At 37.5% G+C, this 124,760-nt stretch overlaps 2 protein-coding genes across 3 annotated transcripts; one reads left to right on the plus strand and one right to left on the minus strand.

Annotated features, from left to right (window-relative positions):
* Positions 1-17,731: 17,731 nt before the first annotated feature.
* SPATA7 (spermatogenesis associated 7) lies at positions 17,732-49,210 on the plus strand. Its single transcript, XM_070931482.1, has 10 exons — positions 17,732-17,792; positions 22,641-22,688; positions 24,726-24,859; positions 34,833-35,317; positions 37,263-37,329; positions 39,212-39,285; positions 40,519-40,572; positions 42,864-42,941; positions 43,628-43,685; positions 48,532-49,210. The coding sequence occupies exons 1-10, from the start codon at positions 17,756-17,758 to the stop codon at positions 48,988-48,990; spliced, it is 1,494 nt and encodes a 497-aa protein (XP_070787583.1). The 5' UTR covers positions 17,732-17,755; the 3' UTR covers positions 48,991-49,210.
* Positions 49,211-57,322: 8,112 nt separating this feature from the next.
* Positions 57,323-108,426, minus strand: PTPN21 (protein tyrosine phosphatase non-receptor type 21). Of its 2 annotated transcripts, none has more exons than XM_070941179.1 (19): positions 108,182-108,426; positions 99,455-99,624; positions 97,070-97,167; positions 90,542-90,609; positions 89,626-89,696; positions 88,463-88,550; positions 85,800-85,888; positions 84,393-84,480; positions 83,270-83,349; positions 74,327-74,428; positions 71,829-71,889; positions 70,496-70,580; positions 67,252-68,717; positions 65,564-65,701; positions 63,574-63,795; positions 62,931-63,059; positions 62,165-62,399; positions 60,286-60,446; positions 57,323-59,443 (listed from the first exon to the last, which is right to left on the minus strand). In XM_070941179.1, the coding sequence occupies exons 1-19, from the start codon at positions 108,359-108,361 to the stop codon at positions 59,315-59,317; spliced, it is 3,660 nt and encodes a 1,219-aa protein (XP_070797280.1). In that variant the 5' UTR covers positions 108,362-108,426; the 3' UTR covers positions 57,323-59,314. The 2 variants fall into 2 exon arrangements, with proteins under 2 accessions (XP_070797280.1, XP_070797270.1); XM_070941169.1 differs by having other exon boundaries at positions 70,496-70,583.
* Between the last annotated feature and the right edge of the window lie 16,334 nt (positions 108,427-124,760).

A 124,760-nucleotide genomic window follows, 5' to 3' on the forward strand; every position in this document is an offset into this window, starting at 1 on the left:
AAATGAGACAGTCTTGAGTTCCTTTGAGACTCTGTGGTTGCTTAGCCCTGTCTGCAATTTATGCCTCAAAGGTTCATTTTCTTTCTTTGCACAGGTTGAATATGCACATGTAAACGGGGAACCACGAAAGCAAATCATGTGAGTGTTCAAAGTATACAAGTGGGAATTGTAATAAAATGTTTCTGGGTAGCACTCTTTTATATAAGTTGGCTGTTACTTTGATTACACCATTGTATTCTCCGTTCACCCATGTTTTCTGTTTCACCCTCCATCAGCGCTGTTAGGTATGGTCTTCATATCCTTTTAGGAAATAGAAAAAAGGTCCTATCTAAAGATGATTTACTGATATTTTTTAATGTTTGTCTTGCACCTTTTGCAAATATCCCCTGAACCATACTGACATTTCCTTCTTGTACATGGATGGGGTTGTTTTAGCTGTATAAAGAGAAGCACTCAATGTAATTGATGTATATAAAGAGAGTATTACTGGTTCGGTGCTATTTAGATAGCTGGTTCATGTAGAAAAAAAAGAGACAAAATAAATTGTATATATGTGCTAAGTAAGTCCAAGGAGAGGTCATAAAAATATACCTTGATATAGTCATCCTTATGCATAAACCACTGATGCCTACTTTGAATATTTTAATGACAGCTTTGTTGTTCATCCTGAATATAAATTACTGTTTGGCCAGACATTGTTCAATTTGTATTAGAAATATTTGTAATATGCAAAATTTGTAGGGAAATATTTGAACCCTAACCCTAACTAAATAACTATCTAGTGCAGTCTAATCAGGACAAAAGCTGCTGATGCAGACTGTTGATTTGAATTGTTTGGGTAATTAATTAGCTAATTCTCCTTTGCCTCATTTCTGCAAGTCTCCTTGGTATCTATGTTTTCTTTCAGGGTGTTTTAACTAGTCAGTGAACTAAGATGTTTTATATAATTTGTGAGGATATTAAAATAAAAGCTTATATTTTTTGAATCATTTTCTAAGCTGATGTCTTCTTGAGTTAACAGCTATTACACACTTAAGTGCAATAGAGTCCACAAAGTATTCTATACATATTGATCCCAAGATATCTGAATTTTTCTATCTTAGCAAATAGGCACATATGAATTTAGGTATATAGTGAGAGATACACTGAACAGAAGGATACAACTACGGAAAGTTCAAACAAAAATCCCCTTAATATTTCAGCTTATTGATGTTAATTAATTAGCCATGTTATAAGTATAAATCCCAGAGTGGATAACTGATGTCTCATTTGAATCAGTTGCTTGACAATTTAGACTTGAAACAGACATGCTGTGGAATGACCAATTCATAAATATCAACCTCTGCAGTAAACTGTTATTTAAATCGGGATGCTATCTTCAAAGACAAAGGATACAAGAAGAAACAAAAATGTTAAACTTATTTTACCCAGGACTCTTTGGAATCTTTCCAAATTTTGTATACTGATAAGATGATAATGATATGACACATTGATAGCACAATTTAAAGTGGCATGTTATTGGTTTTGTGAGGTGAAAATATACTCCTGAAATTATAGTTTTATTGTAGAAAGACTCATACGTGTTTATCAATGTCTGTTTCTCCCTTTTAATTATGGCCTCCATATCAGCCCATTTGTGGTATACAATGGAAAAAAGATTTTTTAGGTGAGACACTGAATTGTCTTGCTAACAGTAATGTAGGGAACAACGATTAATGGATGGAATGATTTATGAGTTTGTTCTATAAGATACAAAGATAACATTATGGTTTCAGGACAAAGAGTGTTTTCTTCTGAATAGAGAAAAATGCCCTTGAAATCTAAAGAGGTTGTTGGCTGTACAATCACACAGATTCGATGTAATGGAAAACACAATTATTTAGATGTTTTAGTCATAGTACAATATCTTTGACTGCAGTTGGAAGGAGAATCCAAGCTTATCCTTTCCTTAAATTAAGCTGAGGAAATGATATTCCAAAATTAGGCCCATTTAGCAATGGGTCCTCGAAAGATTTCTTGTAAATCATCTTTGATTCCACCTTATTCATGGACAGTATTATACTATTATACTATTATTTCTAGATCAACATTTCTAGCTGTAGCATCATCTCACTTGAGTAGTAAAGCAGCTATTCATGAGACAAAAGTCCCAAAATTCTTCATGCAAATTGCTATCTATATTATTGCCAGCAAAATAATTCAGGAATATAGTCGTGAAAGCAAAATAGAAACATGGGGAAGCCATTGTACAGTGAGTCATACCCAATTCAGCAAGGTTTACTCCTTAGGCATAAAATGGGACTGTGTATAGTCCTTAGAACTCTTGGGTATGACCTTCAAATAATTCTAAAACTTGTTACTCAATTGTAATTTTTCAATAGTAAAGAAGAACGGTACTAAATATATAATTAAGTCAAATTAATTTTAATTTTATTTAAATATAGAATGAATAGAATCTTATTCAAGTTCAACTTCTGTTAATATGATAGAAATTACCATAGCTTCTTCTAGACTATTTTTTTTCCAATTTCCCAGTCTAATTTGCAATTCTGGACTTTTCTTGTAGTATCCCTTTCAACCAGATCTAATCCTGTTGAATTGGTTGAGATCAACTGGGTACTGTGGTGTGCTGGAGCAAATAAAGCATGTATTTTCATTTTATATAAGGAAACCGAATTTAGATTTTATCACCACACAACTCATCTTGCCTCTAATTCGTACAAGCTGGATGTTCTTTGAGGTTTAAGACATGTATTTGAGGATGCCAAGTACAAAATTTGGCACTCTGAAAAAAACCCACATCTTTTGTTGCTGAGCTATGATGCTTTCTCCAATGAAAGATATTTTTATGGTATTTTAGACTTCTTCAGTTGTTCTGAAACTGACATGCAAGACTGTGAAGATGCATGAGAATATGTGTCCTTATTTTGCACATGATGGGGGGGGGAGAGAGAAACTTTAGGGGAAAAAGTGTTAATTTTTATTTAATATTATATATCCTGTTTATTCTCTTGGCGCTCAAGGCTACATAAATTGGGAGGCTCTTCTAATTCTAATTTTGCAACTGAAATTGGTTGGAAGATGAGAAAATAACTGACAGAAAGTCACACAGTAAGCTTCATGATCAAGTGAGGTCTTGAATCTGGATTTCTCTAATCCCAGTTCTACAATTTAATAACTATGCTACACTGTAATTTACCAGACATTAATCAAGATCTTATTTAATCCTGCCACCATTTTGTCAACAGATAAGAGGCAATTAGTTTTCACTAAATATGCAGACATGAGGTTCATTTTTCAGAATTACTTGACTGATACATTCAACAATGAACATGTACAGTTGTTACAAATTTGGTTATAGGGAATTTTACGATTCATATGACAACCAGAAATAGTTGATGCATATTATTCAAAATATCCAAAGAATAAACCTTGTAGCTGTCCAAAGTCCTGAAACAGTCCAATAGCTGGTATTTATTCATTGAGTCTTCACACTGCAAATTAGCTAGGCAAAAAGTTCCAAGTTTCTCTACAGAGTATTATCTGCATGGAATAACTTTTGCTTAACATAAACCCAGTATATAGCTAGTGAACAAATATTTAGGTAATTACGAACATATATCAAGACTATTGAAAATAAAGTTTACTTTTTGAAATGTGTCACTAAAGATACAGTTTGGTACTTGTGAAGTGCCCATGCGTGCAAAGAGCCACAAGAAGTTTTCTTAACAATCTTCTGCAGTTCAATCCCATCTCTTCATAAGGGAAATACTGAGCAAAGAGGCAAAAAGTCCAAATAAACAGATTAACATTTTCCGTGTATAGACTGACTAAAACTTGGTACAAGGACATCAGGGATGTAGTGTCCTGGAATAATTTTCATAGAACTCTACGGTATATAATTGTTATTAAATAACAATAACATAAGCTTCTAGGGCCTCTATCTACTTTTGTCAAGAAGGTTCATATTCATAAAAACTTATGTCAAAATGAATGGGCTATGTTTTAATGCTCATGGATGTTTTGATGCGTTCGTTGCAATAATTCACTGAATAATTTCCTATTCTTCATCCTATGTCCTCTAATAACATAAAAGGCAAAGGTAAAGGTTCCCTTCGCACGTATGTGCTAGTCATTCCCAACTCTAGGAGGCGGCGCTCATCTCCGTTTCAAAGCCAAAGAGCCAGCACTGTCCGAAGACTTCTCCATGGTCATGTGGTTGGCATGACTAAATGCCAAAGATGCACGGAATGCTGTTACCTGCCCACCAAAGGTGGTCCCTATTTTTCTACTTGCATGTTTTATGTGCTTTCAAACTGCTAGGTTGACAGAAGCTGGGACAAGTAACGGGAGCTCACCCCGTTATGTGGCACTAGGGATTCAAACCACTGAACTGCCGACCTTTTGATAGACAAACTCAGCATCTTAGCCATTGAGCCACCACGTCCCTAATAACATAGCTTCTCCTAAAGTCTGCTTGTATGATATTTCAGAAAAAACAATATAATGCATTTACATTCAGATTGTACCTTAAAAGATCTTTTTCTCCAAGTCCTATTTGAGTTTGTAGCAAAGGATATCCTATAAACCAGACTTTTAAGTCAAAGGGGTATAGAATCACAACAATGCACAGCATTGGTTTGGGGAAGGGCTTTCCCTCTTTTCTCTGCTCCTTTTTCTCCAGTGGACACATTCACTACAGAAAACAACAGTCTATAGGTATATCTGCATAGGTTAATCATAGCTTAGCTATTTTGTTATGAGACCTGTGTTAGTCTGGCAAAAAAATCAGAAGAATTCTGATAGCATCTTTTCAGACTAACAAATGGTCATGGCCTGCTCTCGTTCAGATGAGCCTGACACAGGGGATCTGCTCTAGGAGAGCTGGTTGGATCTCAGCCTAAGGAAACTTTGAGAACTTGAGGTTGATCCACCTGGTTGATCCACCTACAGCAGTTGCCTCTACTCTCAAAGGATAAGGAATTGAAGCTGGAAAGATTGCCCAGCCCCAGAGACTGCCATGTGCAACAGAAAGCAGAGCAGGGGTGAAATGCTCCCGGTTCGGACCGGATTGCCCGATCTGGTAGCGATGGTGGCGGGTGGTTCGGAGAACTGGTAGCAAAAATCCCTGCCCCCCCATGCCCAGCTGAGCCGCGCAATCATCAGAGGCTTTTTTAAAATTATTTTTAAAAGCATTTTTTCTACAACCTCTTTGGCCAAAAAAATACTTTTAAAAGTAAAAAAAAAAGGCTCTGATGATTGCGCGGCTCAGCTGGGATCAAGAGGCTTTTAAAAGCATTTTTTCTACAACCTCTTCGGCCGAAGAGGTTGTAGAAAAAATGCTTTTAAAAGCCTCTGACGATCCCAGCTGAGTTGCCTGATCATCAGAGCCTTTTAAAAGCATTTTTTTACAACTTCGGCTGAAGAGGTTGTAGAAAAAATGGTTTTAAAAGTAAAAAAAAAAAAAAGTTGGCCACGCCCACCCAGTCACATTACCCCACTGCCACCAAGCCACACCCACAGAACTGGTAGTAACAAATTTTACATTTCACCACTGGAGCAGAGCAATGGTGTTCAGCATGTCTTGAACCCTAAGAGTGTTCCCAGCTTTGATTCGATTCACCAGCATGGACACTATTTAGGAGCAACTTCTAACCTACTCTGTTCGTTGAGAACTGCTCTGTTACCAGAACTTCTGTTGTTGCCTAAACTCTTGCCCATGGGAATTCTGTTCTTTTGCATTCAGACTGGCTGACAACCAACTGAGCCCTTCTGAGGGAGATAGGTGGTTAAAAGATATGAAATATAAATAAATAAAAATACTACGTGCCTACGAAGGTTACATTCCATTCCAACATGGAAACACTCTGGTTCAGCAAGCCTTTGCTTTTTCTATGTCCAAAGTACCTACAATATCACAAAATGTGTTGTATGTACATATACATTTTGACCTTGGTATTTACAGGTTCCCCCCTTATCTTTGGAGAAGAATGCTTAGATCTAGATTTATCAAAACATGCTATAATTAAGACTATGTTCACTTGCAATGAGAAATCAGAGAAATGTATTTTTAAATTCAAGGGAATTCAAATGAATCACACCATAAATTTATTGATTTTGTACGACCACAAAGGCCTATATATTTTTTTTAAATCCAGGCGATTACTTTGTGATTTGAAACATTCAAAACATGCAATCATTCTTTAGGGACATACATTTTCTTAATGGTTAATTAAAAAACAAGCTTTTGCATATGGAACATAAGGCTGGAGTCATATTGCACAAGACATAAACTCAGAATTTTTGGCTTGAATAACTAAAATCAAACTCACAGCTTCTTGATTGGGTCTCATAATGCTGCTAATTAGCACTGGTGTTATTTAATGCCTGGCATTTCAAATAGAAATAAAGTATAACAGAAATTTCTCATGTCCTTAACCCCCCTCTAATATGCTTTTAGGAATTAGCAAAAGAAAATGGAAAAATGATCTACTTCAATGGGAAATCCAGAGGCAAATAGAGGTTTTTACATTCCACTCACTGAGGTCTATAATCAATTACTGCCATTTTAACTCAGCTTCCAGATTCTGGGACATCAGACAGATTCTTCCAAATAATTTATAATTATCTTCAGATATTAGAAAAGTTAAGTCAATTTTGTGGTAAATAATTGGCTTCCTTGATTTTGTGTATTATTTGTAGGAATGCAAATTAATAGAGTATACAGTTGTGATTTATTGTAAAATAAAGATATCAGTACAATAGTCAAGGTAAGATCATAATGAATTCATTAGCTTGCTTTTGAGCAAATAACATGGATAACATATTCAACTTTCCGTTTCTTCCATAAGTAAACTAAGATTAATCTAAAAATCATTCCATACATGCATTCATTGACTTTGAAAGGAGTCAAATAAGTGAAAGGAGTTAAAGAAGCTGCTATTCAAGCTGCTGTCATTCTGCTGAAAAACGTTAAGTGTGAGTGGACCAGAATTCTGGAACAAGAGAAATTCTAATGAATAGTGGCTATTGACAGAAAGGAAGAAGTAGAACTTAGTACATTCCTGAGGTAATAGAGATATGTTGCCCAGTAACGAGGGAATAGTCAGGGACTTTTAAAAAATGCACTGTGATTGAAACTAGGCCTCTGTTCATTTGTGGAATGTCAATCAACCATGTCGCTTTCTGACATTTCTGGAACTTGCTCTTAGTAAATTAAAATAACAGTAAGACAAAGCCATTATTAGAATTATAGAACCAATAAAACCACCTGAATTCTATAGAATTCTTCATTTATTTTACCTCTACATTATATGCAAAGTAGCTGTTCAGGCCAAATGTTGGCATAACTGCTACTCAGCAGAGGAATCCTAACCTGAAGATTCCCTGATTGTTAGGATGTAGCAATATCCATTTACAGGCAGATAGATCAACACAACTATGAAACTATTCCAACAAAACTCCAACTTCACTTTGCCAGTGGGAATTGATAAAAATAGGGAGGGGACATGGTGAGGGTTACATACAGTTTAAATGCATGCCATCTAGAACTTCCTCACCTATGATACATCTATGATGAAAATCAAACTTTACACCGTGTCAAGATAAGAGTATTTGCTACCTTACTGAGATCAATGGAAAGAATTCTTTCTACTACCCACCATATTTGGAATTTATTTATCTGATTACTAATTTGCCTTTCCTTCAGAAGCACCGAGTGATATACATTAAATAGCTTTCCAATTTTTCTCCCTAATAACCCTAGGAGGAATCTTGGGCTGATTCGTTATCACTGGCCTAAAGTCATCCAATTAAGTTTCTACAACAGGGTGACTTCCATTGGCACTGCCGGCGTCGCGGACGGTCTTTTCAGACCGCCAGCCCCGCGATTCCGTTGGAGCCGTTCTGACAGCGCTAATCAGCTGTCAGACAGCTCGAAAACCTTCGGGAGAAGAAGGAGAGGAGAGCCGGTGGTCGAGGGTAGAGCTCCCCAGGAGCCCCTGGAGCAATTCCAGGGGCTTAGAGGGTGAGAGCTCCCTGCTCAGCCCACTGAAGCTCCGGATCCGTGGCGACTCCGTTTTAAATGGAGCTAGACGCCGGCGACCAACTCTGCTGTCAACAAGATTAATTGATTCCAAAAGCAGGCAGAATGGAAGCAGGAGAACAAGCCTTTGCAAGTATGTTGCTTAACTCCTGGGATACATTGTTTCTACTTGATTTTGCTGAGCTGAAGGAGGAATGGCGTCTTCATTATGGCTGGACTGAAAGTGAAAGCTTTGTTAATAGATTTGTGCTTAAGACTGGACTTAAGCTGCTGGGATTTGAGAGCTGGGTGTAGAAAAGATTATCTTGCTTGATAAACTACAAATAAATTTGAGAAAGTTGCTTAAGAGATGTTTTGGCTTTGAAAAGAAATTTTTTTAAAAAATAATATGGCTTCCAAGCAAGGAGTTTCTGAAAGTGGTGGAAGCTCTTTAATGGCGTCAGAAATGACACAGAGAACTGATTCACAGAGCCAAGAGGATTTTTTCAGAGACCTTACAGAACTTATAAAGGAAGCCATAAATAATCAAATGGCAATTATTAATAACTTTACAGCAATCATAGAACGAAAATTTATAGAGCTGGTGGAGGATTTAAAAGCAAATGATGTTTTTGAAGGAAAGCACAATGACAATGGAGACATTTTGATTAAAACAGAGAAGCTGGATTTGGCTGATTCTCAAGGATCTTCAAACTCTTTTCCTGCTCTTGTGGAATTAACTGACAGAACTTTTCAAAAATATAATTTGGAGCAGAAAGAAGAAGAAACTGATCAGCCCTATGAGGTTTCGGAAGATTTGACAGAGGCTTTCACACAATTAATTGAAATGCAACAACTGGATTTTTTTTTTGTTTTGTTTTTGCAAACTCATCGAGTTAACTCTTCGTTCTATGGACTGACTGATTATATAAGCAAGAAGAGTCGATATGGGGGCTCCAAATCAGAGGAAATGATTCCAAGAAAGGGGCAAGTTTTAAAGATACATCAACCCCCAGTTGAAAATCAAAACCTCCTTAAAATAAAAGCAAGAGGGAGGAAGAAAGATTGGAAAAAATATAGAAAGAAAGGAAGAAGGAAGATTAATTTTCTTTGGTTTAATAATTGATGTATTAATGACTAATTACAATGATTAAGTAAACGAATTAAGAATTCAATTAATGATTAATTAAGGTTTAAGAAAAAAAATTTGAATCTTGAGAATAAAAGTAGGAGGGAGAGTAAAATGATTAAGAAAATGAACTAAGAATTTTTTACAGATGTATTATGAGAACTCTAGGCTTTGAATGATCTATTAGTGTTTGTTAATGTTTTTAAAACTCTTAGGCCTAAAGGATTATATGTTACTTTGAGTTTAAAGGGAGGTTGATGAATAATTTGTAGAAGGGGAGTTAAGGGGTCTAGGGAATTATAGTCTTGCATTAATTTAGCATATTTTAGCGTATGTTTGATAAAACTTATACCCTTTGTCACTGTATGAATACAGTAGAGGCACCTTATGATCTTTCAGGAATGAAAACAATTGCACCTACAAATAAAATGTTCATTTAAGGAGACTTCATTGAAGCTAAAATTCATTGAAGCTGGAATTCCTAATTTAATTTGGGACAAGCTTCTCTTACATTCCATTTTCACATTACGTGCACTGTAGCAATGCCTGTTCATGTACAAACAGGCATTGATATACTGTCTCCCGTATTACCAAAATATGTTAAGCAATAATAGCTGGAAACACAAAATCAAAACTAACTCTCCTCCCACCCAACCACGAATGTACTGAATGAATGGAATATGAGAGGGAGTAGACTTCTTAGCAAATTAAAAAAGTTTCTACTGACATCTTATTATCCTACCTCTTTCCGTCCTTTCATAATAGTGCTCCAAGTAAATTGGGATGTCTAAGATCCAAAACTGCACTGTATACACTTTCATTTTTTATCGTGCAGAAAAGGATTTTGGATTTGATTTACCTGTGATGTGAATTCAAATGTGATCTGCCTCAGCATCAGGCAACACTGCTTTCTTGTACAATTTGAAGCAAGTTTTCTTAAAAGCAATGTCAACTATAGCCAATGACTCTTGCACCAGACAAGTGCACATAGACACGTGTCCTTTTTGTCCTCATGCCTTCCATCCAGCAGGCATAGCCCTTACAAATACTGTCCAGCTTTTTTTTTTTAAAAAAAACTATAAACTGCCTCTTCCTGAGCAAGCATTAGTCATAAATTAACAAGCTCGGCTTTGTGACTTTGGTTGATTAGCACCATTAGCTGGCTTGCCCTGTGCACTGTTGCGAGATTAACTTGCTTATGCTCAGTGGGGTTTTATACACATGATGCTCAACATTTAAGACAACCATTTTAGAAATGTCCCATTAGGATAGGATAGGATAGGATAGGATAGGATAGGATAGGATAGGATAGGATAGGATAGGATAGGATAGGATAGGATAGGATAGAATTCTTTATTGGCCAAGTGTGAGGACACACAAGGAATATGCTCTCAGTGTACATAAAAAGACAAGATACATTTGTCAAGAATCAAAAGGTACAACACTTAATGATAGTCATAGGGTACAAATAAGCAATCAAATCATACTAGGAAACAATATCAATATAAATCATAAAGATACAAGCAACAAAGTTAGTCATGTAGTCATTAGTGGGAGGAGATGGGTAATAGGAACGACATAAGGCTTTATTCCGAGTATAGGATAAGACATTAAGTCGAAGCAGCAGCTTTTCATCCTTTTACTCAGTTCCCCTTCTTTAACCTTCCTCCTTTTTCGACAGCTTCTTCCAACCCGGTGTCCTCCAGACACCGCAAATCCGACCTCTGTCCCTGCTGCTGACAATTAAGGGACGGAAATTCGGCTGCTCTCTATCGGGCCAGGTCGTCACGCCACGCCGGGCGAGAAAGATTTGAGGGCTTCTCCCAGAGACCATGTGCCCCGGGAGTAGGTCGGTTTTTCCACCCATCTTCCCCGCCCTTTCTCCGCCTTTCCTGATCCTGAAGACCGCCTGGCTGCGAAGCGAGCGACGGTGGCTATAGCAACCCCGCCGCCGGCTAAGGCCCGCCTCTTGCTTTGCTTTGCTTTTGCCTGCGCAGAGAGGGAGGAGGGAGACGGAAACAGCCGAGAGGCTCCAGGTCTCCCGGGGCCGGCCCTAGGGGCGAGGAGCCGGCTCTAGGCCGGGAACATGGGAGTCAAGATGGACGAAAGCGGCGAGCGCAGGAGCTGGCGGAGCAGCCCAGGTAGCGCGCAGGGACCGAGCGGGGTTGGGATCTGCTCCCGAAGCGCCGGGGAGGAGGGCGCCCGAAGGTTCACTTTTTAGGTCCCGATTGGCATCGCTGCCGGGCGGCTTCTTGTTTTAGAGCTCCCCGCTCGTTGCAGTCGGGGTAGGTAGGGCTCTTGGTCTGTGGGCGGGTGGCGACTAACATCCAGATTCCGGCATCCCGTGGGAGCAAACGCTTCTCTGGGAGCGCCTCTTCTCCTTCTCGAGTCGGCTGGGGAGGTTCGGTGACCCAGCATGCACTGCAGCCGTTCCAGAATGGGCCGGTCCAGGTTCCTGGGAGGGCGGGAGGGGAAAGCGGGGTTGCAAAAGCTTTCCCGAACGTGCTTGGCCTGCTCCGGATAACCCCAGCAGGGAAGGGACGAGGAGCATAGAGATTTCCCGGCCTGGTCATCTCCACAGCAGCAGCAACTGACTTAAGACTTAGAAATAACTTTATTGTCACTTTAAAGTCCACTAAATGGCATACATTAAAATGAAATTTCGTGGCATACAGCTCTCAAAGGGTCACCACTGGAATGGAATGGAATTAAGAATTATTAGAATAATAGAATGTAATAAAAGCTTTATTGTCACTTTGAATATACACTAATCGCCATACATTAACATGAATTTTTTTGACATACAGCTCTCAAAGGGTCTCCACCTCCAATATACACTACATGACAAAACTATGAAAGAAAGAAAGAAAGAATATATCCACACATATTATATGGCACAGAGAAACAGCAGTATAGTTCGGATGTGTACATGTGCATCGTGAGAAAAATGAATCTTGCGAGTTTACCATACAGATGGCATAGAGAACAAAACTCTTATAGAATTGGGTAATCCTGCTATAAATACTTCAAAACATCCCAGAGGGGAGCAACAGAAAAATTGCTAGAGTATTGGGGGGGGGGGAAATTCCCTCTCCTAAATCAGACATTTTTTCTTTCTTGCTAATCCACTACTAATGGCAAGAACTTGGCACCAGCAAGCAGGGATTTTAAAGACCCGCGCGCTATTGTCACTGGACAACAGTCCCTCCATCTTTTGCATTGCTTGCTGCAGATCAACTGAGGAAAAATGAGATACAGATAGTCTTTGACACAGTTGAGCTCAAAGTTTCTGTGGCTAAGCGAGACACTTGTTAAGTGAGTTTTGCCCCATTTTACAGCCTTTCTTGCCATAGTCATTAAGTGACTGACTGCAATTTTTAAATTAATAACATGATTGTTAAGTGAATCTGGCTTCCCGGTTGACCTTGCTTGTCAGAAGGTTGCAAAAGGTGATCATATGACCCTGGGACACTACAACTGTCAAAAATGTCAGTCAATTTACAACCACAATTGAGCTCAAAAATTTCAATTGCTAAGCCACAAGGTAGTTAAGTGAGTTGTGTAATGTGTGTGTGTATACACATTGTAGGTAGGTAGGTAGGTAGGTAGGTAGGTAGGTAGGTAGGTAGATAGATGATAGATAGATAGATAGATAGATAGATAGATAGATAGATAGATAGATAGATAGATAAAGATATACAGAACTACCAAAAGGGATCTTGCACTCAATTGGCTCTTAATTCCCAGGACCTGGTTCAAGGACATTCTTAAGGGCAAGATGACTTGGGGCTTGTTATATTTTGGTAAGGAAGAGATTGTTGCAGAAATCAGGTAACCACAGAAAAAGCACACTTCCTAGGCATCATAAGATGACAAGATTTAGAAGAAGGAATCCGGAACATGTAGACTGGGCAGATATTCTTGAGAGAAGATGGCCCCTCAAGTAGCCTGTTCCTATGCCATGTAGGACTTTAAAGGAGATTAAATTGAATCACATAGAGAAGTTTTATTGAAAGCCAGTGCAGCTTGTGGTGCAACATGGGCATAACAAGATGCATCCATATCTACCTGTGCTACTACATTCTGGACCAATTGCAACTTCCTGATCATTTTTTTTTTTTAATTTGATTTATATGCCGCCCTTCTCCAGAGACTCAGGGCGGCTTACAATGTGTTAAGCAATAGCCTTCATACTTTTGTATGTTTATACAAAGTCAGCTTATTGCCCCCATAAACTGGGTCCTCAATTTACCCACCTTAGAAAGGATGGAAGGCTGAGTCGACCTTGAGCCTGGTGAGAATTGAACTCGCAGTAATTGCAGGCAGCTGGATGTTAAATGCTGCCTTAGGAGGCATTAGCCTCCTACGCCACTCAGGCTCCGATTTTTGGAGGCAGCTTTATGTAACACACATTACTCCAGTCCAGAGGAAAATAAGACATGAGTGAGATAATAAAAGGATGATGGTGGACCATAATTTTTATATTTCTGAATTTTATACTATTGCATTAAAACCTTGATTTAATGATCATTCAAGAGTGATGTCCATGAAATCTGAGTGGTGGTGTTACGTCTAAATGTATTTCATTTACATCACTTTGTGTCATTTGTATAATTATGCAGTTGATGTAAAAAGGTTTTTGCAGTAACATTTTAATTTAGTAGATACATTTTAATGGTCAGCTCCTGACATTAATCCATGAAACAGGAGATGAAATTCATATTAAAAAATTGTCCATTGTGTCTGAAGTCTGTTGAACTAAGAACATACTATCCTATCCCTGCATTTGTAGTCTTGTTCATCTTTAGGTCGAAATAATTTCTTGATACCAGAGTATCTGTAAAACATATCCTGAAAGATAAATGACTACTGCCTAATGGATGTTTTAATTTCCTAAAGACATATTAAAAGTCTTTGTAGAATGAAAGAATCTTTCTGTACTATTTTAGCTTTCTCATGCAAAATAGGATGTACTTACATTCCATTTTATTGGAAGCTGCCCAGAATTGTCTGAAAGATGGGCGATCATATAAATGTTTTAAATAAATAAATAAATAAAATAAAAGGTGGAAGATCTCCATAATGGTCTGTCTTTCCTACTAAGCAAGTGTAACACAGATTGAGGAAATACTACTTTAAAAATATTAATGAAAAAGCCATTCTTTCGGAGAAAAGTTTTTACTAGTGATATTATCCAGGTGCAAATCTATAGCAGTAGAACTTTCTGCCCAGAGAATAAAAAAACAGGTAGTTCTTGGTTAGCAACCACAATTGGGACCCTTTGCCACGCACAGAAAATCATGTGACTGAGATGGAATTATACCATCACACTCCATTCTGTTGTTGTGAGTTATCACATGACCTTGATTTGTGATTTTACTTCTATCTTTATTAATTCTGCTTCTGGGAAGCCAGTTGTGAATCCCGCAAATGGCATGACCACAAGACTTTGCAACAGTAATAAATGTGTGCCAGTTGCCATCAAATGGCTGCAAGGTGTTACAATGATCATAAACAGGAAGTTTGGTCGCAAAGCTTTGGGTTTGTTTTTACACTATCATAACTTTGAATAGTCATAAAATGAGGTATTTGGTAAGGACTACTTACAGTCTTCATAGCTTTTTGCATCACTCTATTAGCAAAGTAAGCTAATGAGTGACATCTAAAGTAAAACTCAATTAGAGTTACTGAGAAACAGGAACTTCAATTGTGCAAACATCCCAAGAAGTTCTTTTATAGCATTTAAACAAAGGGAGCTCTTCCCAAGCAAGCCAGGAGTATATGAGAAGTAAGAAAAGATACAATGGTATTCTTTTATTGTAAGTCCCATTTTGTCCTTCTTCCTAATAAAATTTTCAAGAGCTGAATAGATTCATTTTTATATAGCTTTTGTTCTGCTCTTTTGTCAGTATATTCTAGTTATCACACAGGGCTGGTTTAACTATTGACAAACTAACAAACATTATTCTGATCTTAGGCCACTCTCAAAATAATGTTTCTTTAATTGCTGAGCTATTACATTTTCTGTGAATTTTAGTGTTAAACTTTAAAGATTTGTTGCTGAAAAAAAACTTTTGCAAAGACTGCATTGGTTGCTTCTATGTTGTTTTCCACCATAATAAAGTTGTTAAAGTTATAGTAAATACAGTAAGCAGTCTAAAAAAAAAGAAAAAATTATGCCATTTGCTTTCATCACAATCTAAACTTAAGTACCATCTGCTACTTAAGCCTATGGAAGCACAGCATTCTCCATTAATGAATCTACTTTCTTGATAGCAAAATATTGAAGAAGGGTTTTTTTTTAAAAAAAAAATAAATAAATTCTACAACTCCAGATTTTTAACAGTAGGCAATCACAACAATCTACAGTTGGTTTTTTCTCTTTTTTATTTCAGTAATTGACTATCTGACCATTCCTAGGTATGGACTAGCAAGCCCATTCAAAGGACATTTAAGTACAAAAAGTAATGGTAAGTAATTTATGTGATGTGAATTTATTTGGAAACCACACTAGATGTAGACTGCTACAAGTCTTTTATTTAAGCATTCATTTGACAGAATGTAATAATATAATCAGTTATGCTTTAACCAAGAAATTAAATTTAAACCTAATAGTGTTATTTAAGGAAGATATTTAGCCATCTTGATCTTGTTTTTAGCAATAAATAATACAACTTTCAATCTCGAGAAAACTATTAAAGAAGCATAACTAAATATTTTTGAAAATCATGTAATGTAATAATTCAAAAAATGTGCATTAAGCATTATCATAGTTCTTTATTTAGCTTCTGTTTTCAAAACATGGTGAATTAAAATTGCCATATTTATTGTATGAAAAATTAAGTAAATTCTCTCACCACTTGCCCCATCAAGTGCTTTCTGTCTTCATTGGCATGAAATTGTCAGAACCTTCAAGCTGAAGTCCTTAAGCCTCTTTACCTCAGAGTGATCACATTGACTTCATAATGGGTCTATTCTTGAAGTAGCTGTTTTGAGGGTCTCATGCTAATTTCATATGCATGGATACGTGCTGCTCCACTGACTATTAAGACATAAACTTTTCCTGGCAGAAGCATTGCTGAAATGGCTCTGTGATTAGCGCTCATCTTGTTCATGGCTCAGTAACAGAAGAATTCTCAGTCCTGTGTGAGGGTTGATTTTAGTCTGCTTATTTATTTCATAAATGATTTATTTAGTTGTTGGAATTGCTATCTTAGCACAGGCTATGAACTCTGATGGTATTAAGAAAAGAAGCAAGCAAGACCATTGAATAAGCCTGCTGATAGCAGTCCCCTGACCTCTTGGAATCTATGATCCCAGCAAATACAGCTGAAGCTCACTCATATCTAAAGAATTAAAGGATCTGGAAGAAACGGCACCCTGTTTAATCTAAATTAATTCATAGCAAGAAATAGATGTGCCTAATGAAAGATCATTACGTTTAGAGCATAAAACTATCTAATTTTTTTTTTAATGTTAAGTTGAAAAAAAATAGGAGTAATAACTTAAACTTTTTAAAATGTAGTGCTTTCACAGAGGGTTTTCCAGGATCTTTCAGTTTGAAAACCTACACCTGTAAGCAATACTGTGGCATCAAGTATTCCAACCATTTCTCAGGCCATTTTAAATAAGACTTAACAAAATAAATATTCCTTTTATAAAATAAGCACCTTTTATATAGAACAAACACCTCAGAGATTGCTATATAAATCTTGGGAAAGATTCTCTGCCAAGGATTTCATTTATCTACTTATTCTCTTATATGTGAGAGAAAGAAGAACCTCATATACAAACTGCCACCTCCTGGACCTGGGTGAGGTTTTTCCTCTGGTTCAATGTAAACAATCCTTGTTTTATGATTCCACCTAACTTTTTACTTAATAACATTTTAGACCAAATGATGGTATCTAGAATAATTTGGTTTAGTTTAAGTATGTTTAGTTTCCTTTAGTACACCTTAATCTCAGTTCTATGTTTTAAATACTTTAAATGTTTTAACTACCATTGCTTTGGACAATTTCAATTTGTGGCAGAAAGGTTTAACTATATTTTTAATTATTGAAATAATTATGTAGGTTCTGTAGCTAGATCATCACTGCTTTCTCATGAATGGGCTTTGGACAAGATCACCATCATTTTCCTTTTTTTCATAGTTTATTCATTCCAAGAAAAAAACGTATACAATAATATCCAGGTATACTGTGCTATTTAGAATAGAATAAAATAGAATTCTTTATTGGCCAAATGTGATTGGACACACAAGGAATTTGTCTTGGTGCATATGCTCTCAGTGTACGTTAAAGAAAAGATACATTCATCAAGAATCATAAGGTACAACACTTAATGATAGTCATAGGGTACAAATAAGCAATCAAATCACAGTCAAGATAAATCGTAAGGATACCAGCAACAAGGTTACAGTTATATTTATTTCATTTTAGTGCCACTTTTATTAACATTTTCAATTTTTTCCTTGTATCTGCAATTGTGGATCAAAATTATTGCCATTTTATCCTAATGCTCAAATATGTTTTATTTTGGTAGCTTTCTGCATTGACTCCTCCTCCCGCAGACTCAGTAATCAGTACCTCATCAGGGATCACATGGCTGTTCATTACAATAAAATACTTTCAGCCAAAGGTAAAAACACTCATACTTGAATTATTTTCAAACGTTTTTTATAATACTCATACGGTACGGTAGTAAGAATGTCTGATTAGGATCCTAGAGATCAGATTCAAATGTCCACCTGGTCCTAAAGATCACAGATGGGCTTGAGCCACACAACAGTGTATATTACTTCATACTTTATAAAGGCAACAAAAAGATAAAGTATTATAAGTATTCTGTTATCAGAAAATAAGAATTTGCAACAGACATACTCTTTAAGAAAACTTGGTTAGAGATGCAGATCATGTGTGCCCTTGCAATATGTTTTTTTTTTTTAAACTAAAGTGAGATTTGTTGTCCAAAACTTTATAGCTCTGTGTTTTCTCCTGAATTGTTGAGAGGTTGGTAGCATACAAGTTTAATTTATTGTTGTAGTTATAATTATAATTTCCACACCTTTTTGTGGAGGCAGTATTTCTTTTATCTATATTTTTAAAAAAAACATTGGGATTAATGGATATCATTTAGAAGTTGGAAAAATGCCAAATTCTTTATTTATCAGCACTCTAATGATTGCATTTCTAATTTAATCAGAAATATTTATGAATCTTGAGTACAAGCTATTTTCTCACTAAAAATTCAACAGACATAAAAGCTAAAGATAGGGAGTATACCACCCAATACTAATGAAAGTTTGAAGGTTTCAGATAATAATTATATAAAATGATTATTTCATAATATGCCACTTCCTGGGTCATTGATCAGATATTTATTCTCCGAAGTGGTGGTGTATCCTTATTAATATTTCGCAGAGAGGTCTTTTCATCTCTTTTAATAAAGAGATTACAGAATAGGACAAAAATAATATTTTGTCTTAGAGGTCTATTCAGAACTAAATTTCCTTGAGTTCAGTGAGGCTTTTCCCCCTGGTCAGTAGATATGTGTTCTAACCTTGTAAGAGTTAACTGAATAAATTGGTGGCTGTCACAAGAGGATGCATCAAGGTACTGGACCGAAGAATACATAAAATGTTTCATACATAAAATTATTTTCTATGGTCCATGGCCACACTGAAATATGTATGTTTAAGGTGTTTGGGGCTATGCTAAGAACAAAATGGCACAGAAGAGTCAAAGAACCTGTAACAAGTACATTTTATTGTAGAAAACCTAATAAACTATGTATCAGATTTAAGTAGTCTTTATAGCAAACCATTGTCTTGCATCTGTTTCCTTTGCCTATTCTATGTAAAGGATTAGAAGTATTTCTCTTTTAGGCAAAACATAAAGAGTTTTCATTTTTTCTTTGTTTGGATAGTACTCAGATCTGATATCATATTTTTTACTTTTTTACTTTTGTCCGAATGAGAGTAAACTTTCTCACAGGAACTATTGGAGTAGGGGTAGTTTGGTAGGTTATGTCCCTCTTGGCATCAGCAATGGCTTATTGAGAGAAGAGAAGGGACCAGGCGGTTATGCCAAGTTGACAACTGCTGAGGAGAGAGGGAGAGATTACACAGAGCATCCTTACCTACTTGTTTTAATATAGTATATTTTGCAAGCCACTCAGAGTCTTCTGGAGTGAACTGCTATATTAAAATATCATTATCATCTCATCTGTTTTATTTGAATTAGAACAACCCAAACGTTCTGGATTATATTTTGATTGAACCATGAGTGACCCAACATGGTTCGATAGACGTTTTGCAATGTAATGGATTGTTTTGGGTTCAAAACAAAATACTGTATTTTCTATTTTATGATCATCCTTTGACCCACTATTCTTCTTAAAGTAGCTTTTTAAGACAAGTATTTGCTAATGAGGTTGTTTTATGGCTGGAAAAGCAGTTTAAATTACAAATATGTAAATGGGATCCCATTTTTTCTGTGCAATAGGACATTTATTTTTCTAATGGATGAAGTATCTAAGATACTTTGAGATTATTTATGTTTACAAGGTAATACTCCACATTGAATTAGATATGTCAGATGGGAAAATGAGCTATATTGAATTGTAGCATTTACTTACTACTTTTAAATAAGCCATTTCTGTCAGCACCCAAGTTTATTTAGTTGAATATATTAGCAAGCAAAAGATCAGTGGAGTTAAGAGGAAAATACATTCAGGGCACTATTGATCCACAGGAAGACAGTTGGGGGCTACAGATGATAAAGGCAGAGTTAGAAACCCCAGTGGCATAGCTGTTTTTGTCTAAGCTTCCACTTCAGTTCATTATTTCCTCTTACACCATCGTTACAGTTCACAAGCAGAACTAAAGCATTCAGAGAGCTAAATTATGCTGAAGTCTGCATGAAATCGGGACATTTCCAACTCCTGATACCTAATGATGCTATAATAGAACTGCAAGTGATGGTTCTGGGAAAAGACAGATAGGAGTTAGGCCAAACTAGACTTGTGGAGAAGGCCTCTACCTCATCTCTTCTTCTGATGGCTGCTGCTTGAGGTGGTTAAGGAAAGGAATGTGTTCAGTAAATAAGATAGGATTTATATTCTCTGTCTCTTTGCTTGCATGGATGCTGATGTCTTGGCAGGAAAGTACCGGTAACCAGATGGCAGTTAATCTCTTCCTCTCTAACATTAGAGGCCTGACTGTTTTAATTTGAAATTGGGCCAGGTGATCAGGAAGCCTTATTACCAATACTAAAAGATCTAGGGGCCTTACAGTAACTAATGAAAGCTTGGCAGAGATGGTCTTTGGACATAATTATATTTTAAAAACTATTAAATATTTTCTAAGACTGAGTTCCTAAGACTAGTTCAGATGAAACCCAGAGTTGATAGGTCTAACTAACATGTTACTGATCCAGATGACAGCTCAGTATGCTATTTTTACTTTCTCCAGTATACATGTTTTCTCCAGTTTAAGCTTTCCTAAGGTGAGAAAAGTCATAAAATTATATGTTATTATGGAATATACAGAGTGTTAGATGAAAATCAGAAGTTTTACCTGAAGGCAGATAATAGCCTATATTCAAGATACCATGGCAGTCTTGCATTGTTAGCCTCTATAAAAATACAGAATAAAATAGATTTTGTCCTTTATATGTCAGAAAATTGAAAAAAAATATTTTTCAAATTTCAGCATATTAACATTTCTGGATGTTTTCCTTCCTATTTTCATGGCTGACCATAGTGTAGCATTATGTCTCTGGGGTCCTTGGGTGCTCTCTGAGCTTGGTTGTTTTCTTACAGATGTTTCATTAACTCACTAGGTAACATACCGTAATCATTGCTTAGCAAGGACCCCATAGTTCAACCCTGAGTTACAAATATTTTCTTCTATCACTATTATATCTGCAGGATACTATTGATTGATTGAGTCTCAGACTTTATATAGCCATTCATCTCACCCATCTCACAGGAATTTACTCTGGTTCCCAGACTTGATGGCATAACCAGGTCTTGAAGAATTTCTGGAACATTAAAAGGAAGTTTTTTAATGCATTAAAAGCATTATGTCTGGGTGGGAAGAAGGTGCCATAAGACAGGTGCCATAGCAGAGAAGACCCACTAGGATCTGCCAAATGTAAATCCCTGGCAGATGGCATCTGCAGCATGCCTTCTCTGCCAGATCTAATGAGCTGGGCTGATATAATTAGACACAGGCAGTCCCCCAGATCAGTGGTCCCCAACCCCCGGTCCGCGGACCGGTGCCGGGCCGTGGAGTACCTGGCAACGGGCCGCGCAGCGGCCGGGGGACATAAACGCTGCAGCGCAAAGGCTCCTGGGCCGTGCGCAATGGGCCGTGCGCAAAAGCTCCTGGGCCGTGCCCCCATCCCTGCACACGCTCAGCGGGCCGCGGCGATAAAAAGGTTGGGGACCACTGCCCCAGATAACCCAGTCCCATGTCATGAAGGCCTTTAAAGGTTGAAACCAGCACTTTGCATTGGCCCCGAAAACAAACTGGCAATCAATGCAGATCGCAGAGCAGTGGTTTAATATGACAGGTCTTAGGAGCACATATAACTGCCTGCACGGCTGCATTATGCACTAGCTGAAACTTCTAAATAATTCTTGAAGGGCAGCCGCGTGCAAAGTGGATTACAGTAGTACAGAATGGAGGTGACTAGGGCATGAATGAATGTGAGCCAAGCCTCCCCGTCCAGGATTGGGCACAACTGATGCACAGTCTAGAGTTGTGCAAAGACCCTCTTAACCATGACTATTACTTCTCCTCAAGCAAGAGTCGTGAATTGAGGAGCACCACAAATTACACTTTGGGTCTGTTTGTGCAGTGTGATTCCATCAAGCACTAAAGATGGTATAGTCTTAGAAACAGTAGGCCCAAAAATTCATCTCTAAGGTCCTACATGGCTCATTATTTGAAATACTTCCTTCTCTGGAATTCATTTATTATCTGATCATATTTTATATTGATTATCTATTTATAGGTCCTCTCCTTGTAGGATTGACATCTGACAGGGCCTTGGAAGTGGGTTTTACCAATGCTGTCCCTGTTCTCTTTCCCAGTGGAGCTTTTGTTTATTTCATTCTTTCTGAGTTTCAGGAAACTTGTAACAACTTTTGTCTTCGAGTTGGCACAGGAAAAGGAGTTTTATAATATGCAAATGTATTGTGTGTGGATTATTTATATGGGTTTGGAGGTTTTTTTAAAAAAAAAAACAATTTATTAGCGTTCTGTAACCTCAGGAATGAGTAGCATACAAGTACAGTAGGAAAGTAGATAGCTATATAAGTAGGTAGTTAATAAAATAAGAATATATTAAAAGCATGGACAAGCTGTTAATAGCTTCAATTATAAAAAGTTTCATTTCGTAGATACATATTGATAGCTCATATCAAGCAGTCTATTGTGACAAATTACTTTTTTATTCAGTTTGTGTTGTTTATTTTCAGCTGCTATAGACTGTTCATTACCAAAAAGCAGATTAAACAGCATAAAATGTAAGTATTTTCTTTGTTTTGTTAATAATTTTAAAAAGCATATCATGAAAATTATATTTCATACCATTATTCATTATTTCCTCTCACTTCTTCTCATCCTCAAATTTTTATGAAATGTGCAGCAGTCTATTATTTCTGGTGAATGCTGTTTATCAGTGGATAAACACAATAAGCCATGACAGATGCCTTAAATATCACAGTTCAATATCCTGAACTGTGATACTTCAATTCAGCATGGTTCAAACTCTGTCTAGTAAGAGTATGCTATGCTATGCTATGCTATGCTATGCTATGCTATGCTATGCTATGCTATGCTATGCTATGCTATGCTATGCTATGCTATGCTATGCTATGCTATGCTATGGCAGGCCTTGGCTGGCATTTTTCCGGACAAAATGGAGCTCCATTTAGGCCTGCACAGGCTTCACCTGACACTGCAGAGGCCTAAACAGAGTGTCAGAGGGACAGGCCCACCCCTCTGGACCTCCATTTTGGCCTGCAATGTGCCAGGCGAGGCATGTGCAGGACTAAATGGAGCGTCGGAGGGGCATATGCAGCTGAGAGGCTGGAGAAGAGAGTTTATTAGATCTTTGCATGGTAAGTGACCAAGCACAGCAGGTTGGGTGGAGGGGGGGGAAGCAATTGTGGGGAACATGAGGTATTTCAGTGAGTTGGGGAGGCCTTGGGTGGTCTTAAGCAGGTGGCCTGTTCCATCACTAGGACCCCCCACCATGGCCTTCCCTACCCTGAAATACCTCATGTGCACTTAACAAGCCACACATTTGATTAGCGAATGAATGGGCAAAAGGAGGGAATGATTATGTTCAAGTCTGAGATTTACTCTCACAAATCCTCGAATTACGAATGGAATGGACAGGCTCCATTACATTCGTAATTCAAGGACTACCTATATTGTAAAGATAGGAAAGCTAGGATGGAAAGGCAAAATTAAAGATTGAGATTGAGGAAACATGTTGAGGAAATACCTCTTTAAATTAAATCTTCACAAGCAGATGAATTGCATCCTAGTGTACTAAAGAAATTCATTATAGTCTGGCTGAACCTTTGTATTATTGAGATCCTGATTAAAATGCCAGCTGACTGGAGGAAAGAAAATGTACTTTTCTTCAAGAAAAGAACAATGAGGCTTGATGTTATGGAAAGATCAATATTATTTTCTCAGCATTTAATTTGCTGTCTAAGAACTTAGCTTTTTATTTTATGTATATCTATTTTAATATGTATTTTTCTTTTCTTATTTATTTTACTTTGTAGTCCCCACCCCCCCGGTGGTTAATAAAGGGCAATAAAAATTATTTTAAGATGTGATACTGGAAGATCCAGGAAATAACAGATTGATCAGTCTAACATTGCTAACTGGGAAAATTCTGGAGCAGATCATGTTTATTAAATTCGTAGATGTTACAACACTGAGTGGATATTGCCTAGGAAATAGAAAGAAAATTCAAAACAATCTGGATAGGTTGGAGAAATGTTGGACAAATGTGCTGCAAATAACTGTAAATTAACAAAAACAGAAAATGAAGCAGAACAAATTCTGCCTTCTCCGAAATATGTACCACATTCTGATGCCAAGTCATACAAAGTTGGTTGACTTCTCTTACCTTATCTTATCATCTTATCTTATTTGTATTGTTATAGAAAAGCAGTAGAAAAACTGATATGGAAAAGCAGTCAGGCATTCTCGTTGTGACTAATCTCTAATTTACTAATTTTAATTCAAATTTAAAGTGATGGTCTTACTTTGTATTTGGGCCATTAAATAGAATAAAATTATGTTGATTTATCATAATATAGACCTTTTTATATATGCATTTAAGAATAAGATAGTATATCAAATTACAGGACATTGTCAAGTTTCTCATCATCTCATATCTATTGTTACTAAAAAAAATGACATTAGTTGAAAACCATTTCTATCTTTGTCTACACAAACATAGCAATCCTTTTTTTTTTTAATAAAAAAAATCCCTTTAATCCTAGTATTTTAACCTTGGCTAATATTTTTCTCTTAAGTTTCAGATCAGCAACGAAGAGAGAAATTGAAGATAGAGGTAGAAAAATGTGAGAAGGAGATGATTTCATCTCAGCAGGTATCCCGATCAAGTTCCAGGGAGAGTAGAAGACTGCTGTCTGCTACCTATAGAAAAGTAGGTATATTTATTCTCTTGTTCCTTTTTCACTATTAATACTGGAAGATTCCTTTCAGATTTTAGTATTGTTTTATAGCAGTATTCTACTAAATAAATTACAGTCACCAAAAAATATTTTACTAAATACTAGTACTTCCTTTTAAGGATAAGCCATATAGTTTTTATTTTATTCCTATGATTTTAATTTGTGCTGAATAGAACAAAATTCTCCAGTGCTGTTTCTCTCATTTTCCAGTTTTTAGATTTGTTCTGGATTTCCCCTATATCAACTTGTAAATTGGGGGGAAAAAGTGTAAATGTTCTATACAATTTTATACAAGATTCACGCCTGTTTACAAGATATTTCACCTTTATTTAATTCTACTTCTGCTATCTTTTTCATCTGCTGGAGGGGAGAATAATAATTAAAAGGTTTTACAGACTGCAACTAGAGTTTGTTCTATATGATTTTCTCCTTACCATTCATCTGCTTCAGAATGAGAAAGCTGAAATTTAATCCATCCTTCCATTTTTGTCTAGCATCAATAAGGAATATCCTACACACACACACACACACACACACACACACACACACATTCAAAATTTTAAATCACGTGTGATAACTCTCTAGCAAAATAAGCCTATAATGCCTGTTTTCAATTTACCTGCATTTAGAGATAGGTTTGCTATAAATACCTATAATCCTTGAATTAGAAGCTGGCCCTGCCGCTTCTACTGCTGTCATCTGACCTTTGCCTTCTCCCTCCTCCTGTTGACAAGGCATGCCAAACTGCCTTGCATAGGGCCACTCTCGCAATGCTTCAGAATGTTTGAGAAATTTCACTGCAGTATCATGAGAATGGCTTGTGCAGTTTGGCGAACAGGATGAGCAGTCTCAGGAAGGTGTCCTGACATAGCCAGTATCTGCTTTACAGGGCAGCAAGTGCAGAAGGGTGAGTGAAGCATAGGGCAGCAAGGATGGCAGGGCAAGCAGAGTTCAGCAAAGGCTTTGAGCTATGGTGTGGGGCTTGAGACTGAACTCTATGGTAGCAATGCTGGGGCTGAAGCAGAGGTCTGGGAGTGTTAGCATCTGGCTGAGGCTGCTGAACTTCCCTGGTCTCTATTTCAGCCTCAGTGCCATTACCGTTGCTGATGAGTGTCACTATGCAGGGTGGCCAAAAGAGAGAGATGGAGGGGAGATAGGCAAGTGGGAGGGAGTTGACACCTCTTCTGGTTGTAAGTGCAGGTGGGCTGCCAAGCATATCACTGTGGAGGTGCTGCAGTGGCCATAATTTCTGGGATCAGGTATAAGTACCATTCGTTCAGCACCCCCTTAACTTGGAATGGTGACTGAACAAACCGTTGAAATTTGAGAACTACTTGCACATGATTGCTACTTATTGTAATCTGAAACAAAAAAAGAAATAGCTTTCTTTTATTTGTGTCCTAATTTTTGTAAATATTATGTACTTCATCCTTTCTCCAATCTGTTTCCTCTAAAATGTGCTGAAATTCCATCTTCCAAATTTCTCAGTCAGTATTATTAAATCTTAAAATTATGGTCCTAAGTATAACTTGGTTGGAGAAGACAGGTTTAGATTATAAATGAAAGTTAGTTGTTTATATTCATGTATTTTCCCAGCTATATAGAAAAAGAAAAAAATTGAATGGAGAAATAAATTGCTCAAATAGACCAGTTGTTGACTAGCACTGCATAGAATAGCACTAGTTAGGAGAATGATCTCTAATAGACAGCTAGAATATTATTTGCGTAGCAGAAACAGGGAGAGTACTGTAAATGGGGGGATTCATTTTCATTTTAAAATATGCATAACAGCATATTTGGCTTCAAGCTGCTATATAATGTTGATCATTAGTTGGCCAATTCTTGCATGACTGCTTGGTAGCTGACAGTGAATGATAAGTTTCCCAGATAATCACCCTATTTAGAAAAGTTATTCATGACTGGTGGTGATGGGTAATACAATATGCTGTTGTTTTTGCTTTGTTTTGTTATATTTTGAAATAAAAGGAAGAAATGTCAAGTTAAATATCTGAGACTCATTTGGTTACCATTATTGTCATTCATCAAAGTTTTTGTCATTTCGGATTGTTGAATAAAGAACCTTTGTATTCACTACTGATTTTATCATGCTAATGCAGGATTTGCAATATGTATCTATTGGTGAAACTTTTTTTCAAAATTTTAAAAGGAATATGCCAGGTAAGACCAAACCAAACAGAAAATGGCTTTCAAATCATAGCTGTCAAACATTATCCTGGTTCTGGTTGTCTCTAAATGCTAATCAGTTATCTCCTATAATATGGATAATTGGCCCATAGTATCATCCAACAGGATGTATTCATCCTGTTGGATAAAAAAGCTAACAAGTTGTGCTCCTTCTCTTCGGTGGTAAACTTATTGGTAATGGAGAATATGATTATTAGACTCAGTCTCAGCTCTTCTTTTTAAGATATGTGATTGATGTTCTTATGAATAGCCCAATTGCTCTAGAGCTGCAACTGGCCCAAGTTACACTATGCAATGGCAATGTTGAGGATCCCTAATCTGGAAATACTCTATTGTCAAATCAATAAGGGAGAATATTTGTACTCAGAGTTGAAGGGCCCTTCTATTGTCAAACTTGGTGCATGATGCCATGATATGTACCCTGTTTCCCCGAACATTAGATATCCCCTGATAATAAGCCCAATTGGGCTTTTGAGCATATGCGGTAAATAAGCCTCCACCCGAAAATAAGCCCTCCCTGAAAATATTTAAACACAGAGCTGGAAATAAGACAGCAAAAGGAGCCCCATCTTGCTCCACACATCCCAAATTAATAAGGCCTCCTCGAAAATAAGGCCAAGTGCTTATTTCAGGGTTCAAAAAAATATAAGACAGGGTCTTATTTTCAGGGAAACACAGTATGGAGAAATAAATAAATTCAAATAACTTTATTGTGGTCATTAACAAGTGGAAAGAAAGAAGACAATGGTTTTCAAGAACATCCAGAACATCCAAAAATAAGAGGAGCAATACATAGAAAATGGAAAAAGCTTCTATGCTAAAAACCTTTGTTCTTGTTAGTTAAAACTAACGTAAGAGTAGTAAATAGTTTTATTTTGGTCATTAACCAGTGCAGGAGAATTGGTGTTCAAACATCCAAAACTAAACTGTATTAAAGTAATAGAAAAGGTACATACAAACAAAGAATTTAAGCTAAAAGACAATATTAAATCAAAAAGTGCTAAGAAGATAGCTCAGGCTTCATACAAGTCACAAAAGAGATAAGAAATTAAAATTAGCAAACCTGTCTATAGAAATTTTAAAATAGCAACATCAGGGATGAAATCTAAAATTTGTTACTACCGGTTCTGTGGGCGTGGCTTGGTGGGGGGGGATAATGTGACTGGGTGGGCGTGGCCAACTTTTTTTTTTTTTTTCTTTTAAAAACATTTTTTCTACAACCTCTTCGGCCAAAGAGGTTGCAGAAAAAATGCTTTTAGAAGCCTCTGACGATCCCAGCTGAGCCGCATGATCATCAGAGGCTTTTTTTTTTTTTTTTTACTTTTAAAAGCATTTTTTCGGCTGAAGAGGTTATAGAAAAAATGCTTTTAAAAGTAAAAAAAAACAGCCTCTGATGATCTCGCGGCTCAGCTGGACATGGGGGGGCGCAAGGATTTTTGCTACCGGTTCTCTGTACTACCCGCCACCATCGCTACCGGATCGGGCGATCTGGTCTGAACCGGGAGCATTTCACCCCTGAGCAACATAAAATACAAATTTTAAAAATGGTAGATAAATCAATAACATTACAAATCCCTTTCGAACCTGAGAAGACAATAAAATATCTGACATGACATGTATGAACCAAAGCATAAAAAAAAGAAGTTAAAAAGCAACTAGCAGTTAATGCAGAGCTTGAACTATTTTGGGCTATCTCAGACAGGTTCAGTTGCTCTTAATTATGCCTTGCCTGGTTTTGTTTGTTGCTATACAAAACCTGACAATCTTAAACGTTATTTCAGGGTTGATGTCCATTACCGGAAAGTAGAGATTGCTAATATTGTTGATTGGGGAAAGTCAGGAGTGGGGAAATGAAAGCATTTTCAGGTTCTATATAAAACAGGCAATGCAGAAGAACATGTTGGATAGTTTTGACTTGTCCTGAGACCCAGGAACATGATAGATATATCTTTCACCCAGAAGTGCTGAAGGGAAAACATGACATTGAATTGAGATCCAGGTCCTTCCTGATTCAGGATGTTAAACTATGTGAGATACAAGCTGGTGCCAGAGTGTGCATCTGGCTATTTGCCATAGAAAGCTGATCAATATATCTAAGCCACCTTTAGGTCTACCTCTATCTTTCCCAGCTACAGGAAAGTAGGAAGTAAGCTGTATATCCACTAAGTGCCCAATCAGTTGGAAGCCAGGTTTTTTACAACAAGCTGATGATGAATATAGTTATGAAACATATGAAGTTTATTATCTCTGCAACTGAACAACCAAATGTCCATATTTCAATTAATAGGGGTAGCTTAGATCTCTTTTTAAATTGAAAATAAAATCTGAAGTAAAATCTAAATAGGTGGCATGGTATTTCATTTTTTTTTTCTTGACAAGCTTGTTTGGATAATAGAATCCAAATTAGAGTCAATATCAGAGGTGAAAGAAATTCTTGCCTTTGAGGAATATAGTTCTTTGAGGAATACCGTACTTCAATTCTAATGATTTCAGCCCACAGGGGTAATTTCCTCTTCTTGGAACTGCATTAAACAAGTAAGTGGAGCAGTTACATTCTCCTCTCCATTGTAGTCAGTTAGAGCCAGCTGAGGGATAAAAGATGTTGGTGAGGAGGCTTGTTGTTTTAAAATCCAGAATCTGTTCTGAAGATCTATTAATGGAGCATAAAATGAGCCATTGGGGGAAAGAAAAAGATGGTTGCATTCTCCTTAAATTGAAGCACTAGTTTCTGTATTATCCTGTTTCGGCAGAAGGCTGTAGCCTTCAGCAAGTGAGAAGAGTGTGACTGAATCACGGGCTGGACTGGAATGTCTTTAAATATTCTAGAAGGGAAACTGCTGTATTTCTGCCACCTTAAAAAAAATCTGTACATTATATATCTTAAGAAAAAGAAGGCAGATTCTTTTAAACCCTTTGCCTATGAAACTAGGCAAAAAGTGAGATGTATCCAGCTCTCTGTGCTTGGGGTGATAGCATAGGCTTGCTTAACAGATTTGTTACAGCTTTCTGATGTGTAAGATTCCTAGCAGACAGACTATTTAAAGAGATTGATTGCAGAGCTTGAAATGATCTCTGAAAAATGATTTTTGTTTGGTCTTTCCTTTCTATTCCTTCCAGTATTTCATGGCTGATGGCAACTAGAATTTTAAAAACTCTTTGTTGGGTGATACAGAGGTGGGCAACCTCCTTTTGAGAAGTAGAATCTTCCTTTCTCATGGTAATAAACTTGTTCTTCATTAAAAGGTACTTACAACTTTGTGAGTATCATAGTGTGGTAGGAAAGAGACTTTTTTTTGTTGGTTTCCTTTTCCTTTTTTTTTTTTTTATTTCCACTGTTGAATACTTACTGGGCTATTTCTCAGTTTGGTGGCATAGGTAGTCGTCAACGTATGACTACAATTGAGCCCAAAATTAATGTTCCTAAGTGAGACATTTGTTAAGTTTTGCTCCATTAGGTCCCAGTTGTTAAGTGAATCATTGCAGTTATTAAGTTAGTAACACGGTTGTTAAGTGAATCTGGCTTCCCCATTGACTTTGCTTATTAGAAGGTCGCAAAAGGTGAGCCTTGGACACTGCAATCATCATAATTGTGAACCAGTTGCCGTGCATCCAAATTTTGATCATGTAGCCAAGGGAATACTGCAGTTGTCATAAGTATGAAAAATGGTCAAAAGTCACTTTTTTCAGCACCACTATAACTTTTAACAGTCACTAAACGAACTGTTGTAAATTGAGGACTACCTGTATTTCTGTGTAATGTAATTTGTGTTAATTCTTCCTTGATTTGGCTTTTTCTTCCTTTGTAGCGATATCTAATTTTCACCTGTAATGCCCTTTACCATAAACTTTCTTTTTTTGCTAGTTCCTTTTTCTACAAACCCAAGAACTTTTTCACCAGAAAAAGGCAGTCAGTATTTTCATATGGGATAGACAAAAGAAATTAAATTGCAAGATGGGTGGCCAAGTTTCCTTATTGTGTCAAAATTCATGAATGCCAAGTCAGGAGCTATGGAGTGTGTTTCTGCCATGATCGATGGTAGAGCTTGTCTCTTCAGAAGCAGGTCTGGCCAATGCTTTCTCCAGTTCTTGTTCTTATAAAAGTCTTCCAATATATATTACTACCAACAATTCAGAGCTAGTCAGCTTTTTTATTAGATATGTTGTTATTACAGTACACGCCTTTGTCGTTCTCCTCCAGCTCAGACCTAGAAATTGAAGAAAGACGTTTGTAGTGATCTTTTGTTCATATTCAGTGACAGAACCAAAAATAGTCCATATACCTATGGAAGGTATAGATTTTATTACTTAGTAAAGCCTGCTTGTACCATACAAATACTGTAGTTGTTTATATTTTCCCTTATTATAAACTTTAATTTTAAGTTATTCTGTTATTTGATTTTCTATTAAATATTCCATTTTTAGCATCATTGAATTTGTCATTGAATTTCAATTTATTTCTTTTCCTTCCAGTATGCTCTCCTTTTAATAATTTGCTCACAATCATAAAACATATATACATTAATGCTGCAGAGTCCTATAGAAAATGAAATGTGGACTGCAGGAGTATTTTTCAAAAATGTTCATTGTGTTGTACATTATCTTTGAAAAACAAAAGCATTTTATTTTAAGTAGACAGCTGTTAAAATAGATAAGACAGAAAGAGATTACATTCGTCTTTATAAGGGCTGTTAATGATATTTTGGGTACTGGGACTATGAAATGGATCATAAAGAATAAAATATTGTAAAATAATTGCTACAATATACGGATGTGCTTTATATCAGAGGTCTCCAAGCTTGGCCACTTTAAGACTTGTGGACTTCAACTCCCAGAATTCCCCAGCCAACATGTTGGTGGGGAATTCTGGGAGTTGAAGTCCACAAGTCTTAAAGTGGCCAAGCTTGGAGACCCCTGCTTTATAGAGTATTATGAACATGCAGCGGATGGAAATGTGTGATCTTAGGTTATGTCAATATTACTTCATTTCTTAATCATACATAGAGAAATATAGTTTTCTGGATCAACACTTCTGTAGTTTGATGCTGGCTTTTTCACCAAATATGTTTAACATTAACTACCATTTAGTTGAGCTGATGTAATATGATAAACTGGGATTAATCTAAAATAGAAACAAAAGCTATCATCTTTTCTTGTGGCTACACAAGAGAAAAGAGATGAGCAACTTAACCTTCTTATGACAACGTTTAGCATTATGTAACAACACTAACATTTGAATCAAAACACACAGATGTGCTACAGATTTAATTGAATTTTCCTGATGTTCGTATTTTGATTCCTGTCTTGAATTCTTAGGCATGCTACAGGCAAACAATTTGCAATAATAAAAAAAAAAACTGTGTGTCCTTGGCATATTCTGATTCACCAAAATTAAATAGGTGTTACAAGATTCTTCAGTAACAGAGTTGGAGGTCATCTAGTCCAACCCCCTGCTCATGCAGGAGACCTGTACTAGGGATTCGAACTGCCGAACTGCTGATCTTTCTGATCGACAAGCTCAGTGTCTTCAGTAAGACATACTGCATATATCTGTTATTATAATACTTATCTTTTAAAGTGATTTTTTTATATATTTTATATTGTTGTTTTCCTGTGTGATTTTATCTGTTTGTGGCATCACCCAGAGTTGCCTTTGGTGAGATGGGTGGCTATATCAATTTGATTAATAAATAAATAAATTTTGTGCAGACAGCAGTATTTTTCATGATTTTATTTCAGTGTTTCAGCAGAAAGTCAAAACTAGAAAGCTTTGCCATTTGTTTTGAGCTGTCAGGGTTATTTAATAGCACCTCCGCTGCTTTGGGAATTTGTGTGAAATACACATATACATGTGTATTGTTGAAGGTTAATTGTTCCATGTATATCTTTCTCCTGGTTCATACTCTGATATACATTATAAGCACTACAAAGAATCCCTGGGAATAGCAAAAGTGCCTTGTTCAGGTTTATTGCTTTGGAGAATTTATATGACTTTGTTTCCATTTCATAGTCTGTCAAAAGCTTCAAGTCTGCTGAGTTGCTAGTTTTATCTGCAGCCACCTTTTGTAATGCCTTTCCTCAGTGGCATGCTAGGTTGTAAATGAATACATAAAAATCAATGATGTCAAGGAAAAGAACTGCTAAAGAGTGGTTCTTGTATCTTTAACTTTATACGGCTTCTTACAGTGTTTTATTAACTGGCAATTGAATGTAATTTTTGGTTTTGCTTTAGAATAGCAATACAGCAGCTTAAAAAACAAATGCATAGAAAACTGGTTTTCAAGGATAGAAAATATGGAAATCTATAATGAATAGCATTGGCATATATTAGATTTAGTTACATTTTCTTTCGTTTCCGAGCTTTAATTTCTTTTGCTCATGACATCTCAGTCTTAATGCTTTGCATAACACTACATGGTTCAAAGAATAACTTAATAGCTATATTTCTGTGCAGAATTACTTTTTGCTTTATATGCTGCCTGGGTTAGTTATTCAGCAAGACAATGCTGACTTTATAATGCCCAGAGTACACATAGTTTATAATCTTAAACTTTTTCCCCTTCTGATGAAGAAAATGGACTCTGAAGATGTTTTTAAAAACACAAAGAAAATATTGAAAATATTGAAGAGAAATCAAAATTCAAAACACCCTTCTACTGGCTGTTTTGAATTTTGATTTCTCTTCAATATTTTCAATAGTTTCTTTGTGTTTTTAAAAATATCTTCCGAATCCATTTTCAAGGCTGTGTTAGACCAGAGGAAAATGTAATTGTACAGGTAGTCCTTGCTCAACATCCATTCATTCAGCAGTCATTTGAAGTTACAGCAGCAGAGAAAAATGAACCACTCCTCAAATTTATAACCATACAGTGCCCTCATGGTCACATAATAAAAATGTGAGGGGGGGCACCAGTGCATTTACAATTGGTCCCTGCTGCCGCCACCACTACAACTGCCCCTCGCTGACCTTTCTCTTGTGCCTGTCCTCAGTTCCATTGTCATGTTCTTGCTGTGGTGTACAGCTTTTTGATGCCATCCCCAGTGGACCTTTCTCCTCTGCAGGATAGATAGAGAAGCCATTTTATGAGTTTCTGTCTTTTTATTCATGTGCTGTAAGAGATTATTGGCCCTTGGTTGCAAATAAAAGAATACTTCCGCGCAATTCTGTCTGGCTGTGCCTTTATCAAATCTGGAAGGAAATTCCACAACAGTTACAGTAGACCCCAGGCTGGTTGACAAATAAGGGCATAACCAACCAATGGAGAAACTTTATGGAAATTATGAAATAAAACAAACAGAAGATCAAGTGCTGTTTGCAAAAGCAGATATTTGAATAATTGAAACAATTATGGGGATAGCACAGAAATCAACTTGTCATTTTAATATTAATTCCATTGGTTTATACTGCTGTGTGGCGGGTGCTTGGATGGGTTTTTTTTCTTTTCACTGACGTTTTATTTCAGCAAAAAGGAAACGAAATACCGAGCTATATCCCAGGGCAAAAGAACAATCAACCTGGCAAGTCCAAAGCCCCCGAGGTAGAAAGTCTTTTGTCAGTTTGTGGGGCCAAAGGGAATGTCTCAGCCTAAACAGAGTCCAATCAATATCTCTGTATTTTTTTATAAGCACTTCATTATGAGGCAAACAAATGGCAGAGAATAGTATTCATTTGGTATTTATTCTTTGTCTGCTTTTCATGAAAAGAGACCAATCAAATGGCCTGTGGTTTTTATGTCTTTCCAGCCCACCCCAACACAGGATTCATCAGAACCAGCAGACAAGGAACTCGTAAGGGCACCATGTGAACAGAAGTATGGGTCAGACCCCCTATTGACTCCAGAAAAGCAAAGCACAAACTTTCAAAGGAAAGAAAAAAATAACAAAAAAGTTGGTCCAAAAATCTCCAGCTTATCAATTGAAAGCTCAGATTCCAGCATTTCAAGCCTACAAAAATTACATTCTAGAGTTTCCTGCAGTTCTTCTGACACTACAGCAAGCAAGCATTCTTCAAAAGCTCAAACTCCCGACTCCAGAGCATGCAGTGGGGATCTCCTGGATAAGCATTCCCAACATTTTACCAATGGTCAGCAGCCGTTCACTCCAAGGACTTTAAAGTCGGACGCAAAATCCTTTCTTTCACAGTACAGATATTACACCCCAGCGAGACGGAAAGTAAGGGAGAATCTAAGGCAACAGATAGAAGCAGAAACACAAACTGAAATAAGCAGGTGAAGAACTTTCTTAAGGAAGTCGTATTATAGGCATTGCACGAACCTCCTCTGTGGTGCATTGAATTGCTGCTTCATGTTCATATTTAACAATGGAAAGCTTAACTTAATGGGTGGGCAGTAACTTGTGTGTGTGTGTGTGTGTGTGTGTGTGTGTGTGTGTGTGTGTGTGTGTGTAACATCGCTAAGTAGTAGATGGATGAAAAATGTCCTATAGTAGTACATCAAGACACTTCATCCTGTGACTATTACCACAGTATAAACATGTGGTAAAATTAAAAATGAGGCAATGAACAATTAACAAAGATCTCATATTTGCTTCATTTCATTCTTCTCTTTTTAAAAAAACACCCCTTTCGAATGACATAAGTCCACCTTCATGGAAAATTATATTTCCAAAGAGCTGTTGTAGGTATTAGGAGCCCATATGTCTGCTCATCACCTGTATTTTAGTTATTGTGCACAGCTTGTTGGTGTATTTACATTTGCAGAGATGTCCCATTGTCATATTGTAGATTCATATCTATATGAATAATTTGATCCTGCTTAATTTTATTTTTCATAGAATATGCAGGGGTGATTGGGCTGGATGCTAAAATCTACAAATGGAAAAGCTTCCTCCATTTGCAAATGGAATCATATTTCCATTGGGAATTTTCTGTAGGATGATGGCATCACCTCCAGGATTTATCCAGAGGATTCCCCAAAACTCTGGAATAGCAAGGGAAATGACATAGGAAAAGAGGAATTAGTAATTAGGAGAAAATAGTTGTTCCATGCGCTCCAGCAAGTCTGTATCCAAGCATATTTATGAACTTTTTTATATTGCTTAATAATGTTCTACCAGATTTATCTATTTTCTGACGTGGAAATACAGCTACGATAGTAAGTTTTACTCCAGAGTAGTAAGCAGAAATTACTTGACTCTGGCAAAAGGGGTTGGAGTGTTCATAATAAAAGAAACAGGATAATAAACTGAGACACAGACAATGTAATCTAATCTAATCAAAATCACTTTTGAATTTATGTTTAAAAGACATTTGAACCAAGCTCCTGAAAAATCAAGGCCAATATTGTTAGGACTGCCCTGATTCTTGTCTTGAAAGTCAGATTTATAATTTTAATTGCAAGTAGTGTATTTCAATTTGAATTTATTAGTATATGTACAGCTAAAGTTCAACAAAAAATTGGATTTGATACTAGAAGCTCCAACAGGAAGGTATCTATATTTTGTGTTGTATACAGTATAGTGCCACAAATATTAACATAATTATATTCATTAATACATGTAATTTAGGTGCCAAACACAGATCTCCCATATATTTTACTTCATTTCCATTTATATTAATAGAGGATATTAAAAGGCAGCACAGTTGCAAGACAGTAAGCATCTTATTCAAAGATATAAATAATACAGAATAGATGTCTTCTGCCTTAATTAAATCTCCTCCGAATATAATACTTATTTTTCTCATGCTAAAGGTTTATTAAGTGCTATCAATTCACTGTCTTCTTTAGAACTGGGATTCGATAGCAAATTAAGAGTCCCTTCATCACTGTATTTAATGCCAAGCAAGGAAATGATTGTGGCATGATTAGAAGACTTAGGCCTTTTGGGAATACTCTTAATTCAGAGGTGCCATAGTTATTCTATAGATACTATTAATATTCCACATCTTTTATATCTTTATCGCGGTTTCTTTATTAAAAAAGATTTATACAAGCAGATGGATTAACAGTTCCTTGTATAGTTTTCCTTCCTGTGGGCCATTTGTCTGCCACCTCATGAATAGCCACAAACGATGAGTATAGCATCTATAAGCATTAACACTCTGATCATCATTTTTTGAACCCAGATAGTAATATGCTCTGCCCCATAGATACTCAAAATAGTATATGAAGTATTGTTTCTGCAAAAATGACATAAGATCATTGTATTTTGTAGTTTTCAAGCCGAGCCTGAAGCAACTGAAAAAAAGAATTTGCCTAGTTTTCAGACAATCACGAAGGAGGTAATTCAAATGATCTGTTTGTGTTTGTTTCTGCTCTAGTCACCAGGCCATTCATAAAAAGAAGTCTGTTGCTCTGGGTAATTGGTTACATTCAGTGGTGAAATCCAATTTTTTTTACTACCGGTTCTGTGGGCGTGGCTTGGTGGGTGTGGCGTGGTGTGGCTTGGTGGGCGTGGGTTGGTGGGTGTGGCAGGGGAAGGATACTGCAAAATCTCCATTGCCACCCCACTCCAGGGGAAGGATACTGCAAAATCCCCATTCCCTCCCTACTCCCGGGGGAAGGATATTGCAAAATCTCCATTCCCACCCCACTCTGGGGCCATCCAGAGGTGGTATTTGCTGGTTCTCCGAACTACTCAAAATTTCTGCTACCGGTTCTCCCGAACCTGTCAGAACCTGTTGATTTTCACCCCTGGTTACATTTCATATTGAAAGTCGTTGCCCTGACCTACTAAAAGGTCTCATTTGTGGCTTGGATGTTTTTTGGATTTGATGTTTTCTCTAGAAACACAATGGATGCTCTAGCAGAAGTGCCTTTTATTTCACTTTGGTTTGGTACATTAGTTTCAACCTTATTAAGATAAATTAATGTCATGCCTTTTCCTTTGCTAATTATTACAATGGAATTATATAACTAGAACCATAACTAGAACACTTCAATTGATGAAGAATGAGGCCACTTCAATTGTGGCAAAAGGATAAATCATTATACCCTCATAGTTTAACTTGTTGTCCTTGGGTTTCCAGCTTAGTTCAGAGTGTTGTTTCTAATATTTTAAATATTTAATAATCTGCCTATATGTTTATGTTTATCATTAGGATGCTGCTTGCTGGCTTTCTGTTAGGATTTATAGAATTTGCTGACTGTGTAACTAGGTCTTCTCAGCAGTGTTCCAGCAAGATTACATTTATCCAATTCTATTTTAATGAAAACATTTTAATGCACGTTTAGTTTAATAATATAGTAGTAATAGCCATGTTTACATTACTATTTTATATTCTTTTTTTTAATTTCCTGCATTTTTGTCTAAAAAAAGGTTTGCATAACAAGCTGGTCACCATGTTAAAAACAAATAGATGTGCTAAATTGAATTCCATTCATTAGTGACTTAACCTTCATGAAAGCGTGGCCAAAAGGTAGTGGATTGCATAGCAATAGATCAGAATTGTTTGGTGGTTTGGATGGCTGGAACAGCCAGTAATAGTTTCAACACCACCCATCCACCCACCCCACCCAACTAGAGGTTCTCCCATTACTCACAGGCACTCAAATTTCGTCTCACATTCTGGTCTGAAAGGTGCTTTTCAAAAGGCAACTGGACTTCCTTTGTTTTCTTGAAGGTGTTTTGCTTCTCATCCAAAATGTTTCTTCAGTACTGATTGAATGGTGGGGAATGGAATATATACTCCTTGGAGTTATCTGGTTGTTAGCACTCTGTAGGTCAGTCTTTAGCTCTCTGAGAGTTGTTGAGGCAACTTGGGGGTTTATCTGTACTCTTGGGTCACCTGAATTAGAGTGCAAATGAGTATGGAATGGGTTCTTGGAACTGCTGATATGTTCTCCTATCCATCAGGACAAGATTCAGCAGTCCATTGCATTTGAAAGACAAAGGTCACACTTTTGAAGACAGCAAAGTTCACATTCTGAACAGAGAGGACCATTGGTTTGAAAGAGGGGTTAAAGAGGCCATCTATGTTAAAACTGAGCAGAGGGGGAAGGATATGATATCTCCTGTCTACATTATAGTCTTTTCAGCAGTTCCTAAAAGGTTAACAAATGGCTTGAGAAATGTCTTGCTTAACAACAGAAAAATTGGGCTCAAGTCGAGGACTACCTGTACAAATGAATTTTGTATCAATAACAGAGATGTATTCTTTACAGGTAGAAGATCCCAGGTTTTCTAATGAACAGAAGTCTGATGAAATGAAAACTATTTCTCGGTTATCCTCTCCAAGGTAAGCAGTATTTGGATCTTTTTCCTCTTTTTTTGACACACCCTGTGACTTTCCAGAAGTCCAGAATGATGAATTTTGTGAGGTTTAGAACTGTATGAACTTCTAAACCTATTTTTCCCTTCAAACAAAATTTCAGAAGGAGAGCAAATAAGGTAAAGATCTAATGTGAAAGATGAAATATTTGTTTGAACCACAATATTTATTTTGATTAATAAATAATGAATTAGTAAATCATGAGAATGTGATAAAATCTTTCTTGGATGTAACTGGATGATTAACCCACCATCAATGAACAGGTGTTTACTTCAGGTGAAAGATGGGTAAATATATTTGTGTAAAGCCAAAATTCAGAATAATGCCACCTCAGGCTGAGACAAAGACGGCAGATTGCAGCACTGATTGCTAGGAAGACACTGGACCCAATTCAGAATGCTGGTTATCATCTTTAAAACCTATATACCATATGTAAAGCACGGAGATTCAGTAAGCACCAACTTGCCCATCCCCAACAAAATTCTACAAGGGGGATGCTGAGAAATGCAGAGGGCAATGGAGAAAACAGCAAACCTTCTTAATAGCAATCCACACAGTTTCGAAAACTTTTCCACCAGAGATACATTGACCCTACTATCTGTTTGCATGCAGTAAGAATACGTTGGAATGTTCTGTTATTTGCAGGGTTACTTTTTGTTGACTGTTTTATTTCTTACGTTTTGTGTTTTTATTGTTGTTTACTTGTTCATTGCCCAGAATCTATCCTATTGGGATAGAAGACAAAGATAAAATTGCAAGGGCAAAATGTTCCTCTCTCCTTTTTTAACAACTCATGAGAAAAAAATAAACATCTTCCTGCTCCTGATTGGTTGCCCAGGGTTTGAGTTTCCTGCAATTTACTTGTCTTTGCCCACTATGTAGATTGACAGGTTTAAGTTTGATTAACAGTTTATTTTATATTAAAATAAAATATATTATTTTCTCTCCCTCTTTCACACCACAGTGAGAGTTACTGGGTAATATCCATTTAATAATTCTAAAAGTGGTTACATGATTTTATTTACTCCCTTGCCTTCATTGGGGAATAAAATTCAAAAATAAGAATGATCACACTGTGCATTTTCCTCCTTTAGACATAGCGATCAATTTGAGCATAGCCTTATATGAAACAATGTACATTTTCATAGTATTCTGCCTTCTGGGTCTGATTTGCACTGTTCCTTCCTCCTTATGGCTTAGAGCAATTTCTCCATGTTCTGTTGAGTCCCCAACCATGAGGAAAATCCAAGCTGAGTAAGTAACTCATTAATTTCTATGTTACATAAATGCAAAACATTAATGAAGTTGACATTTTAAGTGAGGTAATTACAATTGGACCCATGTACATCAGTTGCTAAATTGTTGCACAATGAAAAATTACCGGATTATTTTTATATCACTGATCCTGTTTCTTTCCTTCCCCTACCCCACCCCTTAATATCATTTTGACACATATAACCATATCGAACAATCTGATATAACCACAACATTCACATGTTTAAGGACACAAGACACCACAACCTGGTTTGGTTAATGGATTTAAATCAAAATTACTTCCATTTCTTCTGCATTTCTTTTATTTACTTTCTAGCATTGGGGCCCAAAGCTACATTATGGAAAATCCATGAAATGCTATATGAAACAGTTCCCTTCCTATTTATATGAAAATGTCATGAGAATGCAAGGGAGGAAAGAAAGGGATATGTTGCTTATTTATGGGCTAAATAAGTAGGAAAACCTACAAGCAAGATACGAGAAATTGAGTCCTTGGTGTTCTCTGACCTTCATTGTTGTTTGCAGATGTTTCATTACCAGACTAGATAACATCTTCAGTACTAGAAGGGAATGGGGTTTGCTCCCTGATTATATATAAAATGGCTTTCTTTGTCAGTGTTAATGATGTTGTTTTGATAGCTCCTTGATTAAACTTGTTTACTGTTTGATTGTTGGGCTGGTATTAATACTGCTTATCCGGGCATTGATTGCTAGCAAGGAGATATTCTGGTCATATTTTTTCTGACTTGTCTGAATACCAAGCATTTAGCATTCTTTAATATTTTTTTGGATTTAGCTTGATCTAGGATGCTGTCCATTTCCCAATTGAAATTATGACTGAATCTATCCATGTGCTCTAAAATTAAGGAACTTATTTTGGCAAATATGCTCTGCTAGTCTTCTGCCTGTCTGTCATACTTAGTTACAGATCTTACACTTAATGTTGTTGAGAACAATATTACACTGAAACAAAAGGGATGCAACATAAACTTCATTGCATCTCATAGGTCGCTATGGGATCAATTATGACCTATGAGATAGATTGCTCATACACTTTTCCCCCAAACATTTTGTGTCCCAACTAAAAGATCAGTCTCCTCATCAATTCATGTAAAATCATTATCTGTTTTCCCAAACCTTTTCTATTCCCAGCAAATCTGAAGTTCAAAGTAAGCATTCTGGGCGGGGAGGAGGGGTGTTTCAAAAACATTAAAGCCAATTTAAGGAGAGAAGCAACTTAGAACTAAGGAGAAATTTCCTGACAGTTAGAACAATTAATCAGTGGAACAACTTGCCCCCAGAAGTTGTGAATGCTCCAACATTGGAAGTTTTTAAGAAGATGTTGGATAACCATTTGTCTGAAGTGGTGTAGGGTTTCCTGCCTAAGCAGGGGGTTGGACTAGAAGATTTTCAAGGTCCCTTCCAACTCTGTTATCCTATCCTATCCTATCCTATCCTATCCTATCCTATCCTATCCTATCCTATCCTATCCATTCCATTCCATTCTATTCTACTCTACTCTAGCAATCCATTAACTGAACAGATTGTCAGTTGTGCAGATTGTCAGATTTCCAGCTCTTACTGATGCAATGGAATATATGGCAGAGTTGTGTGTTGCTTAACACTCTTCATTCAAGCAAATTCTTTAACAACACTATTGTTTATATAAGAGGAAATTTAGTGACATATTAGCAGATTTGCTGATTGCTTATTTCTGTTAAATTTTTGTATATGTATTGCATTAGTTTGCTTTTTTTAGATAACTCTTAAAATGAGTCGTGGTGGCACAGTGTTTAGAATGCAGTATTGCAGACTAGCTCACTACCAGGAGTTCGATCCCGACAGGGCTCAAGGCTGACTCAGCCATCCATTTTTAATAAAAAAAAAAAGTAAATGCTGCTTAGCTTGACAACTAAATATAATAAAACTAATTCAAGACTTAGATCCTGCAATCCAGGTACAGGTAGTTCATTATGTATGTATACATAATGCGGCAGGAAGATCCCCTGTATAAAAAGGTACAAATTTGTACTAGCAGACACTGCTCATATATAGAGGACAAATCAGCAATGGTAGGAAGTAGAATAAATTCACTCCTAAGAGAAGACTTTGAGGTGAAATAATCCACCAAACTAATTAGTTTGTCTTCATTTATTGATGTTAGTATTTATGATCCGAGATCATAAATGGGAATTGGTTGGTAGCCGCTAAAGTGCTTGTTCAGTGTTTTCATTTCGAGACTAAAAGTGGTTTTTATCTTTTCTGTTTAGAGAAGAAGAACTGAGGTATTTAAATTTTATTCAGGACATAACAGATGAAATTCTGAAGCTTGGGTTATTTTCCAACAGGTTGGATATATTTAAAGTTCCTACATTTTATTTTATTTTTTTTGCAGTGAAGCATTGATCAGTGGTAAATAAAGGAAGAACCAGAGATGGGTTTGTGGTGAGAAGTGTGTAAAATTCTGAATAAATACAGTCCAGAGGGGGAAAAATATTTTACTGGTGACAAGAATGGGTAGATGGGAATAAGACGAGACAGTGAACAAAAAGTGACCAGGCCATTCAGAGATCCAAGAATAAATGAGGGGTAACTAGCAACTGTCTAGTTGGGGAAAGTCTGTTGGTTTTGAAGGTGTGATTTAAGCACCAGTCTATTCATGTACATGTCCAGCAAAGAAATAAATGTAAGTCTAGAAGCATGGCTGGTTTGATGTTTTTGATGAAAGATTGGAAGACTCAATGAAAGATACAAGGTGATAAAAGGATCTGAAATCTGGGCAGGCCATTTGGTAGTTTCAAGAGTAGATTTGAGAAAATATGAACAGGAAAGATATGAAAGAAACTACACAGTGAAAGCAGGACAGCTGCAGCTGATGAATAGAAGACCAAAGATAAAAAAATTAAGTGGCAGAATTATTTTGTTTCTATTTTAAAGAAATAAGTTAACATCTTGGAGTTGATTATTCTTAATAATTTTCTTTTGAAAAATTTTTTCCTGTGTAACACTTTTCCAATATTTTTGCTTTTTAAAGGGCTTTGGAAAGGTTGTTTGAACGTCACATAGAACTAAACAAGAACCATTTAAATAAGGTATGCTGCATAGATGAGAGATCTAAAAATTATTTCTGAAAATGATCAATGTGTTTGCTGAAGAATATTTGTTTCTGATTTTCTAAATATATATTTTTGTATTTACAACCATTAGGCAGGATTCCTCATTTGTTAAAGTACCCTCTGAAAAAGCATTTAGTTAATTCATTTATTACTATCAATTGCCTCTTTGGTCCTTCCTCCCCATAAGTAAATACATGAAGCAGCCAGGGATAGTGGCTTGTGGCATCCGAACCATGTTTGCAAACCGAGACAACTGACCTTGAAAGATGGTTAGATCTGATCAGTGCTGATAGAAACAAACACTCAAGCACTTTACAGCTGTAGATTAGATTGGGAAGTCAAAACAAAAAACAAAAACAAAAACACCACCACTGTGGAAGGCGGCAAAATATGTGCACATTGTTGCAATGATAATTATACACCTCCGAGACTCATTTTTTGTCAGATGGATGGCTATATATATTTGACAAATAAATTAAATAAATAAATATTAACAGCATGGGTAAGTTCAAGTAGTCATCAGGTTCCAAGACTATATCTTGCCCAAGCAAACCAGAGTTAATAAACTGATAACTGTAATCCTGAATGGTTAGTGGAATAAGCCATCGTATCATGATTATATATGATAAGTATACTCTACTTTCATTTGTCACTTATACAAAGTGATAAATGTATGAATACGTTGCTCATTTAATAATAATATTTCTTGGATCAATGTCATGTGTATATGAAGCTTCCTGGACTTTCAGTTGCTGCTTGAAGAGCATGTGGCAGCTGTGGTCATGAGGACCTTTGCACAACCATCTGGTGTACCAGTTGTGCCCTTTCCTAGAATGGGGAGCGCTTCACACAGTCACTTATTACTACTCAGCTCATAGTCTGATTACTGCAACATGCTCTGCCTAGACTAGTCTCTACTAAGACAACACGGAAACCTCAACTGGTAGGAATGCAGTGGCATGAGCAATGATATTCATACTTAGGCATGCCCATGGAGGACTGGTTGATAGTTTGCTTCCAGATGCAGTTCAAGGTGCTGGTCATTATAAAGCCCTACATGGCATTCTGCCTTGAGGAAGTGCCTGTCTCCTATAGTACCTACCCAGTTGATTTGATTTTAGAGAGTTCTTTATTTGACACACACCAGCTTCTTCCAATTAAACAATGCCACTTATCAGAACTCTGGAAGTGCCCCTTCTTTGTAGCAGCATCTGATTTCTGGAATAAGGTTCCCCCCCAAAGATCTAAATGGCCTCCACTCTTTTCTGGTTTAAAAAGCCTTAACTAGGACTCGACCAGAAGCGTCGCAGCGAGACATTTGGGGATTAGCGGGCTCTCATGAGTCCCACGAAATCCCAGGCTGACCAACCGCTGCAGAGGGGTCTTTGGACCAGATCTGTCCTGCAGGGACAGAGAAGAAAGAGAGGCACCTTGGAAGACCAAGAGGAACAGGCAAGTTCCTCGGAGGTCAGAGGAAATTCTCTCTGACTTTGCAGTGGGGGGCGGCAGCCATTACGACCGCCAGCAAGCTGGGGCAACCGGATTAAGCGATGTGCAGGAGTGGAGAATTGAGTGGAATATTGCTGCCGGGTGAGTGATATCTAACTCATAGGCAGAAAAGAAAAAAAAGGATTTTTACACAATTGTAAATGTTCTGGCGTCAGAACAGCAGCTAATAGGCGTGGGAAAGGACAGAAGAAGAAAATTAAGGCGGAAGTTATAAAGTAACAGAACCCGACTAGAAATTTGTTTGTTTTGGATTTAAAATACTTGGAGAACTTTAAGAAAAAAAGAATTAGAAAAACCAAGAGCCCGAAAAAATTCTTTTTCAATTTTGAAAATTTAAAGGGAGTTAAAAAAAACAAAAACGAAGAAAAGCCTGTAATAGAAAGGACTGGTTAATGACTCTAAATTGAACTGTTAAAACGGACTGCAACCAAAATGGATGCCTTTTAAGCTCATAAATTGTAATTGTGGATTGTAGAGAGCCATCTTCAGGAGAAAAAAAATCATTATAACATCAAACTTTTGTTTTGGAAAAAGAAAAAGTAAAAAAAAACTTTGGACTTTGAAAGAGATAACAGCATGTGAGAAATTTTAAGGAGATTTTGTTTGTTCACAAGCGTTGTGGCTTGGAGAAAAAAAGAGGACTGTAACGTAACTTCAATTGGAACAATATCAATTTAGAAAGAACAAAATGGCGCAGGAACTGAAGGAAATGATAACGATGTACCTATCATTGAAAATGGAAATAAGGGAAATAATTACAATGTTGTATGGAAAATTGAAACTTGATGACCAAAAAATTGACTTAGGATACATTCAAACTGACAAAGAAACAACTAATGAGAAGCAAGGAAAAGAGACTGATAATAAAGAAGAAGACAAAGACAAGGAGATTGATTATGGAAAATTAAATTATTATATGGGTAGTAATAATAAAAAGGAGCTTTAAAAATTACATTGGGTTAAACAATGGAAAAAACAGAAAAAGAAAAAGGGGGGAAAACAAAAAAAGAAAAGGATGGAATAGAAAGAATATAAGACACTTAAATGATTACACTGGGATTATCAGTGAGAAAATAAGAAAAAGGGAAAAGGGATGGAAAATAATGGGAAAGATACAGCAAAATAGAAGAGTTTATGATCTTAAAAAACAAAATGATTACACTGGGATTAACAGTGGGAAGATAAGAAAAAGGGAAAAGAGAGATCAGGATTCTAAAATACAAAAAAGAAGAAGGGGAAAGAAAAAGAAAGTAAAATATAAAGAGAGAAAGAAATTGAAGGAGAATATGGGGTAAAGGAAATAAATACTAGGGAAAAATGAAATTGTATTTTTAATGAAGTGATTTTAAAATGATATGGATACATGAATTATTGGAATATTCTTAATTAATGAAGGGGATTTTAATAAATGAAATATCCTTAATTATATATTTGGTATTTAACTAAAGAAAAACAGAAAGCTGAAATAATATTGGATTATGAATTAATTAGATATGTTTAACTGTTTTCTATAAAAATAATATAAAAATGTTATAAAAATATTGAAGTGTACTATTTAGAATAGTTGACAAAGAAAAAATTATTTTAGATTGGAACAAAAGAATTTAAGAAAATAATTGAGAACTGTATTATGTTATAAATTTAGGGATATTGGAGTAAGACTGATACTTAAATGATCTTTTATGGAATATGGTTAATTAATTAGTGAAATTATGATAACTGGATTAATGCTAAATAATGAATTACTTAAGTCAATACATAGAAATGAACTGTATTTTTAATGAAGTGAGTTTAAAATATATGGATGTATGATGAATGTAAAAATTGGAATATTTTTAACCAATGAAAGGTACTGTGACAAATGGAATATTCTTAATTATATAGTTGGAATTCAATTAAATAAGAAAAGAAAGTTGAAATGATATTGGATTATAAATTACCTAGATATATTTAATGGGTTTTTGATAAAAATGTTGAAGTGTACTACTTGGGACAGTTGATAAAGAAAAAACTATTTGAGATTGGAACAAGAGAATTTAAGAAAATAATTGGGAACTGTATTATATTATATGAATCTAAAAGTAGAGATATTGAAGTAAGATTGATACTTAATTGATTTCTTATTGAATATGTTTAATTGTTGAAATGTATTATTTGGAATAGTTGATAAAAGAATTATTGGAGATTGGAATAAGAGAATTTAAGGTAATAATTGGGGATTGTATTATGTTATGTGAATTTAAATTTAGGGGTTCAAATTTTAAGGAGGGAAGAGGAAAAAGGGACTATATTAGGATGAGAAGTTAACATGAAGGGTAATATCGGTTTCTTAGAATTAGAGAGAATAAATGGTATGAGAAAAATTATATATAAAATTGTGTTAAAGATGAACAAAAATCTGTATAAATTTAAAACCGGGCAATATTCTGTTCAGAAAAGATGCATTGTATGTTTGTGTGTGTGTTTAAAAAAAAAAAAAATATTACCAAAAAAAGAAAGAAAGAAAGCCTTAACTAAGGCTTTCAGTGAGGGAGAGTAAGAGTCCTTGCTTCATTATGATCCAGTCTGTTGTCCTTGCTATCTTTTATGCTTCTTTCTTTGATAAGTTTTAGTGTTTTTACTTTGATAGTTGGAGCCACTGAGAGTTGCTGGATGTCGGATTGCATACTAGTTTAATAAATTAAATTAAGCTATTACTTGCCTTTTATGGGCGGTGCAGTGGGTCAGTCATTAAGACGCTGGGCTTGTCGGCTGTAAAACCGACATGATCATTGCATGATGGGGTGAGTGTCCGTCTTCACCTAGCTTCTGCCCGCCTGGCAATTTGAAAGTATGCAAATGCGAGTAGATAAATAGGAACTACTTTGATGGGGAGGAAACAGTGCTCCATAAGGTCATGCTGGCCATATGATCCCCAAAACATCTTTGGACAGTGCTGGCTTATGGCCTCGAAACGGGGATGAGCACTGCCCCCTATAGTAGGCAACAACTAGCGGAGTAAAATCTGCAGGAACTCCCTTTCCTTTCTTTGTCTTTTATGCAGCCTCTCCCCTCCCCAATCTTTCTGAATTTATTTTCATATAAATGAATAAACAAACAAGCAAACCATACTATTCTTAAGAATGTTCAACAAGTTTGCTATACCCTTCAAGAAATTAAGCATTTCTTTCATATTAACTCTTACTTCCTGACTAACCTAATTGATTTCTGGAAAATGTTTAATTAATTTCTTGATGGATTTTTAAATTTTCTAAATTTTTGTTATAAGGCATATTTTTAATTACTGTTGTTTAATCTTTTTATCCTATCTTAGAACAAAATGCGCCACCTGCTGGAGATTCTAAAAGTAGACTTAGGTTGCAACAGGGAGGAAAATTCTGCAGGAGTGTCCGATGCATATAGGCATTTACAGAATGAATCAGCAGAGCACCTTCAACTTACCAGTATATCCCAGAGCAAAGTGTCAGAAAGTGAAGAGCTGTTAAATGCAGTGGATTTAATAACAAGTGACCTCACTGTACATGATGATGAATTCCAGAGAGTGGAAGACCAGGATGCAATTTCTCAGGATATCAAGGAATTACTGAACATTGAGCTGAATCCCCTGTCCATGAAAACTGATGAAACTCCAGATAACACATGTCCATTGCCACCAACATGCAATTCAACCACATGTAATGCTGACTTTGAAACAAGCGAATATTTGAGAGAAGTTGATGAACTGAAAGAAAACATGATGGAACCCATCTCTTTGGTCAGGGCCCAGGAGTAAACAACTAGCAGCAAAGCACCAAACGGGGCGGTTCATCTAGTCAACAGTGCAGAGATCTGAACTTTGAAAATTAAATAAAATGCTAGCAAATCAGACTTTTAATATTTTTTTTTGGATGCTACCGCAAATGGGCTTGAAATTTTAGAAGTCAGACTTTTTTGAACTGGGCACTGGAACATTGTAAGAAACAATAGACAAAATTGTCATGTGTAATGTTATTAATTGCAGAAAAGACTAGGCATGTAGTTTGAGGCATAATGTTTATTTTCAAGACTATATTTATCAAAATACATTTATAATAAATGAATATAAAATTTGCAGGAGTAAAAACTGTAAAAAATTATGCCTACCCTTCTGAATTCTTTTCCAAATAGTTACACACCCAGATTGAATCATTATTTATATCTGTGCAGACATCTGGTGCAGCTTGCTGTTTAGTGAACCAGGATTGTTTTGTCTGATTTTAATGGAGAAGCATCCTCTGCAATGCAGTATTCAGATGAAGGATTCATCCATTTATCTTTTAAAGCATGGATCAGTTAACAGGGCCTCTGATTTACTAACAATGGATGATCACACAGTCATAGTGTTAACTAGTTGTCTGATGTCTTTTTCTTGCAGTTGGAAGGATAAAATGAATTAACTGCTGTTTGCATGATCATATTCTATATCAGGGATGGTTAATATACTGATCACTCAAGCCTTTTAGACAATAGTCCAAATGCAAGCAGTGTGTTTCATTGCGTAATTGGTAACCCTCTCCAAGTAGACTCCATAATAAAGTTCCCATTACACAAAATGGGGCGTGAAGACCTTGAGAACGCCAGTTGTTAGATTTTAATTTCCAGTCACTCTTAAGTATCAGGAAGGGAGAGAGCACAACCAGACAAAAGCAGAATCACACAAGTGTACCTATGTACATGCATGCAACACTATGATATATGAATAAAAGGAACGGGGCTTCTATCACAATAGTGCAATGCTTTCAATAGGCTAATCAATTTGATACTTCCTTATGGATGCTGCTGTATGACATCATGGGTGGTAATGGGTCTATTTGAAGGTGGGCTGCAAAGAGTTTGTTCCTGCTTCTCTTGGGTCTTGTGGCAAAGAACCGTCAGCAACTATTTTTTGTCTAGAAAGCATCCAGTAATGACACACAGTACTGCTCTAGTACCCTTTGTTGAACGAATTATGAAAATAGTATCCACCTGGGAGTCCAGGACTCCCAGTTTGGGAACTATACCACAAAGCGGCCAACTTAGTATGGCTACGAGAGTGGGCCTTATTAAGAGATAAGAGAATTTTACAACTGGAAGGGCACGACCTATTGAGAGGCTGGCATGCCTACCTCTGGGACAAAGGAAAAGGGACAGGGATATGTTTCCACAAACATAAAATTAGAGATACATTAATGAAGACATGGAAAGAAATCAGGCATAAACATTATTTAAAATACCCAAAATGGATATCCACAATGGAGGCACTGACCCATCCAAATACGTTAGATAGGGAGAAAATGGTCACCTATCAAGATATCTTGGATAACAGTGGTAACCTTATACCCAATGAGATATTAAAAGAGCAAGGGATCCATATAGATTGGTGGCCGTATTTACAAATTAAATCCCGATATAGTAGAGATAAACAAGAAAAGGGAATAGAGATGGGGACAAATAGTTTGGATAAGGTATGGCTAGGTAGTGAGAACAAACTATTAGCCAAATTATACTCCTACCTGCTCGAATACAACAGAGAAGGAGAAATATTAAAAGATCAAATGATCGCTTGGGGGAAAAACATCGAATCAAAGATAAATCTTGATGAGTGGGAAGAAATATGGAATAGCAATCTTAAACTGACGAGAGCAACAAGCTATAAGGAGAATCAATATAAGATGCTATATAGATGGTACTTAGCACATCTAGAATTGCTAAGATCTACCCAAATGCAAGCCCCAAGTGTTGGAAATGCAGTCACCACCAAGGTACCTTCTATCACATGTGGTGGACGTGTCCGGAAGCGAGGAAGTTTTGGAAAAAAATACAAAAATGGATCCAAGAAATATTAAAGGAGGATATTAACTTCCTCCCGGAAATCTATCTCCTGGGAGTGCTAAAACGAACATTTGGAAAGGACAAGAAATATTTGATTATTCATATTGTCACAGCTGCTAGACTCTCTTATGCCAGATATTGGAAAGAGAAAAAAGGACCAACCGAGGAACAGATAGTCAATAAGATACTTGACTGCGCAGAAATGTGCAGATTAACATATGTATTAAACGGAAAGGAGGATTCAGAATTCTATACGATGTGGGATCTGTGGTATAGGTGGTTAGAAATTAAATGCAAAAGTTAATACTCATATGGAATAACGCACAACGATTAGTTAAGCCTATATATTATTGTACCCTAATTAAACAGTAATCAATTTTATACATAAGAATTTTTGTACAAACTGTATAATTAGATAATTGATTAGATACCGCACTTGTAAATATACAATATGACTACACGTTGCCGAACCGTATAGTTTGAATTGTAATATATTCTTAATTCAATAAAAATTCATTTAAAAAAAAGAAAGAAAGAAAATAGTGTCCACCTACTGATAGCACAAGAAAATAGTTCCTTACCCTCTTTTCAGTCAAAAGCTTTATAGATTTTTTAAAATGTAGTTGTCCAGAGACTGATAAGCAAATGGAAATGATTGAAAAGCAAATGGAAATGATAAAACAGAAAATGGCAATATGATTTTCTAAAGTTGGTAGATTTCTTACCCAAACTAGCTTAAATGGAAACTTTAGAAAAGAAATACACTGAAACTTGTCTCTTGGCAAAGGAGCTTAAATGGCCTGTGTCTTTTCTCTTACATCTTCTGCAGCTGGATGGAATGGGCATAGCTAGCTGATTTTGGGTGAAAAGAGGTTGAGTGAAGGGTAAGAAAATAATGCAACCATATTGAACCCAGCTGGCATTTATGTCAGACTCAGACATATGAATGTGCTGAGCTGACAAAATTTAATTCTGTAAATCTTATATTTAGAAATCTGCTTTCTGTTTGGATAGCAGCTGTTTTCTCAAATGAACTTTGAAGTGCTAAATTTACTGTAGGAACATATACTCACTTTAGAACTACTAATTCTTTCTTGAATTAGATTTTCTTGAATTAGATTCTTGACGAATGTATCTTCTTTTATGTATACTGAGAGCGTATGCACCAAGACAAATTCCTTGTGTGTCCAATCACACTTGGCCAATAAAGAATTCTATTCTATACTAATAATTGCCTCAACAGAAGGACTCCAAAAATAGTCATTAACAAATAATCATCTCAATTGAAAAAATCCCAAAATAATAGTCATTAACAAGCTGTTTGGCATCCCCCCCCTTTTAAAAGAAAAACTTTCCCGGTTGCTTAGTTCATTAAATGCAGATACTTTGAAAATATATAGCACTCTAAATAATACCAGGATGCTATGTTAAAGATGAAAGGTGTTGGTTTAAATTTGGTGTTTGCCACTCAAAGGGGCAAGTAATTTGGGATCTGCAATTTATTAAAAAATGGAAGTGTTGGGGTGCTTTAAGTTATAAATTGGTTTGCTGAGAAGAAACCTCTTCCCTGAATAATTCAGAAATGTTTTGCAGCTGTGCCTTTCATCCTACAAGGCTTACATTCTTATGACTCTTCCTATCTCAAATGAGGGGAAAACTGCATCATCTCAGACCCAGGGAGGGAGGGAAGAGTAAAATTTTAATAAGGAATTAAATGAGACAAACAAAACGTGCTTAGAAATCATTATCCTGTCCAGTCAAGAATATTTTGAAAATCCCTCTATTTGGAAAAGCTTTCTATTAGAAAGCTTTAAAACGAACAATTGGGAGCAGTAGGTGCTCTCATCACAAACATGCTCCAAACTCTATCCACTTATTTAAATGGTTCTGCTTATTTGCCATTGCTAAAAATAAAAAATAAATGAGTGTGCTTGTGGATCAGAATTTGCCCTGTAAGGTAAGCAAATTCTCTGGTGACAATCTATCAGCCGCCCTCCAATCCTCAAGATGTTATTGCAGGGCAAAGAACTTAGATTAGCCCAACATTTCTCACTTGGTTGGCTATGTGTAGATGGATTTTGAATAATTAAACTCTCGGTGTCTACCAATCCTGACTAAAGCAGGGCCATCAACTGAGAGATTTCAAACAGGTTTGGCGGTATTTTCATATTCTGCCTAGATGCGTCATGCGCTGGTCACACCCACACCCAGTTTAGCAAAGGGGGAAAAAGTTGCAATATGTCACATGACGCCGCCGTGACAATGCGAGTTTGACACCCGTGGCCTAGATTGTCTTCAGGACATGATGCTTTATCGAGTCTCCTGATGACTTGTAATTTGTTTTTTAGCATGAGATTGTAAGGGTTGGTGGATACCTTGAAGATCTAGTCCAGGTGTGTCACATTTGGCCCTGGACAGCTAGTATGCAGCCCCATAAGACCCTCCACCCCAAATAATGGATGTTTGTTATGCATTATCTATATTATATATTTTATATGCCATCCAAGGCAATTCCTCTTCATTCAATGCAGCTCAGGCAAGCCAAAAGGTTGGACATGCCTGATGTAGTCTAATCTGCTCGGTACAGAAATCTATTACCAGCAGGTTATCTATTACAACATCCAGCAGGAGTACCTTCTGAGGTACTCTATTCCATTGCTAAATCATTACCATTTGGAAATTTTTCCTGATGTCCAGCATTCTCCCTTTCCTTTCTTTTTCAGTCTAAACATACCCAGTGCCTTTAATAGTTTGCCACATGTTTTCTTCCGGGACATATTCCAGTTTGTCAGTTTCTTCCCAATGTAGTGTCAAGCACTGTATACAATTTTCTAATACTTTTTTAACTGCTTGTATCACATGTTTTTCTCTTGGAAGCTCAAAGCAATTTATGTGAGTTCTCTTCTTTCAAAATAATTCTTGCACGACAACCTTGTGACAAAGAAGCAACAAAAAAAGTAGGCACCCTATTGAGCTTCACAGTTCAGTGGGGCCTTGAACCAAATCTCTTTTTATTAATCCCAACAATTTGGCTCCTGCAACACTCATGGATCAAATGGTCAAAATCTTGCAAGGCTTCAACTTCTTGCATAGGATTTGTAATACTAGGTAATAACCTTAACCTTGTAAGATATTAACACTAATTTTTTTTAAAAAAAGTTTTAGTCTCCAAAACAAAGAGTTAAAATTTATGTTTTAAGCTTTACAGCATTGTTAAATCTCCACTGAAGGAAGCTATTTGCAATATTATTTGCCTAAATTCTTTATTCTTTGTGTTCAAACATAACACAGTAGAAACAGAACTGATCCTGAGCTTCATACCAGCACAGAGTTCCTAGGAAATAACATAGTTTTCTTCAGTCTTTGCCAGTATTAAAGGATATTGCTGAGCACATTGTAAGCCGCCCTGAGTCTTCGGAGAAGGGCGGCATATAAATCAAATTAAAAAAAAAAAAAAAAATATTACTTCTGTAGTATGAACGTCTGCAACTAAATACTTGATCTAAAATGTCATGCAATACACCATTGGGAATCTTTATAATAAACAATTCTATGCAACATATTTGAAGGTATCCTGTTTTGGATTATGAAATAGATTGAGTTTTATATTGTATTCAGTATTATTTCTATTTATGTACAAAAGATCAATATTCAATAAATATTATGGAACAGCTCATGTTTGAAGCGCTTCGAATATTTATTTTCATGGCAAAAATAGACTATAATATAATTCATTTCACATATATTACATATCAAAGAAAAACAACCCTTTCTATCAAATATAATCTGCACATTGTTTTAAAAACCCATCTCAATTGTACATGATTTAAAGCTGCAGCAATTATACATTTTTACACTTGATAGAGACAAAGCAGATCTTATGTGTAAAAAACACTAGCTTGACATTAAAAAATAATACTTCAATTTTGAGACACGCTATTATTCAAGGAAGGTACTGCAAAACTCCTTGTATACTGACGTAAAAAAGAAGAGGAGAAATTGTGTAAAAACCATTCTTTCCCTTGCATAGATTTAATTGCTTAAGGCTAGTGGGATGTTGAGGCATCTGTTTCAAGATACAACACCATGCAATATCAATTCTTTTGCCCCAAACTAACTTCAAGCTCTACATCTTCATACATTAGAAGAGCAGCATGGGAGCTGTTTTCTTGGACTTCAACCCAGGTCTCTCTAGTATGGTAGGACATGAATGAATGATGTTCATGATGTATTGCAGTTTTTTTTTCCCAACAAGTGCTGTTCAGTCCCTTGGAAGGACTCTACTGGCATGGGAATGTGCAGCACTCTTCACTTAGATTTAGATTTTTTTAAACCTGCCTTTATTATTTTTATAAATAAAACAGAACATATTTCCTCCTTCTCCTCTTTTCCCCACAACAACACTGGGCTGAGAGAGAATGACTGGGCCAAAATCACCAGGCCAACTTTCATGCCTAAGGCGGAGCTAGAACTCACAGACTCCTGGTTTCTAACCTGATATCTTAACTACTAGACTGGCTTTCATTTATCTTTCCCAAGTAGTTTCTTGGCAGAAACAGCACAGAACTGAATAATTCAAAATAAATTCCATACCACTGTAGAAGCCTATAAATGCAAATTGTCTCACAGTAATTCAACAAATGAGGTCGGACATGTTTTTGGGTCCATGATGAATACAAGAAAACAGCATCACAAAGAAAGTTTTACATTGTTGATTTTATGTATTTTGTCTGTAAAAAAAGTATGACCAGGTTTGGTTATTTTTGTAGCTTTTATGAAGATTTAATAGGAACATATTTTACTGAACCTATCTGCTCATTTTTATTCTGGAACCTGGAAGTTCATTTTAGATTGTTTCAAACTCCCTTCATATATTTAAAGGAGGTTCCAATAAAATAAAATGGCATATAACTTCTCTCGATATATATTTAGGCATAATTTTTTTTCTCAATCTGTGCTCAAAAAATGAGGACAAAATATAGTGGAATTTTAAAAAGACATGCATTATAATACAGTAACCACAACTATGTGGTTTGTTTCATCTATATTAAAGCAAATGTTATTTTATTTAGCACCTTGGAACTTCTTTGAAGAAAAAAAAATCACAATGGCACTTCATTGCATAACACAGCATCATGTCAACAGTGATTTTGGCCAAACAACATATTAGTTCATTTAGTAGTTTGTTCAAAACATAAAATGCAGTTTAAAGAAAATTATGCCCAAAGGATACATTCAGAATAGAGCAACAATTGAGTTGAAAAGAAGTTGATACCCCAAAAGGCTAGAGAAAGGCAAAGAAACTGGTCCCTACAGTATTGTAGCAACAAGAGCCTCAACTCAGAGAGCATTCTTCTCTTTCCAGTCTTTTTCATTCTTCAAAATATTTTCCCTCCTGCTCATAGTAATGTTAGAGTTTATCTGCAGTAATTTGACCCACAAATTACATTTTGCAGATTAGGAAGGAAAAGAGTATGCTTCACAAATAAAGGAGTAATCCCCTATAGTTCTCTGGATTGTACCTAGGTTGGACAGTGCAATATTGTGCCACTGAGATTTTTTTCACTCTCTCCTTCACTGCACTGGAATAGGTCATCTAAGATGTTTGCTTGTAAGTGTCATAGCTTATAAATCTGATCTTGAGCTTAGCTTTACGAACTACAAACCACATACAATCACAGACAGCAAGGCAACCATATAAATCACATTGCTTGCAACAGTCTATCACTGTTCACATGGAAGTTAGCAAAATGCATATAATTTAGTTATTTAGAGGATGACTTCAGTTTGCAGTTCATTTTGCTCTATAGTGCATGATAATTAACGCCATTTAAGCGCAGAACAGAGAAATCATTTTATTCTTTCTTGCACCCCACCCCTACCAAGTATAACTTAGTTAGAAGACATCCCACCAGAGAAACAGACAAGAGCTGAATCCTTGAGCTCTCAGACCCGCTGTTGTTTCAACTCACCTCATAAATAGGTTCATCCATAATATTAAAATTCTACTTCTCCCTTTCTACCTTGTGCTGCACAAGCCAGGCCCAAATAAACAGCAGTTTCATTAGGCAGAAAACTTACACTGAATATTTTTTCACAGAACATTGGACAGCCAAAAGAGAGTATTTAACCAAGCCTTAAAAATTAAATTTTGAATTTTCAAAAATGATTTGGAATACACCTTTATAGACTTGGACTACCCTACTGCATTTCAAAAGTTAAAGTGAATGCTTTAGGAACATCATTCTGCAAATTATTGTATGGTATTATAGCCACCAATGCTTCCAAATGTATCTTCGGCCCTCCCTAATGCATGGCCCCATCCCGCCATCAAAAGTTCATGCCAGATATCCTAACTTTTTGAAAAGCTCTTTTAAAGAAGATAGTGTTTCCAAAATGAGATGCTGGTTCAAGGAAGAGAGGCAAAAGCCAACATCTTAAATGGATCATTTCCAAAAACTGCTACTATCACCGATAAAAGCTGCATGGAAAACTGGTTCATATACACAGCTCCCAAGTGGTGAAAAAACAAGGAACATTGAGACTGCACACTGGAAATTAGCATCCATTGGTACCAACCCATCTGATTTTTCTGTTTGTTCTTTTTGCCATGAAGATCAATCAAATAATCTAGACATCACAGAAACACCTTTTGACATCTCAGCCGGAGAATGTATAATGCAAGAACAGACATGACTTATGTGTAAAAGAAATATTTCTTAGAGTCTGCACCACAAACACAGATCAATTTGACTTCTGTCTTAACAAAATACAATAATCTCAAAAGGACAAATAGTACTGCTTTGAAGAAATAGCTCCCATGTTATTCAAAGTATCATACTGTGCTTACTGTGTTATACAACTGCCTGAAGCATTCATGCATCCATCCTTCCCTCCCTTTCATTCTCTTTGGCACACTATACAGCCTACTGGAAAATACATAACTTTTTTTGCTTTTCATATGTACACTTTCCATCAGTCATTTCTGCTTTAAGAATATGCAGACTTTCTAATGTTAGCATAATGTTATTGGAGAGTCTGCTTTGGAGATGTTATCCAGAGGAAAAGAAAAATAAATTTGGTGACTCTAAAAACATTTATCCCTTTTGTTTTCTTTTTTACTTTTTTGATAGGGAATTATTAACAAAGGCAATTTTACCACCACTTTGCTAAATTATGCAGACCAATAGCCACATTCCACTTTAAATCAAATTCTGTTGTAGTCACTCCACATTCAATACCTTTTCCTAAAATGAAATTTGCAGCCTAAGCAGATAAACATATTGTTTCTCTAGATAAATTAAATATTTAAAGAAATGTTTAAATATTCATCTGTATTCAACTTGATTTCAACCAGAAGTAACAAACTGTTCCTTAAAGAAGTCATTCTGATGCTACACTTCATTAATAATTACTTTCTGAAATTTTGAGGTGCTACATAGGATTTCCTAGGATAACCTTTTTCTTTTACTGTACTTTTTGACCTAGAATGTGACTCAACAATCATTTCCTACTGGGGGGTAACACAGCAGCAGCTGTAAATTTTGTCCTCGCTTTTACCATCTCATTTTCTTTCTTTTCCCTCCAAAGATTTGCCAACTACTTGTTTAATGTACCACAAACTTCACCAGCCGTTACCATCTTCCATTTAACTCTTTTCTTGTCACAAATCTTAAGCCAAACACTCAATTTCTTTTATTGCGTGCTGTCTGTAGCCTGCAGTTTCTAGACGAGTGCCCCACTTCTGGCAAAAAACAAAACAAAACAGCACAACACTCTCTGTCTTAAGTGCTTCCTTTAATGGCTTGTTGGTGATGCTGGTTGCAATATAAAAATCAACACACACACACAAACATTCACACACAGAGATTGAAATAAAAAAACTCAAGCACAATGATGCCATTTATGACTATTGTATAGGCAGGGCACACTTCTTTCACCACAGTCTATCTACAAGTATACATCAGTATAGCTTTTCATTCATAAAAATGTAACCACTGTGATTTTCAGAACGGCACAGTAATGTCTTCCTAGGATCAGCAGTTGTATGCCTACTATGAATACTGTTTCATTGGAAGAACACAATGAATCATTCCCATTTCAAACCACTCCCCACACACATTCCTTTCCGCTTCAACGTGAACTCTGCCAAAGCAATGTCCAGTTGCATACAGAATTTTCAAACTTCATGTAGTCCTGGAAGGCAAACTTCTGCTTTTGTAAACTCTTGCAAAGAAGTAGACTTTTGAAGCTTGAGTGGAGAAAACCTATATAAGCCTCGAACTCTTAAGAAACTGGATGAGAACTCCATAGACAAATGTGTATTGGCTTAGGGTTTGCACCATCATCATCCTTTGCTGCCTCAGCATTTCTAGCATTCTTGGGATATCCAGTGCCTAAAAAGACATACACACAAGTTGGAAAATTATTTAAGTGGTGATAATAAGCCACAATTGATGTAATGAACTGTGAGAATAATCTGGGAAGAACAGGAGGAGGAGCCGCAGCCTAGGTGATGATCAGACAAAAGACATCTCAGCCTACAGAAGGAATGAGGATGGAGAAGGGCCCCTCTCTAATTCTCGGAAAAGTAAAGGGAAAGGAGGGAGGAAGTGATTTCAGACTTGCAGGATTCTGCTTCTGTGACAATATAACAAAGGCAATGTTAGCATTTGTGGTTTTGGTTTTTTTGTCTGGACTATCCTGAACAGCTGACAACTACATAGACACTTGTGTGACAAGTCATTAAATATCAGAGAATGAAAAGAAACAGAAGAGGAAGGAAATGACATGATATTCTTTTTAGGCGCTGCTTTGACAAGGGTATTTAGGAATATCTTCCTGGAAAAAACATGCTAGTTCAGGGGTGTCAAATCCGATCGCATCACGGACCAGATTGTGACATATCGGGATGATTTTTGCCTTTGCGGAGCCCGGTGGCCATGGTCTGCACAAGCCATATCCGGCCCACAGGCCGCCAGTTTGACAGGTCTGTGTTAGTTTTTGTGGATTTTGATTTGAATAGGTTTTTGATCCCTCACTTTGTAATTTCCAATCTAACATGGAGACAAGCACATTACTGTTTGTCCAGTAGTTACTTCCATCATGAAAGAAGGTCGGCGCATTGTAAGGATCATTACTCCATGAAATAATCTTTAGTGGGCTTTCTCAATGGGTATCCCCTCAAGGGAATTCCCATTGACTCCCATAATTCCTAGTTTAAAAATTAAGGAATTACCTCATTGTGCTCCAGACAGGCAATCATGATCTCTGATAGGATGACCACTCCAGTTCTTCCTACACCAGCACTGCAGTGCACCAGTAGAGGGGGATTGGGAATTGCAGGGTCTGCGGTACTGTTGGTATGACGCCGTACTGATTGTATCTCTTCCAAGTATGCTATTGGATCCAGAGGAAAAGAAGAAAGGGAAAATATTTAAATTAGATAACACTGATATATTTTTTGGTCTTTGTAGAAAGAAAAATGTACATCCAAATTCCAACTATGTATTGAACTATTCAACTTTTGAGTTCAAAAATTAAAACTGAGCTTAGTAGTTGGATAAGAGATCTTAAGAAAATATCAGGGCTGTAGATCTGGATAAGATGTAAAACATCCTGAAAAAAAGGTACTTCAAATCACTTCTGTATTGCAATCAATAAAACTGCAAAAATGTATCCATCGAATCATTTAGATTGACTTTGATTCAAGAGAGAATTTAGCAGTGCTGCACAGTAACACTCACCTGGAATATATATCTACAGGTAATCCCTCAAGTTATGACTGACTGAGCCCTTTGAATGACCTGTTGTAGGTCATACTGGTCATTCAACAGGTCATCATGTGACAGATCCTATTTGATGAAATTCTTTGCGGTGGTCATAGCGAACACCGCAATCATTAAGAGATCCAATTTTCCCCAATGGGTTGGGGGGTTTTGCCAGAAACCAGAAGTAAATGCAGGTTTCTAACAAAATAGTATTAATAACAGTCACCTGATTGCAAATGCTGCAAATAGAAGTAAATGTAGACTGACTGCTGAACACACAAAATGTGATCATGTGATCCAGGTTAAAAGTACCACCCAGATGTGTCTGCTGCAACTTTCAATGGTTGCTACATGATCAGTCATAAGACAAAGACTACCTGTATTCAGCATAATGTAACATATAAATAAACATACATTCTGTTTAAATATTTTGCCTTCTAGCTAGGAGTTAATTCTAAAAGTTAGAATTAACTTTTTTCAATGAAATGTTGGTATATTTCAGTACATTTCAGCTTTGCTTGCTGTCTACAACCGTCCCTTCTGAAATGAGATGAATTTACTTGTGTCTCCTTAACAACAATTTCTCATGTTCTCTTTCTCAATGGGTATCCCCTCAAGGGTATTCCCATATTAAACTGTGATTAAAACCTAATGACCCGATTTTTTAAATGAATAAATTACTAAAGTTCCAAACAGAACAAAACAGCAGAAATGAAAACAAAAGTGTGCTCAGTTATCATTATGGCAATGTGGGAGGAAGAGAGATTAAGAATAACGTATAAAATGCATAATAATTCTTTCATATTACAGTAAACTCCATTTTAGCTCAGAGCCTAAACAACTATTGGTATTCACATATCACATAAATTGTATTTTCTCTCCCCTCCACACACACACTCTCACACTCACTCACACACACACAAAGAGGTTGAAATCTTGTAAGAACGTTAAACTTTACAAGATTTCAGTATTTTTACAATGTATTTCAGGGCTGATGTTGGGATAGGCTAACCTTACAATTGCACACAGCAGCACTCAGATCACTATACACATAGTGGAAGGTGTGCATTTAGACTTCATACATGACCTGGTGAGCCATAGCTGTAAGGCAAAACTTAGCTATTCAAGGCTTTCTTTAGATACCTCCCATATCTCCAGCCTTACAGGCAGGCCTTTTAAAAATTTAAACTGAGGGTAATCTACAGATTTTGTTTTTCATGCAGGCAATTATCAGCCCCAGACCTATTTTGTTTCAGCAGGTTTCGATTATCATATACTTTCACAAAATAGAAGAAATAATAGAAAATGAACAGTAAGTATATATTTTAAAAAAAGGCAAGCACATACACAGAAACCCTTTTGTGTCTTCTGGGCAGCCATGCTCTGGCCAGTCAGTATACTGAAGATGCCAAACTGTTCTCTCTTGTCCTGTGAGGAGGTGTTTGATCTTCAAACCTGTAGTGGCATAGCAACCAGAATCTGTCCGGAAGCGAGTGGTGATCTTGAATCTCCCATAGGTCACTGTGTTGTGCCTTGAACCAAGTCGTGGCCAGTATCGGAAACTTTTCTCTCGGCCGCCTTCCTGCAAATACAATGTCTAATCAGCAAAAGAATAAAGAGGTCGCTGCAGAATGTTCCACAAGACTTATTTTTAATATATTATCAATGATTACTTTTGGCCAAGGAGCTTACTAATTCTTCACCCCTTAATCTTAGAGGTATCTTTTCAAATACCTTGTAATCCAAATTGGGCTGAGAGTTGCACTGGCCAATAAGATACAATGATCAAGAGACATCCAAATGTCTACAGTTGATTCCTAAATCAGCTGCATTCCAATTTGATATCCTACAGAGATATTGCAATGCAACTTCCCATATTTTCAGATAGAAAAAGGCAGGCTGACAATTCTAGCAGTTACAGTCCTTAAACATTTAAAAGGCACCAAACTGGGTGTGTTGTGTTGGTTTTGAATGATTTTCCATATTAGTTCTCTACATCATTTTCTGGAATCCAGTCAAGACAAAAATCAGCTTAAACCAAAGGCTGACCTATACATTCATTTCAAAATTATATTTTTGAGGGCTGAGATATGGTTCAGGAAGATAGATTTACCTCTTCTGCTGTCACCATGGTTATAATAGCAACCCCTTGCTCCCATACCATCTGCCAGAAATCTTGGCATGTATTCTGCAAAGGACCTTGGGTTGCAATATAATCCCACTCCATGCCCCCGACACAGACCTGTAGAATAAAAAATAGGATATAGATGCCAAGATTATGAAAAGATACCGGTCCAGAATGCAAAGAAAAGGGAAAAAACCCAGCCATCTTCTTTAATTTATGCATTTAATCCCAGAAACAAAAAAGCCTAAATGCTAAGAATGGAACTAAATAAATGTTTACTCTTTCCTTTAAACATGCCAGTCAGAATGATAAAAAGATGCTTTCTAGGGCTATTTCTTCAGGGGGAGGGGGACAGGAAATGCCTTTTTTCAGTGGATTTCAGAGTGAAGCTAAGGCTAAGAAATCATTTTACGTTTACATTCTTAATCTTATACAGTGCCAATAACAACTCCCCAATTTGTGCTTTCTTGCTATGTTGGACTGAAAATCTTTTATCATTATCAAGCAATTATATTAACGTATATATATTTTGAGTATGATCTCAAATATTGGGAAGACCGATATTTTAAGAAGTTTCTGAAATTTAAGTGGAAGAACTGTTTATGAATACACATCTTATTTCTAACCCTACCTTAATGTGTGATGCGTTGATATAGCCCGTATTATTTTCCTTAGTAGGGACCAGCTCAACTCTGGTGTCATCATAAGGAAGCACATCCTGGAATCGGTTCCTTTCTGCATTTTCTGGGAGACAGGCTATTGAACAGTCGCCTTCTACAAGCCTTTTCTTCTGAATCCGTTCATATTCCGTAAACACCATCCCTTGGTCTAACCGTTGTTCCAAACCTTTAAACTAAAAATACAGAAAAACAGATGGAATTATACTAGAGATTTTTCCCTCCATAAATATATGGTAGTGTAAAAACATGGGTTATTTTAAAAAACAATTAATATATAACTTCCCATTTTACATTATCTGAGTTTGTCTAAAACATTCTTGCTTTTCCCCTTAAGCCAAGTTTCTTAATGGTTTGTAACATATTTAAAATAGTTGTATGTTCTTTCTCATTGTTACAAACACTGGCAAACATACCAAAACAAATTAAATAATTAAGATGCATGTACAGATAAAACCTTTGGCTCCAAGTTCACAGCGGATGAGGACTGCAGCCAAGAAATGAAATGAAGCCAAGGATAATTTGGAAAGCTCAATGTCATCATGGAACAGATCCTGAAGTTTATTTAGGGACTCTACTCTTTAGAACATAGAACAAGGAACCAATCTCAAAAGATTATAATAATATAATGGTTGCTATCTACCATTTCTTTTAACAACTGTTTGCTGTATGGAGGCTGTCTAGGACAGACTTCCCCAATCTTTTTTGCTTTGCAGACTGGCGGGGGGAGGAGAGGATGGTCCCATGTGTGCAGCAGGCAAATGTGCATGCTTGCAGCTCCATTTGCATAAGCAGCAGACACACGCGCCCACTGCTCAAACAAATGGAATGTGCGCACACACGTTCACCTGTTGCTCGCACAAGTGATGTGCATGCACACGGTTTCCCACCACTTTCATTGCCCAGTTCCAAATGGCTCAAGCCCTCAGTAGTGGGCTGTGGCCTGGGAGTTGAGGACCCCTGTTCTAGGAAACAAATATCATGGTAAGTAAATATTTTTAAACCATTTCTAATGAAGAAACTATACCAGTGATGGCTAATCTTTTCCAGACCAAGTGTCCAAAGTGTCCCCCGCATGAGCCCCCATGTATGCGCCTGTGGCCACCCTGCATGCACCCTCCCCACGCATGCGCGGCAGAGACCCAAAGACCAGCTGGCTGGCGGGAGGCACGTGCACATGCGCGGTGGAGCTGAGCTGGGCAACTGCTCGTGTGCCCACAGAGAAGGCGCTGCATGCCACCTCTGGCATACATGCCATAGGTTCACCATCACGGAACTATTCAAACTGTGCCTTGGTCATCTTTTCAGAGATATTTCTTTATCTAAACAGAGAAATAGAATGACAAAGGGCGGGCAAAAAAGCAGTAGGAGTAGGAGAAATGTCCAATTTCCTGGCAGTTTCCCCACTGAGTTTCCCTGTAGGAATCTGGCAGAGACTATTGCAAATTTCCCCTGCCCTGCCTTGCCAGCAGATATGTGGTTGCTGCTGGGTGGGTGAGGGAGTGAAACTGGCTGAAACTCACAGAACATTCAAAATGAAAGATCACGTGACCGCAATGGCAGTATAGCAGCAGCAACAATAAACCAGCCACAACTTTTCTAAATTTTATTCTTTTGAGAGTCATGGTCTGTATTTTGGACACATTTTATACGTTAGCCCATTTGAGGCATGTTAGTTCAAAAATTGTTTCCCTATGACACACTGTTTTGCAAGAGAGTTTTAGTAGTACATAGATAACTAACTAAACTTAAATAAATAAATCCAACTTCAAAATATATATGTACCCTAAGCAATTAAAAAAAAATGATGATTGATAGGCTGATGACTAATCCTAATACTGTTCTTGTATCCAAAATGGATTTGGATAGCTAAGTCTGAATAGCTAAACACTGGAGATGAATTTTCAATACACAGTCACAATCCTAAGCAAACATTAGACCAACCCGTTCATCATTTGTTGCTCTGGGAGACTCTTCCTTCCCCTCACTTGGCAGAGGAAGACGAGATAATGTTAGTCCATTCAGAGCCGCTAACTTCAAAGGTCCTATTTTTTTAGCTTCAGCTCTGTTCTTTTTCATGACCTGTTGGAAGAAGATAATCTTTCAAAATATATTGTGATAGAAACCAGAGACAAACTGGATCGCTGGAGGAGCAACACAATTGGTACACAACTTGAGAAATACTTCACCTTTTTTCCCCACACACACTAAGAAAGGGCCTCTGGCCAATACAATTCTACAGATAATGATAGCCAGGAACATTCTTTCCATGTTTTCTGTCTTTATTTCATCCTTAAGTTTTTGAAATTTCACAGAATTAATAAACAGACTTGCCCAAGAAAGTGGATTTTCATGAACAGTAAGAGTAACAATTGAGAATTAGGGCAGGGCAGTTACAACTTTAGAATGGTTAAAATCTTGCTTTTTTCCCCCCATGGAACTCAAGGAGAAGCAGATATAAACCCTTTCCTATATAAATAAGGAAATAACCCTGTATGTTAGATGAGGCTTTTTTTAAAAAAATTTGATTTATATGCCGCCCTTCTCTGGAGACTCAGGGCGGCTTACAATGCGTTAAGCAATAGCCTTCAGACTTTTGTATATTTATACAAAGTCAGCTTATTGGATGGAAGGCTGAGTCAACCTTGAGCCTGGGAGATTCGAACTTACAGTAATTGCAGACAGCTGGTGTTAATCACAATGCTTTTAGTCTGCTGAGCCACCAGGCCCATTGCTTAAAGTGCAGTGGTCCAAACTTTGAAGCTGAACAAGAATATGAACACTTCTCCATTCAAGCCTGGTACTCTAGGGCTCTGTGTTTGTGTAGACATATAATTCCTCTTCACGAATTCATGAATATTTGACTGTAGGGGGCGGTGCTCATCTCCATTTCTTGGCTGAGAGAGCGAGTTGTTGCCTGAAGACATTATCTGTGATCATGTGGCCAAGGCACATGGAATATTGTTATACCTTCCCACCAAAGTGGTAGCTATTAATCTACTCACATTTGCATGTTTTTGAATTGGTAGGTGAACAGGAGCTGGAGCAGGAATGGGAGTTCACCCCATTGTAGGGCACTTGGGTCTCGAACCCAGGTTGTCAGCTTTCCAGGTAACAAGCTAACAGCATTTTTTACTGTTGAGCCACCATGTCTCGTATATGTATATATGTATATATGTATATATGTGTATGTGTATGTATGTGTCTGTCTGTCCATCTATCTATGGAATGTATGATACATTTCAATAGGACATGATATGACATGCCATAACATGACATAAACTTACATAACAAGCTTTTCATGAAGTACTGAGAGAATCATAACAGCTATATCTGAGATGTAGGACCATTAAAAAATTCATGTGGATCTACTTCTATGTGAGTATTAACACAAAATCTCCATAAAGTTAATATGTGTATACTAGTTTTCTCCAGGCCATGAAAGGGACCATAGCTTGAAAATAAATCTATTCTTTTCATACTTTCAGTCCCATGTTCATTGCTGCGCTGTCAATAGACAAACCCAATAGAGACATATACTTATGATGCCACTGGTTTCCTGTGTGATCATATTTGAGCTTTTCAAATATGACATAAAAAGAAGAAAAGAAGACGGTCTTGAGAAAACTCACCCCTAAAGGAGGCAGCCCTTCTACAATATTCTTCTTCCCTGACAGTAATTCAGACACTGGTCTCTTCTTTACGGAATCCTTCCGCACTCTATACCGGGCAGAAATGGTTAAGTCAGACTCTGACACAGATGAAGTTAACAGTCCATCTCCTCTCCTTAGCACCTGAGAGTCACCCATGATGTGTGAGGGACTCACATCTTTTACCCTCTTGTCAGTCTCAGTAATGTGCAATTTTGGCTCATGTATATGCAAAGGACCAGGAGATGAAGCAACGGCACTATAAGGGTAGTTCAATAAAGATTCTGTTGGATAACATGCCATTAAGGAAGGAAGCTGAGGTTTTCCATTGATGAATGGCAGAGCTGGATTAGCTTTGCTTTCATCTTCACATTCTTCCTCTTCCTCGCTGCTATGAATGAGCATAGTTGCATCTGAAAGAGATTTCTTATGCCCATAATTCACATGGTCTTCTTGCTCCTCAATTTCTTCTTGCTTTGCCCTTTCTAGGAATACTGAAGTCTGTGACCCAGAAGGGATCGCCTTTGGCTGAGCCACATCTGCAGTTGAGGCTGACATGGTTCTCTCTTTAATCCTCATGGCCTCAAAACTGTGTGCCAGGCCAGCAATTTCAATGCTGTTTCTCTTCTGCAACTGAGCATGCCGGGCTGATGTCAAAGGCTCACTCACTTCCTGAAGGGAATGGGCAACTGGTAGGCTGTCCTCCTGGAACGTCTGGACAGAGTGATGGACCCGTCGGGTGATGAGATCAGGATTGCTATTGCTGCTGTAGAAGTGTCTGGATAGGTCTGGTGTGCTGTTAGCAGGTCGTGGATAAGGATAAGGAGGAGGAGGGCGGTATACTTGCGTCTTCATGATGTTGGGTGCCGGATATTCTTGGGCTTGCAATTGAACGTTTGTTAGCTCAGGAACGCTCACGGCTCCAACCACCAAGCGCCTTTCAGCGGGATATGGATATGAGGACTGGCTGTGGAAGCTGTAATTCAGATTAAATGGGTAATGACCAGAATGGGGGGAAGCAAAGTTAGCATGTTCTCGGATTTCAGGCTGGCTGTACACCAGGGCATCAGGCCTACTGTAAGCGTATGAATTGCCTATGTTAAGGTTTCTCATGGAATGACTCTGTTTGTCTGAATTCATCATTCCTCGGTTTAGTTGCTTCATCACAGTCTCATAATCTGGGGTAGGCCGATAAGAAGGTGGTATTAGGGCACTATGTCGATGCGATGGGACATAATCTGAATGGAGGACATCACTGCCGGTAATGCTCGGGTTGGAGGACATGGGTGATGGCTGCATGTAGTGCTGCAGGTTATTCAAGGAATTTGTGCTGTGAGCACTGTAGACACTACCATTGCGGATTCTGCCATTGTAGTCATGCGGCGCTCTGTCCAAGCTAGTCTGAGAATGGCAGTAATAGCCATTCTGGTTCGTCCCATAGAGATTATCTGGAATATAAATGTTGGCATCTATTTATACCCACACAATGGTAGAAAGAGACAAAAACAAATCCCAGTTGCTATCATAATTCCATTCGTTCACTTCATGTATTTTTAAAATTAAAAATAAAGCCATGTCTTCATGGGTAAGTAAATGACAACTTCCTTGTCAATATTAAAATACTTAAAGTGCAAGACATCTAATTCCAGCCCACTGGCAAAAGCAGCTTCTACTTAATGAAATATAGATATTGAAATAAAACCAATATTGCAGATTCACCTACAATATTTTGTCTGCTCACTCCCCCCCAGCCTTCCCCTCCTGAGAAAGAAAACCTGAAGTAGTCTTTCTCCCACCAAGCAAATGAAAAGCAGTGGTCTCCAGTTGATATTTTCTTCCCAACAGTCTCCTTATATTGTAATTAGTCACACTGTGCCTTTTTCAACAAAAGAACACAGTAAAATTGCTTAGACTTTTTATTGGCAACATTAGGACACCTTTTTCAAACCTAATTGTTGCAAATATAGTACTCATAATGGCATACAACTTTGGCACATAGCTTCCAGAAGGATGAGTGAATGCTGTTGTTCTAATGAAAAATTATCCTCCCTGCATACCAGCTGAACATGTTTTTCGTAATTAGTTCTTACTGTCCCCCTAAAACATGAATAGTATGGCTATTAATTATAAAGTTCACTGGTTCTATTTTGCTCTTATAAAAATGCTGGCGTATTTTCCAGCTGGAAACTTAAGGTAATACGCAGTAAAAAGAAACACTCAGTGGTAGAATATATATTTTGTAAAAAGACCCAGGTTCAAACTCCTGAGCCTTCAGTTTAAGGATGCAGATAGCACATGATCAGGAGGAGTCTGGTAGTAACATTTCTAACTAACACATTTTATTAAAAGGCAAAGACTTTCATGGGCTGCAGTCACAAAAGGCAGACTCCTCCAGGTTTTTTTTGTCACAATAGAAAACATGGCTCTCTTCCTATAATATCTACAACAAGCTAGCACATGATGGATTTTTTAAATTGGAGAACTTGAAAGGTGCTGCCAGTGTCAACAACCGACCTAATGAAACAAACAATTTGATATGAGACAAGGCAACATCTTCTCTTCTTACATTAGAGTCATATTATCAGTTCCTTATTCAGGTCCTAAGCAGTTTGCATGTTCTAAGCCATGTTTTGTTTAACCACAGTTTACTGAATAAGCCACAGTTGTTGAATTTACATACTGCTTTATATCTTTATGTGAATCCAATTACAGGTAGTCCTCAACTTACAACAGTTCACTTAGTGACCGTTCAAAGTTACAATGGCTCTAAAAAAAGTGACTTATGATGGCTTTTCACACTTACAATTGTAGCATCTCCTCGGTCACGTGATCAAAATTTGGATGCTTGGCAACGGATTCATATTTATGACAGTTGCAGTGTCCAAGGGTCATGTGATCAGCTTTTATGATCTTCTGACAAGCAAAGTCAATGGGGAAGCCAGATTCACTTAACAATGTTATTAATTTAACAACTGCAATGATTTACTTAACAACGGTGGCAAGAAAGGTCGTAAAATGGGACAAAATTCCCTTAACAAATGTTTCGCTTAGCAACATAAATTTTGGGCTCAGTTGTGGTCATAAGTCGAGGACTACCTATATACCAAGAACTGTTTACCATTAACTATTAAAGATTCCTCAATAACGTCTTCCAAATGTTTTTCACATTTTCCAATTTTGTTCTTTTGTGAAGTATTCCAGTTTCCTAAAAATGCTGAAATTTTACCTTGTGAGGATGCATATGGTTCTGGGTAGTGTCCATTGTAGTGTAACTGAGGTGGTGGAGGCATCATATAAGGCTGTGGTTTGGGCTGCTTGAAGTAAGCGAACATAGATAACCATTAGAAAGAAACTTTACTCCAGTTCTAACATCCACATGCACTTTAAGTCTGAGCACAAGAATATCAATTCTGGTTATTATAATTAAAAGTACAAGAAAGTTTTACAGAGATGAAGGAGCTGGTACATATCAGAGCTTCTAGCCTGTAAAAGAAAACCGAATCAGGATATCTGTACAACCAAATATAGAAATATGAATTTTATATAAAATGTACTGCAGCACCTTTCACTCCAGTTGATTCCACCCAGAGCCATTGGATACAAGCCATTGGGCAGCCAATACTTTTTATAAATAAATAACAAATATGCATTAACTAATTCAGGTTACCGTTTTATTATGGATTTGCTCTACAATGAAAAACCTGGATTAGTCAACAAAATCAGTACATTAGCAGTGTCCTTAAGCTTGCATTGCCAAGAAAGCCTAATTCAAGATTGGCTGGATAATGAATCACAGTTATGTGTGATTTTAGGAAGTGGATGTGATTTGCTTCCCAGAAAAAGCAACTTATAGGAACCCATTCATTGTTGTAAAATATATTAAGTTATACTGAAGAGGATTTTTCAAAAAGAAGAGAATAATACCCGTTTATTCTTTAGATTTTCTTCAGCATTTACAGATTTAAATTGGAAATTTGTTAATTTATGAGTTAGATACTTGCTAAATTCTTAGCTTCACTAATATAAGTGACACTTGAAAATATATTAAAGAGAATATTGTGAAATTTTGTAATTTTTATATATTTTTTCCTATCCAATTGAAGCAATATTATATTGTCAACAGAATAGATTACCTACTTAAGTCTCTTGAAGTGTTTAGTCCTATGGCTAAATCTAAATTATCCAGGTGAATATGATATCTTGAAAGAACTTAGTGTTCAGTTTGTTGTTTCTTCTTTAACTTAATATTGTATGTAGTTTTGAGCAAAATATTTTTAAGCAGTGAGAAAATAATTGAAAAGTGTTTGGGTATATTACATTTCAGTGCACAGGCAGAGGAATATGCATATACTTAAGCTAAAATGTGTAATACTAAAATATTGTGTGATATGCTTAGCTTTTATAACAGAGGATACTGTTACAACATTTAGCATTTGTCTAATTTATTGCCAGATTTTATTATAATCTCTCAATATACTTCATTGGAGTAACTGACCAACTATGGTTTTCAACAGGTTAAATTCAAGGAATAAGGAAGAGGTCAGGTATGGCGTGCTTACCAGAGACAACCTGGAGGATGATCGCCTTCTAACTGGATTCACTGTCACTGTCTGAGCTTGTCTACAAAGCATAACATAACACATATTTTGTAGTGACATCAATCACAGTGAAGTGCTATTCATGCATATTCATAGATTTCAGTATGCTTAGTGGGAATAAGTGTCTTTATGACAGTAGTTTGCAACAATTCAAATTCATAAAATGATTCTTCTCCCAAAGAGACACTTGCCATCACGTTACATACAATATGTAGATTTAATCATCCATAGCTGGAAGCGTATTGCATCAGTTCAAAATAATGTATATTAGTATAAGCATCTCCTCCAGTGGCAGTCAAAAAGACTATGAATACTCATCAGATAACACAGCAATATTTCATTCATTTGTATTAGACTACCAGGGGGGAAACCATTTAAATTTTCAGAAATGCAACAGACTATGAAAAATGATATACAAAACAATTATTGGATAGATGGGTGGTATAAAAAATAAAGAAATAATAAATATTGCTTAGCCATCAGCAGAATTCACCTACCTGAACTATAGCTAATTCAGTTACAACCTAACTGCAAGTTATGTAATTAATCATAACCAGTGAATTTCTAAGCAAACTTCAAAATAATCTTCCTCTTTTCTTTGTTTGTTGATAGACTAAATGATGGGGAAGGGAGATTTATTTTTGTCAATGCTATATGTAGTTTTATCAAACAGAGAACAGGGCAAACATGGACAGAGCAGCATGCATGGCTAGATATGATACCCACTTTTGAAGAAAGCCAGGCCTGCATTAATTGACACACCACAGCCCAGAGAAATCGAATCAACATAGACTACACATGGACCAATCTATTACTAATATATAGTAAGATATATATGAATTTCATATAATGCTCCGCATAGCCTGGTATAGCATTTGAAAAATAAAACAATGTTACTCTAAAACCTGTGATTTAAGTGAACAAAAATAGCAGGTATCATCTTTTAAGATTTTTACGCCATTAATTTCAATGTGTTTTTCTCTATTAAAAAATCCGAGGAGGAGGAGGAGATACATGCTTTTTGATTAGCAGTGCTCAAACTCATCACCTGGAAAGAAACTAGATCAATGTTCAAATGTGAAACATGGTTTTTTTTATTAAGGCAGGTGAGACAGTTGTTACATGCACTCCCAAGTTCAACTTAAAGTCACTCATCTTTACTCAGAGCCCTGGAAAATAGCCACTCTATTTGCTCTACACACACATTCATCCACACTTATATCCATCCACCTTTACCCACGTCCTTCTCAACTAGGCTGACAGGCACTAACCAGAGAGTCAGAAGCCACCAAGTCTGGATGCAAAGACAACTCAAAGAATGGGAGGGTTTCAGGATCCCTTTTATCCCCCTTGAGTTGACAAGACTGGCAGCTACTCTTGCCTTGTTAATTTACAAGTCTGGTACGTGTTGATGGGATTTGGGAAAGGTTTTTCAATGTGCTCAGGCCCAGCTTCTTTTGTCTGGTTCAGGTGACATTTGTCCTTTTTCCTTAACAGCTAAGTTCCTTCTTAACTACCTCCTTTAAGGAATCTTTCAGACAAAGATTCCTGGCTTTCGTGCACCCTGCTTACATGCCTCCATATCTTTAGGCACAGCAGCTTCAACCTAGTCTCACTGATTGGCTATCGGTTGGTTTCTCTCCCTTCCTCCAGAGATAAGCAAGTTCCTAACATTGTGTACAATATGTACTAGTAGTACAATATGTGGATGGGGTCTGTGAAAATTATATAGATTGTTTTAAGGCAGTAAATCATGGTTAAGATGTAGTTTATTTGTTGTCTAACTTATAGCAAGTATACTTTAGCAAGGATCATTTTTGAGGCTTATGGTTTCTTTTTGTGCCATTCCCAAATATCTAACCAGTCCAAAGAGATGAATGACAAGTGCCATTAAAAAGAAAAGAACATGCCAGGAATTGAAAATAGGAGCTATAGTTGTTCACCTAAAACCTACTGGTCTTGTTTATAGATCATTCATACCATGGTTAAAATTGATTACAGCTCAAGATATGTGGATGGTTGCATTCTAACAGAAATTATGGCTTTTGAACTTTCTCTCACTCAGTTCTGTTCCTACATACAAAAGGAGTAATATGTTGTTAAGGGCTCTCCCAAATGATTTCTCTTTGCTTATCTTGTATTCTGTATTAATTGGCCTTGTGACAGAAATCATTGGCTTATCAACAATGTTTACCTATTCTTGTAAACACCAACCTAACATTTTTATTCTGAAACAAAATAACAAATCTTACATACCCACACCCACATTCTTCATATGTGTAGGGCACAGACAGATAGGGAGATGGTATATTTATTGGAAATCAAGGTCCAGAGGGATGGCTTCTTTAAACCACATCGCTGTGGGTGCACAAGTAAATATGGGAGCACTATAAATACTAGGCATGCAAAGTGTGCAGGAGGCAAGAAGAAAGAAAGAAAAGTTTTGTGTTTTGGCTCACCCTTTGGGCAGAGAAGGACGAGAAAGAATTGGAAAGCGTGGAAAGGCAAGAATGAGGAAAGATTTCTGAGAGCCTTCCTCAGGCGAAGAATCTGGGGAATCTCTAAAGACAAGGTACATGCAGACAAAACAGAGGCAATGAAATAGCTCATTAAGAAAATGGATGTTGGCTATAAACAAATGTGACATCATAATAGGTTAAGTTGGTTTCTTGAGGGTAACATCTCTCCTTGTTTAAGACCCAACTCTTCTTAGGCAGCAAACATAAGCTTGTTTTTACAGAAGAAGGGTTCTGTTAGATAGCTATGGGAACCCATGTTCTCTGATTTTAACCACTAGGCCTGAGTTAAAAGGAAAAGAATGATTACTGCTATTTTAAAATATGAATTCCTAATTTACATGAAAGGTAAAAAAACTCCCTTGAGCTGAACAACTCCTGGTGACTTCATGGACATGTTTATATAGTTTTCCTGATAACAATGCAGAACTATTTTGCATCCTCATCTCTAGGGGGGAAAAGTCAGCTGTGTAGATTAAGCAAACCAGGAGACAAAAACATCTCCTATAAAATAATTCAAGTACTATACATGCTTAAATCCCAACTCCAACATTAGGCTGAAAAGAGCTTTATTTGCTTACACATTTATTCTGAGAAGCAAACCTGAGTACATGTAACATATTAAGATTTTATGAATCCTGTTCATGATCTGAAGCTCAGCATCATCTTTCTTGAACAATTTTCTTTTTTTCATAATTAACACTGCACATTTATTACATACAAAATAGAGTGACTGTATGCAACTAGAGCAAAAGCACCCCCATAGTCTCATTTTGCAACCCTCAGACTGTCAAGGATCAACAGTGAAATTCTGGCAATTTTGGCTAGTACAATTAATCTTCCTTCTCTTTCTTTTACACTTTATGGCTTAAAACGGACGTTGCTTACCTGAACGTCCCTTCTCGACGCGCAGCTGGAGAATCCAAAGCTTCGGGTTGTTCAGTAGTTGATAGCCTATACTGAGTGTGTTCCTTTAAGAGATTTCTCTTCAGACACGCCCACTTGCTCAACAGAGTCCCAGTTTTGTTCACGAAGTAAGGAGCAGTAGAGCGTCAGGAAGGAATGTCCAGCAGCCAAGCTGGGTGGGTTGGATTCTCCAGCTGCGCGTCGAGAAGGGACGTTCAGGTAAGCAACGTCCGTTCTCCAACGCGCAGCTTGGAGAATCCAAAGCTTCGGGATTTACCCAAGCAAGTTCAGACAGGGAGGGAACCCAGCTGCTGTACGTCGTCTGAAGAGTTGCATACAGCTTGGAGCACCCGGCGGCCGAAGGATGCCTCCGCCGAGGCAAAGGAATCCACCTTGTAGTGCCTGATGAAGGGATTCAAGGATGACCAGGTGGCCGCTCTGCAGATGTCAGAGATGGAGGCATTAGTGGCCCAGGCGGCCGTTGTGGCGGCGCTCCTGGTAGAATGTGGAAGAATCCTCTGCGGAATTGGTCTATTCCGAGCTGAATAAGCCTTGGAGATGCAGGACTTAATCCATCTCCCAATGGTTGTGGAGGATACCTTCCGGCCCATGGAGGAGGGCAGAAAGGAAACGAAGAGCGATTCTGATTTCCGGAAATGCTGTGTTCGTTTAATATATCTGCGCAGGGCCCGTCGGACATCTAGCAGGTGCCAGTCTGCTTCCCGAGGATGTCGAGGATCGGGGCAGAAGTCCGGAAGGATTAATTCCTGGGCTCGATGGAATGTGGAATTTACTTTAGGCAGGAATGAGGGATCTAGTCTTAGTACCACGCGATTTGCATGGAAGACACAAAGGTCGCTTCTCACCGACAGTGCAGCTAGTTCGGATACACGGCGAGCCGAAGTAATCGCGACCAGAAACGCCACCTTAAGAGACAGAAAGCGGAGGCTGATGGAGGCGAGAGGCTCAAATGGAGGGTGCATGAGGGCCTGAAGGACCAGAGTCAAATCCCAGGTCGGGTATCGATGTATAACAGGAGGGCGCAGGTTGGATGCCCCTCGCAGAAAGTCGCGAATCGTCGGGTCCTGGGAGAGAGGAAGCTTTGCAGAAGTCGAAAGGACCGTACTAAGTGCAGCAACTTGGCGACGAAGAGTGTTAGGCGCAAGGTGCTTGTCCATGCCCCGCTGAAGGAATCCCAGCACTTCGGGAGCAGAAGCAGACGTTGGATCCAGGTGGGATTTAGCACACCAGGAGCAGAAGGAGTTCCAGGTTGCGTTATAAATGCGGCATGTTGACGGCCGTCTTGATGCCTGAATCGTGGGGATCGCATTGCTAGGCACGTTGGCTCGCCTTAGCAAGATCCGTTCAAGCGCCAGGCGGTCAACTGCAACCACTGCGGGTCTGGGTGCAGAATGACCCCCTGGCTGAGAACGATCCTGTTCCCTGGAATCCTGCACGGCCGTGCCACCGACAGGTCCACCAGATCCGCAAACCAGGACCTCCGAGGCCAGTGGGGTGCGACCAGAACGACGTCTGCCCTCTCTGCTATTATCCTGCGGATCAGACGAGGAAGGAGCGGTAGAGGGGGAAAGGCATAGAGGAGACCCCTGGGCCAGGGAGAGGCGAGGGCGTCGACTCCCTCCGCCTGAGGGCACTGGTACCGGGTGAAGAACCTGGGTAGGTGAGTGTTGTCGCTCCTGGCAAATAGATCGATCAGAGGCGTGCCGAATCTGCGGACGATCTCGGCGAACAGATCTGGGTGAAGTCGCCACTCGGCGTGGTCCAAGTGTTGCCTGCTGAGCCAGTCCGCTGTGATGTTCGTGGTCCCGGCGATGTGCTCCGCCACAAGGGACAGGACGTGCGTCTCCGCCCAGATCAGCAGTAGGGTCGTTTCCTCCATCAATGGACCCGAGCGAGTCCCCCCCTGGCGGTTCACGTGTGCCTTTGCTGTTACATTGTCCGTGCGTATCAGGACATGGTGCCCTGACACAATCTGCTGGAACCGTTGGAGGGAGAGGCGGATCGCACGGAGTTCCAACCAATTGATCTCGTTTAGGCTCTCCTCTGCTGACCACGTTCCCTGGGCAACGTGGGATAAAAGATGACCTCCCCATCCCGACAGGCTGGCGTCCGTTGTCACTACCAGGCGCTGTAGATTCTGGAAGTAGCTGCCCTGATGTAGGCTCTGGGAGGACCACCAGAGGAGAGACCTTGAGACCTCTGGCGGGAGGGAGACTAGTGTGGGAGAGTTGCTCCTCCTGGCTCTCTGAAAGGGGAGGAGGAACCACTGGAGCTGGCGCGAATGGAATCTCGCCCAAGGGACGACAGACAGGCAGGAAATCATTTTGCCGAGCAGGCGGGACAGGAGCAGCAAGGTCACCTTCCGAGAGGAGAGGACCTGTGATGTTAATGACTGGAGACTGGAACGCCGGTCCGTTGACAGGAACACCTGGCCCCTTACGGAATCTATTATTGTCCCTAGGTGAAGGATGCGAGTAGTGGGCTGCAGTTGGCTCTTCGGAATGTTGAGGGAGAAGCCATGATGACGAAGGCAGCGACACACCACTTCTAGGTCTCGGGATGCCCGGGCCGGAGAAGGGGAGAGCACTAGGATATCGTCCAAGTAGCAGTGGAGGCGGACCGGATGTTGACGTAGATGGGCCGCCACTGCTGCCAGGAGCTTTGTAAAGGTCCTTGGGGCGGAGGAGAGGCCGAAGGGCATTGCTCTGTATTGGTAATGCCTGTTGTTGTAGGCAAAGCGTAGGAAACGACGATGGGACAGTCGTATGGGTACGTGGAGGTACGCTTCTTTCAAATCAATGGAGGTCATCCAGTCCGATGGTCGAATGGAAGCCAGAATTGATCGGAGGGACTCCATTTTGAACTGATGATATACTATAAATTCGTTCAGCCTCTTGAGGTCTAGGATGCCCCTGTGACCCCCGGATGATTTGGGGACCAGGAAGAAAATTGAATAGAAGCCGGTCCCGCGATGATGGTGGGGAACCGGTTCGATGGCTTGGATTTGAAGCAGGTGATGGATTTCTGCCTCCATTAGCTGGCGCTTGTCCAGGTTGGGAGAAATAGGGCATTGGACAAAGTGTGAGGGGGGTCTGGAGCGGAACTCCAGGGTAAGGCCAAGACGGATTGTTTGGAGCACCCAGGCGTCCGACGTCGAGATCTCCCACTGGGGAAGAAAATGAGTCAGACGGCCGCCAATGGGAAGATGGATGTAGTCACTTCCCTCTTCTAAAGGTACGGGAGCCCGTACCTCGAAATGGCCGTTTGGGTGCTGGGGCCTTTCGACCACGGTCTCTGAAGGCGGGTCTATCGAAGGAACGGTCGAATCCTTGAGAATAGGGCCTTGAGGAGAAGGACCCCGAAGGGCCGGAGTCGTTCCGAAAGGGCTGCCTGGTGAAGTAGGACGATGGTCTACGATCTGCCCTCTTATATGAGGATGGCATCACCTTCCGTTTATCCTTGTCCTCGACAAGGATGGGGTCTAAGGCCTCTCCAAAAAGACGGGAACCCTTATATGGAGTTGAAGCGAGGCGCCACCTAGACTTGGCATCGGCTCTCCAATTTTTAAGCCATAATAGACGGCGAGATGTGACGGACGACACCAGGGCGCGCGAAGCGAACTTCGCGGCATTGAGCGAAGCATCCGCCGTATATTCAGTAGCCGCCACCAGTTTGTTGACGTCTTGGCGGAGGCGTGAATCCGCCGGGGGGAGGCGCTCGTGAAGTTGGCGGAGCCAGATTAAGCAGGCACGGCTGAAGAAGGAAGCTGAGGTGGCTGCCCTAACCGCCCAGGCGGCCGCGTTGTGAGTACGTCGGAAGTTAAACTCAGCTTTTCGGTCCTCTGAGCGCAAACCGTCGGCGACGTCGTTGGAAATTACAGAGGAAGCTGTCAGATTGGCAACTGGTGCGTCTACAGTCGGTAACTGAAGGAGATCTTGGAGACTAGGCGCCGAACAATAAAGTTTTTTGTCTAGCCCCGAAGGAGCGGGCAAGGATGAGGGTGTGGTCCAGGATCGTTGGACCACCTCAGAAAAAAGCTGTGGACACGGAATAAAGTCCGCTTGCGCCTTAGGAGCCGTAAACAAGTCCTCATGTTGTTGAGAGGAACCCGGCTGATCAACTTGAGAGACTGGGTCAGCCATATTTGTGGCCAACTTGGCCTTGCGCAGGAGCGATTTGAATAACGAGGGTCTAAAGAGCCCAGAGAAGGCTGGCTTTTCGGGTGGCATATCTGCATCATCAGATAAATCCATATCCGACGGGTCGCACTCTCCCTCCTCCGAAGACGACTCCTCGTGGTGACCATGGTCCAGATACTGCTCGGACTCATGCGTCATAGCCTGATACTGGGTAGGGACCTGTTGAGGGTCCCGGGCCAGAGGAGGAGGAGGAGGAAAACGTGGCTGAGGCCAGGCTCCATATGGTGCAGCCCGTTGAGAAGTCGCTGCCAGTGTTCTGGAAACCGTGTCAGAGATGATCCGCTGAATATCATACTGAGAAGGTGGAGGAGCTGACTCCATGGCGCGCAAGCCTGCCGCCGTGGGAGTAAAGGTCGCCTCCGGCTGAGACCGTCGAGGAAGAATGGCAGTGCACGAGAGGTCCACGGGCTCCATGCAGTGAGTCGATAACGCCTCAGGGAAAACTTCCATGCTTGGCGATGGAAACAACGGTTGCGAAGGTTGTTGAGGAGCCTGATGGACGGGCTGGACCGTAGCTTCGACAACGGGCGAGAGTGGCGTAGGTAAGTGTGCGAAAACAGCTTGTGCTGACTGGTTGCGCGCTTTCTCGAACTGGCGCTCCAGAGCCTTGTGTCTCCTGGAGGCGTCCTTGTCTGCAGCTGATGAGTGCTTTGTCTTTTTAGAGCGTGGAGCAGCCGATGAAGATGAATGTGAAGCGCGTTTACGGGACCGTTTACGTTGCTTGGCCTGGTCGTGAATGCGCTCGGGAGAGCTGTTGTCCTCCAGATCGGATGAGAGAACATGTTCAGCCATGCTGTAACCTTTGTTTCCTTTTCCTTTTTTTTTTTTTTTTTTTTTAAAAGGGAGGAAGATGAAGATTCAGTAAGTATTTAATTTGTTGATTATTAGCCCTTTTATTTTTTAATTTGTTATTTTATTTTTATTTATTTTATTTTATTTTATTTATTTATTTTTTATTTTTTTATTTTTTAAACAGGAAACAGTTGAAGAACTGCTGAGTAAATGAAGATAGCCCAGGGCTAGCAGGTAAGTCTTTTCTTCTAATTTTAGTTTAGAAGTAGAGGCTGGGGGGAGGAATTTGGGGGGGGGGGGGGTATGGAAGCCGTGCAACTAGCCGATTGCTCCAAAGAGACAGGCTAGTAGGTCCCCCAATGCTGGCAATCAGAAGACCGGCCTCTGCAACTCACTGCGCCTGCGTGAGGCTGTCACCAGGCAGAATTTGACAGCCGTTAGAAATCCTCTCTTGTCAAGCAGAGAAAATGGCGCCAAACAGGGCTTGCAGAGCGAGGGCGACAGAAGGAATGGGGGGGGGGCTGTTCCCCTTTGAAAGAGCAGAACGGTGATCCAGCGTCAGGAAGAGTCCTTGTGGGGGGAGGAGGAAGGCCAAGGGGCGCGAGCTGCGCTGATCGCAGCTCCCAGCGCTGAGGCGAATAGGAGGAAAAGGCGCGCGCTTTGAAAGGCAGTCCAAGCGACGACGCCTAGAGCCCTGGGAAAGGTTGCAAGCCGAGAGAGAAAACAGCCGAAGGCTCAGAAGCGCTCCCCCGGCTGTCTAAATTGATGGGAGAGCGCTCTGGCGAAGAAGGGGCGCACGTGGGGCGCTCCGGCGCTCGAGGATCGCTCCGGCGACGAGGCGTCCGTGGGGGAGGAGGCTGCAGCGATCCCTGTGATGGCGACGGCGTGCGATCACTCAGAAGTGATCCAAACGCCAGGAAAGCCCTCCGGGCGATTAAGGGAGAGGGAGAGAGACGCCGCTGAGCATAGGGCGTCAATCTCCAGCCGCCAAGGTGAAGTTAAGTCCAGACGGTGAGGGCGGCAATTTAAAGAGGGCAGTCAATATGCAAGTGTCAGGAAGATGGGAAGAAACTGACAGCTTGCCTGAAGCAGCAGGCAGACTCACCACCAGCAATTATAGAAAGGAGAGGACTGGAATTGGAGAATCCAAAGTTTCTGGAACAGTTCAGATAGTAATCAGAGAAATTTTCAGACAGTGTCACAGGCTCAACTGAGTGAACTAAACTGGGACTCTGTTGAGCAAGTGGGCGTGTCTGAAGAGAAATCTCTTAAAGGAACACACTCAGTATAGGCTATCAACTACTGAACAACCCGAAGCTTTGGATTCTCCAAGCTGCGCGTTGGAGAATAGATGAGTCCCCCCTCTCTTCAAAAGTTTTAAAATGTTTCTAAAAGGAAAGTGCAAAAAATGGAAAAGGATAGTTAAAGACTATGAAGTTATGGTTTTCCGGAACTAAGAAGTTTTGCAAAGGTGCTTGATTATTTACAATATGGAGGGTTTTAGGTCATAGAAGGAAAAGAAAAGGCACTATAATAGGCATCACATCTGTTAACATGGCTCTCCTCATAGCTCCATTTCCATTTCTTGGCTATTCTTTGAAGCAAACTTCTTTCTTCTTTGTTTACATTTTTTTAAAAATGAATTTCAAAAATGTACTTAGTGCTGGTACATTTTTAACATGCCGATAATGTTTATTACAAACTGTTTCCAGGATATCTATCACTTATATGAACAATGGCATTCCATCATTCCTTGTAAAACAACTCTTCACTACTTTGGCCTGTCATACAATTGATTTTATCAGAAACTTTATAACACTATAGACCAGATGTTATTATGCATCTATCCACTGAAGTGTTACCCTGACATAGTCATTGTTTAAAAACAACAAATTTGACTGCTATAAATAAAATACTAACTGAGGTATTTTTTTTTTACTTTGCAATGTTCTTATTCTGGCCCTCAAATATGTGTGGCAAACTTACATTTGGAAGTGAATTGAATCTTTTTTTTTTTTTGCTTATATAAGATGTTTCTTTAAACACATTCTTCCAAAAAGAAGATATGTCTTAAAAACACATTCTTCAAAAAAAAGTAAAAAAAGATTAACCTGATAGAGAAATGCAGGAATCATTATCTAGGCAAAAGCATCTGAAGCATTTTTTTTAAATCCAGAAATACAAGATAACATTCAGATATGATTTAGGCAAAAGCCTTCCTAATTCACTGAACTCTTTGGAACATAAAGAGAGACAATCTTGTTTCTACTTTTTTTCCCCTCTGAAATTTCCAGACCTAATCATATCCATCCTCATCCAAAAAGTCTTCCCTCTAGATTGATTCCTAGATTTTTAATAATTAATTTTTCCTTCCTAACCAATCCCCCCTCCCTGTTCAGTCTTAGATCAAGAATGAATCAACAGAATTATCAAGGGAACAACCCTTCCCAATATAAGCAGGGAAATATTTTCCTGCTCTCTGAGCCCTCTCCACCTAATAAAATATATATGTTTTAAAATATCAATTATGATCCTTTCTCAGGTGTATATTTGTCTGAAAATAACATAGGATGTAAAGATGAAAACTCCAAGCTTGCAATTTTGAAAAAAAAAAACAATGACTATTACAATTGTGCTTCTTAATGAATGTACCAGAGATAAAATTATTCAGGAAGTCCACCAGTGTAAGAAAATAAACTGCGGAAAGTTTTTTTTTAAAGACACTACGCAAACTATCTTACAAAACAGAATTATATCCAAGTAATATTTTCTCACAGTTCAATCCATTTAGTCAGAGCCTGCAGCAAGAAAACCTTTTTCACCATACACGGCTGCCTATATGAGTGCTGAAAGCAAAATGTCTAAGATAATTAAGTCCCAGCATTAGGAATATGCTTTCAAAAAGAAAGTAAGTTAACTATTTATAAAAATCAAATGCAGTTAAGAAGCTAAAAGATATGGTACTTACAGGCTACATTTATTTAATTTGTAAAATTTGTGTCTGGCCACACACATCCTCCACACATATTTTGCTGTTTCCATATCTTCCTGTCAAACAGAAAAGATACATGTGAAACAAAGCAGGTTCTTGGATGGGCCCAGCAAAAAGGTCATGCACAGCAGACACAAGCAAAATCCCACCCAGTACACAAGCCTGCCGTCTCTAGAGATTCTTTCTTTATGATCCCCACATATGAACAATCAAATGCAACAAGCTCAAAACAATTCAAGTCATATACCACAGGTACGATACTATTATTGCAATGTAAGCTTATATGGGGCTTCCTCAGAATTCATTACAAAACAGTTATTATATCTGTGAGAGTTACTTCACACAGAGATAGGAATAATGGCTATCAAAACAGGAAACAGATGCAGACTCTTCTTCCTTTACAAAATAGGCATGTATCTTTTATCATATAAATGTAGGATTATGATAAACCATATTTAAAAATGCAATGAAACTGATAAAACTGTTTTAAAAATATAAAATATAGCAGTATTTCACTATCAATAATGCAATATTAGCCAAACACAGAGAGAAATAATAATAGCAAATCATGTTTTGCCATAATCAAACCTGTTTTGTGGCAAATACTTTATGAATAAAGAGGAAAAAATAGACCAAAAGTAGAAAAAGTATGATGCTATCTATATCTCTGAATAAAGCAGAATTATTTCATTACAAAAATCTGGCTTGGAAACATCCTCTTAAAGAACATACAGGCAGTGCCTGGAGTTCTCCTGAGAGAGATGAAAATAAATATATTTTAATTTACTGAATGCTATGATGATAAAGTGCAGAACATATGACAGATATATGTATATGTATATTGGTAGGGAGAAGAGAATTGTTCCTGTCCAAATATGTTGGCTGCTAATGGATTATTTAATTTATGGTAATATTTGCTCTAATAGCAAGAGAGTATAAAAAATTAAAAGACCGTCATCCTTCAGATACACAAACTTTCTCTCCCACATGCATACAGACTCATATATCATACACAGATATATCTATATATATATTCTCATTTATAGAGATTTCTTCCTCGTATCACAATTGTTTAAAATGTATCAAAATAAAAACTCACAGTTTGGAACTGGATTGTCTCTTCTTTATTGGCTAATTCTAATGCAAAAAAAGATTTGTTGTGGGTCATATTAGCAATGTCATGCCACCTGCGTATGAAAAGAATAATGACAGAAACTTAAGCACCCATAACTTTCACACATTGTTGTAGTTTCCTGTGTAAAAAATATATTGATTTGCTATTATTGCACATTTGCAGAAGTTGTTAGTTCCCTTCCATATTTCAACTTCAAAGCTATAATCAGGTTGCTTGCTTTTGCTTTAGTCTCCACACAAGGGATTGCAAAAGCTGAACTAACACCATCTGAGGTTGGGGACAAAGATCTTATACACCAGAGTCCTACATAATTACAAACAGGGAAGAAGGATTATCATTTGGTACCCTGCCATTTCTTCTGGTCAGCAACTAGAGCTGGCAAACTCCAACGCTGGTGGCTTGAAACCAGGAGCAATGTACCACTGCCAACTATTTCTTCTACTGAGAAACAAGTGCCTCTGATTCATTACAATCTAAGGGTGGGAAAACTGATGTACTATTTGAATCTGGAGACTGCTGCTGCAAATACCATTTGAATCCTAGAGTTTGTAGTGGCTGATTTTATTTATTACGAAAGGCTTTTGTATTAGTAAATTTATTCTATCATAGCTGTATCCTCAAATCTCTCTTTGTGAGCCTTTTAAGTTACGTATTGATGTGGGGAAAATAGGAATGTGGGAGGAAAAAGCGGACAAGAGTTAGAAGACTTTGGATCTCAATCCTCCTGTCCAGCTGTGCTTGAACCTTATGCTTTCTGTGTTCTTCCTGAGACTTTCTCAGCTAGGGATTCCCCAATTTCAGGAAGAGCTTCTCATTGAAGACAGCCGATTTAAAGTCAAACTTACCCCTTGAATTTGGAACCCTATCTACTAACTTGGAAGGGGGAAATGAGCTAGGAATAGGATAGGAAGAGTATTGGTGCTTTATAGAAAAGATCCCTGAGAATACAGTAGACAGCAAAGGAAACAAATCAACCTAGAGTTCTCACTTGACACACAAATAATCAGGTCCAGGTTATCCTACTTCAGACACATTATGTGAAGAACTAGGTCTCTGGAGAAAGGCTCTAATGCTGGGAAAGGTGGAGGGAAAGAGAAGAGGACAATCGGCAGCAAGGCGGATAGACTCCCTTATACTGGTGATGAGTGCATTGTTGAAAGACCTGAAATACCAGCTTAGGCACAGATTATTATGGAGGAAATCTATTTATGTGACTTGATGGCATGTCAATTAATCACAGTACAGGTCTCATTAGCTTTATATCCTGTAGGCTTTAGCACTGGCAATATGTTCTTACTTAGCTCTAATACCTAGAAATTGTTACGATTATGAAACATCACACTTCCCATCTTGCTTGGGGAAAAAACTCACCTAAATATTACAGGAGGCCGACCATTTTTATGCTTGACAAAAATTCCATCAAGACAAGCTCCGATGAATATATCACTTCCTTGGCTATCCTAGATAATGAAAATGAAAAAAATGAGTTGTTAATGTTAGTATGGCAACCATTCAGCCCCAGCTAGATGAAAATTTAAATTATATTGCAAAAATGATATGCCAACATGTTAACCTGATTATCTAATAAAAAAGGGATCATTTGAGGATATTATTGAGGGCACTGCTTCCTAGAATAAGGAAATAGCTTTGTTTTCTTATACATCACATCTCCTAAAATCCCCTAAATAATTAATGCTTTCGACATTCAGTTATTACAAAAATATTATTCTTATCAGTAATTTATCAAAGAGCAACATAAATAACATTAAGTAAATGATTAACCAATAATCATGCAAATAATAGAAAAATTAATTAAAAGGTAATTTTAAAAATTAATATACGCAATCCCTGTAGGATTACACAAGCATTCTATAAACTCATTATTGGACACTTTGGATTGCACGCTGTGCATGCCCAGAAATAGTAGTTGCCGTATTTGCATACCAAAACATTGGTCATCCTCCTAAGCATAATACTGGAATGATATATTCATATAGCCTCTGCAATATGAAATCCAAAAACCACAGATCCCAGACTTACTGTTGTGGATATATGTTTAATTGTCACCTAAATGAAGACAGCTTTTGGTCATCCATATTTCCCTTTCAAGACACTTCCTTAATTGAGGAACTACCACGGAAAAAATTCAGCACTCTGTAAACCAAATCAATTTGTGGGGTTACTTGGAAGTCTTCTGTAGTATGATTTTATAGCCCCAGAGAAGCTCATGATAGCCTGAGCCATGGTACTGCAGTGCTTAGAATGCAGAATTGCAGGCTAATTCTGCTGACTGCCAGCAGTTCAATTTTTACTGGCTCGAGGTTGACTCAGCTTTCCATCCTTCCAAGGTCAGTAAAATGAGGATTGTTGGAGGCAATATGCTGACTCTGTAAACCACCTAGAGAGGGCTGTAAAGCACTATGAAGCCATATATAAGTGTTATTGCTAAGTGCTATTTTAATATTGGGATTCTCATCTTTTTTGATTTTACAGACTAATGTCAGCACTTCAAATGCAACTATGGAACCTTCTGGCAATGAGTGCAATGTTTTTAGGACCAGTGTTGTACAATCTCATTCACCAATCCATTTAGCAATCAGACACTTATGCTTTGTATAACTGCAGTTTCCACGCTGTCTTCAAAGATAGCCCACAAAAGAAAATTACAGTAATCTAAATCTTAAATTATTAGAGGATAGAGGATAGATAACTGAGGCCAGACTATCCTAGTCCAGAAGGGTTGTACCCTGCAACCAGTGAAAATTAGGTTTATCTTTTCATTACCATTGAGACCAATGATGCCTCTAGTGACAATTGGGAATTGAGATTAGTCCCCAAACAATGAACCTGTTCCTCAGAGGATAAACTACCTACTCCAGAATAAGTCACCTACTTAATTCCTGGGCTTGAAAACACATTATCTAAGTTTAGCTTCAGCTTGTTTGCCCTCATCCAGTACGTCTGGACTACTGTAATGCTCTCTACATGGGGCTCCCCGTGAAGAGCACTCGGAGGCTCCAACTGGTCCAGAATGCGACCACGCGGGTGATTATGGGAGCAACACAGCGCTCCCATGTAACACCTCTCCTGCGTGAGCTGCACTGGTTCCCGGTGGTCTTCCGGGTGCAATTCAAGGTGTTGGTTACCATCTTTAGAGCGCTCCATGGGTTAGGCCCTGGGTACTTACGAGATCGCCTTCTGCTACCGATAGCCTCCCACCGGCCAGTACGCTCCCACAGAGAGGGACTCCTCAGGGTGCCGTCGGTCAAACAATGTCAACTGGCGACCCCCAGGGGGAGAGCCTTCTCTGTGGAGGCACCCGTCCTCTGGAATGAATTGCCCCCAGAGATACGGATGATCCCTGACCTACAACACCTTTTGCCATGCCCTCAAGACGTTATTGTTCCAACAAGCTGGGCTGGCCAAAACATTAATTTTAATGGGTTGTTTTTGTTTTAATGATGTCGGGGCCAAATTATTTAATATGTTTTTAAATTGCTTTTAAATTTTATATATGTGTTTGTTTTATCTTTGGCTGTGCACCGCCCTGAGTCCTTTGGGAGAAGGATGGTATAAAAATTAAATTAGATTAAATAAATAAATAAATAAATAAATAAATAAATAAATAAATAAATAAATAAATAAATAAATTACTACTTCCTGGAAGATCCTGCACAGCTTCTTCTAACTGTAAGTTGCACACTGATGACACAAAATTGTCAATGTACTGAACTCATTTTATTTATATAGAATACAATTTTTACGTATTACAAGATTATGTTTGCTATATTTATTGGTTAACATGAAATCCAGAATATTTTCAATGTAATTTTTTGCATTCTAAATAGAAACTCCAATCATATTTCTAGATTGACATCTAGGTGTTTGTGCTAAAGGTTTTAACAAAAAACATTAACTGGGTTATAACAAGATGAAAGGATACCTTTTAAAAGAAAATTAAAAATGTAAGGAAGTTAATTATCATATTTGTGCAACATTGACTGGCACAGACCTTCAGTAAAGTTAACTTTTACCTTAGCAGGATAGGTCTCTTCACCATAACCTTCCATTCTCTCAACTTCTTGCATATATAACATCTCTGCATCAGGTGGTGTGAGGCCCCTTCAAAAGAAGGAAAGAAAAAAAATTTAATTGGCCAATTGGTTTCTTGGAACACTTAGTTTCTGTCTGTATCAGCAATACTTTTTGGAAGGGTATATCGCTTAAAGTTTACATACATAAATTGCTTCAAAAATGTGATTTTCTCTAACACAATAGACCAGATCAGCAAAGACTCAGATGTATATGTACACACACACACACACACACAGTAGTTCACCATATCTTATGAACTCAAGACTACGGAGTTATTTTATGATTCAATGTATTCTGAAAATTCCAAAAAATTAAGCTGATTCAGTAATCAGCTTAAATAATTTTTTTGATTTGCTTTATATAAACTCACTAACCTACAAACAAGGAAATCACAATAATTTAAATCCAACCATAAAATAACACACAAAATACAAAATGTTACAAGGAGCAAAAGTGATATTTGTATTTTCAGGTCTCTTGCAAATCTATCATAAGCAGAATTTAATAGATCTGTTGCAGATTCCAAACATGGGGCCACTGCAAAGAAAAGGTTGGGCTTCTAAAAACTGTAGTTAATGATTCTAAGGCATCCATGCTCCATATTCAAACAGTTTGTAAGTATAATATTATTAAAGCAAAACTGTTTCCCTTTAAACCAGAATTGATTATCACTATTTATCATGACTTTCTGATCAATGGAAAGTATTAGATGTTTACAACTATTAATAAACAGGGGTTTTCAGTAGCCTAAGAGCCACATCAAGCAGGGCAACGATGCTGAAAAGATGAAATACTTTTTGCCTCCTACATTCGTCAGGATCACAGTTTAAAATACATGTTAAACCTACTGTAAGCTTACAGTGTTTTGTTTTGTCTTTTTGTAGTTATTCTTCAAAAGAATGATAAATAGATTCACCAGATTCAATCACTGGGCCCGAAGAGAACTTTGTGTTAACACAGCTGATTTCTGTTGACAAAGGAACTAAATTTCTCATCATCAATCCTAATTTAAACAATTCCCTATTTTATAGCAACAATTCAGTATGCAATCATCTGGCAGACTTTCAGACTTGAAGCAATGTCATAAATTCAGAACCAATACCTATATTTTTGGTGGAGTAATGCCACTTTCTGAGTTGCTTCTTCTAACATCTTCTCATCTTGCAACCAGCCCTTAAAAATGGAAAACAATTGTGTTTATTCCTCTATCCATTGTTGACATCCTAAACTCATTTTGTTGGCAGGCATTAATTAAAAATATGAACATATACTACTCTATCTGCCTTTCTTTCAGTTATTTATATACAGTATCTATGTCATCAAACCAAAACACTCATAGCAACTTATATAAGATCAATAATTAAAACATTCACAGTAAATAACTTAGTTGAAATATCCACAGAAAACAAATAAACTGAGCAAGTATTGATGGTACCCATATAAACAATAATATTTAATCTGACATATAAACATGCACAAAATAATAAATATATATCCATTGTTTGAAATCAGAAAAACCTAATCTTTTTTATTTCCCAATTCTGATATTTAAAGGAATTCAGATGGGATCTATATTGAATAGTTTGATCTGTGTTAATCTATCTTTCACATTTCAAATGTCCCAAGTCACAGATTTTTTTTTTGAAAGATTTTTTTTATATATATTGCAAGCTGGATGTACATTAGTCCTTGACTAATTTAACTAGTTTGTTTAGTGAATATTTGAATTTACAACAAAAAAGTGATTTATTATTGTTTTCCCCCTTATAATCATTATAGCATCCCCATGGTCATGATTCACTTAACAACTATGATATTAGCTTAACAACTGTGGCAAGAAATGTCATAAAATTCACTTAACAACTGTCTTGCTTAGTAACAGAAATTTTGGGCTCAATTGTAGTCGTAAGTCGAGGACTACCTGTAATAGCATGCAGGACTAATTTTATTTTTTTAAATCTCTCTTTTAAATGTTTCCAAACATGAGGGAAAGGCAAGAGAAACTTGATCATCCTTACCACAGGAAACAAGGCAAATCTCTGTAGAAATTCTTGTGATTCATATTGATCATAATCCCCAAAATCAGCTGAGGAATTAAAAGGAAACAGGCAGAAATGAAATACTTAACATACAATTCTGTTGGAAAGAAATTCTGTTAATAACAAAGCATTATTTGAGAGACGAGCAATAGTTATTATAATTATAGTTATTGCATGCATAGAGAAAATACCTATCCAAACTCCCAGAAGTCATATAAACAACACAAATGGATACATTACAACTTCCTATTTTCTTATCTAGAAACAGAAGTGTAGAAAGCTAAATTATTTCATGATATACATGTGCAATTAAGTAATTATTTACTGAATCACTATGATTTGAGAGGCAGCTGGGCAGAATGTTGGTCATAAATCACAATAAATTATTGTGATGCATTTCTTCTATCACATTGACAAAATTAACATTCTATATAGCACAATATTATTGCTCTGAGCATGTAAAGTATAACATAAAATAAAATGAATATTCATGGCTCCCCATTCCCATGCCAGCAATTCATCTTTTTTTGCCAATCTCTTCTATAATATGTAACATCCATGCAAAAATATTACTGATTAATAGGAACTTCATACATCCAACATTTCAAAGATCAGAATCAGGGCATACTTGCAACATTATCTCTTTTATTCATTAAACATGAAACTCAGTCAACTGAACATTTAAAAATGTGTCACAAATACGATAGACTGGTGCTAATGGTTGATACGGGTTGCTGCCAGCATCCTAGGTATCAATCAAATATCTTCTTAAAATATATGATGTTCTGAGTAGCACAGTTTTTTGCAGTTCTGCTGGTGTTATTGCAGGAAGCTGCAATTTCTTGATGTGTGTTGTAAAATTCTTCGACATGGTACCAAGTGCCCCGATGACAATGGGTATGACTGTTACATGTTTCATCCATAGCTGTGTAGTTTCAATGGCCAGGTCACAATATTTCATGATTTTTTTCCAGTTCTTTTTCTCCAATTCTGGCATCTCCTGGTACAGCGATGTCAATAAACTATACGCTTCGGCCCTCGACAACCGTGATATCTGGCATGTTACATTCCAAATGACAATTCGTCTGTATTCTAAAGTCTCACAGGATTTTCACTATCTCATTTTCAATAACTTTTTCCACTTTGTGCTCCCATGACTTTTCAGATAAAGGTGTGTCGTATTTTTTTCATAATGTCCAGTGGACTAATTTAGCAACTCAGTCATGTCTAGCTTTGTAATCAGTTGTATTATTATTATTATTAAAATTATGTGAGGTACCAGGTGATTGAGCAGCTTGAGAATATGCCATTCTCAAACTAAAGCCCACTGACTCACAGCAGAGATAACCACTAGATGGTAGCAAAGAGATACAAAAAGAATTCTATAATCTGACACCTAGTGGTCATCAAGATTTGTGCAGCCCAGATGGGATATTTATTTATTTATTTATTCAGTCATACAAGTGTTTTTGCTGCTTCCGTCAAATAAATATAAGCAATTTACAAAACTCTTTAACAAAAAAAAACCCCATACAGATACTTAAACATGTATATTTCACTCAATAACAACAACAAAAGAACAATAAAGAATGCCCACAAGTACTCCAGATAAATACTTTTATCTATATTCTCCAAAACCTTAAGGAACCACTTTTTCATAAGTTTTCTAAAAGTAAGGAAGCTGATCTTATTTCTTGAAAAAGTTGGTTCCACAGGATGAAAGTCTGGCAGAGAATGACTGCTTCCAACTCTCCTGCTGTGATTCATGAGGAGGGAACTCTTAGCAAGCTTTCTCAAACTGCATATCTTGGGATGAGCAAATTCTGCCTGGAGGAAGCAGTCTCAATAATATCCAATTCCTGACTTGCATAGGAAAGTATAACTTATAATCAGCCCCTAAACTGCAGTAAGAAACAAACTGGCAACTAGTAGAGGACCCATAATGTTGGTATTATATGATTATGTTAGGACATTCCTATTAGTACCAAAGACACAGTGGTGAAATCTGAACCAGTTTGCTACCTGTTCACTGGCTGCGCATGCGCGCTGCATGCCAAATGTGTGCTGCGTGTGCATGCACAGTGCGCACCAAACACGCACACATGCACAGTACACACCAAAAGGAGGCTTGGGAAGGTAAGTGGAACAGCAAGGGGGGATCAGCTGTGCCACGTGATTTAGCTTTGCTAGAAAGCAGGAAATCCTGCTTTCTAGCAAAGCTAAATTACGTGGCATAGCTGATCGTCAGAAATACTGACTTAAAAAAGGAACTGGTAGCTTTTTTTTTTTTTTTTATTGCAAAAGTTTTACAATTACATTTTCACCCCTTTTCCCCCCCCCCCACCCCCCCAAACTTCCCAACCTCCCTAACCCTCCCTAACCCTCCCCTCCCCCAGACTTCCCTATAATATACTCATACTCATAAAGAACCCTAATATAACACTTATATATAAACTTGAACCCCTCCCTCCCCTGTATAATTTTTCTCTTTATCTCATTACCTTACAAAATTTCTAGTACATTATTTTCAAATAAATGCTATTTGATACTTTCTAGTTTGATATTTGTTTTGAACATATTCTATCCACCTTTTCCATTCCCACTCATAAGTCTCTTGTGAACAGTCTTTTAAATATGCTGAAATCTTCGCCATCTCTGCAAAACTGGCCATCTTCAAAGTCCATTCCTCAATAGTGGGCAAAGCTTCATTCTTCCAATATTTACCTATCAACAATCTTGCTGCTGTTATCATATACAATATCAATTTTGTTTCACCCAGTGTAAAACCCTTAACTATACCCAATAAAAACAGTTGTGGAGAAAATTGAATTTTTTTCTTCATAACATTCTGCATGACCCACCAAATTTTTATCCAAAAAGCCTTAACTTTCCTACAGGTCCACCAAACATGATAATACGTAGCATCCAAACATTCACATCTCCAACATTTTGGCTGAACATTAGGGTACATACATGACAATTTTTTAGGATCTAAATGCCATCTATAAAACATTTTGTAGAAATTTTCCCTCAGGTTCTGCGACTGTGTAAATTTAACATTCTGAACCCAAATTTTTTCCCATGTTTCCAACATCACTGGTTCTTCAAAATTCTGTGCCCACTTAATCATACAGTCTTTAACTAATTCAGTTTCTGAATCTCTTTCTAGCAAAACATTATAAAGCCTTTTGATATGCATTGGACCTTTCTCTCTTATATGTCTAACCAATTCTTCCTCATGCAACATAATACCAGTTTTTTGGTCCTCTTTCCATCTCAATTGTAATTGATTATATTGTAACCAAGTTAAATTAATCCCTTCATCCAACAGTGTCTGCAATGTCTTCAGCTGCCATCTGCCCGCATCTGTAAAAAGAACCTCTTTATATAAAAACCCCCCGAGTGACATTATATTTGTATTCCACAAAGTATGACCAAGATCCAGCCATAGCGGTATTTTATAATCCCATTTGAGTCGGTGCTTCTTCCAAACTCTCATCAAAGAATCTCTAAGTATATGACTTTTAAATACTTTATCTACTTTGTCGTCGTAGAATAAGTAAGCATGCCATCCAAATTCAAGATCAAAACTTTCTGCATTCAATATTCCAGTCTTTTTCCTTCCAAACCAATCACTTGTTAAAGTTAAAGCTGCTGCATCATAATATAGCTGTAGGTTTGGAAGTTTAAGACCTCCTCTTTCTGGAACATCTTGCATAATTTTCAATTTCACTCTCGGCTTCTTCTCGTTCCAGACAAACTTATTCACTCCAGATTGCCAAACTTTCAATTGTTTATCACTTTTAAGCACCGGAATCATTTGAAACAAAAAAAGAAATCTTGGCAAAATGTTCATCTTAACTGCTGCTATTCTTCCAAGTAGAGACAGCTGCAGTTTTTTCCAAGTCTCCATATCTTTCTGCACCTCTCGCCACAACACCTCATAGTTATTTTGAAACAATTTCATGTTTGATTCTGCAACCTGAACTCCTAGATATTTTACCTTAGGTACAGTCTCAAAACCTGCCCTCCTTTCAAGCTCATGTTTACGATCTTGTGTCATGTTTTTAACTATCATTTTAGTCTTTTTTGGATTCAGTCTAAAACCTGAAACTCTACCATAGTCTTGTATAATGTCCTTCATCAGGATTATTGATTCCATTGGTTGTGATAGGGTGACAACCAGATCATCTGCAAATGCCTTTATTCTGTAATCCTCTTGCCTAATCTTTATACCTTTCAAGATATTAGAGTCCCTTATTGTATTTAACAAGACTTCTAGTGTTAAAATAAATAAAAGTGGGGACAACGGACATCCCTGTCTTGTTCCTTTTTCAATTTTAAACTCTGTTGTCAAGCTTCCATTAATAATGATCTGTGCCTTTTGCTCTTGATAAATTGCTGAAATCGCCTGTATAAATTGATCCCCAAAGCCCATCTTTTTTAAAGTCTTTAGTAGAAAATTCCAATCCACTCTATCAAAGGCCTTCTCTGCATCCAAAAAGACCAGCACTGCAGGAATCTGTTTATTCTTCTCAAGATATTCCAATAAATCTATTACTTGCCTTACATTGTCCTTCATGTATCTGCCCTCGATGAATCCCGCTTGATCCTCATGAATCACCTTTTGGATTACTGGCATCAACCTGTTGGCTAATACTTTCGCATAGATTTTATAATCTGTATTCAACAGAGATATTGGTCTATAATTCTCTGGTTTTTTAGGACCGACTTGTTCTTTTGGTATCAAGGATATGTAAGCTGTTGTCCATGATGGGGGTATTTTACCCCCTTGTTGAATATTGCAAAATAAATCTCTAAGTTGTTCCACCATTTCAGCTTGCAAAGTTTTGTAGTACACTGCGGTCAAACCATCGGTACCAGGAGCTTTGGCTGTTTTTAACTGTTTAATTGCTATTATTATCTCCTCCTCTGTTATAGGATAATTCATTCTTTCCTTTTGTTGATCGGTAATTTTTGTAACTCTTTTATCGTTTAAATATTTTTCTATAAGTCCATTCTGCACCTCCTCTTTGGCATATAGTTTGGTATAATAGTCCACAAAAGCTTCTTTAATTAATTTTTGTTGAAAAATTTCTTTCCCTCCAATATCAATACAATCTATAGTCCGTATACTTTGTTTTTTCCTCAATGTGTAAGCCAACCATCTGCCCGGTTTATTAGCGTTACAAAATGTATTATGCTTCGCATATTGTAAGTTTGTTGCAACTTGTTCCGCCATAAGCATTTGAAATTGGTCTTTCAAAAGTTTTATAGCACTGCTTATTCTTTCATCTGTTGGATTTTTAATAAGTAACTGTTCTTTATTCTTTATTTCTATTTCCAATTCAGATCTTTTCTTTTGTCGAAACAGTCTATGTTTAGAGTTCATGTAGATAAGTACCCCTCTCATATAAGCTTTACTTGCATCCCAGACAATTTCAATTGGGGTACCTTTATTCGAATTTATTTCAAAAAATTCTTTCAAATGTTTTTTAAGTTCTGTTGTATTTTTTTCATATCTGAACAAGTTCTCATTTAATCTCCAAGAACGTCTCTCAACCTTATCCATCTCAATTTCTATCCATACTGGGCTATGGTCAGTCAAAGTTCTTGGAAAAATCTTTGTTCTTTTTGTCTTGACAAGTAAATCCTCTGACAACAAGATAAAATCAATCCTAGAAAAGGATCTGTGTCTATCAGAAAAGAAAGTGTAGTCCAGTTCTTTTGGATTATGTATTCTCCAAACATCTTTTAGTTCCATATCTTCTTTCATATCAAAAAAAGTCTGTGGTAGTCTGATTCTAGCCTTTGCCAGACTCTTTTTATCTGATTTAGAATCAATTACTCCATTCCAGTCTCCCATAATTAAAATAGATCTATAATCCCATTGCAATATTTTAGTATGTAACATCTTATAAAAATAGTCCTGTTGTTGATTGGGAGCATAAATTCCAATCAAAAGAATTTGGCCATTTGCTGTAAGCAACTCAATTGCTACAAACCTAGCTTTTTAAACTGCCAGTTCAACTGCCGGGGTTTTTTTTACTACTGGTTTGCCCAAACCGGTAGTTTTTATTGCTACCAGTTCGCCCTGACCGGAGCGAACTGGTACATTTCACCCCTGCAAAGACACCTACATTCTGTACCATCTGAAGTTTCCAGGTAGCCTTTAAGAGTAGTACCATATACAGGTAATCCTCAATTTACAACAGTTCATTTAGTAACAGTTCAAATGAACAACAGTTCATTTAGTGACAGTTCAAAATTAACATGGCACTGAAAAAAGTGACTTAAGATCATTTTTCATACTTACAACTGTTGTAGCACCCCCATGGTTACATGATCAAAATTCAAAAGCTTGGCAATTGGTTCATATTTATGACACTTGCAATGTCCCAGGATCATGTGACCAGCTTTTGTGACCTTCTGGCACTGTCATTCAAGCAATAATACAAATTCCTTCCTCCTAAATAAGCTAAACAGGATTGTAAGTGTGGAAATTACCTTGAACAGCTAAGCCAGCAAGATGAATTGCTTGTTCAAACGTGCAAGGTATGTTTCCTTCCAAGATGTCTTTCTTTAGTTGTAGGTAATACTGGTATCTATGGGGAAAAATGTTTTTTCACATGCCTCCGATTCATGAAAATGCATATAGTCAAAAACATTATGCGATATATATGTACAGACCTATATGCCTGTACAAAGATGCCTCTACTTCTCAGCTATCAACAATTTAGATTGTAAGCAAATTGGTGCCTGAAATTATCTGTTTTGCTGATATGATTCTATGGAACAAGAAGTGTGTATAACACTTTCAATGTATGGGAAAAAACAGGGTATATAAATAAAATAAGTGATATTATATAAGCTGATATATGCATATGATATGATATATGGTAGGCCAGGCATTGTAATTTAGTGGAGAGGTATGTGCAGAAATTCCAGGTTCAGTGCATAGTTTTTCCATTAAAAAAAATCAAGCAGCAGATAATAAGAAAAATCAGTACATGAGATTCCAGAGAACTACTGTCCAAATTAGTAAATTTGGAATCAGCAGTGTGACTTTGCAGAAACCAACTTAAACAAGTGGAACTATTAAGGTAATGATCTCCATCTGATATTAAATTCTTCACTCACATACAAGGATCTCAGTGCAGCAATTTTTTTCTCTACTCACAGATTCTCACTTGCCCACATATTCCCTTTTCTTCTGATAATGTCATTAAACTTTTACTAACTTACAAATTAGCCTACATTACCATTCCTTTCTTTGGACTTCCATTTTTAAGCCTCATCTAATTTTACCTTTCATTAAAATTTATCTCTTGGAGAAGAAGCATCACTTAAATCCATTAGTATACTATTAAATTCTTCCAACAGATTCAGATTTCATGTCTGAGTTTGAATTAAGTAAAGAAAATAGACTTTGTTACACAAGGCCTACTATTCTATAAAATTGGTATATAATCTAAACTAGTGAAGGATGTCCCAGATTTGATGCTGAAGTCTCTTCAACATACAGTATGTTAGTAAGAAAAATAACTCCTATAGATTTGGTTACTTCTATTATATTTACTAGCAACTAGACAATTCATGGCCTGTTGCATAATCCTTGAGACATTTATTTACTAATTTATTCATGCATCCCTAACCCTCATGTCCTCCTTCACACCCACATACAACTTCTCTAACTTGCACCGTATTACCGTGCAATCTCCCCAAGCAACAGGGCACCATTTATACACCTCACTCAACCTCCCCAAACCATGCTGTCTCTTGCATATCTTCCCCAACCTATATGGCACTTCTTACACACCCCAGAATAAACTTCCCAAGTTGAATGGCATTTTTCACACACCTTCTCTGACCCGCATAGTGCCACCTCCGTGCATCCACTCACTCCTTTCCCCACCTGGCAGCAGCCACTTACTTACTGGCCTGGGACTTCAGACTACCTGCCAGCTTCCCCATAAGCCTTTATTTTGAAAAGCTAGCAGGGAGCACTGGAAATAACACTATGGCATGGCAGTGCTAAAAGCAGCCACAACTTTTCCAAATTTCAATCCCACAGGAATAATGAATCCCAGATTTTTTAAACGTTCTGTAATTTAAGCCCATTTGAAACACCTTGATTCAAACATTGCTGCCTGATGTCACAGTGTTTCACCCAGTATACAGATAATTTTCTACAAACAGTAATCATCTGTCACATTGATCAGTAGGAATAGTGGCCCACTTCTCCATGGTAAATTGCTTCAATTCAATCATACTTCCAAGATTTTTTAGTGTGAACTGTGTGCACATCAAATCACCTGATGGATGACCTATGCTTGTCAAATAAAGACTTCAAATGTTGGTACTGTTTGTTAACTCAATCAACTCCCTTTCTCCTTTTATGAAATGAGCATCCATGAAATTGATAATGTTCAGTGACAAAGTTATGCAAAATGTAACAAAATAAAAAAAGACCAGTCAGTGAATAAGTCAAATGCTTATTCACCTCTAAGTAAATCTAACTCTGGATTCTTAAGTTGTCCCATGCAGTGTAAACCAGTTCTTCCCAAAGGGTGCCATCCCAGTGTATTTTCTCCTATTTTCTAGGACAAAAAGCAACCAAGAACTTCAACATCAAATCTGAGACTTCACTCAGCAGCTTAGTAGGGTAACAGCTTTTATTTCCTACCAAAGGAAATCTACTTGTGTTTATCTGAGCTAAAAACCACTCCGTGAAAGAAATAATATATTAATCAGAAAGATTTTTGTTCAGATCCAGGAGGACTAATCCATAGTAAAGATATATGGAAACAACTGATATCAGATACAATAGGGTCATGTAAAATTTAATTACTTTATATTTAGAATTTTTCTATGCAAGCTTACAAGATTCACCTGGTAATTTCCTGCTGAAGTTGAGAGACAGAAGGCACGTAAAACACCACACCAAAAAATACAGTTGGCTCCAATGCATATTTATCCAGTTGCTTTTTGAGAGGCTTGTCCAAGTCTATCCACCTGCGCTGGTTCTGCTTGTTGAAATACCAAAGGCTAAAATAGGTAATCTAAAAGGAAAATATAAAAAGGAACTGTGTTACATGTTTAAAAAAATAAAAGAAGGTATATCACAAATAGTAGAAATTGTCCTTTTAATCCTTTATATACAATAAACAAGTCTAAGAAATCAGCATAGAATAATGTATATCTTTAATTCATGTTTACATATGCAGCATGATCATCATGTAAAACAAATCAGCTCAAACACAGATCTTTATCATTTGAAAAAAGTCCCTTTTTAAAAAAATCCTTGTCTTTACATAATAGACATAATACATACTCATTTCTCTCTATAGCAATCTAGAACTATGAAGGAAAAAGTATCAATTTTGCATGCTTAGGTAATTCATAGGAGTTTCTACATGAATAAAATATGCTCTCTCTGGTACACATGCATAGCTACAATTGTATGTTTTGTTTCAGGTGCTCTAATTGCATTTAAGAATCCTGCAGTGTGAAGTATATTAAAAGGTAATAACATTTTAATCATGTCTAAAACTGCTAACATTAGCAAAAGACATATACCAGTCCTACAGAAAGCTGACATAACTCTAGAAATATTTTAAACATTCAAGAATAATGCTGTTGTAAGATTTCCTAATTTTAACAAGTTACTCTTCATTCAATTTCCAGGAAGTAAATGAACCCTAGACAGATTTTTACATAATTATGTTCCATTAATTGCCATTTTTCTTATCTGCTCAACAAATGGCATAGATGTTCAGTTGGACATCCACTAGTTGTAATGCTTAACAATGGACTGAACTAGTGCAAAATATATGAATACAGGAAAAAACAATGTGGAAAAGCTAGTAGTACTATGTTATTTATTCCTTAAGGAAATATTTCAAAATAACAGAATAACAGGGTTAGAAGGGACCATGGAGGTCTTCTAGTCCAACCTTCTCCTTAATCAGGAAAGCCTATACCACTTCAGACAACTGGTTGTCCAATCTCTTCTTTAAAGCTGCCAGTGTTGGAGCACCCATAATTTCTGTAGGCAAGTCATTAATTGTTCTGTCCACAAATTTCGTCTTAGTTCTGGGTCTTTAAAAACCAAGGATAAATGTATATAATATTTTGAAAATTAGCATGATTCTTAGCATTCTGCTAATCTGTCAAGTTAATGAATATTTTTGCATATAGAACTACACCAACCAGTATACTTAAATCCTGTTGAAATGAATTCGCAATTTAACCAAACCTAAAATGGGCAAACATTATACCATAGCTATGTAAACAATTACCTCATGTAAATCACCACCTCACTGCCAGTTATATGATTGTATTACTTCAGGTGCTCTAATTTGACCTGAATCTTCCTCCTCCAAAAAAGAAAGTACATGAAAAATTCTCTTGCCTCATGACCCTAACAGCTAGTTTGTTATCAAGATCTGTGTGAAATCCTTCCTCCACTTCAGAACTTTCTATAAACATAAATACTTCAGTAATCAGCGTGAAGGGATTAAGGTTTATGGCTCTCCACTTAATGCTGAAACTATAACTGTGTCAGACTTCTTTCTTGGTTGCTTCAAAATAGTTAATTCAAGAAACAATCTCGGAGTTCTGTGAAGTATGTTTATTGGAAGGAAGGTTAAAAGTTATAACCCCAAAATTCCAGTGATTACTTTCAAGTGAGACACTTACATAGAGGCAGTTGAAACAGGCAAACCGCTTGTTCATTTTTTCATGTTTGTTTCAATGCAGTGGGCTGGAAACTTGCCTCTTCCATGAAGAAGTCTGCATGTGTTTCCTGTTTTAATACCTGCAGACTCTTTTATCAGTGTGAGAAGAATATCTCACAAATTCTTTAGCATTCCTCATAATTGGCAATGGCTAGCTGGAGGTACTAGGAGCTGTACTTCAACAAGTACAGCTGAAAAAATTACTACTCTGTCAAGTGGGTAAAAGGAATGATGCTTATATCTGTCTTATGTTTATATCAGCTTTGTGCAAATATTTTTAATGGGCAATGTTCATGAACAGATTTAAGGAGGGGTGCCAAAAATGTTTTGGAGTACAAGGTCATTCCAGAATTTGCTCCCAATCAACCTAGACAGGCATTTCTCCAGGTAGAATAGGAATCTGATCTGACACAGGTTCAATGTGCATCCATGGAGATCTAGCCACGGAAGCCCAAGCTGACTGTGCTCATGGCTGAATCACTGTTAGGAAGATGACATAGAAAGGCTCTGGCACAATGCTGCACGGATTATATAGCCTGCCTTATATAGCATGCGCAGCTGGGACCAAATCACTGCCAGAGTTTGTTCCCACTCTGCTTGGACAGGTCAGGATCTCACATAGTTGTTGCTGTAAAGAACAGATATTGTTCCAAGGTAAGGGAGGGGAGAAGGGAAGAGAATAGCACAACCTGAATTTCAGGAGTTGTACAGACTGGCAGGCTGATCCTTTCCATTGAGTGGTATGGTTCTGAATTTAGTTGCTTTTTCACTTCAAATGGAAAATGTTTGTTTTTTGTGCCAGTTTTTGACTCTAGACAACTGCCTGGAAAATCTTGATAGTTTTCTTGGCAATATTTCAGAAGTGGTTTGCCATTGGCTGCTTCCTAGGGCTGATTGAGAGTGACTGGTCCAAGGTTACCCAGCTGGCTCCATGCCTAAGGCAGGACTAGAACTCTCTCTCTCTCTTGGTTTCTAGCACGATGCCTTAACTATTACACCAAACTGATTCTGTTTTGTTCTATAATTGTTTCATTTGCTATACAGATTGAAAATTAATGAGGACAGGTTTCACATGGATTCCTTTGTCATTTTGAGACATGGTGGTACTGCAAAGTTTGCAAACCCAACTTAATCTGTAACTTTCTACACTCTATTTGACTTCACTTACATCTCTTGAATTCACCTAAATGATATGCAGTATCTTTTTTAGCATTTCTCACCCATGTCTAGGTCCTGTAGAGCAGGGGTGTCAAACTGGTGGCCCATGGGCCAGATGCATCACACACAGGCCACGCCCATCCCAGTTCCGTGAATGGGAAAAACATTGTGAAACGTCATGTGATGGCAACATGACGCCGTGAGTTTGACACCTGTGCTGTAGAGTCTATGTGTATCCATACTTGCTCTGCATTAGGATAGTCAATTATTCAAGCAGGGATCATTATCTATTACAATTACAAATTGACTGCATGTGTAAGCAAGATACACACCTTTCTACCTTACTGCAACTAGTAAGCAACTACCTTACTTGCTTAGTGAGCACTACTGGGACTAGCAACTTGGTCACTCAGCTGAAAAGCATGTGACCATGGCTAGGCTTACACCTTACTTCCCTTGGATCATGAAGTAAAGTGATGCAGACACTAAGCTGTCTGCAATTACTGTAAATTCAAATCTCACCAGGCTCAAGGTTGACTCAGCCTTCCATCCTTTCTAAGGTAGGTAAATTGAGGACCCAGTTTGTGGGGGCAATAAGCTGACTTTGTAAAAATATACAAAAGTATGAAGGCTATTGCTTAACACATTGTAAGCCACCCTGAGTCTCCGGAGAAGGGTGGCATATAAATCAAATTAAAAAAAAAAAGTGAACCATGCCTGAGCTTACAATTTTTGCTTAGTGAAATTGCCTGCTGGTTGCAAAGCATGTGAATGGCAATGTGATTGATGGACCCTGCAGTGGTCATGAAGGCAAAACCTGGTTGAAGAGTTATTTCTTCAGCACTAGTTCTAATTGTCACACAAGGCAAACTTCACATAAACAAAAAAATAGACACCAGGTTCTGGACAAAGGTTAAGAGGTAATAATTGTAGGAAACAAGCAACATAAATGTATATATTTAAATGTGCTTTACATATAGCAATATTGTACTGACTCATTCTTTGATAATGGTATTAAGACTGTTACAATGGATTTACTTAATCTTGACAACTAAGAAGACTTGAACTAGATGGATATTTTACGTTATGTTTCTTGAAACTGGGAACATAAAATATTTCCAAGTATGGTTAAGATATTTTCACACCATCTAGAAGCTGAAACCACATAACAAATTGCTTCACAAAAGTAATGCAAAACACCAGCTGCTGGGGATTGAGTCAAGCAGCCTCAGATGAAGGAGGATTAGCAAAGACAAGGCAAGGGGGGAAAACCCTCAATTCCTACAACTAACTTTTAAGTTCAAATGACCACAGGAATCTGTTTATCTTTCAGTATGGATTATCATGTGATGTACTGTAGTCCTAGTATTCTAGAAGCAAGCATTTATGATTGCATAATGCAAATTACTTTAAGCAGTAGTTCAAAAATGTCAGGACTCAGTGGCTCACTTACTTATAAGGCTATTAATTTTTCCAATTAATTAGAAACATGTAGCATGGGATAAAAATAGTCCACAGTACTGAGCCTGCTAGAAATATCTGCTCCCAGACTATTTTTTAAATCTCCTAATAAACACTTGTAATAAAATAAACCACAAAGACAAAAAAGAATTTTCTTGACTAATTTGTGACCTATTTTTTAATAACTTGAACCAAAATTCAAAACAGAGAATACAAATCTAGAAATAAGAAATATAACCATACAATAGAATGTGTTAGATAATGTCCTCTTCATAATATTTAAAATGTTACATTTTGAAGAGAAATTTTAACCGGTACCTAGAAATACTAAGATTTGCAAGTTCACATTATATATATTTATTAATAATGTGCCAAGGCAAGAGACCATCTCGACATCCCAATATATCAGTCATGATTTAGATTACATCCTATTTACTGATAAACATGGTTTATATTTCTTATTTCATTTCTAGTATGTCATTCATCAGAATGGATTCAAAGATGTGAGTACTATAATCAAAATAAAACAAACAATCCTCCATCAAACTGGGTTGTAACAAAATCTATAAATTGCAGACAAATGCTATAAAATCATTTCAAATGTTTGGGTAAATAAATGTATCTTAGTATTACCACAGAAAAAACTCCTTTCTTTTCTTGATGGCCCTTTATGGGCCACAAAACACTCATTCCAAGGTCATCGTGATTGCAAACAATCATTAGGTCATAAGTTTAGGACTGTCTTTGTAACATATTTTTGTTTTTGTAACATTATTTTTGTTTTTAAAAAGGTGGGGATATGGAATATAAAGTGCAACTATTCAAAGTAGAGCAGTAAACTCTCTTCCAATCAGAGAATACAATATTTTAGTTGTAAGCTAAACAAGGTCAACTTGCATGAATACTATTACAAAATGCTTCAGATTTTTCACTAAGAATCTATATCCAAACCCATTAGTATGCATGAAATGGCAGAAAAATGGCAGAATGTCAAGCATTTTGTCAATGAGATAGAATGTTTGTAGATCAGTTTTTTTCAACCTCAGCAACTTTTAAGATATGTGGATTAAATTCCCAGAATCCACCAATTGGTCAATTCTGGGAGGTGAAGTCCACACATCTACAAAATTGCTGAGGTTGAGAAACACTGATGTAGATCATGACTAAGCTATCCCTCTATCTTTCATTATTGGTCTTTTGTATAACAGAATAGCTCAAGTAGACAAAGATGGGAAGGATGAATTTTCACTTCTTCTGTCAGTCAGGTCTTTAGTTCAGCTGTTTTCATAAAGGTTTAAATCATAGATAATAGTCCTTTTATCAGTTGGTATTCTGGAATTAAAGAGTAGGGTTTTGGAAGGGATCATCACTGATGTCATGTTGATTTCCTTAGTTAGGCTGCAACCTGAAAGAAAGAGAAGCTACTCGACAACTTGTCCTATTTGTAGCCTCCCCTGCTTACTTAGTATTTCGATGTTCATTCCAAGGACATTATCCATGCCCTCCCGTCTTCCATTTTCTATGCATCTTCCAAGGGGGCTCCTAAAACTTCACTATAGTGTCTTCCTGTTTGTCATAAAATGATATGTTAATCCAGCTGCAGTTGTCTATGATGGTTTAAGAATCAGTATTATGTGTGAAGGTATGTAGTGTATACATGTTTCAAACAAATCAACACTTAGCAGAATGTGTAAACCTAGTTATTAAGTCATGAAATTTACTGAATGACCTTAAGCCAAAGTTTCTCCTTCAGCCTAATCTACCTCGTATTTTAAAGGTATGCTTTCCTAAGCTCCTTAGGATAAAGTAGAAATAAAATGTAATTTAAAAACAAATCCCCTCAAACAGGCAAGATATCTGGCCGTAGTAGAAAACTAGACAACCCATGACTTGTTGGGTCATTGTTTCAGAGATATTTCCTTACAATGACTTCAACAATGGCAAAAGCTTCTAATGTACTGCCTTCACTGGAAAAGGTTTTAAGAATTCAGGAATATATTCAGAGATGTATCTGCCTTGAAAGTAAAACATGCTGAACTGTATAGTACAGTCAATCATCAGAAGTTGTACATAGGAAATATTTAATGACTTTTTGTATTAGCATACATTTTTAATGATAATTTTATGTCACAAAATGTACCAAATTTCAATTATATAGGAATCATGGATTTTAGTTTTTGGACAATTTTGTAAGCCCATTTAAAATACTTTGGTTCAAAAATTGTTGGTCTATGATATATAGTTTCACCTAGTTAAAGGTTACAGACACAAGAGTTTAGTGTATAGATATGGAAAGTTTTCCTCAGAAATATCCAAAACTTGGAAGATGATCAAAATGTCTTTTGAATGTAGTGGGGGGAGTGATTAAAACCAAAAGCTTGTTAAAATGAACTTAGTTAGATGACAGACATATTTTCTGTTTGCAATGAATATTCTGAGGAATGTTGCTTACATGTTTGCATAGTGCCTATTTCCCTTGCCTGTCCATACTTTGTTTCCAAAACAATCTCTGCAAGAATGCTTATTGCGGTGGAGGAGGGGAATCCTTTAAAATTTTGTAGTCTGGTTTTAATACCCTAAATCTGATTTTTAACAGGGTAACAATTAGACTATTGTACTAGAATTTGTGAGGTTCAAATTCAAATCCCCACTAAAACAATAAGCTCACAATGGCCTAGCACCATCTTTTAGCCCAATGTTATATTTTTCTGATACAACAGAGCTACCTAACAATCATGAAAGCTGAACTTAGCTGCTTAGGAAAAAAACAGAGGAAAGTAAGGAATTATTAACCTGTCCAATGGAAAATATGGATAATAACTTCTGCAGTAGATTCAGATTGCCCTCCAATTTCACCATGTATTGAGCAAGACTGCCTAAGATTCATTTTTTCCAGTATAGAAAACATTTATATGCAGAGAAAGCTTCCTGTCTGGAGATCAATAGTATTTATTTTCCCATATACCAGTGACCTGGTCCACGTATTAGTTTGTAACAAAATTATTGTGCAACACCAAGGAACTCCTGCTCAGCCTTATAAAGAGATCTAAATGAGACCTTTTATTTTTGAGTCAACGTAACTTCCTCCTGGACAATCTAAGAATGAAGGAACAATGAAAAGTCCCGTTCTTAATGTAAAGAATTTAAAGTCATCCAGGCTTCTACATTATTATCCAAGAATAACATCAAACTATACATGCCCTAAATTAGCTAATTAGCTAATGAAAAATAATGTACTGAAAAACACGAGAGAGATAACTCTAAAATTTACTCTTACAAAAATAAAAAAATGTTCAGAGACAAATAAACCTAATGAGCCACACCTGTTGTGCTGAACACATTTGGTGTTATCAACATCAGTCTGTAATCTGTTCAGATTGGGAAGTGAATATGCTGAAAAAAATATAGCTGGCTCATTGGTTGGAAAACTGAATGGGATATTAATGGGATACTAGCGCAACATTTTGCCAAATTGTTGGATTAATAATTATGTACTGATAATACTATCAGGCTTTTTAATGAACTCAGGACAATACAAACAACCATGTCAGTGATGTTCAGTGGAGAGTGTAAATATGAAGCAGAATCTTGATAGATAAATATTATAATTGCTACACAGGTAATGTCTGTAGACATTACTTCATTTCAATGAAATTGCTCTTGCTAAAGGAAAGAATATGTTTGTTTCTATTTTTCTGCTTGATTTTCATATTGTCTGTTTCTAGACGGTAACCTTACTACTCCAGGCAATCTAAGTATAATCTCTCAGGTATTTATAGCACAATTCGTTCTTAGTTCTTTACAGCCTTTGCTACATCCTACATGTGGGCACACTTGTAGAGATATATTTTAATTTGCACAATCCAGGTTTTTTTAGGTGACTGCTTTATTTATTTATTTATTCAATTTATATAGCTGCCCATCTTAATCTAATTGACTCTGGGCAGCGAACAATATCAAAACCAAATATAAATGCTGGAGAAGCCATTGTGCAGAAAAATGATGGAGGAACTCTACATCACTGACTGAATACCTGCTTTGTTTTTTATATAAAATACTTTCTGCTACTTCCTGCTACTTTCAGTCAAAAATAATTGTGTGACAGGTGACAAAATTGCTGTTTGTTCAATACACTTGAATAACTACATATTGTGGACAGCAGACAATAGTAATAGGGTAAATGTAAAACTGAAGCTGACCTACTACAATTTTTAATCCTTTTATATTCCAAGATGGAGATGCCAACAGCCACCTTTCCTACCTCTCGAAGTTCAAGTCTCTGTGCCACAGCCTCCAGACTTTCCTGCCCAGTGCTTTCCACCGATAGTGTGAACTCCACAAACTCATTGTTAAGCAGATGAATACGGGCTACCAAACAGCTCTTGCTAGATACTGTATAGCGTCGAGTTCGTTTCAACTTCAGCCCAAAAGGTAGAGGCATTTCTTTCTTCACTCATTCACAAAAAGCTACAGAAAACCACCCGGCAATTTTCTCTTCTATTAAGAGTTTCAGATGATCATCCAGCAGCGGCAGCAGCAGCCATTAAAAAGTGGCAGGTTTTCTTCCAAGTTCTGAATAAAGGAAACATCCACAAAAATTCTGAAAGAAAGGGGGAGAAACTGAGTTAATTAAAACAAGACTCGGAGGTATTTTCACATTTAATAACTTATAAGACCAATTTAAAGCAGCCACATATTATTCACTATGGTATAATTACTTTTTATCTAACATTCTCCAACTACTTAATTAGCACATCCATAAATATTCCCTAATATCCTTACAAGAAATGTTATTCATTTCAAACAAATAGCAAAAAAGAGAAAAAAGATTAAAGGTAAGACCACATGTCATAAATTAACAGTTTTGATAAAATTTGAACTGAGATCTTCCCACATCATGTTAACAGGTCTCTCACATTTTTTCTGGGATATAATGTTAATTTTTCTAATAATTAGTTGAGAGATGTAAACATTGTATAACCAAATTTATAACCAATTTTGGTAATCAAATCTAAATAGAAATTACAGTACATGTTTATTTATATAATACTAAACCTTCGAGTCTGTTTGTACCATTCAACTGGAAGAATTCAGACATTATAGGGCAACAATTATTGAATCAAGATAATTCAAATGAACTAACTTACAGAATGCCAGGATCCATGACTCCTACAGGAATGAAATTTGGAAAAGTTGTGGCTGCTTAAGCACCACAATGCCAATAGATTACATTTCTCAGAAACCCATAGACTGTGTGGCACAGGTAAAATGGGAGGGCTATATCCTGCCTTCTTTCCTACCTCCCTAATCCCTGCATGCAATCAGCTGGTTGGAGTTGGCTGTTTTGAAATTGAGGTTGAAATTTGAAATGTCTTTTAATAGCAGTGGGTGATGAGGGAAGGACAAGGAAGTGACTTGGATGCTGCTGGCAAGATAGGCTGAGGTGGGTTGGTAGTTGATGGGTAAGCCCTCTTCCTCCCTGTAGGGAGAGGGCTCTTGGGAAAGACCCAGGTGGGGAGCAGGGGTAGTTTTTCTCATGGTTCCCCCAGCAAAGTGGCATACAGTGCTGTGGATCAAGTCAAGGATGAGGAGGAGGTCTGATTTCTTATACTCCCTGCCAGCTTCTCACAAGCAACATCAATGTAGAAGCCAGCAGGAAGGTGATAATTGCTAACGCTCCCACTCCCTTTTGCCTGCCCCTGGTCATTCTATTTCTCTGTTTAGGTAAGGAAATGTCTATGAAAGGATTATCCAATGGGTCACAGGTTGTTTAACAGAAATATAAAACACCTCAGTATAAAGCATTTAATATAGTATTGTGGGTTATAAACTTCATGAAGCTCCCAAACTCATATCCCGAAGTATTAGCACTGAGAAATGGTGATAAAATTTCCTATATATTTTCAGTTGAAGAACAAAATAAATAGTGTGTAAAACTTATTCCGGTTTCACAGACCAAGAAAATAAATGCAATAAAATAAACCATTCTCTCAAAAACTTTTTTTAAAAAAAACATCTGAACAGATGCCCCAACTTTGCATACTTCAGTAGTCTCACTATATTACTACCCAGTTCCTATTGTCCTTACCCACACATTTTTAAAAAAACATAAACTCCAGGCTTTCTGAAGTAATATAAGAATGATTTCATATAGTATAATGTGATCATGTGACAACTTTCAAAATCATTCTGGAAAGCCCTGTGCTTTGGAAGGACAGAGATCTATCCGTTCTTGTCTGTACTTTATGTACTGTATATGTTCTGTATAGGTTTAAAAAGCAAGAAATAAACCAAAATATATAACATGAAGTAGGCTAAACGGAAACCTCCCATTGATCCCAACATTAAGGACACTTACTATTTCCATAATATTTCATGATTATTAATTTATTTATTTGGAACATTTTATGTCTGTCCCATTCAACATGATTCTGGATGGTATACAAAAATCATCAACAAACACAAAACAAAAGCAACATGTACGTTATAAGAAACCTGCTGAAACAATAGTGACCATAACTGTAATTTGCTATAATTTATTCAGTTTATTCAGCTATTGCAGCCACCTGTATCAGGACATTGTTCCAAAAAGCAGGGGCCTTCAGCAGGGCTCTTCTGAAAAGGCATTGCTTCAAAATTCCAAACAACTACATTGTTTCAATGGTTCTTTCTCTCAATAGAAAGCGGAATAGATTTGAACATCCTGTCCTAAGCTTACAGCTACTCAGCCTTCTTCTCCAACATAAACAGATTGTCAATTATGGTGAAAAAGAGACCATGATACCAAGGAGGGTGTTCACTTACTTTCCCTACTGGGTCGCAAATGTGAGTGCGTGTGTGTCCACACATGAGCCCAGCCTCAAAAACATGCATAATAGGATGGCATAGAGCCGGGCCAGGGGGGCAAATGGCCAGGCCCGCCCGTGATTTCCGCTACTGGTTCGGGTAGAACCGGTCTGAACCAGCTGAATACCATCTTTGCATGATATTTATCAACATTCTCTGGTTTTCAGAAGATTTTTACCAGGGCAAAGAATTCTGCAATCAGTTTGAATGATCAGGATGTGCCTGTATTTCCTATAAAAGGTATAGTATTATAATGGTTTCCTCATTTCCCCAGGGCAGTTCCATTTCTGATGATGAGAAAGGATATGGAAAGACTGAAGATAAAACTCTGCTTCATGGGGTTTCTTACGGCTTTACCCTCTCCCAACTTTTTTTTAAATCTCTACATGAAGCCACTGAGCGAAGTCACCTTTAGACACAGGGTGAAGCATCACAGACATCACCAGTACATTGACAATTATACATATCTGCCTCGGATCAGCCAAATAATGTTGTTGAGGATTTTTCCTAATGTCTGGAGGCTCTGGGGATCTGGATGAGCAATTTTTGAGCCTTCCTGGACTCACAGCTCCTACCGAAAAAGAAGTTCTTCTTGAGCAGCATTTGTGCTGTTTTCTGGGTTAGGAGGTTGGACTACTGTAATACATTCTACACTGAGTTGCCCTTGAAAAGAATTTGGAAGCTACAACTAGTCCAGAATGCAGTAAGGCAGGCAGTTTTGAGAGTTTCACAATATGTTCATGTACTACTCTGTTCTGTGAGCTGCAGTGGCTCCCGGAAGGCTTCTGGGTGCAGTTTTAGGAGCTGATGATTATCCAGAGCCCTACAGAACAGAGAACCACATTATTTGTGGGACTGCTTGCTTCAATTATCTCTGCTCATGCCACCAAAACTAGCAAAGCAGCCATGCTCCAGAGCTCGTCTATTCAGCAGCGACATATTATGAGGCCTAGGAATCATGTTTTCTCTGCCACGGCACCTGCCCTTGGAATAACATTAGCCTACAGATTGAGAATGATCTTGACCCTGTTGGTCGTTCATAAGGCACTAGAGATGTAACCGTTGTCTCAGGGTTTGGATTAGAAGATTAAGTAGGGTTTAGAATTTGAGTTCCAATCTTTGGACTAGACATGGGATGATTTTAGTCCTGTTCATTCTGGGTATTCATTTTATATTGTGTTCTTACTTGGTTTTTACTATTTAGAGTCACTGTGAAATGGGCAACTATATGAGTTGTTTAAATCGATCAATAAAAATATGTTTAGCCGAAGTTTAGTAAGGTCACTACTCAAGAAAATTCAGTTTCTTAACTAGGTAAATTAAGGAAGAAGGTTTGGGAGGTTTATTGTATCTTAAGAGATCCCACTGTTATTGAAAACAATACTGTGGGCTGGGTTCAGTGCTGGTATTCAGCCGGTTCTAACTGGTTTGGGTGAACTGGTAGCGGCGGCAGAAGGCTCCACCCACCCACCCGGACATCATCAAATCCCGTTTTTGACGCTCTGCGCATGCATGGAAGGCTCTGCGTGTGCTCACATTTGCAAACCGGTAGTGAAAGTAAGCGAATACTACCCCTGGCTCGGTTGTTATTATTATTATTATTTTCTTAGTCAAAGTAAATGCAAGCAACCTGAGAAGGAATTGATGGTTCTCTCCTCACCCCACCCCTTAGTACCTTAATTTTACACCAACAATTATATTAACACTTTTAATCTGCTGATTGTTACAGAACAGGCAACCATGCAATAAGTACAGCATGTCTGTCTGTATCATGGTGGCTAATCAACCAGATTGTCTTGGTTGAAACTGATTTTCTAGCTCCATTTCAAACCACTTGCAGACTTGGCAAGAAACTGAATAGAAACTGGTGTAAAGTCATCCTGTGAACTGTGTCAAGAAAAGGACAAGCTGAGTGTGACTCAGTTGATGCTCTTAGACCTGTCAGCAGCTTTTAATACTGCTGACCATGGTATCCTCCTGGACTGGCTAACTGAATTTGGATGCAGAAGCTTTATTTATTTCATTCCTATGGCTGCCCCCCTCAATAGGTGACTCTGGTGTTACTCCTACTTGGATGGCCATTTCCAGAAGAAGGTGCTGTGGGGTTATTCTTCTGACCCATAGCATTTGGGCTTTGGGGTCACTTATGGTCCCATGCTATTTTCTATGCTTTTTAACATCTGTGGGAAGATGCTGGAAGTGGCTATCTGGAAATGTGACCTGAGATGATGTAATATGCAGTACATAATAAACAGTGCCGTGAAAGGGTAGCAGATTATATGAGGATCAACAAGATGAGACTCTAGACAAAATAGAGATACTGTTTATGGGTGTGGTATCTGTCCAGTTGAATGATGCTCCGCTGGTATTAAAATGGTCTGTACTCATGCTAAAAGAATAGATTTGCAGTTTAGGGATAGTTGTAAATGTGTCATTTAGTTGAGACTCAGGTGGCCTCAGCGGCATGGAGTGCCTTTCTTCTGATTTACCAATTGCAGCTGATTTATCATCTTTCTAATAGAACAGAATAACTGGAAGGGATCATGGAAGTCTTCTAGTCCAAACCCTGCCAAAACAGATCCTATACCATTTCAGACGTGGTTGTCCAATCTCTTCTTAAAAACCTCCAGTGATGGAGCATCCACAACTTCTGAAGGCAAGCTGTTCCACTGATTAATTGTCCTGTCAGGAAATTTCTCTTTATTTCTAGCTTTGTTCTCTCCTTGATTGGTTTCCATCCATTGCTTCTTGTTCTGCTTTCAAGTGCTTTGGTGAATAGATTGACCCTCTCTTCTTTGTGGTAACCCCTTAGATATTGGGAAACTGCTATCAGAGGGTATCTATCTCCGGACTAGATGAGACGGAAAACTCTTTAATCTTTCTAGATTGAGAGCAAAGTCTAAAGTCCAGCTGAAATGCTTACGAGATTTCCTCTTCGCTGATGATGCTGCCGTTACTGCTCACACTGCCGAAGACAACTTATGGACTGTTTTAGCAAGGCCTGTCAAGACTTTGGGCTAACAATCAGCCTGAAAAAGACACAAGTCATGGGTCAAGACGTGGATTTATCTCCCTGTATTACAATCTCTGCACAAGAACTGGAAGTCGTTCATGACTTTGTGTACCTCGGTTCAACCATATCCAATACCCTCTCTTTAGATACTGAACTGAATAAACGTATTGGTAAAGCGGCTACCACATTCTCCAGACTTACAAAGAGAGTATGGCTCAATAAGAAGCTGACGGAACATACAAAGATCCAGGTCTATAGAGCCTGTCTCCTGAGCACACTCTTGTACTGCAGTGAGTCTTGGACCCTTTACGCACAGCAGGAGAGAAAGTTGAACACCTTTCATATGCGCTGTCTCTGACGTATCCTTGGCATTACCTGGCATGACAAAGTTCCAAATAGCGCAGTCTTGGAATGTGCTGGAATTTCTAGCATGTATACACTACTGAAACAGTGACGTCTACGCTGGCTTGGGCATGTCATGAGAATGGCTGATGGTTGAATTCTGAAAGATCTCCTGCATGGAGAATTAGTGCAGGGAAAGTGCCTTAAAGGGAGACCACAGCTGCGATATAAGGATATTTGCAAGAGGGATCTAAAGGCCTTGGGAATGGACATTAATGACTGGGAAACCTTGACCTCTGATCGTTCAGCTTGGGGGCTAAAGATGCAGCATGGACTTCTCCAATTTGAAGAGATACTTATTCGGCAGGCTGAGGGGCTGGGCAGGGGACAGAATATATCTGTCCTCAGTGTGGAAGGGATTGCCACACACGAATTGGCCTTTTTAGTCACACTAGATGCTGTTTTAGGACCTCTTTCCAGAGCACGATACCATAGTCTTTTGAGACTGAAGGTTGCCAATGATATCCTGTCACCCCTACTCTCTTCTTTTCATTAAACAAATATATCTAATTCCTGCAACCATTCTACGTATGTTTTAGCCTCCAGGCAACTAATCATCTCTGTTGCTCTTCTTTTACCTGGAAAATGATGGTCTTGCAACAGTTATTCATGTTCAATTTCTCAACTGGATTATTACAGTGCATTAAGAGGCTGCTTCTGAATATTCTCCAGTAACTTCAATTGGTTCAAAGTAGAGCAGCTTACTTGCTCACTAAGATTGGGTGATATAGATCTATTATGCCAGTATGTTGCCATCTACACTGCTTGCCAGTTTGTTCTGGGCCCAATTCAAAGTGCTGTTTTTCATCTTTAAAACCATAAAAGGCTTAAGACCAGATTATCTGAAGGAGCACTTTCTCCCATATGTAGCTACCTGAACCTTAAGATCTTCTAATGAGGTCTTTTTTCAGATACCATCACCAAGGGAGGTGAGATGAGCTTCTACAAAAGAAAGCATTTTTGTGATGTCACCCTATTTATAGAATACCCTCCCCAATGAAGTTTGACTAATGCCCACATTAGTATTCTTTTGAACTGAATACATTTTTATTTTTCCAAGCCTTTTAATCATATTTTAATTTATATTGCTTAAGATTTTGACAACTGCCTTTCCATGGCCATAGTATGATGGTCTTTATTTCTATTTTTATTTGTGTATGTTTTAATTTGTTTGTTTTCTTTTTGAGTGTGTTTTATTGTAAACTGCATAGAGCGCTTCAGTAATAAATAAACACCCGGAAAATCTTGTATTAGAAAGATTTATTATAAATCTTTACTAGCACCAATCTATAATGAATAAAATCATAGCAATATCGGCAATAGATGAACATATTGCACATATTTCAATAATTAAACTACACAGAAGAATACACCATTAATTCTGCATGTTCCTCGACATTACAACATAAAGAATATTAACACTAGGACATTGTTCAGTATGGTTCACAGATAATCCTATGCCAAAATATAATGTCTTCAATAAGGAATTGACTGCACTCACAAGAATCACTAAGCCATAACATGTTTTTCATAAACTATACTACACACACACACACCTGAAACAACATAGCATATAAAAACAAAAAAAAATATTTCCAGTGCTCCATAAAGCAACATCTCCCTCACATCCAACAAACAATGTTTGTGGACAGAGATCTCACCAGATCTTTGATGCTGTGTCAGAGGCCATACTGTCAAAAGTACTGATGGACAAAATTAAATTAAATGTATATTTAATTGCATTAAGTATGTTTTATTAATATTATTATAATTGAATCTTTATTAAAATAATCATTTTTACTCCTAACATAAGAGAGATCCCTATGTGTCATATCCAAGGCTTTTGGGAGGGCCCAATTGTGTATCTCTATGCTAAATTGTTCAGGTTAATGTATTGTAATTACATTATATTACATACATATGTTATATTACTGTTCTGGTGATGTAAATAAATTACATTATACCTAGTGTGATATATGAACCTTAACTATTAATGTTATGCTAAACCTGAAAACTTAATCTAGAAATTTCATTTTATTCATGAAGTAGTAACATTGTACTACTATGTTACTTCCGTAATTCATAACTCATTCAATCAAGGGCAACTACATTTATGACTATTATAGAGCAAGATTATTTTAAGGAAGTGAAATTTAGCGCTTTCAACCATGAGACATATTTGCAACTATCACACCTTTCCTTATAGTATTCATGAAAGTTTTTTTTAATTTCCAAAGAAAAGCAATAAAAATATATGAGATCTTGCAAGTAGAAAATATAGTTGAAGTTGAAATGTCTTCAACCAGACAACAAACAAGTTGGACTGCTCAAGAGTACTCCAGGGATATCATCAGGATGAATCTCACACCTGATTAACAGGTCATGATGAACTTTTTTCAGTTGCATTCATGGAATTATCTAGGTTTCATGGATAATTCCATGAATGCAACTGAAAAAAATTCATCATGACCTGTTAATCAGGTGTGAGATTCATCCTGATGATGTCCCTGGAGTACTCTTGAGCAGTCCAACTTGTTTGTTTACTATAGTCTGTTGAAGACAGTTTGCTACTACACTGCTGAATCTCAATCCTTTGTGAACACTACTAATGATTTTTTTACAATTTGTTTATTTCTTATTCAAGATGACCAGGACACGGATCCATTCCAATAATAATCCACAGTACTGCTAACTATCAGAAGGTCCAATACTGACCTTAGAAGTATTACAATTGGATGTATAAATGATAGTCCTCCGACTCTGTTCCTACTACTATATTAAAAACCAAACTATGTTCATCTTTTAAACTTCTGTCATTCCCCATCATATTCATTTTCAACCTCAGTACAGCACAAACTATATATTCTGCCTAGATGCAAGTACCATATTGCAACATTCTACAAGTTGTTTTAATTATATATTAAATAAGCTCTCTCAGAAATATGCCTGAAGTTTGACATTTCACATTTCTCTAACATTTCATACTTCTCTAACCACATATACAATTATTAATGCATGAAATTCTAAGGCTTCTTCAATTATTCCTTATACCATATTACATATTCCAACATATTACATATTCCAACAAATACTTATAGCTCTAATATTCTCATTTAGAAACATTAAGCACATGCTTAAGCCTATAGTTGTATCACGTTTAATATGATACGAAGATCTATTTTAAATTATTGGAACTCACTTTTGAATGAGTATGGACAAGATCAGTCTTCACCTCTCTTTCACTGAATTCAATGTATTGCCATACAACACTTACTTTTGGCTGAATTGTGCACCATGATCTTCTATTGGATTCATTCTTTATTAGACTGATGTTTTTGTATAAACATATCAACATTTGACTTAGAAATATTTTTAAAATGTTAATTTTCCTGACAATGAATCCTATTTTTACACTTCAGAAAAATCAGAGGGCCAGAACATTTTAAAATGCATCTTCCTAATCTTTGTAACTTTCCACAGAGAATTCAGTCATATTACAGCAAGTCAATTAGAAAATGCCAGCGGATGGGTGGAGAAGGTATCATGCTTCAATCCTATTCAACAAGTTTCCACGCTAGCCAAGCACAATTCTTGCTAACACAGCACAACCAGTCTTGTTTAGCAGCTGTTATTTTCTGCTACCAGCTGCTGTCATATTAGACCTCGCCATATTCGCCTATTTCAAATACTCTCCATTCTGCATAGTTAAGGTACACAGACTAGTAAATCCAATGAAATGTATGTTGAAATCAAAGCAGCCTTAGAACTCTTTACAAGAATCTATTTTATCCTATTTGTTTCAATATGCAAAGTATAACCAGCAATATTTCCCATATAACTTATTTTCAGATTGGATTGCATAAGGATTCCATACATTACTAAAACAAGTGGGAAGTATCATATATGAACAGAAAAATGATAAATCTCCCTTCTTCAGTTTACATATTTTTCTTTCAAAAATAAAAAGGGGGGGAACATTTTTATGTTAAATGTTCATTCCAGTACAATACATTTTAAAGCAAAAGAACAATAGAAAATGTTAATGTTATTTTGTTAAGAATGGATGTGCCAATACAGAAGATGGTCTCAAACCATTGTAATCTTAATCCACAAATCAAATGCATCCTATCAAACACTGAAGATTAGTTTTTTCCTCTCACTGGTGCTTAGCATTAGAATTAATAAGAGACCACTGGGAATGCACAGCACTGTAACTGTCTAGGAAAATATCTGCATACATAACTCAGGTTAGTTTTCTACACAAAGATGCTTCATTTTTTTTTCCTGTCGTTTGTGAGATATATTAGGCAGATGAAGACACAAACTTATTTTGGAAAAGATGTTACATGGTTTAATCAGACTCAACCAGATAGAGATTAAGAGGAGTAACAGGCAGCGAGAAAGGAAAAGGTAAGGACAAAAAAAGTTAATCGGGTTTAATTTACTTACAGAGCATGTCGCGAACCACTTTGCCATCCAAGACTGATTTTACTGTGAAATAACCTCCTTTCCCCGCCCTCTCCTAATTATGTCAAGGAGAGAATCCACTTGCCATTTTATTCTTTACTGCAACCTTGCCGGAGTCCGAATGGGGACTTTTCCCAAAGTAAGTGAAGAAACTACGAATCCTACTTTGGAAACGTTACCATCTTAAAATAAAACATCCAAAGGCAATCCCTCCACCCCCCAATCCCCACCCCCATCCCTTGCCCAGCACCACCGTCGTCACCGGCTGGCTCACTTTACCTGTTGCGAAAACCCAAGGCAAAAAAATAAATAAAAAGGACGTCTCCTTTAGCTGCAAAATCCCGAGAGCGCTTCAGACGAAGCCATTTCACGGGTTATTCCTTCGGGAAGGCCGTGGGGGGAAAGAGAGGAAGGAAGATCCTGTCTAAAGCGAGCCGCCTTCGGTTCTCCTCCCGGGCGCTCCAAGAGTGCGAACCCGCCTCACTTCCTGCCTCCCAACAACAACAACATCCCAAAATTGAGTCTGGATATCATTCCACTGGGCGAAAAGTTAGGGAGAAGGAGGAGGGAGAATCAAGGCGGGCCGCCCCCTTCGCCAGCCAGCTTCTCTTGACAGAGGAAGCTGCGGGAGCACAAGGAGAGCTTTTTTTCCGAGCCCTCAAGGCTTTCCCCTCCCCCCTCCTGCCTCTTTTCCTCCCCCCCTCCTCCTCCCCCCGCCCTTTCCTTCCTCGTTCCCCTTTTGGAGGCGTTCCCATTGGCTCCAGCCATGCGGAAGGATACGGCGTGGTCATTAAAGTACAGCCCTCTGTGTTTGAAGCCCCATTACCTCAGAGGCCTGGAATGCTCGGCAGGGGGAATGCCAGCAATGGGACAGCTGCTGCCGCTGCCCTGGCTGGAAGGAGCGGAGCGGAGCGGAGCGGAGCGGAGCGAAGGCGGAGGCGGGGAGCTGGCAAGGCACGAACGGGAGATGCCGAAGGCACACGTCCGTCCCTAACTTGCCATTCCTTTTCGTCGCCTTCGCCCGCTGCAAGCAAGAAACAAAGCCTTTTTTCTTTTTCTTTTTTTTGACCGGGAAAACTCGTGCCCCATGAATTGTCTCGGTTTTTACCCGGCCGCCTAAATCCCTCTATAGTCCAGAGCGGCGTTGCGCGAGTAAAAAACAAACAAACAACGACGACGATGAATAACAAACTACGGGCGTGATTGGCACCTCTTAATGTGTGGTTCTTTGCTAGCTTCTATTCAGGCAATTGACAAGTTTCATTGACAAACTTACACTCTGGTCGTCTCCCGAATTACATCTGAAGAAAACTTCAGCCATGGCAGAGTTATGCCTGGGTCTTCTGTTTCTCATTTGTTCTGTGAGCATTTATAGGGTAATGTTACTGATCTAAGGAAGTACATCATCCAGCCATGCCTGATCAACACCCACCTGATTTCCAAAAAGGATGAGCTTCCAGAGGACAGGTGCCATGATAGAGTAGATTCTGCTGAAATCCCATATGGGATTTGGAGTATGCCCTTCCTACTTGACTAGAAAGGATGGGTAGAAACAAAGTGCCAGTCAGTCCCTGATGCCCCCTCATTATTATCTTTATTTCATGCTATGTGCTTTTCCTGGTGCTTTGTGAAGATGTGCATAGGAGTATAATAGGTCTGCTTATCATTTTAGACCAGCATTTGGCTAACTAGATGTTCTAAAGCCCTTGCAAGCAGGAGCTGGAGACCTATCCCTTACCCACCATTGTTCCCTTGAAAGCTGGTATTTGGAAGCATGCTGCTCCTAATGGAGACTTATCGGTATTCTTTAATTCCTTTTTAAAGCCATGTGACTTACCAGCCATCACTACATTTTGTGGCAATGAATTCTTAAGTTAATTATGCAGTACATGAGGAACAGTTTTAATTATTCTATATCACCTTCCAATCTGCTGCACTGAATGGCCCTTGATCATAGCCTTTCAAGAAAAGGGAAAACTTTTTTTTGTGGACATCCACTGACATGCTGATTATCCAAAGCCTCCTAGCTGTGTCAGTCTACACATGGGAGGATCAAGCCAATAGTATGTTGGCTTGAAAAGCACTCTCTAAATTAGAAATTCTAGCTTAAAGAGCACAGGGTCAGCATGAATGAGGGAGCAATAGATTTGGTTGTTCTTGTGATATACTCAAGATATAGCCAAACAAACTGGCATCCTAATGATTATCAGGGTAGACTAGAACTATAAATAGTATTCTGGATGTGACATTCATTGATTCAAAGACATTGCAAAATTGGTAGTTTTATTTTCAATCTGTTTTTTGTGATACCTGGCATAGGAATAGCCATTTTTATACAATTGCTGTACTCTAGGCTGACATCTTCAGAGAATTCTCTTATAAGCCGTTCTGCTACGAGGGGAAAGGGGCAAAAGTACCAAGGTGACTAGCTGGAAGTGAAGAGCCAAGAAAAGGAGGGAGGCAAGTTTTCATCAATAGGAACATTTTGATTATCTGCTTTCAAATCAATCTTGGCTCTTACCGTAGTAATCACATAGATTTTCTCCATAATGATCTGTTCCTGACTGGGTTTTTCTGCAGTGCATCCATCACTACTGTACTGAATCTATCCGCTTAACTGCTGGTGATTCTCTTCTCTTTCCTGCCACTTTTCCCAGTGTTATAACCTTCTCCATAGAACTAGGTCTTTGCATAATGTATCTGAAATATGATAATTTCCGCTAGGTTATTTGTGCCTTGATGAAGAACTCTGGATTGATTTGTTCAATGATCCATTTGTTGGTTTTCTTGGCTGTCCCTAGTATTTTCTTGTCTGCCTATTCCTTTACTGTTGATAGTTAAGCCTAAAAGGCAGAAATTATCTATTTAGAATTCACAATATCTTTATTTGAATTCTAAGACTACCTGTTGTCATTAGTTTTCTCTTCTTTATATTTAACAGAATAACATTTAATGTAGTCCCATTTTGTTCACGATTCTTCTTTACTTTTATTGTTATAGCTTGCAGATGCTTTGCATTTTTGGCTATCGAAGTACTGTCATCAGCATAGCATAGATTGTTGATGGTTCTTCCTCTAATTTTAATACCACACTCACCTCATTCCAATCCAGTTTACCTTAATATATAATCAGCACATAGGTTGAATACATAAGGGGAGAATATCTCACTCCTTTGCCAGCTGGAGCTAGTCTGTTCTGTACATATTGTGGCTTCCTGACCTGTATATAAGTTTCACATGAAGACAATGAGATATACTGGGATTTCTGTTTTTCTACAGTATTCACATTCCACAGCTTGATGTGATCAACACAATGAAAGGTCTTTTTATAATCAGTGAAACATATAATGACTTGGTTTTCTTTTGTCCCTTTCATTCAATCCACAAATTCCAAAAATCTGATTTTCAACTCCAAGCATCATAACTTAACAGCATTGGCCTAATTAATTCAGAAGCATCATATCACTTCCTCGTGTCTGAGAAACAGGAAAGATGGCAAAGATAATATTTTGCATTTATCATAATGTCCAAGTTTCCTGCTGTTTTAAAAGCAGTAGCAAAGATAAGTTGCTCCAAAGGGGCAATACTATGGGAAGCAAATTTAATTCCCCTCCTGGAAAAAGAAAACAAGTTGGAGATGAAGCCACTATTTAAATTGGAATAATACAAGCTTTTGATAGGGAAAATGTAATTATATTTAATGTGTGTATAAGTGTGCAGATAGTGCAAATTTATAAGAGTGTTTTTTTCCATTTCTCTGATGAAATATAGGACTGCTCTACCCAGTTTCCTCTCTACTGCAACTTGACCATAGACATATATCTGTCCAACACATTCAACAGTGAATACCAATGTAAACACTATCATTAACTTAGAAAATAGTCAATCCTTCTTTGGTAATACTTTCAGACCTGTGTTACCTAACAGTCCAATCATTTATCTGGCTATTTCACTGTTTCTATTAATCTTCTAAGATTTTCAAAATATAAAAATGTAATTCTTACAGTGCTATCTAATATCTATATAAGTATATACCCAAGTATGGTTGTAGCATTATTATTTATCATTATTATCCTTCTTACTCCCCTCTCATTGATACGATAATGATGATTATCATTATTCTGTTGCTTTGCATGTACATTTAAAGCTTCTGCATCAGAGACAAATTTCTTGTGAGTCTAATCACACTCGGCCAAATGCAGTATTCAATTCAATAATGCTTCAATGCCAATTTATACTTATTTGCTAGTTTTTGTGCTACTTGTTGTTCTTCTTGCTTGGATAAGCTTTCCACATGTTATAATAAATATTTTTATCTTTTACAGTTTTTCTTGGCTCTCCATGTAAATATCTCATTAAACTAGCTAATACCATTGTTAATCTGTGGTACATGCTCTAGCCAAGCTTTTCTTTTTATGGCTTTAAATAACCTCCCAGCATTTAAAAATGATTCAAACCCCAATGTTTCTTTCAGGAGCTACAATAGCATATTTATATTGTTATGTGCAATTTGGAGATGATTTCTCATGATATCAAATATGAAAAACATTTACTGTGACCTGATGCATTTCAACCTATTTTTCCTTCCATGACTATAAAGTCTAGAGATTGGAGGAACCAGCACAGGGGGCAAAATGATCATGCACACGGAACTTGTGTGCTCAGGACTAAGTCCAATTAGAGCCAGTTTGGTGTAGTGGTTATCAAGAAATCTCTTGATTTCTAGGCCATCATCTTTAACTGCTACACCAACTGCTCTAACTGTACTTAGTTCAATTAGACCCATACACAAAGCTACTTCTGCTGTAGGCTCAAAGCCAGCTGGTTGGGATTGGGTCAGTTACAATCTTCCTTGGCCCTAGAAAGGAGGCAATGGCAAACTACTTCCAAAAATCTTGCCAAGAAAATTGCAGGGACTTGTCTAGGCAGTCACTGGGGATAAAAAAGAAAAGAGAAAAAGTCAATTAAATTCTTCCCAAAATGCTGAGAAATAGACAAATGACTAGGTGACAGAATCTTATATTAACTTTATGAACCAGAGCAAAGAATTGATTAAAACAGATCCCTGTTTAGTTTCTAAAGTTCTGGTTTCATCTCCTTGTCCTTTTCCATCTGTAACAGAGAAGACCTCAAATTTCTTCTGTCAATGCTGAATTAATTCAGCATTGTTGGAGGCAAGCTACTATCACAAGAGTGAATAGGGTCAATAGTTCATAAAATAAGAGAGCCTTACTCTTTGTTTTTCTCTAAATTAATATCTTATGGAAACGCTGGCCACTTGTGGCCAATTGAAAGCAAGAAACTGAGGAATGAAAAAAAAGGTTAAGTCCTTCCTTTATTTTTATTCTTCATACATCCCATTCACCTTCTGGAAGCATTTTTTTTCTTTGCTCAAACAGGTTGACAAAGTAGACATTTATCTATAGTATGTACTTTGGTTTTCAGTTATTTGTGCTATGTGAATAGTGAGACATATCATGGGATATCATGCAAACATGGTGACTTGGACCCAAAGTTACAAAATGTTTTGTGGAATTTAAGTTTTCTGTCCTTCCTTCTCAATGTATACCAAAAGTCCTTTTCTGGAAATCCAAGAGCCACTATAAAATCTAGAATATAGTCTAAAACGTGGGCATTTTCCAGCCCATGGGCCACATATGGCCCTTTGGTTCTTCTTGTCGAGCTCCCCACTGCTGATGCCCTCCACAACAGTCCTAGTTTCTCATTTGGTCCCTTGGGAAAATTAATTGCCCATCCCTGATATAGTCTATAAAATAGATGAGGGGAAGGGGCCGTATAGTAGGGAACTGAGAAAAAGTTAGGCAATTTCCTTAATCATCAATTTTATCAATCAAGAAAGTGTATAAGCGATGTTGCATTTATGTAACTCTATGAAACCTAATGTAAATAAGAGTGCCCTTTGTAGGATCAGTGAACACAGAAAACTATGTAGTGAAATGTAGTAATTAAAAATTAATGTGAAAGTTGCTTTGGAAAAAAATATAAACAAGTGGCAGGCATCAGTTTCACTCATCAAAGAGAAGACTATGTACATTTGCAGTCATTACCTTAGAAAGTTGGAACGTTTAGCAGCAAGAATGTCAGCAATGGAA

This window comes from Pituophis catenifer, unplaced genomic scaffold (genome assembly GCF_029215685.1).
Source record: "Pituophis catenifer annectens isolate HBS135680 unplaced genomic scaffold, rPitCat1.0.hap2 SCAF_1, whole genome shotgun sequence".
NCBI classification, from domain to species: domain Eukaryota; kingdom Metazoa; phylum Chordata; class Lepidosauria; order Squamata; family Colubridae; genus Pituophis; species Pituophis catenifer.

What these genes read in the sequence shown, in the direction of transcription:
- SPATA7 (XM_070931482.1), top strand. Translation starts at nt 17,756, where the DNA reads ATGGCTGTTCATTACAATAAAATACTTTCAGCCAAAG. An exon ending in CAGATTAAACAGCATAAAAT is followed by an intron (nt 22,689 to 24,725) that starts GTAAGTATTTTC and finishes TTTTCTCTTAAG; the next exon opens with TTTCAGATCAGCAACGAAGA. An exon ending in ACACAAACTGAAATAAGCAG is followed by an intron (nt 35,318 to 37,262) that starts GTGAAGAACTTT and finishes TGTATTTTGTAG; the next exon opens with TTTTCAAGCCGAGCCTGAAG.
- PTPN21 (XM_070941169.1), bottom strand. Translation starts at nt 108,361, where the DNA reads ATGCCTCTACCTTTTGGGCTGAAGTTGAAACGAACTCGACGCTATACA. An exon ending in CGTCCTTCTCTGCCCAAAGG is followed by an intron (nt 71,890 to 74,326) that starts GTGAGCCAAAAC and finishes TATGCTTTGTAG; the next exon opens with ACAAGCTCAGACAGTGACAG. An exon ending in CCTGTCTGGAGCACAATGAG is followed by an intron (nt 59,444 to 60,285) that starts GTAATTCCTTAA and finishes ATGTCTTTTTAG; the next exon opens with GCACTGGATATCCCAAGAAT.